We start from the raw sequence: 143,054 nt of genomic DNA, 5'->3' as shown, positions 1-143,054 counted from the left end.
GAGCAAGGATCTTTCCATTCACCTTACTGCCCCCACACTGGCTTTCAAGGTTTTAGTATGTTTTAAACCACTTTACTGTTAACTTATACAAACAAGTTGCAGCTGCTTGATGGGAGAAGAAAATAATGATTCAAGCATAAGGCTCATTTTCCTATTGATTTCCTTTCTCTTTATTTCCTTTTGACCTCAGTAGAGAAGGCACGAGTCTCACCATTCAAAGAAACCATAACTCAGTCCTCACTCATGGACTTTAAGAAAGTGCTTAATATTTTTCTTCTTATGTCCCAGGGAACTACATTTCAGGTGTTTAATCATCTTTATAGCCCCCAGATATTTGGAATTTATGGGAAGCATTTAAACTCAGTAGAAAAAAAATGAAAACAGTGTGTCCTAAATTCAGGGTAAATTTCTACTCTTGTTATAGGTGTTAATTTATGATTTGACAATGATTTCAAGGCTTTCTCTCATATCCTCTGAGGCTTGTATTTTCTTATTATTCAACCCGGTTTTATTCTCAGTGTCAAATGAATCACACATTCAATCACACAGAGTGTAATGTCCCTTGCCCCATACACATAACCAGAGTCTCAGTCTATGGAATTATGAACCCCTGGGAAGAAGACCAAAGTATTCCCTGCGGTATCTCAGTCCCCCTGGTGACGAAAATGCCTAATCTTTCAAAAGACTGATTCTTTATTTTTTATTACAGAGATATAATTGATATACAATATTGTATTAGTTTCAGGTGTACAACATAGTGATTTGACATTTGTATATGCTGGGAAATGGTCACCACTATAAGTTTCTAGTTGCCATCTGTCACCGTGCAAAGTTAATACAATGCTATTGACCATATTCCCCATGCAATACATTACATTCTCATGACTTATTTTTTTTAAGTTTATTTATTTATTTATTCCGAAAGAGAGAGAGAGAGAGAGAGAGAGAGAGAGAGCATGAGTGTGAGTGGGGAAGGAGCAGAGAGAATCCTAAGCAGGCTCCATAATGTCAGCACAGAGCCTGACACAGGGCTTGAACTACAAACCGTGAGATCATGACCTGATCCAAAATCAGGAGTCCTACGATTAACCAAATGAACCACCCAGGTGCCCCAACTTACTTATTTTATAACTGGAATTTTGTACTTCTTTTTTTTACATTTTATTTATTTTTGAGAGAGAGACAGAGCACAAATGGGGGAGGGACAGGGAGAGAGAGAGAGAGAGAGAGAGAGAGAGAGAGAATCCAAAGCAGGCTCCAGGCTCTGAACTGTTGCACAGAGCCCGACATGGGGCTCAAACTCATAAACCATGAGATCATGACCTGAGCCGAAGTCGGACGCCCAACCGACCAAGCCACCCAGACGCCCCTCTTTTAATTTTTTAAATTGATTTTTGAGAGAGAGAGCATGAGCAGGGCAGAGAGAGAGGGAGAGAGAGAACTCCAAGCAGGCTCCAAACTGTCAGCGCAGAGTCTGAAGTGGGGCTTGAACCCACGAACTGCGGGATCATGACCTGAGCCAAAGTCAGGTGTTTAACCGACTGAGCCACCCAGGCGCCCCTCATATGGTAGCTCTATTTTTATTGATTGATTGATTTAAATATAACTTATTGTTAGATTGGTTTCCATACAACACCCAGTGCTCTATTTTTAAATTTGGGAGGAAACTCTGTACTGTTTTCTATGGTTGCTGTGCCAATTTACATTCCCACCAACAATGCACCAAGGTTTTCTTTTCTTCACATCCTCATCGACACTTCTTATTTCTTGTCTTTTTGCTGCTAGCCATTCTGACAGGTGTACAGTGATAGTTCATTGTGGTTTTGATTTTTATTTCCCTGATGATTGGTATTGCTGAGAATCTGTATATATCAGTATTAGAATCAGTATTGAGCATCTGTATGTATTAGTCTGTTGACCATCCGTATGTCTTCTCTGGAAAAATGTCTAGTCAGATCCACTGCCCATTTTTGAGTGGATCCTTTGCTTTTGTTATTCAGTTGTATGAGTTCCTTATATATTTTAGATATTTAACCACTTATTAGATATATGATTTGCAAATATCTTCTCCCATTCAGTAGTTTGCCTTTTTATATTGTTGGTAGTTTCCTTCACTGTGCAAAAGCATTTTAGTTTGATCTGGTTCCAACTGTTTGCTTTTGCTTTTGTTTTTCTTGCCTGGGGAGACAAATCCATAAAAATGTTGCTAAGGCTGATGTCCGAGAGTTTCCTGCCTATGTTTTCTTCTGGGAATTTTGTGGTTTCTGGTCTTACATTCAAGTCTATTCCATTTTGAGTTGATTTTTTTTGTACAGGGTGTAAGATATGTGCCAGACCCTGTAATGGGCTTTTCCTCATCACTACTTTATTGTATCTGGTAAACAACTTACCCAAATATGATCTTACTTTTACAAAAAAAAAAAAAAAAAAAGAAGCTGAAACTCAAAGAGATGAAGAGAATTAACTCATGCTACTCGGCTAGTAAATTGCAGAGCTGGGATTGAAACCCAGGTCTGTATTTTCTCCTAAATTCAAGAGTCTTCTACCCCAGCACTTTTCCATTGGTAGGATTGATGCTCACATTCTTCCCTGAGCAGAAGTGTATAGGGTTGGGCATGCCTCACTTTTCTCCACCCTCACTACCTCTGCTGGCCCCGACACCACTCACCACTTCCCACCCCACTGAAAGATAAAAGTTGGGGGGCACTTGGGTGGCTCAGTCGGTTGAGCAGCCGACTTCAGCTCAGGTCATGATCTCACAGCTCGTGAGTCCGAGCACCACATCAGGCTGGCTGAGGTCAGCCTGTCGGCACAGAGCCGGCCTCAGATCCTCTGTCCCCCTCTCTCTGCCCCTCCCCCACTTGCACTCTTCCAATAAATAAATAAATATTTAAAAATAAAGTTGAGCTGGCCACACGGCTTGTTTCTTCGGGCTCATTGGAGGAACAGATTCACTGGCACACTGTCCCCTCACCATCTTGGAACAAGGGACTCCCCACTCTCAGAGACCCAGAGCCTCTCGGGAGCTTTGCCTTGCTCTTTACTCTGCAGAGCCACTCCTCAGAGGTGAGGCTGTAGAAAGGAAGAATGTGGATTTGGGTCCCGTTGAAACTCACCACTGGACCAACCTGGAAACTGGAGCTAATTGTTCTCCATCCTCTTACTTCTCTAGGAAAGACCCCTGCAAAGGTCCGGGAGAGCAGAGTCTTCTTAGGCTATAATAATTCTGCCTCTTAGGATAAGGATGATCCATTCAGGTGCAAGGAAACTGTACGTCCAGGGCTCAGCTGCTACTGGAATTCTTGAATACTTGAGAAGCAGGATAAAAGCCAAATCATGCTTTTAATAAACCAATATTAGCCAAACAGCCTCCTATAAGCCCAGAAAGTCCTAGTAAAGCCAGCTGACACCCTTCCCAACCCCAGTGGTCATTCATTCACGTAGTTTTAATTCACAGACTGCCACTGGTGGCTCTTTCCCTCCCTGATCATCTTGCACCTGGCCAACTGGCCTCAAGACCTCCTACCAAAAGAGCTGCCCATAGTCCCTCCCAGCAGCACCAGGAAGATAACTCCTTTCTCTCTTCCTCCATCACTTACCTTCTCTGGGAAGAAAGGGTTAGTGCAGGAGTTCCTGACCCCCACAGGTCTCATGACCCACAAGGTAGCTAGGCATATGAGCCTCCCTTCCTCAAGTCCAATCCAATCTCTGTCACTCTCTGACCAAGCAGAGGGACAGGTGCCAGTCAGAGGAGCTAGAAGCCTAAAGCTGTTACAAATTAATAAGGAAAAGACAAGCACGCTGTAGGTTAAATTGTGTCTCCTTGCCCCTGGGGGAGGGAAAAAAAGTTATGTTCAGTTCTCACCCCCTCAGTACCTGCAAATGTGACCTTTTCTGGATTAGGGCCTTTGCAGATGTTCATCTCCGGCTGAGATGAGGTCACACTGGATTCTGGTGGGTCCTAACCCAGTGATTGGTGTCCTTCGGAGAGGAAGATCTGGAAACACACAGACAAGCACAGAAGGAAGACAGAAGCAGAAACTGGAGTAAGGCAACTACACTCCAGGGAATGCCAAGAGATGCTAGCAACTACCAAAAGCCAGGAAGAGGAGGAAGGATTCTCCCTTAGAGGCTTCAGGGAGAGTGTGGCCCTGCCGAAGCTTTAATTTCAGTCTTCCCATCTCCAGAACTATGAGAGAATAAATTTCTGTTGTTTTAACCCACATAGTTTGAAGTCATTTGTCACGACAGCCCTGAGAAATTAATACACACACCGCGGGGGGCAGACCGCAAGATGATATGAAAAAGCCAATCATGAAAGTAGAAAGACAAATAACAATGAAAAAACATAACCGATGTTCAACCTCCACGGTAATAAGAGAAATGTGACTTAAAACAATGGTATGCCCTTTTTACTTTTCAGATGGTAAAGATGAAAAAGAATCACGATGCCTGATGTTGTCAAGAGGGCGGGACATGGACATCTACATGCCCCTGTTGGGAATAAGGGGGAACAAATCTTCCGGAGAGTAACACAGTCGTATGCACCAAAAGCTATAAAGATCATCACATTCAAGGAAGTAATTAGGTAAATGTGCAAAGATCTGTGCATAAGACTATTTTCATCAAAACACTGTTTTTATAGCAAAGGAAAGAAACTTCAAGTTCAAACAATAGGAATTATTTAATAAGTTGTTATAGTCACACAAAATTACTATGAGGCCATTAAAAAGGATGATTTGGAGGCACCTGGGTGACTGAGTTGTTTAAGTGTCCAACTCTTGATTTCGGCTCAGGTCATGATCTCAGGGTCTTGAGATGGAGCCCCACATCAGGCTCTGTGCTGGCCGTGGAGCCTGCTTAAGATTCTCTCTCTCTCTCCCTCTCTCTCTCTCTCTCTCTCTCTCTGTCCCTCCACCCCTCTCCACGGCTTGCATGTGCTCTCTCTCTTAAAAAAAAAAAAAAAGCTAAAAAAAATGATGATGCTGATATGTATATTTTTTTAGCCAGTATTTCTTTATTGGGTGTTAATTCTCAATTAGGATATGAAAGGATTCAGGGGTGCTGAGCAAAGATGGTCAGGATTACAGAGTGCACCCTCCACACTCTCTGCGGTGGTCTGTGCGTGGCTGGGCACACGTGAGTTCTGTGTAAGGAAAGCAGTAGTTGAAAGGCAGGTCCGCCGGCACCATAGAAACGCCAGCAATGCTCCCTTTGTTCACACTGACGTACTGGTTGTGAGACCGGTGGTAAGAAACCTCTTGGAAACGCTCCAACAATGCCGTTAGGGGTGAAATTCCACATCAGTATCCAGGTTGGCAGCTCCCTTGGTTTGGCATCTTGAGTTTCTTCTTCACTGGCATGACTGATGGCATCTTGGAGTCCTGGGTGTCTCCTGTCAACGTGATCTATATTCATCAACAAGGAGAGACGTTCATACACAATGCCAAGTGAGAAAAGCACAAAATAGCCTAATAAAATTGTGTGTACGTTTGTGTGTTGAGAGAGAGAGAGAGCGAGAGAGATCTAGGATATATACTAAATTAACTGTCTGCTAACCTTATGACTCATTTGGTTTTTGAATGTTCTCATTTTTCTAAAATGAAAATACTTTTATTTTTAATTCCAGCGTAGGTAACATACTGTGCTATATTAGCTTCAGGTGTATAATGTAGTGACCCCCCCCCCAGTTCCATACATCATCCGGTACCCATCAGGACGAGTGCACCCCTGATTCCCATCACCTATTTCACCCATCCCCCACCACCTCCCCCTGGTAACCATCTGTTTGTTCTCTATATTGAAGAGTCTGTTTTTGGTTTATCTCTTCTTTTTACCCTTTTCATTTGTTTTGTTTCTTAAATTCCACATATCGGTGAAATCATGTGTCTTCCTCTGGCTTAATTCACTTAGCATTGAAAATAAATACTTTTGAAAAATAAATGTAGGGGCGCCTGGGTGGCTCAGTCGGTTGAGCGGCCGACTTCGGCTCAGGTCATGATCTCGCGGTCCGTGAGTTCAAGCCCCGCGTCGGGCTCCGTGCTGACAGCTCAGAGCCCGGAGCCTGTTTCAGATTCTGTGTCTCCCTCTCTCTGACCCTCCCCCGTTCATGCTCTGTCTCTGTCTCAAAAATAAATATATGTTTAAAAAAAAAAAAGAAAAAGAAATGTATGCTTCAAAGGAACGAAATGGATTTAAGCGCTTCTCCATGTTCCTGGAGGAGGGCCCTGGAGTACAGCCTTCCCACACCCCTTGGCTCAGCGCAGGGCCCGGACCATCTTGAGCAGGCCATGGTACAGATTGGGCCAAGTTCACACAATGTTCATCTGCCCGCTTCGTGACTCTGCTGTGAAACCTTCAACACATCCTCCCAGACCTCCTTCTTTTGCCTCCAAACCAATCAATTCTTCCTTCAGTCCCCATTTGGGGGGGCGTGGGGGGTTCTGTTCTTCTCTGCTATCTCACCGCAACCTCGAGCTGAGCCTAGTAACAGAACCAGTGCTCTTATCCCCCTTCATGTTGCAGCCCAGCCTCCCGTAAGGAGGTCCCCTTTCCCCACCCCAGTGGGAGCCCCCTGAAGGCAGGGCACCTGTCACCTGCACCTCCAGAGCCCAGCACTGTGCCGGACCCACCTGTGTTCATTGGACTGAGCAACAGAATTTCCAGAACTTCGAGGGACGTGGCAGCCAGTAACAGACAACTCTGTCATGTTGTAGATGGAAAAATGAAAGCCCAGAGTATCGAAGTGACTCACCAGTGGCAAAGTCCAACACGAAGCTAGACCACCTAACTCCTAAACAGTGCCCTTCCTTCTACATGACCCCAACTTGCTGAAGAAGAAACAGGCCACAGGACACCCTTCCCTGCCACCCCCCAACCACCATAGTTCAGGAGGAAACTGAGCGCTTTCCTCAGAATCGTCAGGAAGCCTGGTGCCTTCACTGGAGTCCTCCCACCTTTTCCTTCCCCTGTGTCTATCCTTCGGGCCCTTTCAATGGGAGCAAACTTCTTTACCCAGTGCCTTTCTCTGAGCCCCGGACTCTGCCCTTTTCCGGTCCTCCTTTCCCTGGCCTGCCTCATTCGCTGTCTCTGCAACATCTTTATGCCTTCTGACCTCTTTTCTTGGCACCCCTCCGCTCTCCCCCACCTCAGCCTCAATGCCGAGTCAACCCAGTATCGAGTGGGCCCAGACAGCGTGGATTGTGCCACCATGTACCTTCGGGCCTCACGTTCCACCTTCCAAACCCACGTTCCCACTGAAATACCTCCCACCTGGATGTGGAGAGCCCTCAGCTTTCCGCGGGGGTCACGGCTCCTACTGTCTCAGCTCCTACTGTCTCAGCTTCAGCCCAAACACCAGTGCTCCTGACCCCCTTCCCTAAGTACCGCCATCGTCCACCTGCACAGAATCCCTCTGGCCCCCGCCCTTCCCTCAAGGCAGGCCACAGCCAGCCCAGCCTCTCTGCCCCCAGATGGAAGGCCTGCTTCATTTCCTCTTTTGCCTGCTGAGACATGAACCTTCATTTCTCAGAAAGCTCACCGGGACTCTCGGCAGGCAACGAGACCTCTGCTACCACTTACCACGGCTCGGTTTAAGCCCCGGTGTTACCTTTGGGAGAGCGAAGTGGTCAGGACAGAACTCAGGAGCAGGACCAAAGATTACACGGATGAATGAGGCCATCGGTTTCCACGAGCTCCTCAGGGACTCTGCAGGGTGGGGAAGGGGGACCAGGCTGGCAGCACCCAGAGCAGCTCCACACTTAGTTTTTTTTAGATATTTGGAATACCTGCAAACTGTATTTAGTAAATGGACACGATTGTTACAATCGAGGCTGAAAAATACACCAAGGCGACTAGAGGAAGAATGCAGGTCAGGGTAAAGCAGAAGGTCGGTTTTCACGACTGGAATCTATCCTTATTCTTTCATCCGGCAGATGCTCTGAGTCACTACTATGCGCAGGTGGGGAGCCAAGGTCAGGCTGACCCGACTCATGGCGGAGGCAGAACTCTCTGCCATTCAAGTTAGGACTGGTTCTGAGGATTGGGAGCCTGCCTTGGCCTGGGTTCCGGTTATCTAACAAGCCACCTCCAATGTAGGGCTGAAAACAACAATGTATTTTGCTCACAAATGTGCAGCTTGGGCAGAGTGTGGTGGGGACGGTCCATCTCCACTGTGTGCGAAGAGCCATTTGAAGGCTCGCTCAGTGCATCTAGTGGTTGATGCTGGCTGTCGGCTGGGACCTCAGCTGGAACCGCCAGCTCAAACACCTAAATGCCTGCCCACTTCTTTACAGTGTGGTGGCCGGCTTCCAAGAGTGAGCAACCCAAGAGAGAGAAAGTTGCCAGTTTCCGAATGTTGGGCCCAGAAGCTAGCATGGGGCAACTTCCCCTATAATCTATTGGTGAAGGAGTCACAGAGCCTAGATTCAAGGACCAAGGGCACAGACCCCGCCTCTTGATAAGTGAAGTGTCACAGACCTTTGCAGTCATGTTTTAAAGCTGACATAGGGGTGCCTGGGTGGCTCAGTGGGTTGAGCATCCGACTCTTGGTTTCTGCTCAGGTAATGGGATCCAGCCCCACATCGGGCTCCATGCAGAGCATGGAGCCTGCTTGGGATTCTCTGTCTTTCTCTCTCTCTGTCTGTCTCAAAAATAAACAAATAAATTTATAAATAAATAAATAAATAAAGCTGCCATAGCCTACAGGTTGACAAGAAATGACCCCAGCTATGGGGAGGAAGAGTGGTAAAGGTTGCAAACCCAGCTAACCTCTGCACTTCTCTCCAGAAAGTATAATGGTTAAAGATGTGGGCTGTGGTACTGTTCCCCCTGGACGCTTGCCCTGCCCTGCGGAGCAATATGCAATACGCTTGTGCCCTCTGATGAAGGCAGTTCTTCATAAACTGAATATGCAGCACTCGGATCCAAGAATTGCCAAGGGATTCTCATTTTTCTCATCCATTCCTTAAGTGATTTCATTTCCAGGCCCTTTTCCCAAGCCGGTCAGCATCCCTGGGAAATGTCGGCACTTGTCCGTGTTCCTTGGAAAATGCTACCCCTCCCTCAGTGCTCACATCAGCGACCAGCACCACGCACCCCCGGGCGTGACCTCTCCATCGATGGACACAGTCTGGTGTCTTCAGCAGTTTCTGGTTCTGTTTACACTTAACCGAGTTTGCGGAAGCCTAAACCTTCTCCCCTGGGGTGCCGCTAAACTCTGGCTCCTCATTCATGACAACGCGATTCCACAGTCATTAAGAAGACACCCTGTATTTAGGCAGCAGACCCAGAGTGAGACTTCACATCACCCGCAGAAGGGAAAGGTCACACGCACACACAACTTTCCTCTCTCGAGGGCCCTTGAGCTAAAGTTCCTGTTGCCAGAAGCATTGCAGCGTAGTGAGTCGTGCAGGCAGGGCAGGGAGTGAGATATCACCTGCGTGGTGATTTTCCCCAAGTTTAAAACGCACAACAGGACCACGAAATAATCTTGACAGATGCCCATCCCTGATTCCGCTTCTCCATGCAAACCAGCCTTCCTACTCCCACTTGGATGTGTACGAGAGGGCACATCCAAGAAAAGATTTGGCTCCTAACCTGACAGGTGGTAGCACAGGGCTAGATTTATTTAGAAATACCTAATTAAGCTTCAGAGCAAACTAGTCATCAAGGTGTTTAATTGGCAGTATGTGACCATTAGGAGCTAATTAAGTCGTTCCCTCATACTTTGATTAATGTTTATCATTCGGCCACTGCGTGGCTGGTACAAGTTTAAAGAAAACAGAAGGCCCAGCTGGACGGCCCCTGGATGGTGGTCCCAGCCTTTCCCAGCACCGAGGCAGAACCGGCAGATGGGGCGGTGTGTGGGATGGTACATCTCGTTCCATGGCCCAAGCCCGGAAGTTCCTCTAAATCCATTTAATAAGGGGTTATGGAGGCTCTGTTCCGTGCCAGCCGGCCAGGCAGAAAGGATAGCGAAGAGACTGGCTAAGCCTACATTCAAATCCTACCTCCGCCTCTTACTACCTCTGTAACCATGCACCGCCTGGCCCTTCTGGATTCCGATTTGCTTCTCTGTGGAATGAAGACAAGTAACACCTACCTCACACAGCTGTTGCTTTAAAATAAAATTCAGGGGCGCCGGGGTGGCTCAGTCGGTTAAGCATCTGACTCTTAAGATTTTGGCTTAGGTCGTGATCTCACCGTTCGTGGCTTCAAGCCCCCCATCGGGCTCTGTGCTGACACCAAGGAGCCTGCTTGGGATTCTCTCTCTCCTCTCACTCTCTGCCCCTTGCCTGCTCATGATCTACCTCTATCTTTCTCAAAATAAATAAGTAAACGTTTTTTTAAAACTTTATTTAAAAAATAATAAGATAAAATAAAATAAAATAGAAATCAGATATCCTCAATCTTGTGTTCAAAACACTTAAGTGATTCCCACCTCAGAGTAAAAGCTGAAGCCCTCACAGTGACATGTAAAGCTTTTCATGATGTATCTCCTTCCCTTGTCCCCCTCCCCCATTACTGTTCTACCTTCTTCTACTGCTACTTTCTCTTGCCTGTCCCAGCTCTGGCCACACCACTCTTCCTGTCTCCTTGGACACACCCAGTCCTCTCCTACCTCGGGGCCTTTCACTTGCTGTTCCCACTGCCTGGAACATCCTTCTCCCCAAACGTCCACGTGGTTCACACCCTCGGTCTTTGCTCAAGTCACCGTTTCAAAGAGGCCCCTCTGACGTCCCTATTTCAAATTCCTACCCTCTCCCCATGTAAAATAAAAAGGCTGGCGAGTGCTGTCCCTCATTCCTGCTTTACTTCTCCCATTTAATCCCATCTAACATGCAGTGTATCTCAGGATCTTGTGTTTACTTACTGTTTTGGAATGCCTACCCCACTCCGATATAGAAAGTAAACCCTACGATAGCAGAAAGAAGGCTTTGCCTGTTTCGCTCCGGTTGCATTTCCACGCCTAGAACAGTGCTCGGCCCGTGGGAGGCACTTGATAAAAATTTGTTGACTAAATGAATGAGCATTAAATGAAAGCAAGCGTGCAAAGTGGCCAGTGCACATTGGTGTAGTTCGTTCCCTCATACTTTGAGGAACATACTAAGGGGAACAACTCATTTCCTTCTCTTGGCTACAAGAGGAACTGGTCTCTCTGCCTCTAAGGACTTCATAGCCACCAGGGGGGACAACTCCTCACACGCACCTGCTGTACAAATAATCTTCCAACCACGCCCCAGCAAGGGAGCAGAGGAATGAGGGACAAGAGCCCCTTGTGGCAAGATTGAATGGTTGCAGTCAGCCACCCACAAGGTTTATGCTGTATGATAAGTGATGCTCCTCAGGAATTCAGACAAGAATGGCACACACTGCCCGCATGAAAGAAGCTTCTAGTTTAGGGCTCCACAGATTCCCTGTAAAGGACCAGATAGTAAATATTTGGTTACAGTCTCTGCTGTAACTACTCAGCTTTGCCATTGCCGCCTGAAGACAGCTGTAGCGAATATACCAACAAATGGCTGTGACTGTGTTCCAATAAAACTTTATTTACAGATACCAAGACTTGAATTTCAAATCATTTTCGTGTATCACAAAATATCCTTTCTTTCGTGTGTCATGAAACATTCTTTTTTTTTTTTTTCCCCAACCACTTAAAAATTTGAAAACTGTTCTTAGCTCACAGGTCATGCAAAAACAGTGGGTGGACCAGATTTGGCCAGTAGACCATAGTGGGCCAATCCCCGGTCTGGATAGGAAAAAAGAAAATAAAACTCTGTTACTTCTAATTGAGGCTTACAATATGGTGAGATCTCAGCCGTTCACTGAAGCTGGAAGTAACTAGATAAGGACGGGAGCAGTCAGGGAAGGTGTTGGGGAAGAAGCAAGACTTAGGCCAAGCGCTGAGCTAGGGCTACGGGCTGATAGACTAAGGGAAGGGAGGTAAACTTCCCTAGCATGAGCTGTAGTGGTAGTAGTAATGCTAATAACCATAAGGGCTTCTTACTGATATACAGGACATAACAAGCCCAGCCCCTAGCATTAACTTAATCTTCAGAGTTATCCTACTAGGAAGTAAATTTACTAACCCCCTTTTCAAATGAGGAAATCAAAACTCAGAGGGCTAATAATTTGCCCTAATATGTACAGTCAGTAGCAGAGTCAGAATCTCAGCGTAGGTTGTCTGCCTCCATAGCCCACCCTCCTCCCTCTAGATTCCACACTTTGATCTAGATTCCCTCCCATTTCCTACAGATCAGATGCAGCTCTGTCCCTGGTGTGCCTGTATTCATGTAAATAACCATTTCCTAAATACACTCAATGAAAAATCAATTACATAGCAAAGTGGCTGAGGTTTGGATAAACAACCTAATTGTTCCCTCTGGGGCTGCTGGCTGAGCAGTCAATCCCTGCGGAGAGAAGAGAGTTAACATTTATTAAGAGCTCCACCTCAGGCACTGAATATGCATTCCCTTCCTCCTAGACCTGAATGGGTCAGATCCCCTCTGGCCCAGCTCCCACAGCATCCCAGGGAAGCTTCTGGTCTCTGACACCACTCACAATAGGGCCAAATGAGACCCCTATGTTCAAAGAAGACCTCTAACTAAGGCAAAACTCAAGAACTTGGCCCCGCAGGGGTGACTTCCAGTTGCCCTTCTCAAAGATGAACATCTAGCTACCTTCCTCTGATTGGATTATACCCCTCCAGGAAGGCAACTCTGCTTATACCCCAAATAGTTCCTTAGGAGTTCTGTTTTCTTATACTTAAAATTTTGCAATTAGAATTTTCTTCTTTTGGATCAGGACCCCTGATCCATACCAAGAAGGTGTATTTCATCAAATCTTATCAATTATTTGCAAACATACCAAGAAGGTGTATTTCATCAAATCTTATCAATTATTAACACTTTCCTGTAAATTCGTTTTCAGAAACTTTCAACAAGACGGGTGATTCAGAGTGAGCAATTGGCTAGAGAAGAGGCAGAATCTGGGTTTAGGCCATGCATAGTAGGGGAAGGCTGAAGACAGAAAAGTGGAAGATGGTGTTCTGATGGACTGGACTTGCATGGGCCTTTCTTTTTTTTTTCTCCCCCCACATTCCCCCTCCCACCCCCCCACCAGTTAGCTATTATCAGTCATTTCTTGTGAGCTAGGTATGGTGGGTGGCTGGTGATGCTTGAAGAAATAAGATACAGTTCTTAACCTAAGACTCACAAATAGTGACAATAGCATACAAGGCTATAGGAACACAATAGTTCTAGAGTAAAGTGATCCAAGATCTGGCCATTTCACTATGAAGTCTTGAGCTAACTGAAGGAGCCCTGAACAGGGAGTCGAGACACAAAGGTTCTAATCTTAGTTCTGTTGTATGTGTATTTGCTGTATGACCTTGCATGAGGACCTTCCTCTCTGGGGGCCTTGGTTTACTCATTCATTCATTCATTCATTCAGCTTTGTGCCAGTGTTGTGCTAAGCATTGGGGACGAATACTGTGACTACATAATAAGTACTATTTCTGCTCTCATACGTTTTGTAGTCTACTGGGGAAAACAGACGTGAAAGAGATAATTTCACAGGTAATTTCCCTATAAAATAAGGAAGTTTGTCTAGACCAGAGGCTTTCAGCCCTGGCTGCAGATTAGAATCAACTGAGAAATTTTAGGAAAGAAACTGAGATGACCAACTGGCCATTACCCCCAAGGATTACAGTTCTAACTGGGAGTGCTCTAGAACAAATATTTTTATAAGTTCCCCCCAAGAGACTAATGTGCAACGAGGGTTGAGAACCACTGAGCTAGACAATATCTAAAATTTCTTCCTGCTCTAATATCCTATCAGTCTTTTGTATTCTATGGATAATCTAAGACGTATATTTGTATTTCTGTATATATGTATGTGAGAGAGACAAAGGTACACAGAGGTGAAGAGAGAGAAACAGAGACAGAGCAAGCAACCAAGGCCATGTAGTATGTGAAAAGAAAAATATAAGAGACCAGTGGGAAAATAACACATATCAACATTTCCCAAACTTGGCCTGAGGAATGTTCAATTGGATGTTTGTGCAGACTATGTGTCTACTCAATATTCTTTCTTCTTCAGTTATAAAACTTTAGCCACGTGCCCAGCTCTAGATTTCTATTTCCCAGCCTCCTTGGCAGGAAGATGTGACCAAAGAGACGCCAATGGAAGTCGTGGTAAGGAACTTCCAGGAAATCTCCTTAAGGAGGAGATGCTCGCTCACCAAGGGGGCACAGCCTTTATGTCCTTTACCTCTCCCCCAACTTCCTGCCTGGATCAAGGCTGTGATGGCCAGTACATCATTGGTCACCTGGAACTTTGTAGTGACATTCAGGGTGGAAATAATGAGCTAAAGACATTCGAGCAGAGAGATTAAAAAAAAAAAAAAAGCCTGGATTCCAGATGATACCATGGGGTCATATTCACTAGGACTAAATACTTTTGGATTTCTTTCACTTAAATTAGAAACCATTTACTTTGTTTAAATGACACATTGGAGATTGTTTGACACTGATACAGGCGTTGTATGGGGGAGAAAAAGAGCTCCTTCAAATAAGTTTGGGAGATATTGCACACCGTAGTATAGCTCCCCACCTTGTCTGTAAAGACCCCCGTTGCACATTTGCCCATATTAAAGGTTCATAACACAGGAGTCTGTTCACTTTATTTAACCTGGTTCAGAACCTGGCTTTCCCTACATTCCCTTCTCACGACACATACATACTCAGCACACTGCATAGAGCATCTCTTGATATTGCATAACATTAATATTCCTCAGCTCATTATTTGCCAATCTCTAACATAAATGCATCAATATTCACCTGTTGAAATACCAGAATACCTAGCATCTGAGCATCAAGACAAAACATCAAATATTTCATACCAAATGTCACAGAACAACCAATTATATGTTTTCTTGTCCATTTAGTTGTTGGTGCATTGGAGAGACAGGGTCAGAAGGGCCCTTCTCAGAAGTAGTTCCAACAACCCAAATCCAAAATGGCCACCGTGAGTTCTCTCCCTCCAGCTGTCGATTGCTCCCAGCTTGTCTTCTGCTCTCAGCTGCATGATGTGTACTGACCTGTGTTTTCTCACTCTGGCCCATCTGGAAGGCTTCTAGGAATGCAAACAAAAACCAAGGCTGCTTAGGAACTAGCTTTCAGAATGAAGCTCTTTTGGCAAAACTATTTCTCTGGCAGATGTAGGAGAGTCCCGATCACCTGGCCATTAGCTTCTCCTCCGTGATAACTAATTGTGAGTGTATAAATAAGACACAGCCTGACCTATTCCACCTTGGCATTTGATTTGGCCATTTCAAGAGTTCCAAGGAGGTCACCTATCTTTTTCCTACTTAAATTCCTGTAACAGCTAACGAGTCCTTTCATTTCAAAAGAAGCTTAAACTGAAAAAAATCCTATGAAAAGGAACACTAACAAATCCACTAAAAGTGTAAACTCCTGATACTCTTTCCTAAGAACCAATCTTACCAGAGCAATGGTTCTCCATCCCGTTACTTTTAACCTATCTGTGTCTTTATATATAAAGTGAGTTTTTTTGTAGTGCATATTTTTGTAGATGATAGAGTTAGGCCTTGCATTTTTTCTTTTTTTTGTATCTGCTCTGACATTCTCTGTATTTTTTTAATGTTTTATTTTATTTTATTTTTGAGAGAGAGAGAGAGCGCGCAAGCGGGGCAGGGGCAGAGACAGGAAGACACAGAATCTGAAGCAGGCTCCAGGCTCTGAGCTGTCAACACAGAGCCCAACGTGGGACTCAAACTCACGAACCGTGAGATCATGACCTGAGCTGAAGCTGGTTGCTTAACCAACTAAGCCACCCAGACGCCCCCATTCTCTGTATTTCAATTCATATATGTAGGCCATTTATATTTAAAGTGATTATTGATGTAGCTGGATTAATATCTGTCACTTTTTTTAACTGTTTGCTAATTTTTGCTCATGTTCTTTGTTTCTCGTTTGGCCTGCCCTTCTTTTTCTGCCATTTCAGTTTTAGCTATTTTGTATGATACCGTTCTTTCTCCTCCTTTAGCATGTCAGTTATATTTCTTTAAGAAAATTCCTTTTAGTGGCTGCCCTGTATTTTGCAATACACGTTTATAATTCATGTAAATCTACTTTCAAGTATCACTATATCATTTCACAGGTAGCATTAAGTACTTCAGTACTTCTAACAGAGATTCCCACATTCCTCCTCTATCTCTTAAAACATAGCTGCATTCATTTCATTTAGTCATACGCTATAACCACCCAAGGCCTTTTCACTAGTATTGCTTTGAAAACTTATCTGTTGGATCAATTGAGAATAAGAAAAATAAAAGACTTTATTTTACCTGCACTTTTTCCTTCTCTGATGCTCATTCATTCTTGTTATAGATCCAATTTCTGACATATCATTTTCCTTCTCGCTGAGAATATCTTTTAACATCTCTTTTGGAGCAAGTCACCGGCCATGAATTCCCTCAGTTTTTGTCGAAGAAAGCCTTTATTTTTCCTTCACTTGTGAAGGATGATTTCACTGGATATAGAATTCGAGGTTGGTGAGGTTCTTTTCTTTCAACACTTTAAGGATGACACTGCCCTCCTCTTGTTTGTGTGATTTCGGAAAACTCCATTTTAACTCTTATCCTTGTTCTTCTGTGAGAAGGTATTTACACTCTCTGGCGTTTTTCAATATTTTCTCTTTATATTTGATTTTATGCATATTAAATATAATACACAGAGGTGTACATTTTTTGATACTTATCCTACCTATTATGAGCTTCCTGGATCTGTGGTTTGGTATCTGTCATTAGTTTTGGAAAATTCTTGGTTGTTATTACTTGAAATATTTCTTCTACCCCTTCTTCTCATTCTTTGTGTATGTTCTACCTTTTGTTCCAATGGATCAGTGTTTCTCAAAGTGTGTTCCCTGGACCAGGAGCATCAGCATCACTTGGAAAGTTGTTAGAAGTGCAATAATCAAGCCCTCCTCCAGCCCAGACCCACTTACTCTGAAACTCTGGGGATGAGGGCCAGGCACGTGTGTTTACTCAAGCTCTCTGAGGAGGTGGGGGGTCCTTTTGCATGTTAAAGTTTGAAAACCACTACATCAAAGCAGGAGAATGAGCACTAGGATACCCAAAAAGGGATGATACAGAGAAAAGGAAGTATAACATCTAGAAACACTTAATGTGTCTTAGAATCGTGCCCTGCTTTACCTATCATTGGCTTTCTTATTGAGGTCGTTCATGGCTTAAATGAGTTCTAAAGGAAAACATGGGACTGACTCCAAATGAGCTGCCAGCCTCTTCGCCTCCTTTAAGTCTGTTCCCAGCCAGTGGCTCCGAAATCAGGCTGCACACCACTCTGAGAGCCCTCAGTTAAAATGAACTCTAGACCGACTGAACCAGAATCCCCAAGGTTTGAAACCCAGAAACTACACTGTTAACATGAGTCCCTGGATATTTTGACTCTGTTAGTCCATGACCTGGCAATAGGGGACCACTGCTAGAGCCCCATAACTGGACCAGTTGGCTACTCTTTATGAGAGCCCAGCACAACCCCCTCCCCAAAACAATCCCGATGTACTGTGGCCATATTTAAACAGCCTCTGCTTCACCCTCTCTCCCTTCCTCTGCCTTTCCTTTCTTCAGGTTGACCTGGAGTCTTTCACACCCTCAGAGATGAGCTCCAGAGCCAAGAGCTGAGTTCTGGGCTTCACGTGACACCCCCACTCTCCTTTGATACCACCGGACACAGGGCACAACGTTCTCGGAGACACGGGCTAAATGTCCTCACTGACCCCACTCCCACTAGAATGTAGCCCTTTCTCCTCCTTCCACATCCCCAACCCCACTGAGGTCAGCCCTACGGAAACGTGGCCCCACTCATAAGTTCCAACTAGTTACCCTAATGCCACGGTCCATAAAACTTGATCTTGCCCTAGACCCCAGTCAATAGCTGGGGGCTCTATTTTTACTAACTGCATATCCTAAGGCTGTTATCTGGTTCCATGCCCCAGAACAAAGGCTGGTACCTTGTTCCCTTCAAGAGACCGCACTCCTTCGGCCTGTTTACAAAGTTCCACATGTCAGCCATTCCAGATTCCCGACTGTTGGGACCTGCCACTTTTCTGGTACCAGTGGGCTCTGGAGTCATGCTGGGGGCCCTTGGGCATGGGTTGGGCTTGCGTCAGTATGAGAGGAGTAACTGGACCCTATGGAACCTGGCCTGTCCCTTTTGATGGACTCATTCTGAATCCCAAGACTCCAATCTTTCCTTCCTGCCAGGGCTGAGGGTGAGGCAAGGGAGGCACCTGAGAGGGACTAGCTCCCAGGGTCAGGCAAGCACAAGGTCAGCAACTGAGAGCAACTTACATTTTATGCTCTAGACTCCTCACCCATCTCACCCCGGTCCCAGCCCGGCTTCCTGCTCCAGGTTGCCATGAATGCTCCAGGTCCCAGTGCAAGACTAAAAGAGGGACGCTATCAATCCCAAGGCCTCCATAGAGTCATTCAGCCAATATTTATTATATGCCCCTAGGTAAAGAGCACAAAGGAAGCAGAGTTCCTGCCTGTAAGGAGCTGAGCATAGTAAGAAAACATGTAAACAAGAAGTGATAACCCAAGGCTGGCTAGGACAGGTGCTAAGCAGAGGTATATGTGGAACAGCAGAGGAGGTGGAATTAATTACGAGAGACAGCGGAGAAGGTTTCAAGAAGACAATAGTGTTTCCTGGGCCCTGGACACTGCACAGACTACATCTAGGGAGAGAAAATGGGAAGCTAACAGCAGGTAGAAAACAGAACAAATCAAGGTGTGGTGGGTTCTGCAACTAGCAGGTGGTTGGCATCATTAGAGGGTTAGAGACTTGGAAAGAACAATGGGAGGTGAGGTCTGAAGGGAAGAGGACCAGATGGTGGAGAGCCTTGAATAGTCTGCTAAGGAATGCTGGCTTCCATCTCTGGTACATGGGGCCTCCTGGAAGATTTTGAGGCAGGAGAGAAAGTAATTAGAATCAGCATCACAAATCAAGAATCAGAAGTTGGGGGCTGTAAACAAGATCAGCAACGGCAGGGGGGCGCCTGGGTGGCTCAGTCAGTTGAGCGTCTAATGTCAGCTCAGGTCATGATCTCATGCTTCATGGGTTCAGTCCCTGCGTTGGGCTCTGTGCTGACAGCTCAGAGCCCGGAGCCTGCTTCGGATTCTGTGTCTCCCTTTCTGTGCCCTTCTCCTGCTCATGCTCTGTCTCTCTCTCTCTCTCAAAAATAAATAAACATTAAAAAAATTTAAAAAATAGGGGCGCCTGGGTGGCTCAGTCGGTTAAGCGGCCAACTTCAGCTCAGGTCATGATCTCACGGTCCGTGAGTTCAAGCCCCACGTCGGGCTCTGTGCTGACAGCTCAGAGCCTGGAGCCCGTTTCAGATTCTGTGTCTCCCTCTCTCTCTGCCCCTCCCCTGTTCATGCTCTGTCTCTCTCTGTCTCAAAAATAAAAATAAATATTTTTTAAAAAAATTTAAAAAATAATAAAACTCAGCAATGGGAGAAGCAATTGGGAAACTATGTTAAGGACAGTCACTGAGCAGTGTCTGATTTTCTAAGTCAAGTTTAACGAATGCCAGGGGCTGTTATCTGGGGACTAGAAAAGTGGTCAGGGCCAAGGAGCCAGCCTTGACAGGCACCCATCAATCCCCAAACATCAGTCAAAGCACAGGCCGCTGCAGAACAGGAACCTAAAGCCACTGGCCCAGATGCTCTGTGGGACAACAACCTCCAGAGCTGCTTTTTGGAGATGGCACACCCGATGGGCCCAGTAGGCTTTGTGGCCTGCTTCCTGGGGTGCACTCAAGCTGCTTCTGTTTAAGAAAATCTCCTCTCTCCAGCCCAGGAAGCAAAGCACCTACCACATCTGGTTTTGGGGTTTGGGATTAAATGGCCCCATCTATCAGAAGCCCTAAAGAAGAATGCCCAGGTAACCTCCAAGCTCCCTTCCTGCCCTATCAGTCCGTGGCTTGAGGATTCCATGACTATCAGATACAATCACCGGAGACTGGTTCTTGTAGGATTCCTTGCTGAAACATTCCTGTGTGTCTGTAATAAATGGACTCCCATCGGTGGTTCACTTCTCTCCAACCACACGAGAACTCCCAAGCCCGGCCACTGTCTTCTCTCACCTGGGCCACTGCTAGAATCTTCTGCCTGGTCTTCCTGTTTTTAGTTTGGCCTTCACTGCTCATTTCACGTTCTACAAGGAAGCCAGAGGAGAATTTCTAGTGCACCTCAATCTGCTCAAGGCATATCCCTGTTTAAAGATCCTTTCTGTTGCCTCAGTGGTGCTTTGGAAGGGCTCACCAGAGCCTTTCTGTTGCAGCCCCACAACCTCTTCAGCCTCAGCTCTCACCCACCATCCCTCAGACCCCAGGCTCAGCAATTCTAGTCCCCAAACACCTGAACTCTCACCCCATTCTGACCCTCTGCACAGACCACTCTCATTGCCTCAGGGACTACTGACCAATAGAAAAATGGCAGAAGAATGCAAGCCACTTATGCCATCTTAAGTTTTCTAGCAGCCACATTGGAAAAAAGTGGAAAGAAATGGGTGATCTCATCATTAACAATGTATTTTATTTAACTCAGTCTACCCAAAATGTTATGGCTTCAACATGTAAATCAAGAAGAAACTATTGAGATCGTTTACATTCTTTTTTCAGACTAAGTCTTCAAAAGCTGATGTGTATTTTATTTATTTTTTATTTTTTAAAAATCTGATGTGTGTTTTAAACTTATAGTATCAATTTGGACTTGCCACGTTTTCAAGTGCTCAACAGCCACATGCGGCTAGTGGCTGCCATATTTGCTAGCACCAGCCAAACACAGCTTCCTTCTTCTCCATCCAGAGCACCATGCCCATTGGTCAGGCCCAACAGACAGAAAGGGCCTTACCTCTTGTGACCAGGTGCTCCTCCTCAGTGGTCCCAGCCCCTGTCGCAACTCTCACACTCAGTTGCTAAAACCTGTGTTCCAATCTGAATCCAAGATTGTAGGCTCCATGGGGGCAAGGACCATGTTAGTCTTGTTTGCCGTTAAACTCCAGCACTGAGCCCAGCAGCAAACATACCCCGTATGTACCAAATCAGTGTCTGTCGAAGGAAGAAGCATAATCTCATGTGTCCCCACCCATCACTAGGATATACTGAGATGCTTTTAATATTCCTTTAAAGATTCCCTCTTGCCTCACCCTCCCTTTCTCCACCATCCACACGTACAAACACGTGCACACACACTCACCACACATTCACACACCTTTATACATTCTTGTGAGTCTTGAGTGTATATGTGTGTGTGTGAGTGCAAGAGTATTTGCAAGCCTGAAGGTGTTTGAGAGTGTTCGGGAGTATACGATGAGTGTGAGGTTGTGAGTGTGTGTGTGGTATATAGATGAACAAAGGCATTCCATACAATAGGACTTTCCAATGGGATTGCCCATGTGGCTAATTTTATCAAATGCATGTTCTCAAATTCCACAGACCCTATTTCGTGGTGTGTGGGTTTCCTTTTCTCACTCTGCCCCCTTTTTAACTGCCCTTCTCCCATGTTACAAAAGAAAGGTGTTTCCCTTACTCATTCCCAACCTTACCATGGTGTCCTCTCCTAGGATGTAAAATCCTTCAGGGCACCAAACAAAAAGGACACTTAAAAATATTATTTGGGGGTGGGTCTCCCCATTGATGAATTAAAGCACAATTAGCCCGCCTTCGGACTTCCATTCCTTCCCTGTTTCACCCCTTTTTTAGTCATGGGCTTTCATAGAAGAGGTCTTTAATATATTGCAGAGAACGGGCCGAGGGCCTGGTGGCAATTTTCTTGTAAGGATCACACGTCTGCATTCCTCAAGTCCTGTCAAAGAAAGCATTGCTCTTGACAGGTTCTGGGGAGAAGAAAGAAAAGACAACACTGTAAGGAATAATAAAGACTAAGAATGCTCCGCCCCTCCCCCCGTGTCAAACATAAACAACCTTTTCAGCTCTTCTTAATAAACAACACTAAAAAGAACCCCCCCCCCCCCCCAAAAAAAATCTTTGAAAAGCCAAACCAGCATAGGTTTGCTAATTCTTTTAAACACAACTGAAACGTTTTCAGGGGCTACTAAATTTGACAAGTTGTACTGGATAAAACGCTCAGATAAAAATTTTATGTGATTACTTTTGAATGCGATATGCATTATTCAAAAGGTAGTTAAAATCTATTTTATCAAATAACGAGATATGTATTCCAATTACAATCAATCCTGCGACCATTTTATCTCATAAAATGTTTAAACATTCTTTTCCTCCTACACCTCCTATTAATCAAAAAAGAAAACTAAATGCTAGCTACTAGACACATTTATTGTCAGCAATATATACCTTTCTCTTTCATAAATGCGTTGGAGAGTTTATCTCAAGGTCCAATAAAATTAAAGGAGTTAGTTCTGTGTTTTCACACAAGATTCTTATTTAATTATTCCCAGAAGCCAACTCCAAAGTTTAGTACACACCCACACACATACTTACTAAAAAATGCCATATCTTTCATCATGTTTTTTGTTTCATAAATAGCTTACAATTTGGGCTGCCCGTAACATTGAGTTATGGCAAACTAAGTGACGAGAAACATAGATTTATTTTTGCTTTTATAACTTGTCATAAAATAGATTAATTACATTGTATCTTTCATGGTTTTTATCTCGACTGCATCTAGTAATCTTTTTTACAAGATTAGAAGTAATCCTTCTTACGGTGGTTTTCATAATATTCCTCAAAATACACTGTAATGTTGATCTAAATTAAAAATATAAGTCAGACTTTTTCTTAGAGCAGTAAGTCTGATTTGCAAACTGGTTTGACAAGGAAGACTGGCTTTGCTAAATAGATTATGCACAGGCATTTTCCATCAATTGAATGAGCTAAATCTGAGCTCTAAGATTTGACAAAAAGGTACTTAAGCATGTAATAAAATAAAAGCATTTTATTTTAAAAAAATGCATTGGGAAAGTAGAATGAAATTAACAATATTTTAATTTTCCAACCCTGTCTTCATGAGTTGGACTAGACAAGGTGAAAAACATAAAAGACGTAATTAAAAGTCATTGAATACATTTTAGAAAAGGCTTTTTGGATATTCCAGAAATTGAGAAAGTAAATAGTTCTAATGATGGATAACAGATCCTTTAGGAAAAAATTTTTTTTTCTGTCAACAAAATTGAAGGGAAAAAATCATTTTGGTTGATGGGTCACTGTGTGATTTGGGGCACTGAACACAAAGAGAGTTCAAATCATTAGTAAAGTTATCACAACAGAACATTTTCTGTTCCTATCAGTTTGTTCAGATAAGCAAGATTTGTCACTGTTCACATCCATAAAGACAAAACGAAATAAATAAGTTTTCCAAAAAGAACAGAAGTGATGTTGCACCCTTCTCATTCTCTAATAGGAAATATTTATTATCTAATTGGGAGAATCATGTTCATTTCATTGAGAAATGACATCCCAATACATTTTTTCTATTTCATTTTTTATTGGAAAAATTGTTATATTTACGTTATTTTGATTATTTGTACACTTATAACAATTATAATGATCACTCATTCAAGAAGTAATTTTAACATTTGAACCTTATGGAAATATGTTAATATTAAAATTTCTCATTATACACAACATTGTGTGTGTACTCAACACTGCTGAATTATACACTTAGAACTGGTTAAGATGGAAGGATGCCTGGCTGACTCAGTGGGTCGAGCATGGAACTCTTGACCCCGGGGGTGGTGAGTTCAAGCCCCATGTTGGGTATGGAGCCCACTAGAAAAAGAAAATAGTTAAAATGGTAAATAATATTATGAGGGTTTTTTTGCCATAATTAAAAATAAATTTTTTTCTGGCATAAGCATAATATTACATGTATATATAATATTATTTCATACATAATATTTAAGAAATGCATATTTGGTGACTATCAAACATGATCAAGCATAAAAACATACGACATTAGAATAAAATTCTGTGAGACATAGAAGAGAAAGATGGGTTTAAGAAAGAGAATGAAATAAAACTTCCTGACGTTAAGGAGAGTATGCTCATATGCTTTGTAAGTGGATGATGACAGATATCAAATCGCATGTGTGTATTCCATTGAATACATTTAACAAGGGGTAATGTTTTCATTGAAAGAGTCAGTATTTATAATACTCTGAAGTTATATCTTGAAATCATTTCAACTTAGGGAGAAAACTGTAGATGTTAACTTAAGGATGTTTGAGGGACTATGAGATTTTAGGATCTCGCAGGGGAACCAATCTGTGGGTCACTGCCTTTGGGACAAGATGAGGAGGGGTCCTGGCTGCAGAGACCACCCTGGGGCCCCCTGTGCAGTTGTGATTTTCTATCCTTGTTCTCCCCAGCTCGTTCCTTAAGGGCATTTCTTTTTCCTGGAGGAAAGAGGTGACCCTGTTGGCCAGAGTTTTCAAAAGGCAGGGGACCTTTTATGGCGCTACATTACAACAGCTATTCTATTCAACGGGAAACACAGTTGGGCCAGTTTTGTTTTTGTTCTTGTTTTTGTTTTTTAATGCATGGACTGGATCATTCATTTAGGAAGGAGAGGAGGTGGGACCTTTATTTATTGAACATCTGCTATGTGCCAGACGCTGTGGAGGATGCTTTATAGACATAATCTCATTTTCTAATGAGAATAATTAAAGTTACCATATATGTTTGTTATTATTATTATACTGGCCATTTACCATATAGCAGACACAGAGCTGTAAACTTTACGTTAGTGATGTTCATGAGTCTTTACAATAACCCCATAAGGCAGGAATTAGGCTCTTTCCCGTTTTACAGATGGGAATGTGAGGCTCAAATAAATCTTTTCGAAGTTAAACAGCCAGTAAGTAAGAAGGACTGATCATGATGCCAAAGTCCACACTTTTGACTTCAAGCCATACTCACTTAAAGTGAAGCTCTCAGAGTTTAAACAAGTGGGCAAGATCATAATTTGTATGTCCCAGGTGAGTCTGATTCATTCATTCCCAGTTTTGTTCCAGAGAGGAATCGAGGGACTGCCCCATGACTACAAATATTCACATTTATCTAGAACTCTCCAAGTCCATTATTCGCCTTGCTTCTTTGCCAGTTTTATTAAGTGGACAGAATTGATTTTATTATAATTATTTTATTATAATTGATTTGTGTATTATTATAATTATATAATTACTATCCTTCTCCCCTCTTTTTGCAAATGAGAAAATGAAAGCGCTCAGAATCTTTTCTGACTTGCCCAACCCCACCAACATTCTCCTAATTCCTGATCCACCAGAACACTTCCGACAGCTGTGGGAGGGAAGCCACGGCAGCTGTTGTGACACCAGACCACACAGGGCTCCCACGGCTGGGCCAGGGTACGGAGTCCTTAATACACTTTCTGTCATGCTTTTGGATATCACTGAAGACAAGGGCTCCTAACTGACTGTGGAGACCTATTTGGCCACAGTCTCACTCAGAGTTTTCAGCAGAAAGCCTGTGGGCCGGGTCCAGGGGCAGAGGAAAGGGCCTGCCTGCAGATCTTGAAGAAAGAGACGTGTGTGGGGCTCACTCCTCACTGCCATTCCCTGAATAAGGGTGCTTGATGCTTCACAAAAGAAAAGGTCTTCACCGTGTTTCACAAAAGGACCCTTTTTTTTTTTTTTTTTTTTACTAATTATGCCCCAGGCAACCGCAGGGGTTGGGGGGAACATTTGAACCTAATCTAAAACTTGGGATCACCTGGGCGGTTCAGTCCATGAAGTGTCCGACTTCAGCTCGGGTCATGATCTCATGGTTGTTGAGTTTGAGCTTTGGATCCTCTGCCTCCCTCTTTCTCTCTGCCCCTCCCTCACTTGCTCTCCCTTCCTCTTTCTCTCTCTCTCTCTCTCTCTCTCTCTCTCTCAAATAAATAAACACACTTAAACAAAACAAAACACAACACTTGCAAAATTCCAAACAGTGATTTGACTGTGAGAACCAGAGCTCTGAAGGAGCATGCTAACACTGAGAGAAAGGGGACTAGAGGCAGACCAGCAGGAGGTGGGGCCTCCATCCACAGGGAGCCCTCTCTCTTGAGTCGCCTGCTGGGACTCCCAGAAGTCCCCTGCTTACTCCATTTCCCTGTTCCCCGCCCCCCCCCCCGCCCCCCGCCGGAAGTGGTACATTGCAGCCGAGAGATAAATGGTCTCATAGTTATGGGTTTTGATATCTTTTTAAAGGATTAGAGAGGAAGAAATAGCTTTTGTTTTCTTTTTTCCCAGTCGGCTAAACATGACATCTGACCTGCAGGCTCAGAAAACAACTTGACTTGCAGTGTTGAGCCATTAGACAAGACAACAGCCTGGGGTATTCTCTCCTGGAATGGGGGAAGCCCAGGCTGTCTTTTCTCCTAACATTTGTGGCAATCATCAGAAAAGAGCAGCTGTCAGGATCGCCTCCTGCCCCAATGGGGTTGCCAAGCCGCCGCAATCTTTATTTAATTGGTTTATTAATCTTACAACGCAATACCAGCCTCTGTCTCGTTGTGACTCACTAGCTAACCAGAACTGGGTTTTGTAAATATGTTTAATTAAGCTCCAAAAGCCACGAGCCTTCTGTCTTCTTGGTTACACTCTCCCACCAGGCCAGACACCAGCCAGAACCGAAATAAATGAATGGTTGTGCTTCCTTGTCCATCTGTTCCCACTAGGAGGTGGTGAAGCCAGAGCAGGACGTTCTGAGGGAAGAAATGTCTTCCCTCTCATCAGAGGTTTACCTCTCCCCGCGACTGGAGGACTACTATTCTGTGGAGAAACATGAATTAAGAGCTCCACAGGAAGAAGAAAGAAAAGGATATCATTCAACCTTTTATATGTAAATTGCTCCTTCTTCCAGCCACCCATCGTCGTCTGGAATGAGACCTGTCTGTCGCAAAGGAGCGGCCCTTCTCTGTGATTCTTTGAACTCCTGGGCACAATGCCCCCACCCTGGGGAGGGTGGGAATGTCCAGGGATGGGTCTAGGGAAGACACGCATGACTGTATCTTCTACCACATCATCTTAACAGCTCTTTGCACATCTGTCTCACCCCACAAATGCAGTGATAGCAGGCAAAGACTAGTATCTAGCTCAGTGCAGGACAAATAGTAGACATTTAAAGATGGAAAACAAGGAAGGCAAGCAGGAAGGAGAGAGAGGAAAGAGAGAAAAAAGGAAAGAAGGAAGGGAAGAGAAGGAGGGAGAGAAACAGGAAGGAGAAGCAGGTGAGTAACTGAGGAAGTTGGATGGATGGATGGATGGGTGGATGGGTGGGTGGATGATGGAGGGATTTGGATAAGGGACTCCACTCACTATTTACACAGACCCCATGGTTCCAGGAAACCAAGCCATGGTTTTCTTCCTCAGGGTGTAATTTCACTGGAAGAGTCTCTTTCCTGGGAAAGTCCCCAGAAAGCGTGGTCAGAGACAGCTTATGTGAAGTCACACGGCACACTACCAAACAACGGCAGCAGGAAGAAAACAATCCCAATCTGTCAACCAGTTGTTTTGAAGACGAGATGTTAAAACAACTCACTGCGGAGGCTCTAGAGGTCATCTTTATTTATCCATCTATTTCGTTTTCACTGAATTGTGTCCACAGGGCACTGAGCACCCAGAATAAACAAAACTGCAAAATTAAATCTACCATCTGGACATTTCTAAACATCTGGATATCTGGCATCATGTTGACCCGGACTGGTTGTCTCACGGCCATGTAGTTATAGCCCAGAGCACCAGCCTCTTTGGAAGTTGATCTTACATCAGTTTTCGTAACGCCCCACTTTCCCTCACTCCAGCGATATGAACAGAGAAGGGAAAGTGCATCTCCCCGTGCTACTGAGGAGGGAACTAAGACCCAGGAAGGAACAGAAGCTATCCAGTGATGAGTTTAACGAGGGAAAGCTCTTTAAAGAGGAGGCTCCATGCTTCTGGGGACCCTTTCCAGAGGCAGATGTACAGAACGGCCCGAACTGAAGTCATCACTTCCCACTGCCCACATATATACATCAAAAAAAAAAAAAAAAAAAAAAAAAAAAAGGGCAAGACAAAGGGGGCAGACTGGAGGCTGCTTGGGAACTGGGAGAAGATTGGCACCACTTTAGACATGACCCCCGATGCACACACACAGCCACACATGCGCACACAGATGCCATATGTCTTTAAGATGCATTTTATTTTAAACCCATAAGGAGAAAACGATCCTCTCTGCAGGCCCTCCCCCCTTGCCTGCCAGCCTCACATCCCTTCTCGGTTGTTCCCAGCTTGCTGCAGTGTGTTTTTGTTTTCTGTACTGGGTGATGGATTATAGAAGAGCAAATTAGCTCCCACTGCTTTTAAGATGCATTTTCTCTCTTAAAGAGACGATGATGTGAGCATTACTTCTCTCTCCCTACTGCCTGCTTTGGCCCTTGGCTGCTGTCACTGCTGCTTTAGGAGGGCATCCTCAGAAGGGAGGCAGCCCTGCCTCCCAAGTCTCCTCGTTCCAGCCCCAGGGCATCTCTCTGGTTACTCCAGGCTATTTTTACCTATCTCTGTATCAATACATGTGAATCCAGCTGCCTAGCACACAGTAGACACTGTTGGATGAACGAATACATAAATGATGGATGAAGTATAAACACTAAGGTCTCAATGAAATAAATGTTTCTCTCTCTCTCTCTCTCTCTCTCTCTCTCTCTTCCTCCCTCCCCCCACCCCTCACCCAACTCCGGGTCCTATGTGCAGCCCCCAAAGCAGAAGCATTGGCAATCACCTGGGAGCAAGGTTGCCAGGGTCCCGGGTAAACTATACCCAGACTAAACTTCGAGAAGCACTGCTATGTGGTCCTAAGCAGAGGCAGGAAGGTAGACAAGATGACCCCTTAAGGCCCCTCGCTACCTTATATGTCTCTCAGATCAAAGTGGTATCAGATTCATATGGTTATGGAAGGCTGAGCCCAGGATCATTACAGACCCAGAGTGCTGGCCTAGGATGGGGAAGGTGGGATTTCAACTTTTCCTTCCTTTCTGTCTCTCTCTTCCTGCTGTTCTGCCTCTTTGGAGGTCCCAGCTGACAGATCTGGAGCACAGCAAGGCTTTGCTCTAACTAATTGCCAACAGTTGGCTGTAGCTACAGATTCATTATTCAAAAAGGCTCATTAATCTCCTAATGCCAGTGTAGCCATGGCTGCTGATGGTGCCTGTCACCTCCCAGCACCCAGGTCCCAGTGGGATACCCTGGGTCTCTGGCAACACAGCAGTAGGAAATACCTTCCCTCTCAGAAGGCTAAGCCTAGGGACACAGAGCCAGGCTGATTTAGAAACTGGTTAATCCGGGGCACCTGAGGGGCTCCGTCAGTTAAGTGTCCAACTTGGGCTCAGGTCATGATCTCATGATTTGTGAGTTTGAGCCCGGCATCGGGCTCTGTGCTGACCGTTTGGAGCCTGGAGCCTGCTTCCGATTCTGTGACTCCCTCTCTCTTCTGTCCCTCCCCCTCTCACACTCTGTCTCTGTCTCTCTCAAAAATTAATAAAAGGTTAAAAAAAAAATTTTAGAAACTGGTTAATCCCTGCCTCTGGCTGGGGTGGTCCTAGGGGGCCTGACCCAATGATTCAGGTGGGTGCAAGATGGATTATAGGAATACCAAGGGAAGGATTATCTGGGACCTCTTGGTTGAGCTGAGCTGCCCATCTCATAGCCAGATTAAGGAATCTGTCCCTTTTTCTCTTGGGTCTAGGAGTGGGCTCTTGGAAAACCTTGCAGCATGTTTAGAGACATGGAAAAGGTGCGTTCTAGACAGTTCATGATGAAGGAGTCCTAAAAACCTTCAGAGCCTCTTGCCAAGGTGAGTCAGAGGCTCCAACATGCACGTATGCTATGGCTCAGATAACATGATGTAAATGTTTTCCTGTCTTTCTCCTCGAAGTTCTGCTTCTGTGGATTTGTTTTTCCAAAACTACACATTCTTAAGAGAAGGGATGGGTGTGTTGTGTCTTTCACACCTACCTCCTGGTTCCCAACTCCTGGCCCTGCTAAGCCATCAGCTACCCACCTAGAGCCATGCCTAGATACAGGGGTAAAGGAGAGAGTACAGGGTGGTGGGGGTGGGGCGAACGAGCAAGACAAGACAGGCAGGGAAAGAGCATGAGAAGAAAGGAGCCGTTTGGGGGTACATCTCTGAGCGGCAAGAATATGATGAGTAAGACGCTTGACGAAGGCTGATGCCACTGTTTACATCCAGTTGCTCTGGGACTGGTCCAGACGGGTGAGCTGCCCACCAGCCGGAGGGCTGAGGTGGCACAGCTTAGGGCTTTATCCTCTTTCTTCTTCTAACATAAACAAAATGTTCAGACAGAAAATTTGAAAGAATCATAGAAGAAATGCTAATTGTCTAATACAGATGGTGGGTATGTAGGTGTCCATGTTTTTTGCTGTTTTCTTTCTTCAAATGAACCAGACCCGCTGGCCTCTGTCATTTCCATCAATATTGTCAAAGCAGATGTGAGCAAGCAGCCCCTCTCTGAAGTCATCAAAGTAGTTGCTAAAACAACACTGCCCTCTGCTGACCACAGGCTCTCACATCCCGGGGACAGCTCCGCCTGGCAAAAGACTCCCGAAGGGCAGGATCAGATTGTTCTACCCAGCCTTTTGCTTTGTCCCTCCTGGGTCTACCCTTTCTTTGCCTCGGTGCCCCCTGGTCCCCCTGGGACCCCCCCCCCCCGGCACAGCACCAGGCACCAGACTGACATCCAGCTAAGCTCAGACAATTAAATCATGTGCTGGGGCAGCTGATGTCTTTGTGTCTCCATTTTTTCTACGACCATTTACTGAGTATCTGCTTGTGTGAGGCACAGTGCAAGGGCTGTGTGTGGGGCCAAGCGATAGCTCCACGCTGTGGATAAATAACTTGACCACTCGGAGCCTCAGAGACCTATGAAATAGGGATCATCAGCCTCTTTCTTCCCTGGGGTAAAGGAGGACTCTAAACCAGAGAGTGAGAAAGACTGCAATAAACCCAGGGCTTTCTGACACACCTGAAAAGAACCAGAGGGCACTCACCTCCTTAAAGCAACAGTGAACCCATTTCCAGGTTGTTTGTTGACCTCAGGTAAATACCCTAGGCCTTGACACGTTCGATGTTAACCATCCTGAGGTAGCTGGTGCTTAGATATCTCTCCCAATGGAAAGGGGTAAAGCAGACTGGATCATCCCAAGTAGTGGCCACCTATGGGGACAAAGTCCCTGTGTAACTGGAACCTGAGAAGCATTCGGGATAGGTCAGAGCAGGGGCTCTCAAACTTGACCTGTGTCAAGGGGAGCTGTTAAGACCCAGATTGCCAGCCCCACCCTCAGTCTCTGAGTCACTGTGTGTGGTGTGGAGCCTGAGAATCTGCAGTTTTAATAGGTCCCCACATAAGCGGACCAGACTGAGAACTAGTGGCCTAGGTTGTGCTGTGGTAATAACTCCTGAGTTTCGGTGGCTTCACAGCACGGAAGTTCATTTCTTGTTCGTGCCACGTATGGAAAGAGTCCGTACGGCTGTGCTCCACAGTCACTGGAGGGCCCAGCTAATAAGTGCCCCACCATCTTATAGCTGCATCTTCTAGAACATCTGACCTTCGCAGCTGCTGTGACAAGGGAAGGGAAAGTGAAAAGTCCTATTTGGGCTTTGAACTGTCTCAGTCCAGAAGTGATGTGAGAAATCATATCCATTCAATGTTTATAGCAGCATCATCAACAATAGCCCAAGTATGGAAAGAGCCCAAATGTCCATCGATGGATGAATGGATAAAGAAGATGTGGTATACATATACACACACACACACACACACACACACACACACACACACACACAATGGAGCATTACTCGGCAGTCAAAAAGAATGAAATCTGGCTATTTGCAACCACGTGGATGGAAAGGGAGGGTATTATGCTAAGTGCAATTAGTCAGTCAGAGAAAGACAAACGTCATATGACTTCACTCATAGGAGGACTTTAAGACACAGAACAGATGAACGCAAGGGAAGAGAAGCAAAAATAATATAAAAACAGGGAGGGGAGGGAGACAAAACAGAAGAGACTCTTAAGTATGGAGAACAGACAGAAGGTTACTGGAGAGGTTGGGGGATGGGCTAAATGGGTCAGGGGCACTAAGGAATCTACTCCTGAAATCATTGTTGCACCATGTGCTAACTAATTTGGACGTGAATTTAAAAAATTAAATTAAAATTTAAAAAAAGAAATCCTATCCATTCACATTTTATTGACCAGAACTCCTCCCATGCCCGTGTTCCAGGTAGAAGTGATCCATACCCCTAAGAGGACAGGTGAACTGGATGTTGGTGAGCCCTTGTACTGATGGACATATCACCCAGGCATCTCCCTTCTCACTCATGATAGCATGTGCAATCAAATAGAAATGGGGTGGTGGTTATTGGGGACATATTTTCGGCCTCTCAGATGTCGGTCATCAGGTGACGATGATGGTGGTAGGAAATAACTACTGAGTGCTCATATGTGCCAGGAATTGTTCCAAGTGCTTTTGTGTATGAACTCACTTGTCCCTCACAACAACCCTGTACGGTAAGCCCCCTTCACATTCCCGCTGTATAAATGAGGAAGCTGAAGCAAAGAGTAGTTACGTAGCTTTCCCAGGTAACACAGGTAGTAAGAGACACAGCAGGGACTGTAACCCCGCCCATCTGACACGAAAGTCCATGCTTCTAACAACTGTTCTGCTCCACCACTGGGCTGTTCATCTTATTTTATTGTTAATGTTTATTTATTTTGAGAGAGAGAAAGAGAGGGAAAGCACAAGCAGGAGAGGGGCAGAGGGAGCGGGGGATAGAGAAAGGAGGGTAGAGGATCTGAAGCAGTCTCCGCGCTGACAGCAGAGATCCCGAGGCAGGGCTTGAACTCATGAACAGCGAGATGATGACCTGAGCCGAAGTCAGATGCTTAACCGACTGAGCCACCCAGGCGCCCAGGTTCACTTTATTTTTGGAAGAGAGAGTAGGGCAGACTGTAGTGGGAAAACCTGGTTTCTGGTAAGTCCAGACCTGAATATTCTAAATATAAACAGGTCGGCAGAGAAACCAGTATAACTCTACTGATATACAAAGGAGTTGGCTCAAGCCAGATATATGCAAACGGGGTTCAGTTCCAAAGGAGGGTCTTTTAAAGCCCTCATTGATGACCCACACTGGCTAGAAGACCAAGCAGGTTGTCTCTGGTCCCCTAAAAGATCATAATCTGCCCAGTGGTTGACCAGAGTTTGGGAGGGTGGGGCAAGACATTTTTCCACTCTTCTCTTAGGTTTGCCTCCCAGATCATATAGATCCTCCTTAAGTGGGACCCAGGGATCGCCTTAATCTGTCCTCTTTTCCTCTTTCCCCCCAAACCCTCCCCTTGGCCCTGCTCTGTGGGAAGAGACGCTTCAAGCTGTGGTATCCCACCCCAAGATCGGGGCATCTCCTGTCACTGTACCCTGGTGGGCAAGGGACGAGCTCTCATTTGACAATATCATACAAAGAGCCTTTAAGTTTTAGTGTAACTGAGACACAGCCTTAATGATTAAGGACTAAATCCCTCAGGTTAGAGCATCTACATGAAATATAAGCCTTTCTACCACTGAGAGTGATAGGCTCTCAAAACATCCATGGATTAGGCTAATAAAAACTGTTTCTTTGTTCTGTATTACCAAAGACCCCCCCCCCTCCCAACCCACTCCACAATAAACTGGGAAAGGAGGAGCTAAAAACATGTATAGTTAGGAATGGGAAGAGAAAGATCCTACCTGGACACCCAGGATTCAAGGAGTTTGGTTTTTTCCTCATGGATGAAGTGGATAGGACTTGGGGGTGAAAAGGCCTCTGGCTGATCCATGAGTGGCCAGGAGAGGGCGCTGGTCTTGTCCCTTAAAGAGTCCATTCCGGAGCTCCCACTTGGCCCCTCTTGATCATTCCATATTTCTGGGGGAATGTTAGGTCATCAAGAGGGATCTGTTTAACCCAAAACACAGGATACTTAGTGCTTCAAAGCGAGTCGGTCTTTGGCCTCAAAATATCAGATTTCTTCCCTGGGGTTTACAATCCTCTCATTTCCTGTTTTTCTGAATAAAAGTTCAAAATCTCCTTGGCAGTGATTTTAAAACAACAGTTTTCAAGGCGGTCTGAAAATACTGGCTATTTTGTTCAGACGACTATCAAAGATTCATGGTCAGTTATTCCATCCATGCATGTCTCTCTCTGTACCCCTCTCTCTGTCTGTCTGTCTCTCTCTTTCATACACACACACACACACACACACACACACACACACACGCAATCATTCACTCAACATTCAGAATTTCTGTTGACAACTCAAACTTGTCTGCAGCCAGGGATCTGACTGAGGAGACGGACGATTTGGAATTAACCGAGTGTTCAAATAAATTATTCTGCACTGAAGGTCTGTATCATGAAGGGTCTCCAACCTGTTCACGGGTGTGCTTAGCACTACCAAGGCATAGTTCTATCAAGTGGTGACTGAAGCAATTCTTTCTGACCGAGTCACCAGGTGGTTAAAGGCATGGAAATATATCTTTCCTTTCTTGCAGGAATACCTGTCAAATGGACCAGCAGTGGGAATTGTGTGTTGAAAAAGAGGCAACAACAACTCACTTCTCAGCTAATTCTGACATGTAAAGCTTGTTGCATACACAGCTCCTGGAGGGCACCCCCTGGGCTCTGACTCCACACTGAGAATGCAAAAACAGGCTTGAGGGTTTCACACCATCAGCAAATCCACGTCTTGAGAGGTAAGGAAAGGCAGACTTGGGATCTTCTGGAGCTCTTATTCCAGCCCGTGTGCAGGGGAGACGGCCTGACCCTGATGCTTCCTTACCTCAGCCCTGTCCATGTGCACAAGGTGACTTCAGGTAACCTTCTCTAGGCCATGTTCCTCCCATCTAACCAAAAATGTCTTCCCCAGGATCAAGTGCATTGTGCCTAAGAATGACTGCTCTCATCAAGCTCCTTGGCTCCCCTGCATAGTGGCTTCTATAGAATAATCCTTGTGGTTTACCAAGACTTAGCCTGTTATTTCTGAACCCGATCAGTGAACATTCACTAAGGTTCTTTCTCAGGGTCTACTCAACCTCCATGCAAACAAACAAGTCCACTTCACCAGTTTCCCAGATGATCCCAGATATGTCTTTATCACATTCGGCATTTCTTAAGCATCTACTAAGTTCTAATAATATACTAAGAACTAAGGCTCTAAAGATGGATATGAGGGGCACCTGGGTGACCCAGTGGTTAAGCATCTGACTTTGGCTCGGGTCATGATCTCACAGTTCGTGAGTTCGAGCCCGGCGTTGGGCTCTGTGCTGACATCTCAGAGCCTGGAGCCTGCTTCTGATTCTGTGTCTCCCTCTCTCTCTCTCTCTGCCCCTCCCCAGCTTGCACTCTGTCTCTCTGTCTTTCTCTCTCTCAAAAATAAATAAACATAAAAAATTTTAAGATAAATATGATATGGTGGTACATATTCTCAAAGAATGTATGCTCTAACTGGGAAGTAAGTCATCAAGAAGATATTTTCAACATGATAATCATATATTGAGTGACAGAGGCACATCATTGGAGTGATAAGATCTTATGGGACTCTCCTGGTCTTTTCCAAGCAAGCCTTCTTAAAGAGTTGAAGTTTGAGATGCGTTTTAAAGGTGAATAAATGCAGGATGGGTATCCTAAGCAAAACAAGAGTGCCAACATAATAAAGCTCATGAAGCATAAAAAATAGGAAAGTGTGCACAGGGATTTGAGCTAGATCTGTGCCGTGCCACAGAACTTGGATTTGATCTTGCAAGCAATGAGGAGCCATGGGCAGATTTTTAGATAAGAGTAACATGTTCAGATTTGCATTACAGATCACTCACTCCAGCAGGGAGTGGTTGGGGAGGAGAATGGGGATGGAAGGAGAACAGAACTATAGAAAATAAGACCAATTCAGAGCTCTTGCTGTAATCCAGGCAAGAGATGATAAAGTTAAAACACGAAGGAATGGAGAAGGGGCAAAATCAAGACGTATTTAGGAAATTAAATCAGTGAGACTTGGAGATTTACTGGATGTTGAAGGGTCAGGGAGGGTGGGGAGTCACAAGGGACTTGGGCTTCCAGATTCACTCACTACAAGGATAGCACAGGATACAGGCTGAAGAAGAGGTGTGGGGAGACATCAGGTTCTATTTCGTAGTTCCACTCCACCCCTAACCCTTTGCACTTCTTTTAGGTACAGTTTTACACATGCTGAATGCGAGGGGACCACAGGACCCCTGGGGGAGGTGTTTAGTCTTGTCCTTGAAGAATTCACATTCTGATAAAGAAAACAGACACGTAGGATCAAAATTTGCCTAGACTCAACTATCTATAATGCCACAGTCCATTATCTACAATTCCAAAATCCAAAGAGTCCAGCAAATCTGAAAGGAATTTTTATTACATAAACTCGAAGTAAATTTATTTGATAGCAAAACTAAACAAAATTGACTCCAGCTCACCATTTAACCCATCAAGTATGGCCAAGAGTAGGTTCTACGTAGACATGATGGCTCACACTGGAGTCAAGTAACAAGAAAATGAACATTCCCCAGCAGAAAAAGGGTTGAGGTGTGAACCCAGAAAGGGGATAGAGGGCTGGGTAGACCCCACAGGAGGCTATCCAGTATGCTCATGAGAACCCCCGTGCTGGCAAGATCACGTTATTATTCCCATTCTGTAGATGAAGAAACTGAGGCTCAGATTTATCTGAAGTTACCCAACAAAGACTCAAATCTAGAATGAAAACCCCTTTCACGAGATAAGGATTTGCAAAGGGACAATGGGACCTGAACTATGTTTATTCTTTTTTTTTTTTCACCGTCTATTTTGAGAGAGAGAGAGAGAGAGAGAGGGAAAGAGAGAGAATCCCAAGCAGGCTTCATGCTGACATGGGCCTCAAACTCATGATCCCATGAAATCATGACCTGAGCCAAAATCAAGAGTTGGATGTTTAACCAACCTACTGAGCCACCCAGGCACCCCCCGCCCCCCGCCATGAACTGTTTTTATTCTAAGCCTTAAGATCAACTGACTTTCCAGTTCACTTTCTAGCTGTTTCATGTTGATTAAACACCACCTACAGACATGCTTTTCAAACTTGAGCTCTAACTCACCCTTCTCCAGTCCGTGGTTAGGAGCAGAATCTGTTCCAGGAGACTTGCTCTAGAGCAACAAACTGTGATTCTCCCCATGGGAAGAGAAAAGCCACAGAACAGTTCTTAAGTTTAAAAACTAGCAATAGGATCTGTGGAACACATGGGCAGGTGGTATGTGATGGGTGGTGTATCTGTGTCTCTGCAGGTTTCACTTCCGGATTCTGTGCATGGAATGTCTAGTAACTAATGGCGGCAGGGGGTCCATTCTCCTGAGATTCCATCAGCTGTGCTGCCCTGCCTTGGGTTAGAAAGCTGGCCATCTATGCCCCGGTTCCCTTTTTAGAGAAAAAAAGGACAAAGCAATGGCCCAGGAGTCTGGCTTGTTGACTTGTGGACTCATGATACCTCCAGTCCTCCAGCTGCAACTGGGGCCCCTTCAGTGTAATTCTCCCAGCCACAGACCCAGCCCCATGCCAGGCTCAGACATCGGAATTGTCTTCCACAAGGAGACAGGTTTCATGAGATTCGGCATCCAACCCTTCTCAGGGCTAATGCTGAACTCTCTGACTGAGTTGCTGAATATTCATGCAACTAGTACTCCTCCCTGAACCCCATTTCCAACCTGGATTCCTGTGCTGGGATCTGTGCATTAAAACTATGCCCAGTGCCCAATTCCTCCGGGACAGAGGCACTTTCTTGCTTTTGTGCCCACCCCTAACCTGGGTTTAGACTCTCACCCTGGTATCTCTCACCAAATCTCACCCCCCCATGCTATCTTTCAGCCTGCTTTCCTCAATCCTAATTTATATGTGTCGAATGAATTAATAAATTTCTAGCTGCTATATGCTAGGCATATATAGACAGTGTCTACCCTAGGGGCCCCAAATTTATTGAAATAAATTCGTTCAATAATTTAAAATTTTGAATATAATGGAAGAATGAATAAGGTATGGCCAAAATACTGTGGAAAGAGTGTGCTATTTCGGCCTGGAGGATTTCATACAGCGGGTAGACTGTGAGCTGTTCTGGAAGCATGGCTAGTAATCTTCTAAGCAGAAAATGAGAGTACATCCCAGGCAGAGGAAGGAGCCCATGCAAATGCATGTGGTGTGACAATCTCAGAACACTGGCTTCTCCTAGACGCCCCACTGCTGTTCTCTGCACACTCGTGACGTCCCCATTACCTCTTGTGGGAACTCTGGGATGTGACAATTTGCTGACATTGCCACCCTCTCCAGATACCAAGCCCCATCTGGTCCCTAACCCTTCCATTCTCAGCTGGGTTACAGGTTATGATAAGGTCAACCTCCCCTTACAGGGAAATGTCCAAAACGACTGGCCTGGCTTTGTTTCAAAGGCCGGTATTTCCAAAGCTTCCCAGGGTTGTGAAAAGAATGGTATCTGCCTTTAATGCTGGTCTGTTCTTCTGTCCTTGGAATTGACGATGCCCTAGTCCAGAACAATGGAAGAAACGTCTTCCTCTTTTTTCTCCCACACACCAGCTTGCAGGCCGTGGCCCCAAACCTGACCCTCTGAGCAGGCGAATTCAGGTCCTCTAGACCCCAGCATCAATCAATAATTTTCTAGTGCTACCAAGGACACTGGCCTTGCCACCACTGCAGGAACATGGGCCCTTGTCCTCTTTGTAATTCTTGAGTGTGGTTGTTTTCTCCAAGGTTTTGGAAAGCCTAGGCAGACCATTTCCTCTGTGCTTCCTCCCACCAGCTGGGGGAGAGGCAGGAATGCTGAAAGCTCAGATCAGAACGATCCATTACACCGACTGTCAACGCCAGCCTGCTCCCGTCCCCATGCTGTGGACTCACCTCCAGTAGAAGTGCAGGAACTAGCCTTGGACTTGGAGTGTATTGTGTCTGTTCCCAAGGCACTGCACTGAGCCACGGCCAGGCCGTTGTGCTCAGCCCACAGAGTTGCCCTGGAGACATCGTGCCTGCATTCTCTCCCTCCACACGTTCTGTCAATCCATCTCCGAAGGTCAGGTTTGAACCGTAGCACTGAAAACAGTCAAACAAGAGATCGGGTGTCTAAATCAAGCAATTTTTCCTTCCTTGGAAGCAAATTATTGCTGCTAAATTTTACTTATGGTCAGTTCTATTATTTAAATGTTCCGTCTCAGGAACAACGGCAGATGAGAACATCTAGGTAGTGATGTTGCTGGCAGCCTCAGGAGCCCTCCTCCACCTGCAAGCCTGGAACAGGGGAGGGACTGGGGCGGGAGAAGGGGTTCACTTGCCCTGGGCAAGTGTCTAGGGAGAGGAGGAAAAAGGAGGACTTTCTTGTTGCTATTTTCCCCAGGGACAATGGGGGCGGATACGTCCCCAGAATGCTGTCTAGCTCTCAGGTCCTAGCACCCCAGTTGTCCAAGAGTCCTGGTTGTCACCCTCCCGTTATTAAGGAGAGGATTTGTCTTTCGCTACCTCCCCACTTGTGACTAAGTCCGTAACTGGTGCATTCGTTGGACTTCACTGGGTGCTAGATCGCTCTAGACCACCCCTCCTTCTGGCAAAGACAGTTACCCCAAGAGGGGAAAGGACCTGTCACCTCTACAGGTGAGAGCTCACTGGACGTGGAAATCCTCTGTCCCGGCCACCCGGGACATGCATGCACGCTTGCCCATCAATGCAGACACTGCCTCTTTCTTGGCTCCCTGTCCTGCCTCCACCCTGCTCTCCTGAGCTGCCTTACTCTGCAGAGGCTCTAACTGAGTCATGCGCCCAAAAGGTCCTCTTCCTGAGTGCTTATCATCTTCCAAGCACTTTACCTACATTCTCTCATTTAATTCTCATGGCCCTCTTGTTGAGCAAAGTATCCCTTTATGCCCATTTGATGCATGAGAAACAGGTGCAGAAATGTTGAAGAATTTGCCTGGGGATCACACTTCTAGTGATAAGGCACCCAAAATTCAATCCCAAGTCTGGTCTTGTGTCTGACTCTTAGGCTCTTCACTGTGGCTCTCCAAGATGTTTATATATTATAAAATTCCAAGGTCTATCCAGGAGTCACTTCCGAAGGTCAGCTATTCATTCAGTAGACAAAGTCTTCAACAGGCAAATCCTTCCAGAATGCCTGCTCTGCGCTGGGCACCATAAGGACAGAGGAGATTCGTGTCCTTAGTCCCATTGGGTCCTTTCCACATGGAAGAGGGAGAAGGAGGCTCAGTCATTATCTCTGGAAAGTTTCCAGAAGGCTGACATCCTGAAGATGACTGGTCTGAGATGTCCCCCTCCTAAGGGACAATGGGTAGCAGAGGGAGGTGGGAGGAGGGGAGGACTGTCACTTCAGTGCCTGGCACATTGCCCACCCCCCATAGCAGACACTTGAAAAATACTTGCTAGTTCTTAGAATATGATAGATAAGAACAGCAATCACCACACAGAGCAAGAATATGGAGAATTTTGAGGCACGGCTTTTTTGAGAAAAGGTTGGTCAGAAAAAGTCCTGTCAAGTAAAAGATCTGTTTTCCCCCATTAGGCAGAGGGGTGGACACAGGCACCTGGTCTGGACAGAATGCTGTCACTAGAGGGCAGTGGCAGCTTGCTCTTGGGAGTGAAGAAGCCCTGAGTCCCTTCTCCCCCGAGAAGCCCAGAGCAATCCTGCTGCGTTCTAACTCTGCCCTATGCGGGGGCAGGACCCGGAGGTGAGCATGTGACTTTCAGCAGGGAACAAGTGTAACCTTACTTTCCATGACTCATACAATCCTTTCCTTACCTGGGACACCGACAGTAGAGAGACTCGTGGGGTGGATTGACATCATTAGCCCAATTTGACAGATGAGAACAGGAAGATCCTTGAGGTTTAGACTCTGCCCAGGTTGCCTGGCTAATAAGGACACCGCGGGAACAAATGCTAGATTCCCTAAACCCCAGTTCGGGGCCAATTCCAGGGCCTTTGCGAACAGAGTAAAGTGGGCTAAATTCTTTAGTGAAATTCTCACATCATAATTTTCCCTTTGTCAGCCATTTCCTTTGTTATTTGTTCATTCCCTGGAGGCTTAGGAAGAGACAGAAAAAGGAAATTAAAATCAAAGAGGACAATCAGGTACTTTGTCAGTAGCCTTGATGAAAGTTTGGAACATATTTTCCACCAAGTGATACTCAGGATCACCCACTCATTGCACTTGACCCCCTCCCATCCCCACTGTTTTTCAAGGTCACGTGCTGGTGACCATGGAGAGTCGTGACTGATTCCTCCAGTCGTGGACAGAGAAATACACGCAGATAATGTTGGATACAGAGGAGAAAGGTTCTACAGTCTCTGCTGGGGCTCTCACATGGGAACTGATTAGGTCATCAGCCAAAAATCTGAAGCCAGGCTCATAGGCTTTGTCCCTTACCCCACTTATTCCTGGAACATGGCATATACGAAGGCTGGGCTCATTTGAGAATGTGACTCAAAGCAACGGAGACAGTAGATTCTTTTAGCACAGAGACACAGAGCGAACATGTGAGGAGGGGATCAGGTGAAAATCTACTCACCTTGTAGACATCCAACCTGCAAGAACCAACGGGATGCCTGCCCCACCCAGGGTAGGGCGAGATACAGCTGAATGTCTGCTGAACCTTGGCAGGGGTGGAGGAGAAAGACAGAAAGATCTAAGCACAGGGTATACAGGGTGAAGGAGTTATTGGAGAAAGGAGAAGAAAGTTCAGATGGAATGAGCTGACACACCCTCCCTAGGTGGAGGGGCCATGCGGAAGCACCCAGAGATCCTGACTGACCAGCCCACCCCTGACACTCAACTCTCTGTGTCCTCTAAAGAAATCGGAAGCTGCGGCACAAACCAGGAGGCATGGCTGTTTGCATATATATTCTGTGGGTTCTGCGTGTGTGTAGGGGCAGCCGATGGTAAACCCATTACTAATGCACCTCCTTCTGCTGTTAATAGTGTCAAACTCAGGACACAGCAGAAAACCCTTCTTTTAGGTCTTATTCTGCCCTTCGATTTTTCAGACCCTTTGTGGAACTTGCTTTGCACCGGGTGATATGATAGTACAGAGGTCACTGAAGCATGGTTTCTACGCTTAGAGAGCTCGTCACTACTGGACAACCCTGACATGTGGCAGACCAGTTTCCACCCAGTGGAGCAGGGTGCGAGCGGTTGCAGAGTTGGGCTCAGAGAACATCCATTTTTGCCTGTGCCCGGGGAAGAGTGATCAGGGGAGGAGACTTCTTAACCGTCCGGCTCAAACAAAAAGATGAGCGCATCGCAGGCTGCGGGAACAATGTAGACCAAGCGGCATCTCTATTCCTGGAAGTACTAGAAATCTGGTGTCTTATTTTTAAAACAAATAAACACGAAAGTAGCAAGTATTACGTTGATTCATGCCTGCATGCCAGCCTGTTGGTACCATCCTACAATTTCCATTTCCTCCCTCTCGCCCCCACTTTGGGTGCCCATTCCATTCTCTCTTATCCAACTTCAAATTGGAAATGTGTTACGAAATAAGGGGTGTTTGTTCTTTGGTGGCCCCTCTCCCCTCTCATTACTCTGCCTGTCATACTTTCAAGGCCTTGGACAATGTTTCTTTTCTTGCTTCACCAGCCGCATTTGGGGCATCTTTCCCTTTTTCTCTTACTGCCCAGTAACAATGCACTTCTCTCTGTTTCTCCAGTAGGCATGGCTCCTTTCTACCTCAGGGCCTTTCCACAAGCTGTTCTTTTGCTTAACTTTTCACGTAGTTAGTTCTTCTTCCTTCTGAGTCCAGTTTGAAAGTCACTGTCTCCGGGCTTGGTAAGGTCCCCTAACACATATTTTCACAGTGTCCTAAACTGTTCATAGTACTTACTGCATTTGTGATGATCTGTATTTGTTTAAAATCTGACTCCACGGCTAGAATGCAAGACTCATTAGGGAAGAAACCGCTTATCTTATTTGTTACTGTATGTTTGGAGCCCAAAATAGTGCCCAAAACAGAGTAGATGCTTAATAAATATTTGTTGCAGGAATGAATGGAAGGGTGGATGGATGGAAGGATGGATGGATGGATGGACAGATGGATGGAGGTTGCTTTCCCTTCCCTTTTCCACCCTGGCACCTCATTATGTCTTGTCGTCATTTGGTTATCCAAAAAGCTCAATCTGGAGGTCTAATCAAACATAAAAGAGAGTGCAGACCAATGCTCTTTGAAAGAAAAACATTGTTCTGTTCTCATGAGCACACCTCCCTTGTCTCCTCCTTACCCCAAACCATAAGAGGACTCCTTACTTTGTTCAGTTGAAGGGTAAGCATGACCACATGGGAGCAGTGGAGGTGGGCACCCAGTGAGTACACTTGGTCACTTCTCCCTTTGCTGACATCCCCTGTGACAAGCTCAGATGCACACGTCACTTTAGGTGAGAGAAGGACGCTTCCTGGTGAGAATGGGCCTTCCTTCTCCTCTCCTCTACCCCTTTAGTTCAGACCTTCATCTCCATGATAGTAGAGCCTCCCTGCTGACTTTCTAGTCTCTAATTTCTCCCCAATTCTGGCACCCCGACATTGGTATGCGGCAAGCATCCTTGCTTAAGAATCTACAGGGCAGATGGGGTGCCTGGGTGGCTCAGATGGCTAAGCATCTGACTCCAGCTCAGGTCATGATCTCACAGTTGGTGAGTTTGAGACCCGCATCGGGCTCTGTGCTGACAGCTCAGAGCTTAGAACCTGCTTCGGATTCTGTCTCCCTCTCTCTCTGCCCCTCCCCTGCTCACGCTCTGTCTCTCTTTCTCTCTCTCTCTCAAAAATAAATAAACTTAAAAAAAAAATCTACAGTGCCTCTACTGCCTCACAGCCAAGTCGAAAGCCTCAGTCAGGCTGCTCAAACACCCTCCTGGGCCAGCCTTGTCCCCCATGCACTTGTCCCCCGTGCACTGCAGGGCCACCCTGTCATTTCCAACATGCATCTTACATATTCCAGCCTCTGTATTTTCCCTAACCCCACCCCACCCACCACATCTCCCACATCTGGTCCTAGTCACCTTTAAGGACCAGGCTGACTTCCGTGACACTTTTCCATGAAACCATTCCTAACGCCTCCAACCCCCAGCTCTCCTGCCAAGGCCCCATCCCTGGGGACAATGTGAGGTAATAATACCTGATGCAGCTGTTGATTCATCTCCAGTTGTTTTCTATGCCTTGCCTCCTCTACTGGGCACAGAGTTGATGTTGAATAGACACTCGGTGGGACTGCTGATTAGAGAAACAATAGAGACAAGGCCATTAAAAGAATCTGAACCAGACAACGTTGCAAGCATGTGTGAGTGTGCACATGCATGTATATGTGCCCAAGTACACGTGCATTCTCACGCCCCAGTCTCTCTTCTACCTCCCTGGAACACATTCCTGAATGGATGCCCCTCCAGTTCTCTAGCCACCTGTGCTACTGCTCCAGCCATGGATTCTTTGCCCCTGATCCCGGCCTCTGATGTCCAGCATATGGCCTGGTCAGTACCTGCGAGGACATCTACCTTTGGAACTCAGCATAAAGAGGTAACACTTTGTCCCATGGCGCCCAACATGGAACCCATTTCTATTTCCACAGCTGAGAATTCATCTCTGGCTCTGTGGCTCACCAAGGCCAGCAGTGCGCAGGTGGATGGAAGGAAAGGGGAAGAAGAGGGAGGGTTCCAGGGGGCTGGTGCTGACCAGCAAGCAGTTCCTTGCCCAATTCAAACTTGTATCGGCACACATTACGTAGCACAGACTTGGCTGGTTCGTGTGCTTGGACAGAAGTTCTAGGAGTGTAGAGTCTGGGTCTGGTTTTGTGTCCCCAGTACCGAGTACGTGGTCAGTGTTGGTAAACATTTAAGGAATGAGTGCATGCGTGCCTGTGCTGAAGAAGACTTCAGTCCCCTATGGAGATAAACTTTCTAACACATGTTGATGCCCAAGGGCATTACTTGACTGTTTCAAGCTGTGATGAACTCCCCAGTTCCAGTGTTCAGACAGGAGGAAGACAGCTGCTGGACAGGGACACTGTACCCAGGGAATCTAAGTGGTGGCAACACAGGCTAAAATTCAAGGCAGGAAAAGATTAAGGACGACGAAGAGCTGTAGACAAAGTTTTGGGAACCGCACAGAGGAAGGAGGGACTAGTTGCAAGAAAGTCGGGAAATCATGGAAGGCTTCGCGGATGAGATAGTATTTGATGAGGATTTTTAAAATCTATAGCATTTCCATAGGCAGAGAAGGAGGAAAGGACATTCTATATTGATAGACCAGCACAAGCGAAGGTCAGGAGCGTTGGGTAAAGCGGTGTGTCAGAAATCAGGGTCTCGGATGCAAAGCTAGAGAGTTAGCTGGGTGGATGGAGGGACTCAAGGGAGAGAGGACAGTTTTGTGCCAGATCCTAGAATGCCTTCAGTGATGGGCCAAGGTGTTTGGACTTTATCCTGTAGGTAATAGATCTTTTTTTTTTTTTTTTTTGAGGTAAAAGCAATATGTTTTCTTGAGATAATTCTAGCAAGAATGAAAGTTGGATTGGAGGGAAAACAGTATTAGTCCACATTTACTGAGTCTTTACCATCTGCTAGTCACTGTACCAACCAACTGGCATTCTGTCTCACTCCACCCTACCAGTGTATGAAATAAGTTCACAAATTATCCCCTTTCACGGGTGGGGAAACTGAGGCACAGAGAGGTTAAGTCACTTGTCCAAGGCCATACATCCTGTCAACGGACAACCCAGGAGTCTAACCTAGAAGACTTCTCCAGAGCCACGTTTAGGTATCTCAATTGGCCACCTCCCCCAGGGACCAGTTAGAGCCTAATCTATCACAATAGTACCAGAGAGAGGAGAAGGAGGGCCTGAATTAAAATTGTGGCAATGAAGATATAAAAGAGGCAGCATTTACTTACTTTCTGTGTGAAAAGGATAGCAGGGAATATCTATATCTATCTATTTATAGCTGTATCTATATTGTATATTCTACAGAATATATTCTATATTCTTTTACTTGCATCCACATGAAATACTGGAGTGATTGAAAAGAAACTAATAAGAGTGGCCACCTATAGAGGGCAGGGCGGGTGGGGGGGGGGGAAAGGGTGGATGGAAAGGTGAAACACCTCAATGTATGCCTTTTATTTCTTTATTTTTATTTTTTGATATATGTCTTTTAATATAGTTCTGATTTCTGACCCCTGTGAATGTGTTATGTGTTCAAAGAACACAAGCGATTTTAAAAAATTGAAAAGGCACAATTTAAAAGCTAATTTAAAGGAACAATTAAAAGTGCATAACAGCTGATTGGATTTGGAAGGCAATGAAAGGGACAACACAGTCAAAGAAAGTGACTGGGACCCTACCTTGAGTGTTTGGGAAGATGGTACGTCCACAGCCTAGCTGGGGAGACAGGGGGAGAGGGGTCTGAAGAAAGCTCTTACACGTTCAGGATTATTTGTGGATGGAGTTGGACATCTGGATGTTAAGGTTAAGGTCAACAACCCAGACGGGGGTGTTGACTTGGTGCATTCACATGATGATGGTAACAGACTCTGTGAGTGGATGTTAGGATTAAGGGAAGAGTAGGGAAAGAGAAAGCAAAGGGCAAAAGACGGAAGTTCAAGGAAACTTCACTGAAAGGAACAGCCCAAAGGAGGCTGAGATGGTCAAGAGCAGGATGGAGAGGTGAGTACGGGGGAAGAGAGTCAGCTAGAGTTTCCAGAGGAAAGAGAATGATCTCCTAAGGACTAATGGGATAGGACTGAAAAGAAGATGGTAGGTTTTGGGATCAGGATGCTATGCTTCTAGAAACAGGGGACAGGTGATAGATCAGAGAGTTGGGGTGGGGCCATGCAACAGAGGGTCCCCCTGCTTCTCTTCCCATTCTGTAAGAGACAACTGGACACAGAGCGGTCTTCGGTCCCTACATTTCGATCCAAGTAGATATCTTCTTGGTCGGGAAGGTGTTTTTAGACAACACTCCAGCAACTGAGTGGTTAAAAAAGAAACTGAGGCAGGCAGTCCTAGAAGGCTTCTCTAATGTTCTGTTATCACCCCATCCAGGCCAATGGAAGCCAGTAATTTGCAGTTTTGTTTTTGCTTTTTCTTCTTGCTCCCTTGCCATTACACACATCAATGCAAACACAATTACACACACGCACACACACGCACAGAAGGCATAAAAGGGCCCTCTGCAAAAGCATTTTTCTGGATCGGACTCAATGCTGCTTGGAGGGAGGGAAAGCAAAGCAGAGGAAAGGCAGGAGAGACGCAAGCCACCATAGCTACTTTTCCTCCCCTTTAAGACTGCCTGGTTACGGTCCTGGGAAAGAAAACCCCTGCATTCCTCCCCTTTAATTCGGTTTATTGTTAAAGCGCTGGAGCAGCTAATCCTCACAGACCTGTAGGAGCTGGAGTAGGAGCACCGAGAGCACCATTCCTTCCGAGTCTTCAGGTAAGATGAACCTGACTCTTTTCTCGGTTTTAGGAGGTTTCCTTGCTTAAGGGGAGGCATGTGGCACCTAGAGATGTGGCAGAAGAGCCACCTTTGCAAGCAACTTGGGTATTTTCTTCATTTCTGCCCCATTTCCAGGCTTGCCTGACTCTCGTGGTATCAAGGATAAGTTGTAGCTGCCTTGGAAAATAAGTCTGAGCGGGGCCCAGGTGGGACCTCCGTGCAGAGCCATCTGCCATCACTTTGGAGTTGGCTTGAGGGGGAACCTTTTGCACTTCTGGGCAGGGAAAGGGGGGCAAGATATCTGTATATGTCCCTCCTGCAATGCCTGCCTGCAGGCTGCATTCTAGGGACAATCCTCAGGGCTCTGTGGCTGGGAGGGGCTGTCTGTCTGCGGGGGTGTCAGGACCTCCAGCGAGCTTGCAACCCTGCCTCCTGCTCAACCTTCATCTCTTAACCTCTCTGACCCCATCTGTCAAGGAGCAATGCGTTCTGCCTACCTGTCTGGGCTGTCGTGAGCATTAAGAGAGCCAGGGGGTAGAAAAGGCAGTTTGTAAACAGCCTGTGGCTCTGCAAACCCCAGGAAAGCGGGCCAGCCTCAGTCCCTCCCGGCGGGGTCCACCGCCAGGCGCCAGCTCCACGTCCCGCCTGGGCGGCTTCAGGATGCAGGACTCATTGCTGTCAGTCACGAGACTGCTCCTTCACCTTCCCCAGGGGCGCTTCTGTCTCCCTTCCGTCTTGAAACTTCCCCAGTTGCGCCGGCAGGTGAAGACGTTAAAAGAAGGTCTGATTGCTCCACCACCCCCATCCGCGCTGTGGCCCCTTCTCTCCACGTAACTTTGACGCACAAACATTAACCCCGAAGCTCCCGGAGGCAGCGGCCAGGGCTCGCGCTGGTCTGGCGGTAGTGCATGGCTGGCCAGCGGCTTGCTCTGGAGCCAGATAAACTGATCATGAGAAACATCTCTGAGGAGGGTCAAAGAGTCGAGCGGGGTTCTCCTGGGTAAGGAGATGATCTTTCCCAGATCAGAGGCCGGAAACAACCCAGCCCCGGGCAGTTCTTTTGACCCACGCTTAACCCGGGGCCAAAGATGAGCTCCAATAGGCCATGACACAAAGTGCTTAGTAATACCTGGTATGGGAACTGCGCTTTACAGTTTATAATGTGCTTTTAAGCTACTGGCTTTAGGACAAGCCCATCGAGCTGGTGGGGCAAGTAATAGTTCTCCCTTAGTATGGATGAGACTCAAAGAGGCTTGCCTGGCGTTGCAAAGCTGGATATTGGTGGTATCTGGTTAATGACGGTGGCGTTTGACCCCAGAACTTCTGACATCATCAGTGACCTCTCCATGATACCACAGATAGCTATGGTGTATGGGGTGGGGGACAGGTGTGGATGTGCGTGTGTATTAACAGCACTCCTGAGAGAGACGGGGCAAAACTTGGGGAAAGAAGCCTGAGGTCCGAGCGACAAGAGGTTTGAGCTGGAGCCAGGAGAGGCAGTAGATGGCCCGGCCTCAGTGCCTTTCTCAGATCATCCAAGTCACGTGTTCCCCGGGGGGCTCGGTCAGGGGCTGGGTGCTGGGGTTGCATGAAAGCACCCCAAGGGTGAAGCCCGGTAAGTGAAATCGGATAATCACCTCCAGGAGAGAGGCAACAGGTTTTGTGGTGGCTCTCTGATGGACGGGGGCTCCCAGGCCAGCTCTGTCACATACTATCTGATTTGGGGCATCCTGCTCAACATTTCTAGCCATCAGCACCGCAGCTACCGAACGGGCTTCATGACACCTGCCCTAAAGGTGACAGTGAGGCCGAGGGGAGGAGGGGAGGCAGGTGAGGCGCCCGCAAGGTGCGGCTGCCAGCGCTCAGCAGGCATCCTGCGAGGCCGGGGAGCACTTGGGAGCAGGGGGCTGGGACAGGAAATACTCCCCACCCCCCACCCCCGAGGCAGAGAGCGCCGCCCTCGATCCCTCTCCCGCGCTCACACACGCGCAAGCGGCTAGAATAAGCGCCCCGCTCAGCGCGTGCGGTGCGGGCCCCCCCACGCCGGCGCCGCCAGCCCGCCCAGTGAATGAGCTACAGCATGAATGAGACGGCGGCCGCGCGCGCGCGCTACAACCGCAGGCGCGCCCCCGCGGTCACCGGCGGGGGGCTGGGGGCTTGGGGGCTGGGGCCCGGCGGCAAGTGCCCCGCCCCGCCCCGCCCCGCCCCGCGAGCGCGGCGGTGCCAGCCGGTCAAGCCCGAGTCCCGGGAGGCAGGGCTGGTCCCGCAGAGCATCCTGCCACAGCTCGCCTCGTGCACCCCTTCCCGGGGCGGACCGTGCCTGGCGGTGCCAGGAAGGAGCCCTGCACCTGCACAGAGGACGCACCTCTTGCACGGGTCTGGCTTTAAGGGCCGCGTGTGGCAGATACACGGTCAGCACCATTCCCCCTGGAAACTCCTTAGAAAGGTGCCCCAGAGAGACCAGCATAAACCCTTCCCAGGCAGCTTCCCAGTGTGGCCTCAGAGCTCTCTTCTGCTGGTTCGGCACCAGATGAAGTAGTGGGTTTGCATTTCAAGACCGTGCTGTATGAAAAATTAGATACTTTCAAACACTTTAAAATCACCGTGAAATGAGATGTCCACACGGTGAGACGCACTTGGGAGCTGAGACCAGTTAGGGAGCAGTGGATTCACGTCTCCTCCTGCGTGTACGCCTCTAAAGTGCTTTTGTTTTCCTCTTTCCCGGCCGGTGCATGGTGTTTAATTCATGTGCCTATAATGTGGACCCGCTGCATGGCATCGTCGAGGCTGCAGAATGATTCTGTTGTGCCCACTGACGCCACGGGAGTGCTGAGAATTAGAGCAGGGATCATTATTCCCGTGCAGCAGATGAGGAAACTGAGGCCCCCTGTGCTTAGAAGCACATCGGGAATCAGGAGCACCCCCTACTCTCTCCAGTGACTCCTATGTGTTGACCTCTCAGCCACTAAGTGAAGCCTTGGAGCGTGTTCTTCATTTATTTTATAAGAGGCACACAGTAAACCTTAGGCAACATGTGGATTCTGGCTTGTCACTGCAGCAGGACGGACTTGGTTACACGTAAATGTGGGTTTGAGCCTAAAATAAACTGCAGGAGGCAATTGAAAAACATCCTTCCTCCGTGATTTTGTGAACAGAAACTGGCACGCAGAGTTGGCCCGTGAGACGCAGGCCTAGTGGGAGCACTGGGGATGGAGTCCATACTCCTCAGAGGTTCTGTTCTGCCAGAAGTCTCCAGGAGGCTTGCAGGTTTGGCGCTTGGGCTCTGGAAAACTGACCAGCCACTTGAGCTGCAGCCCATGAACTGGGCCTGACAGCCACCCAGGCCCAGCTATATGCCTGTGACATCATGAAGTGGTATGGCTGAGGGCAGCAGACTGCTGGAAATTTCTTAGGGCTAAAACAAATGGAGAATCACAAAGTATCAGAAATAGCCAGTCACCCCATTTTCCAAAGTAAGCTTGGGCAACCCTGGAGTCCCTGGATGCTAGCAGATGTCACAAAAGGAAAGTTTCACAATCTCGTAAGTTTGGGTCATGACAGGTTAAACAGCATTAACCGAGGGTGTGTAATAGTCCTCAGAGCCTTTCATAAGCTAATATGGGTCATGAATCTTTAAAGAAGGGGCAGCAAACCCACTTTGCACACAAAGAATCTTCTGGGACTAGTATTTTAAAAAACAAATTTCAGAAAACCTTTGTCTGTTCCAATCTCTTTTCACTAAAGAGAAATGTGGAAGCCCAGAAGTGTACAGTGACTTCCCTGGGGCTGCACAGCTTCTCCGTACCAAATCAAAACTGGAACCAGAACTTGAGCTCTTTCTAATGTCCCTCTCAATCCAAAGGATGACGCAAAGTCCAATATGGGCCAGAGCCCAGGAGATGGCGGGGGGGGGGGGGGGCGGTCAGGGCAAGAAAACAACCCAGCTTTAGCGTTTCAGCCCCTTATAACCACACAATTTATACATTGCCATGACTCCATGTGCCCCAGCCTGGAGGCAGAGAGCACACTCTTATTAAAGATGATCCAACTGATAACCTCCCTCCCAAGACCCACAGGCCTTTCTGAGTCATGCTCCCAAGAAATGGAAAGCCCTGTATGCAGACCATAAAGCGGTCTTAGTGTGGCCTGGTTCCACTGAGGTCAGTAAAAGAGCCACACATGCCTCACCATGCCCCAGAGTGACTTATACCTGCTTGCTCAGAAGCCCCAAGTGAGAGCATAAGCAAAGGTACAGTGACTCTTCTCCTAGGTAGAGTTGAGAGCCGTTATCTGTAGGTTGAAGGCTGCAGACATGCTCCTCCAAGATCCCCTCCTTCCCTGTCCCCATCTCCTCTAGGTTGCTCCTGTCCACTTTAGGAACCCTACTGTGGCTTTGGGAAACACATGGAATTGAATTGAATTGAATTGAATTGAATTGAATTGAATTGAATGCCTGGCATCTTTGGGGATTGGTGATGGCAATGAGGAGGTCATTGAAAATAAGCCTCATCTGCCTTAGAGTTCTGTCTGGTGCTAGTGTTGTTCCTGTGACCAAATGGAGCATGGGAAGGAGAGAAGGGCAGTGATGCTCCATGAAGGAAGCATGAGAAGGGCACCTGCCTCCTGTGCTCACAGCCCGAGCATCTCTCACCAGCACCTCATAAACAGCCAGGCTGGATGCCACCACGGATCACATAGCCTATCCCCAGAAGCACCAGAAAGGGCTGCATTCAGAGGCGGCATCCAGCCCAGGGCTACCCTTTAGGAAGAACTTTTCCCTCTGCAAGCTCCTCCCCAGCTGTGTCCCCCAACAGACCAGGAAGACCATCTGAAAAAACTACGAGTGAGCACGACCTAGGAGCCAGGCGCTGCGCTAGGCCCAGGGGAGACAAGGAGATAGGCAAGGTCTGGTCCACATGTAGTTACTTTCTAGTGAGGATATGACCTCACACAAAGAAACAGGAGTTTCAGATTGTCATAGGTCTTGCTGCAATGTCCTAAATGGAGCCTTGCTGAGAGAACTTTAGAGAGGAGGCCCTACTGCCTTTTCTTCCCCAAGTACAGGTCTTCTTGCTGAAGGTCTGTTTCTAGAGCAAGGTAAGGAATCTGTCTTCCCACCTTGCACTAAGCCATTTTAAGTCCAACTCCCTGATCAACCCACCTGGGCTCTCCTCTTCACTAAATCCCGTATCAAATGCATGCTGGACCTTGGTGTATGCCAGGCTCAGTACTAGGCATTAGGGATTCCAGTTGAGGAACACACATCCCCTGCCCTGGAAGCACTCACAGCCTGGTGAGGGACTTTCACACGTCCGCCGTCAATCTGCAGCTGACCTCTGAACTGCTTTGGCTACGAGCAACGAGCAGTGTGTGCATTCATTTGCCGCTCCCCTGGACTGGTCCGTGTTTTTAGTTGCTTATGTACATACCTAGGCTTGGTCTTTCCACCTTGATCGGAAGAACTTTTAAAGGTAGCTTCCTATCATAGAAATGTCCGTGTTTAGTGCCCTAGGTACGCAGGAGGTACTCAGTAAACGCTTGTTGATTGAAGACATGTTACCCTCACAATTCAAAGATGGCCCCATGAGTAAGGTTGTTTCCTTTGCCTGGAGTCATTTTTGCAAAATATCCCTGAGGGTCTTGCCCTGTTGAGGGAGTGGGGGGTCACGGATGCCAACCCCCACCGCGACCCCCAGCTACACGTGGGAAATCAGCTGTAACCCTGCAGTGGCTGTTGCTGAGCTTTGAAGCCCAGTGAAAGTCTTGGCCCAAAAGAGAGAGGTGCAAGTGCTTTGAGAACAAATAACAGCAATATTGGGGCTTCAACCTTCTCAGTATGTGTTTTCTTTTCCTCTGAAAGAACCTAGATTACAGGAGTCAGGGGAGAAGGGGGAGGACTTCAACGGAAAGAAGCAGGACGCGGAAACAATGTGGGCTGCCCCTCTAGGAGCCCAAGGTTAGACCTTCACCGCGCGGGGCACGGGGCCTGGGGACTTCTCTGAGGTCCGGGAGGGGCGGGAACGACGGGGGGTTTCAGATCCGGGCCCCCGAGTTTTCCACGTTGCTCTGAAGATGGAACTAAATTGTTGGGATTGAGTGTATGGGAGGAGGGGTGGGCGGGAAAGATGTTTTCTTATAGCCTGGCTTAGCTAAGAATACTATGTTTTTAAGCTATTTAAGAGAGATGGGAGAGAGGGAACAGGGAGTACAGATCTGCTAGTGAGGTGGTTGGGGGAGCCTCCCTGAGGGCGGGCCGTCATTCCACGGGGCTCCAGCAGGGGGAGTCATGAACGCCCAGCTGATGGTCCCCAAGCTGGAAAGAAGATTCTTGACTGGCTCCTTACCTGGAAAAGCAGCACCCCGCCCCCAGCCCTGCGGGTCTGTGGAGGGGAGAGAGACAGAGAGGGAGACAAACAGACTGACCCTCTTGATATGGCTCCTTTTAACGTCCACCCCTTTGCCCTCACCCCTTACATTCTTCAAGACTTCCCAGCTGCAGTGTATACAATAAGAAGCACTTGGTCCGAGCCCAGATGCCAACCAGTCTGATAAGTGGAAGCTGCCAGATTTGGGGCTAAGAATCTGCAGAATGGTATCTGGCTAAAGATAGCCCTCTATTCTAATATTTCATCTTCCCTAAAGCAGTCTGCCAGTCAGGGTTCATTTATCTCTCTGCTTTGCGGACCGTGCCCTCCAAATCAAGGGTCAGGCCACCACTGCAGGGCTGGTGAGGCCCCCCACCCCCCAGCTAGTGCCTGGAGCCCTGAACTGCTGTGGTCCCTCAGGGCTGCCCCCCTCCCAAGAGGAGCAAGTCCACAAATGGTCCTGAAGATACAAGCACAAACCACCAGATCCACACTGGAATTTCCAAATGCTAAGGATTTCATAACACTTCTCACACGTATTCTCATAATAACAGCCACCAACTAGTATACAGCCAGGTTGCAAATTTACACACAATACTGAAATGTGCGAAGAAAATGTAGCGTCTTTATTTCCCGTAGAATCCTTCTCATGAACCCCCACTCTCACCAGGCAGCAAAAACGGGAAATGGGGAACCTTAAATTTGAATGTGTTCATTATAGCATCTCAGGTTCAACGGAGTCTCATTTAGCTAACTCAGTTTCTTCCAGGAAAACACACAGCCTTGAGCAGCCTTGAGATGGCCTCGCCGCCTCTTACTCTGGTTCAAGGGGGCATTTTGTGTTATAAGGTGCTTACTTGATCTTGCTTGTAGATAGGAGAAAGGGGCCTCAGACTCATCAGGGACCTCAGATCCTAGTTCTCTGGGATCTCACCAGAAGATGACTGTTGACCTCTTTAGTGTGACTGGTCCCATCTGGCCCACCGGACACCGTGCTGACACCCTCTACTAAACGCCCAGCTCCCAGCCATTTGCTTCCACCTGAGAAGCCCTGGTTAAGCCTGTCTCTTCTTCTGGACCCCAGGTGACAGGCCCTCTAGCAGCTCTGTGTCCCTTCACCAGGGCCAGGGGCAGAAGTGAGATGACATGTCTGTTTAAGGACTGGTTCTAGAAGGTAGGGGATGAGTGGGGAAGAAGCCCTGATTGTAGCATTTGCCTGTGTCCAGGTGTAAGCACTCCCACTGTGGCTAATTTCAAGCTAACAACATGACATCACCAAACACAGGGCTAGGGAGACACCCTTTGTCGGCCGTCATGATCTGGAACAAGCTGGCCCCAGCCCCCCACAGGCCCGGGGAGACTTCTGGAGTCCCAGCGGGTCATGCCACCCTGTCTCACTCACCTTCTCCCTCTAGGCCTGCCCCGTGATTACTTCCCGCCCTGTTAAATGTGGTTGCAGTGGAAACTCCTCCTACACTTATAGCTTCCCACCAGCAGGGGCCTGGGAAGCCCACCCATCTGTGTCACCTATCTCTCCCAGGCCCGGATGGGGTTCAACTCCAGGAAGGGGAACGCAGAGATGTGTGCTTCGGGCAACTACACCCACCTCCCCCCCTCTCCTTCCCTGGATCCACTTGAGCCAAAACTGTCGGTCATTTCCACACCTCTTCCTCTCTAGCAGGGCCTTCTCTTTTGCCACATTCTTCGTATCCACAGGGCCTTAAGTCTCACACTTGTGTCTGAATGGCAGAAGTGGTTCCTCTCTATACTATAGAACCTATTTTAGGACACGAGTCCTCCTCCAGATGGGGATTACCAGGAATGAAGAGACATCGATTTAGCATCCCCCAAATACTATCTCTATTCCAACTGTTTAGTATATGTGAGACAATGTGCTAAGTCTCTGTGTACACAATTCCATTTAACCTTCACCATAACCGTGATGGGCTTTGTCCCATTTTACAGATGAGTTAATAAACTCAAAGAGGTTAGTAGCTTGCCTAAGGCCATTTAAGTAGTAACTGGCAGCAGTAGAATCCGAACTCAGGTTGACCTCCAAACCTTTGTTCTTTACCTCATGTCCATTTAGGAAGGCACCAACTTTCCCTTTGTCCTGAGGCTAATAGAAGACCCCATAGAGTCTACAGGCATTTGTTTCAATGGGGAAGGAGGGGTATTGCCTAAGAGATGCGACCATTAGACATATTTTCCTACTTCTTAGGCCCAAGGAGTATGGGGGAAAGAGTGTTGGCAGAAATGGGGTTCACCCACCGCTCCAGACACGAATATCTGTCTGTAATAGACCAACTAGGGCAGAGCGCTCAAAGGCACGGAGATCCCCCCCAACCCAGCCACCCCAAGAACATGCTTCTCTCTAGTATTCACCGCCTCACTAGGGGCACCGTCACCCCGATACCCCTACCAGAAACATGGCAGCCAGCCTAGACTCTCCCTGCTCTGTAGTCACATCACCTGGTATCGCACATAATCGGAAACCCAGAATGTATCCCAAGTCCACCCCTTCTCTCTCCCTCATTTCCACTGTGATCCAAGCCACCGTCATTTCTGTCCTGGACTTCTGTCCCCCACCATTGTCCATATATTGACTCTTACTCCCTCCACCCCATTCTCGACAGAGCAGCCAGAGTGAGCTCTAAAGTCAACGTGCAACTTAACTCCCTGCTAAAAATCCTCCAGTGTCTTGTGGTCTCCCTTAGAAGAAAAGCCCAGTATCTTTAGCAGGACCTATAAGGCTTTACACATGGTCTGTCCCCTGCCCGCCTCCCCTTGCCCACTCATCGCCCCCGTGTCATGCAGAGATCCCCCTGCTCCAGAGACCCTGTCCCTTCCATCCCTTCAGGTGGTTCCTGCCTGGCCCCCATCTGGGGCTCCTGTGTTTGATATCTTCTGCCGAAATGCTCCTTCGTACACACCCTGTGCTTGGCAGGCTCCCTCACAAACTTCTGATCTCAGCTTAAATATGACCTGCTACGTAGGCCTTCCCCTGACTTTATCTAAAGATGACTGTCCCTGTTTGTCCCTCTTGCAAGCCTAGGTTTTATTCTTTCCTGGCTCTCCCGCACTTTGTCACCGCGTACGTGGTACCCTCCCTGCTCATCGTATGCCTCCTCTAGCCTGCGAGTCCCCAGAGGACAGAGCCACCATCTGTATGGAGCCAGCACCTGGCACATCATAGGTGCTGCCTCAGGTGAATGAAGGTGGTAACTCTGGAACCCCGATACAAGGTTAGGACAAGATTTAGTTCAGATTTTAATGAATAACGACTTTCCCAGCACAGTACCAATGTTGTGGGCGTTTGGGAGGAAACAGTGTTCCTTCATCCAACATTCATTTAGCCCAGAACAGGTAGGAGAGAGGTGGGGGTCGGAATGACTTGGAGACGTGGCCTACCTGATACAACGTGTGACAACAGAAGGGAAGTCGGGCTGACCCTGTGGTTTGAATAAACACCTTGGCCATCACCAGGAAACGCAGGAAACCCCTCCGCACAGCTCAGATTCCCCCCAGGGTGGATATTCATGTGTGAATCCATACGTGTGTGTGTTACTGCCCTTAAACACATATGTACAAAGTGGACTTTGCACTCCGAGACCCTCCACTCCTTGGGCGGTAGGAAGTACAATGGGCATGCAGTAGACGTGCAACGTATTTTTTGGAGCCATTTTAAAAAGCAAGCGGAGAGAATGGTCTTGTTTTTGCCAATTATCCAGGGTTTGCTCCTTATCCTTCTTTCTAGCTGTTATGTGACAGAGGTGTTTTCGATTCTTTTTGCAACTTCTGTCTAAGAAATTTTAGCTGATCAGACTCTTCCTCCCCTTCCTCAAAGCATCCCCGAAAGCTTCAACTCTGGAGGCGATGGGTCGAAAGGAAGAAGACTCCAGCTCCTGGAAGAAACAGACCACCAACATCCGGAAAACCTTCATCTTCATGGAAGTGCTGGGATCGTGAGTGCGGGAGCTGAGAGCTGGCGGGTGGCAGGGCTGCGCGCTGGGGGGACCCGGAAAGAGTTGTTCTGGGCCAGCTGCAGCTGACAAGCTGGGACTGAGGCCCCTGGGAAATCAGCCCAGCAGCTCGCAGGGAGGAGGTGGGGTAGGGGAAGTCACCGTGGGGTAGAACGGAGGACGGTTTCATACACTGGGACCCGCAGGGAATCCCAGCCCTTTCCCTGGGCTCCTCGTCCTGGCCCACCCCCAGGGATCCCTGCCCTACTTCTAGATCCGGGACAACTTGGCAGGAAAGCGGGATTCTGGAGCACTTGTGGAGATTCAGTGACCCTAGAACTTTCCTGGGCCTCCTCATCCAGCTTCTTCATTTCCCCCTGGCAGTGAACAGGTCACCCAGCCCCGCTGTGTACTGTAGACAGAGGAGAAGGGGCTTCTGGGCCCCAGAGAGTGGATGGGTACACATACTGGAGTCAGCTCCCCATCGACTCTGCACTGTAGCTTAAGTGCTGTGTTGGAAAAATAAAGTCATGCCGTAGCCCAAACTCCTACCCGCCTCTGGAGTGTCTGTGCCTGCCCTTTGACAACGATTACACGGCTGGAGGAACAGAGACAGCCTGTCTGGAGCTGACACTCTGCTCAGTCCTGCCTCTCCCCCACCCCCACCCCCACCCCACCCCCCCGGGGAGGGTGCAGGCTGTGACGCAGGCTGCCAGGGGCTCCGGGCCACCAGCTCCGTAGCCCCAGGACCCTAGCTGGCCTGCTAATTGGTCTGGGCTAATTGGGCCCCAGGAAGTGAGGGGCAGTTAGTAGGCTGTCCATTCAAGCAAGCTTTCCCTTTAGCCAACTCGGGCTGAGTTTAGTTCCGTCGGCCTTGGCTGGGAGGCTTGACCTCGGGCAATGACAGCTGCCCACACTCTCACTGTAGACGGAGAGGAGCCAGGCCTGGCCTGGACAGGAGGTCCCTGAGCTCTCCCTGCCCAGGCCAGCGTGGGGCTCTGCGCACGCAGGAGGATCTCGGGGGTGGCGCTGGTCATCAGAGCCTTGGCCTTCCATCAAGGACCTTTGCCAAGACGGGGGTGGCTAGAGAGGGGATTTTTGGCAGGAGAGAGGGACGAGACTCATGCATGAATCAGAAATGATTTGCCAAGCATCCCGAAAATCAAGAGAAGGAGGGAGAAGGATGCCCAGGTTGGCAAGGGCTTATTCACTGTTTGCTCAGACTTGTGCTGTGGGTCTGTTAGAAGACGGAACTCAGTGAAGTCTAGGGGGACAGTAGAGTCACCAGGGGAGCCTACCCCTCTAACTTTTTCTTGACTATTTTTTTAAGTTGATTTATTTATTTCGAGAGAGAGAGTAGGTGCTAGAGAGGGGGGGAGGGGCAGAGGGAAAGGGAGGGAGAGAATCCCAAGCAGGCTCCACACTCAGCACAGTGCTCGATATCACCATAGTGAGATCATGCCCTGAGCCCAAATGAAGAGTCCGTTGCTCAACTGAGCCACCCAGGTGTCCCCTTTCCCTCTAACTTTTAGCTGTGAAAATAACTAAATTTTTTGAAAAGTGAAATAATAATACAGTGAACAACAAATATATACACCACCTCAATATACACCACAATTCAACAGCTGTTAACACTTCACTATATTTGTTTTACAAACTTTCATCTCTTTCTCTCTCTCTCTCTCTCTCTTTCACACACACACACACACACACACACACACGCACTGATTTCCCTGGACAATTTGTCAGCAGTTGCACACTTCATGACATGTTACCTTTGAATCCTTCTGTCTGCATCCCTAAAAATAAAGGCATTTTCATCTGTATCCACAATAGCATTGCGACACTCAAGAAAATCAGTAATAACTTCCCACTATCATTTTAGCATAGGTAAGTTTTGAAAACTACAGACTCCTGGTCCCAGACCTACCGCACTGGGGTTTGCGGAGATAGGACTGAGTAGTCAGGAATCTGTATTTTAAGTGCTTCTGGTGGCTGTAACATATCCAGCCCCGCACTGATCTGGGGAACTCGGGGGACCAGATAGGGGGCAAGTCACAGCTGTTGCCGCAGTTGGGGCTGAACAAAAGCTAAAGAGAAGGCACCTCTGAAGTGCCCAGGAGGGGGACAGGCAGCCCCAAGCTGCAGACCCCATGCAGTTACCAAGGTGAGATGCTGAGGGGAAGGGAGGAGTGGGTGGGGCAGACTCCTCTGAGCAGGATGTACTGGAATCTTGAAGAATGCCTCTTGTCTCTAGCCCTCAGCTCTTCTGGAACAACCCACCAGTAGAGAAGGCTTTTGCTAAATCTGCCCAGAGATCACCCACAATTCCAGGGCCCTAGGGTAGCCTTATGGACGATGGGCAAAGCTAGTCCATAGCAGGGGAAATGTCACCAGGCCCCGGTCCTCCTCCTTTCACTGCCCGAGAAGAGACATCTCCTTGGTCCTCCCCCACTTCCCCCATCAATGAGTCTTCCAGCAAGCGGAGAGAGCTGTTCAGAGCAGGAAACACAGACCAAGTTCTACTGCAGCAAAGTAATCCTGGCTCTGAAGCCTCTGCCCGTCTTGCCTTCTGACCCCAGCAACCTGAGCTGCTCAGAACTAGCTCTCTGCTCCCCACTCTGACAGATAGCACAATTAAGTCTTGTAATCCCTCTTCACTGCCCGGCCATACTTATCACACGCACACACACACGCACACACACACACACACCACGCACGCGCGCGCGTGCACACACACACACACACACACACAGTGTACAAAGCAGCCTGAGGCAGAAGAGCAGTAACACCGTCTCAAATTGCCACCACACTGCACAACCCTAGGAGGCGCCATTTGCATACACTGCAATGTAAATGCCCCCCCCCGCCCCCCCGCAAGGAAGGCTGGAATTTGACCTCATTCCACAAGAGAACCCAGAGTGGATATCGGCTTTGAAGTCAGCTGTACCACCCACGCACAGGCGAAAGGGAGAACTCTGAAATTGGGTCCCGGAAGGTCATAGCTGGAAGGAATCTTGAAGGCCACGTGGTTCCTCTCTCATTTTAGAACAGGGAAAGTGGGATCTAAAGAGGAGTAGAACACACAGCTAATCCCAGTCCAAACCTCTCCCTCCTCCCTCCTTCCACCCATCCACCCATCACACGTTTATTGAGCATTTTCCGTATGCAACCGGGTGGAGGACTTGGCACTCGTGCCCACTCGTGTGCCCGTATTCCCTGCGTCGTACTTCGCAGATGGTGCTGGACCCTGGCAGCCCCATCCTACCTGCTGTCCTGCGCCTCCATGCTGTTTCTTCTACCTCTTTTTCACCCCCTCCTGAGACATCACTTCCACCTTTTCGCTGGGCTAACTCTCATTCATCCCTGAAAACTGAGTTCAGGGTGTTAAGTCAGAGGGCCACGGATGACGGGCTCCTTAGCTACTCCAAGCGATCGCTGCGTGCACGTTAGAAAAAGGTGCCCTTGGTTTCTAGCCTGCTAGCTGCTGGGGGGGAAAGTGTAATAATTATTGGACGAAAATATACAGCGGTTCCAAGGTGACTGGCATGTGTTGGAGTTGTGTGCCATGCATCCTGCCCAGCCAGAGCAGAGGCCCTGTCTTAAATGTTCGCTCTCGGTGGTCTCATGATACCCCCTGCTCGTTTGTATGTGTCCATCTCTCACACTAGACTCTCAAGACCGATACTAATCCAAGCGCCTAACTAACACGCGGATTATCTGTTCTGTCAGATAATCAGGCATTCACTGAATGTCTAATAACATCTTTCAAATCCAATGTTAATTGCTCATTTGTCTGCGTTCTTCACTAGTCTGCAGGCTTCCTAAGAACAGAAACACTTACCTTTTTTATCTCCAGTGTCTGACTCAGTAGGTGCTCAATAAATCTTGATTGAAGGGATGAGTGAATGAACGAATGAATGAATGGAGCAAGCTCTGAAGGCTCTGATTAATTCATTCCAAGTGCAGCTGGGGGAAACAGGAAACTCAGACCCAGGAAACACTAAGTAGTTTCTTTCTTTTTTTAAATGCTATTTATTTTGAGAGGGAGGGAGAAAGCATGAGAGAGTGTGAGCGGGGAAAAGCGGACGGAGAATCCCAGGCAGGCTCTACGTTGTCAGTGCGGAGCCCTATACGGGGCTCAAACTCACGAAGCTCGAACTCGCAAATTGAACCGTGAGATCACGACCCGAGTCGGACACTTAACACACTGAGCCAGCCAAGCGCCCCACACCAAGTATTTCCTAATGCAGATCCTCAAAGCCATTACACAAGCTTGACTGCTATTGGGCCCCGAGTCTAAAATCCCCAGATGGCAGGGGACGCGATGGCTCAGCTGTTTCCTCACTTAAACCCTATTGCCTCTTGTTACTACCAGGTGTTCTCCCTAATGGTATTCAACTAATAATAGTAATAACAATAATAGTGTCTGACACATGTAATTTAACAGATGTCAGGAATGCTTGTAAGCACTTTACGTATGTTAATTCATTTCATCTTCTAAACAACTCTGAATCAGACACTATTGACACTCCCACTTTTCAGGTAAAGAAACTGGGTAGTTAAGTAACTTGTCACCCAAAAAGCTGAGGTTCTCACCTGGGCACTTGGGCTCCAACATCCATGGCTAGCTAACTGCTATTCAATAGCCTGGTCTCCAGAGAACCCCCTTCAAAATGAGAAAGCTATAATTTGGAATCCTACCCTGTGTTTCCATTGGGTTCTAACCTCTCCTTCTTCAGAAAACCTTTCCAGAGCTGCTGGGTTCTGTCTTTCATTCTCATAGATCCTACTGAATGAGAGGGTTCTCAGCCCCCTTAGCCTTTGGTAATTGGCTCAAGATAATTATCACCATCTAAAACTGAGAGGGGAGTTTTGTTCCATCACTGCCTGAGCCCTGTTCCCAGTGCTACCTCCAGCTGCCATTCCAGTGTGCCACGCTTCAACATGCTGGAAGAAGGCAAGTAAATTGACTCTGCGGTGGCCGCTCTTTACTGGGTTGGCCAAATGGAGAAATCTCTCCATAACCAAAGCGGAGTCCCTGGGTGTCCCTTCCAAATCACAGAATCGGGAAATAGCATCCATCTAGTGCCTGAGTCTGTAGTAGAATCTTTTCTTTCCCAAGAGAAAGGACACAGGGCTCGATGTAAGATAGGCTCTACCCTCAGTACAGCTCCTCAGGTACCCACAGTGACAATGGAAACCAATTACCAACCACACCTTCCTTCATCTACCCTTTGGTTTTGCCTCTAACAATGTTCTCTAGCCAGCCAGGACTAATTTTAACTCTTGGTGTCTTCTACTTAGAGGCGCTTTTTCAGAAGTTTTCCTGGTGAAGCAAAGGATGACTGGGAAGCTCTTTGCCCTGAAGTGCATCAAGAAGTCACCTGCCTTCCGGGACAGCAGCCTGGAGAATGAGATTGCCGTGTTGAAAAAGTGAGTGGGTCTTAGGGTTGGCCGGGTACAACTGTGAGATCATAACATTTCCTTCACAAATTACCTTTGAGTAGGACCGAAGATGGATTTCCACACCCAAAGGCATTACTTACTCCCTTTGATTGCATTAATGTGTCCATTTGATCAATCGGCCAAGTTAAGCCAGGCAGGTGCTTCTGCTGATTGGGGGGTGGTTGTGGGGGGCAGCAAATTGACTAGCAAACCAACTGATAGCAGACCTGGTTTGTGCACATAGACCAGAGAATAATTAGCTCAATGGAACAAAAATCAACTAGGGCCAATAGCAGGAAGAATCAGTAATTAAGGAAGCAGAAGATTTAGAAATTGGTTTGAGTTTATTCCAAAGCAAATATAGGCTCAGCACCCCAACCATCATGGTAGAGGCCACACTAACAAACCATCTAACTGTTTACAGCAGGACCCAAACACAAAAAAGCCTTGTGGAATCCCCATGGTATGCCAAAAGTGTATTAGGCATTAGGAACACAAGAATAAGGCCTACAAAATTCCTTATCCTCAGAAGCTCACATTTTCTGGGCAGAGACAGGTGCCCATAACAAACTCTAATCCCATTAGACATGAGCCAATAGTAGCAGAAGGCAAGGCTTGAAAAATAGAGATTCATTTTGCCTACATGTGCATTTTTATGAGTATGGGGTATTAGGTACATTTTTAAGGAAGAGGCACCTTGATAGGTGAGTAGAATTTAATGGAGACAGGAGAGGCAATGCAGAAAGGGAATTCAGGCTGAGAGTAACAGAAACTCAACTGTGTAAGTGCAACGGACGTTAGGAAAGAGTCGGTATTAGAAGCCCCTGAGCTTAGAGTAAGGATCATCAAGGGACAGGAGATGAAATCAAATGAGATCTGATTATAAAGGGTCTTGGATACCATGGTAAAGAATGTTGACTTTTTTCTGTGGGCAAAGAAAAGTCATCAAAGAATTTTTAGTAAGGAATCACATGATCAGACTTATATTTTAGAGCCATGCCTCTTAAGCATGGTGGAAGATGGATTTAAGACTTTCTCAATAATCTAGACAATGGATGAGGATACAAGCAAAGGTAATAGCAGGATCATGTGGCAGCAAGAAGACTGGATTCAAGAGAGAGAGTGATTGGGCTTGGGATCGACTGCTTCGAGTATAAAAGAGAAAAGTACTAAAAATGATGCTGAGATTGAGCGATTTGGTGGATAGTAATGTCATTGCTTGGATAGAGAACAAAAGGGATGTGTAGGCTTGAAGGAAATAGAAAGAAATTTGTTGGAACCTACTGAATATGTGTATCCCCCAATCTCTACATGGAGGATGCTGGAGATACCAGTTTGGACTCCAGAGAGATTAGAACAGAGATGGACTGTGGACTCATTGAGAGCGAGGACTATGGTGGTCTTTCTTACCGTTGTATTGTATCATCAGTCCCTGACAGCATAGATGCTTGGTAAAGATTTGTTCAGTAAATGATATATTAATGTTAGTATTGTCAACTTGTAAGTGTAATTGAATCCATCAGGTACCCACTGCAGTTGGTCTATAATTTTAGAAATTAAACTTAAAGATGATAGATACTGTTTATTATGTGTTTACTATTCCCCAGGCACTATACTAAGCATTTTGCATGCATTATCTCTTTTAATCCTGATATAACCCTATGAGAGAGATGTACTTTACAAGCCAAAAAAGTGGGGCTTAGGAGATTTAAGAAAACCAGCCAGTCATCCATTTCATAAGTATCTCATCCAGCTCTGAACTCAAACCCAACTGACTCAGAGTCCAAATTCTTAACCCCTATGCTACCCAGCCATGAACCAAACTTCCTAGAAAGGTTCTTCCTATGCACAGAATTGCTGCCCGGGAAGCCAAGCCCCACGGCAAGTATGATTATTCTGCTTGCCTTGGCCCTTGAGTAATCCCATTCAGAGAGAACCTAGAGCAAATTTTCCTGAACACAGCATTACTGACATTTTAGACCAGATAATTCTTTATTGGGGTGGTGGGGTGGTGGACTCTGCATTATGGGATATTTACCGGCATTCCTGTCTCTGTCCCTTAGATGCCAGTAGCTCTTACCCCCTCCCCAGGCACAATAACAAAAAATGTCTCCAGTTATTGTCAAATATTCCCCCAGGGACAAAAGAGCCGCTGATTGAGAATTACTATCAGCAACAAAGACATTCCACAGAACTGACCCCAGAAAATAGCATCTTCCCGGCTTCTCAAAATATTCCGGAATAAGAATTTTGCAACACTACTTCCGTGGTTACCCATGAGGAGGCTTAACTAACCCGATTCTCTTCTGCTGCAGTCCACTTTCTTCAAGGATGTTTCTGGATACCCATTTTGTAAAATAATCTAGTTCTGGGTGTTCCCTGGGCCTTCTTCAGGTATTTTAACTTGCTCTTTTGGCAAAGTTTAAAGAGATTTCTGGAGTAGCCACAAAATATTGGTTCCCTGAAGGCAGAATGATCAATTATCCATTCAAAAATACAGACTGAACACCACTCTGGGATCTTCAAGATTTCTTTGTGACCACCTATTTATTAGGAAGGTTTCACAAGGATCCACTCTTCCTAAATATTGTCATCAAAGTCTCTAACAGAAATAAAAAAGTCCATTCTTTGTCTGGACACCTAAACCACGTACCATGACCCTTCCTTTTCCCCAGGATCAAGCATGAAAACATCGTGACCCTGGAGGACATCTATGAGAGCACCACTCACTACTACCTGGTCATGCAGCTGTAAGTGAAAGGTGACCCACTTCCTCTACAGACGTCTCTGGGGGCCTGGGAGGCCTAGAGGAAGCTGCTCGGTGGTGAGGGGAGTACGGTGATTTAAAAGATGAGATCAAGAATTAGTTCAAGAGGCTCTCAAATGCTAAGATTTCTCTCAGGTTAAGTATGCCTCTGGTCATGAACATGTTCTATGTGGACCGAAGGGTAGAACAAGGACTGATTATTGAGATGGTCTGTACCACGACAGCCTTACCGATCGTTAAAATATTTTTTTAACGTTTCTTTATTTTTGAGAGAGAGAGAGAGCGCAAACAGGGGAGAGGCAGAGAGAGAGACAGACACAGAATCCGAAGCAGGCTCCAGGCTCCCAGCTGTCAGCACAGAGCCCAACATGGGTCTTTAACCCATGAACTGCAAGATCATGACCTGAGCTGAAGTCAAATGCTCAACTGACTGAGCCATCCAGGTGCCCCTAAAGTATTTGCTACAAGTCAGCTAAGTGACTCCGGCAGCAGCTGTGACTCCAACCCATCCATCCCCCCCTGTGCCCCAGCCACTCCCCTCAGACTTTCTGGACCTCCCCACAATGCTACAGTTGAAGGGATAATGACTGGCATAGCAGGGAACCCTCCAGAACCCTTCTCGGGCGCCACGGCTTGAGTCCATTGTGACCAGTCAGTCCATCAAACTAACGTTAAATACTTTAATGCCACTCTAGGGTAAAATTACTGTGAGATTAGAAACCACACGACACAGATTTCAATTTGATACATATAAAAAAAAAAAGATTTTCTCAAAAGAGATCCATCCAAAGTTAAAAACAGGCTGTGACTGTGTGTGTCCATCTGTGGGACAGAAATGGTGCCTCCCTAGAAAGGTCTCCACATCATTGTCATATATAAATAGGAGTCCTGTCTGAGACTGAATGCTGTAGGAGTTGGTCGGTGCTCCTACAAGTGCTCAGCCTTGGACTCAGAGAAACTTCTATTTATAAAGTACACACACACACACACACACACACACACACACACCACTCTGCTATCTCTATGGCTAGATGCAATATTTTTGACTAACAGGCTGATTCCTCAGAAACTTTAGTGAGTTGATTCAGGCCTAAGCAGCCTATTAACTCCAAGGCTCACCTGAGGCCCAGTGAATAGAGGGAGCAGGTGGTCAAGGGAGTGAGGTTGGGCATAGGGGTGCAGAACAGCATTAACAAATGAGCAGGGACCATGTGGCACCTTAATGAGGCCAATTCAACAGGATTAGCACACATTTAGATAGCCAGCTAAGGGGAGGCAGGGAAACGGGCAGATTCAGATATCACCGAAGAGTGGAAAGCCTATGAGGGTGCCAGCTCTAGGACCCAGGCCACCCCGTGTCAGGAATTGTTAGTTGTGCATAGAGACTATCTTTCTCATGGGCCTCTAGATCCTATGGCAGAGCCCAGAGCTTCAGGACAGAAACAAAAGGAGTAGGGTGGTGTGCATCTTGATTAGAGAAATTCTCCTTCCTCATCACTGCATGGTCCTATGATGTGTGCACGTCCGCATCCAGTGTCATGGAACAGTGACAAGGGGGCAAGGACTGTGAAAGAGTTGGAAACCCTGGCCCATGAAATGTTTATCCCAGGGAAGGCCTCAGGTGAGCATTTCACTGTCTTCACATACTTGAAGAGATCCACGTGAAAGGGTGGTATTCTTGCTCTGCGTGGCCCCAGTGGGTAGAAGGGCTATCTGCTGGTGGAAACTACAGGGAGTGGGTTCCATTGTAATATACAGAAATATTAAGAAGGCAGTGAAAGATAAAACAGTCTGTCTTAGGGGTAGTGAGTTGTCTGCCTCAGAGGTGTTTCAGGACGAGCTAAGAAACTTCTTGGCAAAAATAGTGTAGATGGCATTCAAGAGATGGGGAGCAGAGTGGATCTGAAGCTCCCCTGAATCCTAAGATACCTCACCATTGGAGTCTCCAAGCAGCACTAGAACTCCACCCACAAGTTCGGCAGTCACTAGCCCAGTTTTCCAGTGAGGACAGAAATCCTGACACGAGCACAATTTGTGTCACGTGTACACCTCATTCCTGTTTTGCCTCATTTCAATTTCACCTCTTCTTTCATCATGGCCCCTGTGTCCTAAGTCAGGAAAATAGGCAGCTAAGCGTGTGTCCACTAAGGGATTATTGGCTTCTTACTTAACTCTAACGAGGGGCATTTTGCACTTCAAAGAAGTGTCTGGGGAGAGGGAAATGGTTGGCCCAAAGAAATGACTCGCTCGTGATATCATTCCACCACCCAAAGGAGGTATTCTCAAACTAAGGTAGACCTCCCTACCTAGGCCGTGGGCACCCACCCTTTCTGCCACTGCTGTGTCTTCATAGCTACAGAGTAAACGCACTTATGTCCCTTTGACCTGGAATGAGACCTGGATTCCTGCGCTTGCCCCTATGCCCACAGTGTTTCTGGCGGGGAACTCTTTGACCGGATCCTGGAGCGGGGTGTCTACACAGAGAAGGATGCCAGCCTGGTGATCCAGCAGGTCTTGTCAGCAGTGAAATACCTCCACGAGAATGGCATCGTCCACAGAGACTTGAAGGTGCCCGAGTGGGAGTCCTCAATGGGAAATAGAATGACCCTTCAGGAAGCTGCATGGGTCATGGGCAGCCTAAGCTGTGTAAAATGAGAGGGTTGGACCAACCTCATCATTTGTTGGATCCCTTAAACAAATCTTGAATGACTGAACAATCATTGTTAATTTTCATCTCAGCCTCTTCCTGAACGTTGCCCTAGGCCTCACCCTATTAGGATACCAAGAGAATGCACATGTTTCTTGAACCTAGCCACACTCAAAATCAGAAGAAATAAATACTAATTGGAGGCCAACATTGCATCAGGCACACACTAGACTTTAGAAAGGTCAGAGACAATTAACTATGGTTTGATTTTGTCAAAAAACAGTCTTAGGGTACTTGGGGCTGAGGAGAGGGAGGGAGTAGTTCTTTAATGGCTACAAAGATGAGCAACCTGAGGGCCATAAGCAAAATACAGAGTGCTCAATATGGGGTGGGGAGCTGCAGCTAGGAGGAAGGAGGGAAGAACTGGGGGACATGAGCCTGTCCTTGAAGTCAGGAGCCCAGAACGTAGCTTCCTAAGAAATTCTCTATCAGGGGAGGAAAATAAATATGTATTTCAGATGATTATATCCTACACTGCATGGTATTGCTCTTCTCCCACAGCCTGAAAACCTGCTCTACCTAACCCCTGAAGAGAATTCTAAGATCATGATCACAGACTTTGGTCTGTCCAAGATGGAACAGAGTGGAGTCATGTCCACTGCCTGTGGGACCCCGGGCTATGTGGGTGAGTCTGGGGACAGGAGGAAGGTTAACCAGTTGGCTGCATTCAACCTCATGGATATTACTTAACAGAGAGGGGTGGTTATAAGGAGACAGGGTTCAACTTCAGGGGCAATCCCAGGAGAGCATTCATTATGAGGCTTAGGGTCAATCCATGTATCTCTGGAACTACCCCTACTGCTCCCAAACCCTACATCTTTAAAGACAGCCTACCCCTGAACTCTTCCAACAGCCCCTGCCTATACTTGCCTCTCATTATTTTGGCTAACTTCCTGCCTTTGTCTCTCCAGCTAAACCAGGGGCAGAGACAAGATCACAAACCCAGAGATCATTAGATTGCCAAGGGTTTGACCACTAGCCACCCTTTTCCTCTTTCCCACTTCCACAGGAGACTACAACCCACCAGTTGGTGGTATCCCAGAGGCATAGTGTTGAGTTTGAAGCTGAGGAACTCAGGCATGCATGCTCCCACCCAAACATATCCCCAAGAAAACATCCTAGGAAACTGGCAGAGGTGGGACTTCCTGCCTAAACAACAGGCTTTCAAGGCCCCCCAAAAAGTAAGGCAGGCAAGTTACCAGGTGAAAGCATCCCCAAACTTCATGGGGAGAAAGCCAAAACTCAGAATGTCCACTCCTGCCCCTTCCCTCTTCACCACTCATCACCTGGTTGAGGATGGTAGTAGGAAGGAGAACTCTAACTTAAGAGGAAATCTGCTCTCACCCCCAAAGAGAGGTCAGTTAGTAGGTGCTGAGTCCCAATGAGTACAAATCCCTGGGATCTGGGATAAATACAGAAAGTAGCCCTCTACTGCTCCCATTCAGAGGAAGACATGGATCATTTTCTCATGGAGCTCTCAGTCTGATACGGATAACTAAGCCTTGCCCTCAGAAGGTATCAGAGACAGATGGAGCAGTTATCACCTGCCCTCTAAGAGTTCCTCATTTTAAGAGGGATGACTCAGTTTCTGCCCTCAGGGAGATCCCAGTCTAGCGGGAGAGAGATTGCTCCTACTTGGCAGATGTCCCCATCAGAACACAGACACACAACCCCAGCCCTGGGCTAACCCATCTGTGTGGGGAGACATAGACCTACATCTGATGGGGCAAGGTAGCCCTGGAGATTCCCAGTCTGATGTAAAAGTCATAGGCCCTGTCATGGGGACCTTCCAGGTTGATGGAGGAAGATTCAGTCAGATGGGAGAGACACCGTCCCCACCCTAGGAAAAGTTTCAGTGATACAGAAACACTGCCATCCCAGGAGCTTTCCTAGTCCTCTTCTCTAAGCCTCATCCTGACCTTCAGCCCTCACCCCTCAGCCCTCTCTTCTTGTCCCAGCCCTGACTCTGCCTTTGGTTTGTTGTAGCTCCTGAAGTGTTGGCACAGAAGCCCTACAGCAAGGCTGTGGATTGCTGGTCTATTGGCGTCATCACTTACATATTGTGAGTAGAAGCTGTCATTGGCTCAGTTCCTGGGAAATCTCACAACCTGCTCATCCTTTTTCTCCCCTCCCCTATTTTAGCTCCTCAAGCAACATCCACCTCCAAAGCATGTGTATGTACACGTGTGCATGTGTGAGTGCTTGCACGCATGTGTGTGTGTGTGCGCGCGCACACACACACACACACACACACACACACATGCTTACTCATGCACACAGCTCCAAAGGTTTCTGTCCTGGTCTCCACCAGATTATAAAAACAGAGCTCAGTGTGAACCCACTGTTGAGCCATATGGTACTCTCTGTTCCTGCACCCCACCCCCATTTACTCTATATAAATGTGTTGAGTCCCGCTCTATGGAATGAGCAATGGAAAAAGGGGAGGCCAAGCCAAGCTTGGAAGTCAAGTGGGTACAATGTTCACATCTCAAATTTCTCTCCTGGCAAGTCAGCCCGAAGCAAAATGATGGCCCGAATGAATCTGGTCATTGTTCCTCTTCACATATTCTTGGGCTCTCCTTTACTAACCTACACATCACCCCTTCCCCACCATTCCTCTTCATCTATAGCAGACTCTGCTGTTAGGAAAATAACCTGTCATTTACCCCTTAGTGTGGATTCAGTTCTCTATTTCCTAAGCTTATGTTGAGTAACTACTGTCACCCATTCATTTACTTAACAAATATTCATTGATTGTCTATTCTGTGCTAATAGCCTAAATAATCCCTCAGGAAACTTACATTCAAGCAGACATTCTATCATCCCTCTTAAAGATCTTGTATACATCATCTAAGTGTCAGGGGAGGTATAGGAGAGGTGGTGAGAGGTTTGGGGGAACAACGCACAAAGGGGCCTTCCAGGGCTGCCTGTTCCAAGCTTTGGCTCCTGCCTAAACACTCGATGGGGCCTGCATCATTCCCGAATCCACCTGTTCATACTGCTGATTGGAGATCCTTAGCTCATGCCTGTGTATAGTGGAGGCTAGGCAGAAGGGAGGGGCTGGCTCAGGGAGACTGGGGTTGTTTAGCAGCATACCTCCTTCCGTGTTTCCCTGCAGGTTGTGTGGGTATCCCCCCTTCTATGAAGAAACTGAGTCTAAGCTTTTCGAGAAGATCAAGGAGGGCTACTATGAATTTGAATCTCCATTCTGGGATGACATTTCTGAGTCAGGTAAGGCTACCAGGTGTGAAGGACAAGATGACAGGCTCAAGGCAGAGGGTGCCAAGAGAAAAGAGCTTAACAAAAGATGACAGTCCTGGCTCTCGAAAGTCCCTAGGGAAACTTATAGACCAGGCTGCCAGAGAAAGTGGAGAAATCTTCATCTGGCTCAAAGGCCAAATAAATTATTTGCATCCAATGTTTAGGCTTTTGTTTTCTGGAGGCAGAACCACAGCATACCTGGTAAAAGAGGGGAGGAAGTTTAGATGAGGGGCCAGGAGGGCAGCTTGAGGCACAGGGGAATGTTTCAGGCAGGAGCAGCAAAACCAAGGCCAAGTTTTTCCTTTCAGATATCAAGACTGAGAGTATGCAATGTCTGTATGTGGGAGAGAAGGCAATCATTACATGTTGTGGGGCCCATTAAGTGCAGATCAGCGCTGGGACAAGGCAGCATTCACATGTGTGCCCACGTGTGGGTGCCTGCCCCTGAATGGTGCAAACGAATACACTCGTGGCGTGCAGGCACGTTGGTGCCTCGTGATAAGAGATGTATCTGCAGTGCTGTGTGGGTGAGGCTACGTAGAGCCTCTCTTTGGTGGTTTATGGTGGGTTGTCGTTAGGTGGCTTGGATTTTTTTTTTCTCTTTTAAGACTCTTAAAATTGCCTCTTTGGAAGATTAACTAAAGATGCATTCATTGCCACCCACCAGCCCGGAAGTGAATTTCCATCAGTCACGAAATCTGGCCCTTAGTTGTGTCTTTGATTGCTCCCCTTAGCCAAGGATTTTATTTGCCACTTGCTGGAGAAGGACCCGAATGAACGGTACACCTGTGAGAAGGCCTTGAGGCACCCCTGGTGAGTGAGGATGGGGTGGGGTCTGGACCCTAGCACTTTTGGTTCCCCAGATGCCATGATGACTCATTCACATGGTGTATCCCCAGAGTTTGCTTGCCCTGAGCTCTTTACTCTTGCAGCATCCAAGGAGCATAGACTTGTCTATCCGGTCCAGCTAGAGATGCAAACAGCATTTAATGAAGTGGGTTCTGACCCAGACGTGGGGGCTGCATCATCTCGTCAAGGGCAGGAGACAGACGCAACCAGGCTCTGTCATCAGTACTAGGATGCAGCCCTCAGTACCAGCTGTGCAAGAGGCACCGGGAAGAGGCAGCTGTGCCCTGTCCTTAAGAGAATCATCCCAAGTGAGGCGATTTGTGAGGAATCACAAAGCAACCAATCAGTAAACTGAGTAAATGAGGTCTTGAAACACTTTGTTTTCTCATGCGACACACCTGCTCAAGATTCCCAGTAGCTCCCCACTTCCTACCACAGCAAGCCTAGATTCCTGTGCCTTTTCAGGTTTTCCCCATTCTGGCCTGACCCTTTACCTCCAACTTTATTTCCCCCAATTCCCGACACACCTCCTCTGTTCCAAAGAGGCCTAAGAGTTGCATTTCTCTTCCTGCCCTCCCCTACCCCATATACCAAGCTCTTTCCAACCTACACCTGGGGTCATACTATTTTCACCACCTAGAATGTCCTGCCTCTTGCCTTGTATGTAGCATCCTTGAGGACCGGAGCAGTTTCTGCCCTTCCCTGATGCCCTGGCTCCTGCAGGCCAGGTACCCCTCCTCACTTCTCTTTATCAATCACACAGCTTACATGAATGACTCTAGTTCGTGGCATGGAACAAGGCTCCACGCCTACACTGGAAAGCCCCAGGGATCAGGGCGACATCTGTTGCTACTCTGTGTCCCTAGTACCTAGAAAGTACTGCACCCATGGCAAATGTCTAAGGAACACGCAGAGATGGATGATGAGGGCAAGGGCAGCCTGTATTGGGTGGCCTCCTTCAAGAAGGCTTCCAGGAGGAGATGGGTTCCAAGCAAAGCTTTGAGCTAACAGAGAGGGACAACCCAAGCACCCTCTGACACAGGGGCTGGTAAGCCTTGTTTGTGAAAAGCTGGAGAGTCAGTATCTTAGGCTTAGCCGGCCATATCGTCTATACGGCAACTACTCAGTCTGCCCTTATCACCTGGAAGTAGCCATAGCTCATACCTGAATGAATGGGCACGTCTGTGTCCTAGTGAGACCTATTTACAGAAATGGGCAATGGGTAGATTTGGCCCACGGGCCATAGTTTGCCGACCCTGCTGTAAAGCAAGATTTTGGTTTTGCCAAAGCATTGCCCCCCTAATGACCTGCCCAGGGGGACAGAGGAGCCTGGTTCCAGCCCATTCCTACGGTGGGTCACTCTTCTTCTGAGTTCACTCAACTTAACTAGGACCTGCATGCACAGCTCCCTGCCCAGCTCCTGGATGAGTCCCATAATCACCCACTAGCCAGGTGTCCCTTCTATATCTACAGGATCAATGGAAACACAGCCCTCCACCGGGACATCTACCCATCAGTCAGTCTCCAGATCCAGAAGAACTTTGCCAAGAGCAAGTGGAGGGTAGGTCGCCCTTCCTGGGGAGGTAGCAGGCTCTTCTGGGCCACTGGAGGCTGAGCTGGGGCAGGGCTGGTGGAGGGGCTGTCCTTGGGGCTTCCTAGCAGACTCTGGAGCTCCCTGGACCCTCTCTGAAATGAGAAGTGGGCAAGTTTCAAGAGGCCACAGGGCAAAGGGAAAGTTTGAGCCCTGCAGCCCTCTGGGAGTGGAGGTGGCCAGAGGCTGCTCTTGTGTCTCCTCAGCAAGCCTTCAATGCAGCAGCTGTGGTGCATCACATGAGGAAGCTGCACATGAACTTGCACAGCCCAGGCATCCACCCAGAGGTGGAGAACAGGCCTCCCGTCACTCAAGCCTCAGAAGCCTCCAGACCCAGCTCCTCTGAGCTCACCATCACCGAGGCACCTGCCCTGGACCAGAGTGGCGCACTTCCTGCCCTGCCCCGGCTGCCCTGCCAGCACGGCCCCCGGACCGCTGCGCCCGGTGGCAGGTCCCTCAACTGCCTGGTCAATGGCTCGCTCCGCATCAGCAGCAGCCTGGTGCCCATGCAGCAGGGGCCCCTGGCCGCTGGGCCCTGTGGCTGCTGTTCTAGTTGCCTGAGCATCGGGAGCAAAGAGAAGTCCTCCTACTGCTCCGAACCCACACTCCTCAAAAAAGCTAACAGAAAACAGTACGTATTTTCAGCCAAAGACAGAGGCCTAGCCCTGCTCAGGCAAAGGGACTGAAAGACACTGACCAGAGGGAGGAGGCTCTGCAGGGTGGGAAGAGCTCTGGATCAGGGGTCAAGGGAAGCGCCTCCAGTCCTGTCCCTCCCACTAGCTGTGTGGCTGCTGACAGATCAGGCAACGTGTCTGTTTCTGGTTTGCTCATCTGTAAAATCCTACCCACCTGCGCAGCCTGCCTCACAAAGGTACTTAAAAGTTTAGTGAAGCAACAGGAATTATAAATGCCTGCAGAAAACTGGGCACGTGTGAGTGATGCGCACTAGATTCCTTGACTTTCCAGAACCGCTGTGTTGGGGGAGGAGGGGAGCTTCGGTGTCATCTTGGTCTTTTCGGCAAGGGCTCGTACTTTCCAAACCTGATAAAGGGAGGGCTGAGTGGATGCCACGGTCACGGGGAACCACCCAGATCTTCTTGCTTCCACAAATACTTCACAGCCTGCCGCCTCGTTTGCTTTCCAGGAACTACAAATCAGAGGTCATGGTGCCGGTTAAAGCCAGCGGCAGTTCCCACTGCCGGACGGGGCAGACTGGAGTCTGTCTCATCATGTGATCCCCGGAGTCCACGCCTGTGTCAATTTTCAGGTGAGGCGACCAGAGGTGGGAGGGCCAGGGCGGGGGGCTCGGGGAGGGTTTCTGGCCCAGAAGGAGAGCCCCAGCACAGGGTCTGAATGAAGGGGTCTGAGGGGCACCGGAAGCGGCAGGCCCACCCCCACCCCGAACCCATTTCCTCTGCAGGAGAGTTGTCATCTCTTCTCTACCCTTCCAAACCTGGCATCCACCCTGCAGCGGGGAGGAAGGCGGAGCAAGCGGAGCAGGGCCTGGCAGGAGTGGTTTAGGGTCGGAAGCAGCACGCTGCCGCCCCGGGGCAGACCCGCACGGAAGGCCCAGCAGTGAGCCCCGAGGCGCGGAGGCCTCGTTGAAGCCGTGGGCAGGAGGGCGGCATCCACCCGTTTCCAGGTCTCCCTGACCTGCCTGCTCTGCGCCCCCACACCCTGCGTGCCGTGGCTCCGTGCAGTGTACTAGGTAGCTCTTGCCCGGGTCTGTGTTGTTTGTGATGAAAAGCTTAATGGGCTGGCCAGGCTGTGTCACCTTCTCCGAGCAAAGCCATATGGAGCATCGACCCAGACTCCGGCTCAGCACACACTCGCTCCTGCCTGCCAGGCCTTTGTCCTCACGGCCAGAATGGGCTCATTAATGTAGTCGCTTGCCCATCTGCATGAATGACAGTCAGCTCTGTGGGCCACCCGTGAGCTCTCAAGTTCCCATCCTTGGCTTTAGGATTAGCTCCAACCGGGCTGAGACGCGGCCAGCCTGCCCCCCGCTCACTTCTGAACCACCTCCCTCCCTGCCCCAGGCCCAAAGCAGCCCCACAGCCTCCAAGATGAAAAAGAAAGAAATCAATGATTAGGTACTGCGAGGAATCCTTATCCTGACCAAGACGCCCCACCCACACCCAATGAAGTACAAATTGGAAGTTGACGGTTTTCATTTCAGATGGTTAATTCTCATCCTGCTTCTGCTCTTCTTTCTCTCCCTGGAAATCGGGGACCTTATTCTTGTCCCTCCCTAGTTTTCTTGTACCCCGTCCCCTCCAGCTTCATGCTCGGTGTCGTGCTCAATAAAACGGACATATTTTTCTCTACGAGGCTTCATGTGGTTCTTCTCAAAGTCAGAATTGGCTCTGGGACTTCTGAGCCCGTGCCAGGTGGAGAGCCTGGGGTCTGGCAGGGTGGTGGCTGATGCAGACTGGGAGCATAAGGTATGCCAGGTACTTAACGACAGGAGTTTCGCGCAGACTCTGACTCCTCAGAACGACCCCCGGGGTAGGGTCTGTGCGAGCCCGAGCCGTCAGGCTCCAGCATCCATTCTCCTAATGACTGTGGTAGCCGATCATGAGTTTAAAGCCCAGCTCTGCCCTGCCCTCTGCCTCATCTGTGACCTTGGGGGTGGGGGTTACCCAGCCTGTGCCTTGGTTTCCTCACTTGTCAAATGGGAACAGCACCTACATCACGAGATAATGCACATGATGTCTCTCGCGCAGTGCTCAATAAGTAATTAACGTGATTGATAATAGTCAAAAAGTTAATGTAGGTAAAACGCCTAGCACATTGCACGGGCTGTGGTTAGCTCACTCACGTCACGCCTTTTCCATATGTGCCACACACACGCAGTTACCCGTCATCCATTTGCAACTTCTCTTTGAGATCCCAAGAGACACAGGTTCTGCCTCTGGAGCTGGGTGAATTTGGACACAATACTTCCCTTCTCTGGATTTCTATTTCCTCATCTGTAAATGAGAAACTGGATCGCTGCTCAAAGATGAAAATACTTGGTCTGGTCTCTCAAGGAAGGGATCCATTGGGTCCTGGGGCAAAGGGGTCCAGTCGCCCTAAGTTTGGGTGATGAGCAAGCTGTACTGAGCAAAGTGGGGCAGCCTATGCTTCCTACACCACCAGGCCTTGGGCTTGAGCAGGGGAGCACCCAGGACCTCCAAGTGCGGGACAGACACAAGTGACAAAGATTTACTTGATGGGGAGGCCATTTTCTGAAACTCTTTCAACCTCCAGACTTCTTTCCAAAGATTTTTATTGGGCTTTTAGTTTGTACATCACTGTTTGTTAAGATTTTGGGTTCGTCCAGGACTCAGCCTCAGTGGAGGATGAAGGGCATGCATGCTGCCCAGCCAAGCTCCCTGCACTTGAGAGCTCCCAGTCACAAAGGCACGGCCCGCCTCCACCCTCTCTGTCTCTCAAATGTAATTTCCCATCATCTCAGGCTCAGCTGCAGCCCAGAACAATCTTAACAGCTGCACACCAGGGGTGGACCACGCTGTGCTTTCGGCTGTATAAAAGTCTCCTGGAGCTGGAAAGCATTCCAACCCAGTCTGTCCTCCAAAAGTAAAGAGGGCAGACGGGCAGGGCCAGGGGCTGGAAGCCGGCACGTCACTTACAGGTGGCATAGTAGAGCACACGCCCATTGATGTGATCGCGAATCTGTTCCACGTGCTTCTCCAGCCCCGTCAGGTCTGCCGAGCGAAGCTCGATGGCCTGGCTCCCCCGAAGCAGCTCCAACTCCATGTCTGAGGCAGATGGAACAGCGAGGGGAGGAGGCGCTGGTGAGATACCCAAAGACTCCAAACCCTTCTCTTCCCACCCGCTTGGCAGCAGCCACAGGTGAAATCACCTGTGGGGGAGCCTGGTCACTAAGGCAAGTTCTCTCCAGCCTCATGGCTCTCCACCCATACCCCACTCTAGAGAAACCAGACCCAGAAATCTCCTAGTCTCCCCCTCTGCTCTAGGCAGAGCAGTCGTCCCAGACTCATGAGGGAGGCCACTGGCACCGAGATTACCAACCTACCACTATTGTACTCAGACACTGCCATCCCACTAATGGTCCTCAAGTGGGCACCATGGCAAAAGCGCTGGCTGGGGGACCAGAATTCCTCCGCGCTTTCCCTCCCCCAAATACCACCCCAGATAAATCTAGTCCTCCCCGCCAGGTCTGTTCCGCACGCCGCCACCAGATCCTGCGGAGGATGTGGAGGACAGCCTGTCCCTCCTGTCACTGTCACCCTAGGAAAGAGGCCCCTCTACCACACTCCTGAGAGCTGGCACCCAGCATCAGCCTGAACTTTTCCAGGAATAAGGAGGGGGTGCACTGCCTCACAGGGTTCCAACTTCAGGCAGCTCTAGCTGTTAAAAAAGGCTTCTCATGAAGCCAGGGTCTGACCACTTCTGGCCCCCGGCCGGTTGTCCCAGGTCTGTCTCCTAGGGGTGTGGGAATATATTTGCTCTGTCTCCCACATGGAAGTCGTTCAAATGTCTGAGGCCACGTCTTCTCAGATCAAATCTCCCTAGCTCCTTCACCCATTTTTCATCTGATACAATTATGGTCGCTTCTCTAAATCCCAGCCCTGCTCACCCTCCCTCTGATACGTGCAGGCTTTGTCAGCATCCTTTCTGAGGATATAGTAGCCACCACTGAACACTAGCTGCTGGGTGAGATCCCACCAGCAGAGTGTAACAGGGGCATTACTGGGATGCCAGTCGGTCAGTGGGCACCCATATGGACCTTTGGGTTGATCAAGTATTGAAATTTTAGCAGCTGCTATTATGTGCCCTGGTCCCCTCCCCCAGAAGGCCCCTATGCATGATCTTCCCCCAAATCCTGCAATTAAAAGTAAATTCCTGAGGTGCCCGGGTGGCTCAGTAGGTTAAGCATCCGACTTAGGCTCAGTTCATAATCTAAAGGTTTGTGGGTTGGAGCGCCTGGGTGGCTCAGTCTGTTGAGCGTCTGACCTCAGCTCAGGTCATGATCTCGCGGTCCGGTCCGTGAGTTCAAGCCCTGCATCGGGCTCTGTGCTGACCGCTCAGAACCTGGAGCCTGTTTCGGATTCTGTCTCCCTCTTTCTCTCTGACCCTCCCCCATTCATGCTCTGTCTCTCTCTGTCTCAAAAATAAATAAATGTTAAAAAACAAATTCAATAAATAAATAAATAAATAAATAAATAAATAAAGGTTTGTGGGTTTGAGCCCCGCGTCGGGCTCTGCGTGGACAGCTCGGAGCCGGAGCCTGTTTCGGATTCTGTGTCTCCCTCTCTCTCTGTCCTTCCCCCACTCATGCTCTGTCTCTCAAAAATGTATAAATGTTAAAAAAAATTAAAAAAAAAAAAAGCAAACTCCTACAGACAGGTAAATGCTTGTTCCATTGCTACCACCTGGCCTTTTCCGGTTGGTAGACGCATGACCCACATCTGGAGGGCAGGACAGGTCTTGTGAGCATCTCTGCATTCCCCGCAGCCCCATCACTGTGCCTCATATTCCTAGGTGCTCAGGACTCCCTTCTGGTCTCACTCCCTTAGCACTGCTCGCTCTGACAAGGGTGGGCCTCAGAGACCTGGGGTTGGGACCAGCCTCCTGGGATGCCCAGGAGTCCGAGCCCCGGGACGGAACCCTCACCTTTCATCCTGTCCATCATCTCCATGGTCTCCCCAAACAGCTCCTCTGCCTCTGTCTTGACGCTCAGGATCCGGCTTCCCTGCTCCCCCAGCATAGGGCTACGACCCAACTGGTCCTTCAATTCGGCATATTTTTGCTTTATTCTCTCAAATCCCTGAAAAACGTGGAACAATCTCAGTGTCACCATCACCGCCACCCAAAGTTCTAAAGACCTTTGGCTAAAGCACTCGATAACATCCAGATCAACACACGGGCACGAGGTGCCTCCTGATACTCCCCAGAGGGTTGCTTTTGCCCAGGAAAATCCCTAGGCCACAAACTATACCTTAAATTCCTTCTGTATTTCCCTCCCTCCACCTGAGCTCCTGTCATTTCCTGCCTAACTTCCCGCACGGTGCCAGGCACTTAGTTGTCCCGTAGCAGCATATTTGGCTGCCTGCCACTATACTGGGACCATGAGAGCCAAAGTTCCTGGTATGCTGGAGACCCAGACCAGAGGCTCTCTGATCACCTCTCTGACATAATTCCAACAATGGTGGGACCCAGGTTAGGCTAAGTCAAAACTGCCTCTCTGGGCTGGGTAGCCACAAAGGGGACAAGTTCTGGACTGGGTACCAACAGACCTGCTTTGTAGGTGAGCTTTGGGCCCGGACAAAGTTACCTGTCCATCTGTAAATGGGGAGGGACTGGGTAGATCATTCACAACACCCCTGACCAGCTCCCCAGAGGTGGCCCGAGGTAGAGTCCCGAAGCCCTTTCTGACGATTCTAGAATAACATGTTGGAATTGCTTTCGAGCCCAGGGTCTCACAAAGTGTACAGAGTCCTCTCCTGCTCAGGACCCTCACCCTGGCTGTGCTGCCTAGGATGAAGTCTGTCAGCTCGTACCTCCTGGGCGCTCAGCGCCTGCTGTTCAGCGCCTTCCGCGAGCTGCTGGGCCTGAGCTGCCTGTGCCCGCTGCTGCCTAGCCTTCAGGCGGAGCGCCTCCATCCGTGCTCGGAAGTCACCCAGCTGCTCCGTCATGCCGGCCACCAGTCTTTCCGCTGGCCCCAGCACCTGCTGAACCTTTGTGGGGAAAGGGGCACCTGGGTTGTGGTGGGTCTCACAAGCGGGGGCCTCGTCCTCCCCCTGCCCAACTCATCAGGCAGCGAAAACTCTCTCCAACCAGGATACCGCTGTTGTCCTCCCGCCGATCCTCTATTTGCCCCCTGACATCCAGGGCCCCTCCCTCTCCAGCTCAGCTGCCCCCCGCCCCCACTGCAGCCCAGAGCCCACCCCTGGCCATCTGCACCCAGCCACAGGACCAGAAAACCAAGGGCTCAAAGCTGGGCCCAGACGTCACCTCAGCAACCCTTTCCTGGATAAGCCGAAGGGAGCGGCTGGTGCCTTGCATGGTGTCCTGAGCCTCCTGCAGTGCCACTGTGCCCTGACGCAGGTTCCCCACCACATCCTCCACCTGGCCCTCCACCACGTGGGCTCGGCTCCTGGGGACCGAGGAACGGAGGAGAGCGGAGAGAGAAGGAGTGAGCAACAGTGAATGAATAGATGTGTGGCTCAACTCGTGCAGCAGTTCAAGAGAACATCCTTCCCAGCCCAGACTAATCGGGGAAGATTAATTCAGTAGCTTTTCCATCCCAAGGCCCCGCCAAGCAGACGTGGTATCAATGTGGGTGTTATGTCTGAGATACCCTTCGGGCACAGTTTCCAATGTGGAAGACAGGGTCACGCGAGTAAAGTTTCCCGTGGATGCTGTTTATCACCTCACCATCCCCCCCACCACGGCAAGCACCCCTCCTGTCCCCCAGCCCTCTGCACCCCTCTGACGTGTACAGATTCTCTTCCCTCTTCCCGCAACCAAAGGAGTTGGGGAGCAAAGCAGCAGGCCAACCCTGGGCAGGGAGAAGCTCGGGGCCCAGGGCCATACCTGGCCTGCTCAGCCTCAGCCTGGAGCCTGCGAGCCCGAGCAATGTCCTTCTTGGTCTGGGACAGCACCAGGTCCACATTGGGTAGCCTGGCTGCGATGGCCTGGATCTCATTCATCTTCCGCAGGACGGTGGCGGAGTCTGTGGGCAGCCACAGGGCCAGCACGGCCTCGCTGACCTCCTGGATGGTGGCTGCATCAGTGTCAGGGTCTGGAAGACAAGCCGTCCATCAGACCGGGGGAGTCTAGCCCCCCAAAATGAGAGGCTTCTCCAGGCCGAGCAGCGCCATGGGAAGTGCCACGGTGACATCTCGGCCCCGGCCGCCCGCGGAGCTGCTGCGCCCTCTCAGGAGCACTCAGGTGCCCATTCTCGGTTTCCGGGAACGCTGCAGGAGGATGATTGTGGACACAGCTGTGGCAACTCCGTGTCTGGTGCCACAGGAAGCTGCAGGCTGGAGAGAAGGAGGTGGTGCCAGCCAGCTGGTACTGCACAATGCCTGGAGCACAAACATAATCAGCCCTAGACTGGGGAGAGCGGCCAGCAACTGGAACTGACTGCTTCCTTGGCAGTGAGACCCCTTCCACGTGCCCCTCCTCAGGCCAGAGTGCTCATTTTTGCAAAGGCAGAGAAAGATTGCCAGGTCTTTGCTCAAATGTCACCTTCCCGGGGAGGCCGCCCCTGGCCATCCGATCGAGAGTTGCAACCTTCACCTGTGCCAATGCCCCTTATCCTCCTTCTCTGCTTTATCTTTCTCCCTAGCATCTATTGCCTCCCACATGCCGAACCCTTAACTCATGTCTCTGGTTTTCTGTCTGTTACCCCACTAGAAGCTCCACGATGGCGGTGCCTGGGCATCATCTGTATCCCTGGCCCCTGCCGTGGTGCCTGGCCGCTGGAGGCACTTGGTGTTTGCAGAGTGAATGAATGACTAAAGGCCCTCCAGACCCAGTCCTCTCCTTTACTATTCAAGCAAACTGGGACAAGTCACATGGCTTCTCTAAGCTCAGTTTCCAGATCTGTGAAATGGAAATAAGGATCCTCAACCCGAAGGGACGAAATGAAACACTCAATCAGCAAGGGTCTTACAACCAACTCTGAGTCAGAGAATAAGGTCAGAAGTAGAAGTACTATCTCCTCCCTATGTCTCCCTTTCACTTTTACACATTCCAGGTACAGACGTGGTAGGAGAGGGGGCACCTGCCCACCCAGATGCTTTGTCCTGGGGCTTGGGGCCAGAATGTGGGCGACTGAGACTGCAAATCAAATCAGACTCAGTCCCTATCCTTACAGAGCTCAAAGCCTAGTGGGACAGACAAACACAGAACAAGGAAGGCCAGCCTGAGTGATGAGGTTGAGCACAGGGAGCTCAGACAGCCACTGGAGGAGCGCCTAACCCCATCTGATGGGTCCGGTGAGGGGGTGGTCAGGGGGGCTCCTGGAGAATGGGCCATCTAACGGATTCTTATAGGGGGAGTAGGAATGAGCCAGGTCAAGAGAGGTGGGACAGGGGAGCAATCCAGGAAGAAAAACATTAACAAAACTCTGTGTGTATGTGTGTGTGTGTGTGTGTGTGTGTGTGTGTGTGTGTTTAACAGTACAGCAAGCAACCTACAGTGTGGACAACAGAATGAGAAGAATCCCACCCACATTCCCTCCAAGCTGGATGCTCTTAGGCAGGTTACTTAACCTCCCTGTGCCTGGAGTCCCCTGCTACAAAGTGGTAGGCAGTCACAATTAAATAACGTAATACCTATGAGGCACTTAGACCAGTACCAGGCACTTAGTAAGAACTCAGTAAGCTGGAGCTATTTTTGTTAATTCCATTTGAAAACCTGGGAAAGACCACGGGTCCTCCTTCCTCCAGGGGCCTTCCACACACCCCACGCACCGACCCTATGCACAACAGCCACTGGTACCTGCACCTCCTACACAGTGCTCTAGAGGCCAAAACCCATTCCCATGGGCACTATGAGAACTGTCCTGGGCCCTTCACAGGTGCAGGCTTTCCCACACCCTGTGCCTTCTCCTTGCCCCTGATCCTGTCAAAGGACTTGACCTGAGGCACACGTATAACATAGAAAACAAAAGGGTCCCCTCAGCCCAGTGACTCCCTGCTTGTTCATGTGAGCCCAGGCTGCACCCCAAAGAGAGACTTCCTACTCACCTCCTACCCCCTAGCCAGGGCTGACACAATTCAGCCTTCACTGGGCTTGGCTTGGGGGAAGATCTTATCTATGAGTCTGAACTCCAAATTTTGGCCTGCTCCTTTGTCCAGGTTTCTTTTTTTTTTTTAATGTTTATTTATTTTTGAGAGAGAGAAAGAGAGTGTGAGCAGGGGAGGGGCAGAAAGAGAGGGAGACAGAGGATCTGAAGCACGTTCTGTGCTGAGAGCAGAGAGCCAGGGGCTCAAACTCATGAACTATGAGATCACGACCTGAGCTAAAGTCGGAGGCTAGTTATTCACTGAGCCACCAAGGCACCCCTGTCCATGTTTCTTGAGCACCATTTCCCTACAACCACTCTCTCCCATTCTGGGGTTCCCTGGGAGTCTGACTCTAGCCTGGCCTCAGGCAAGCCATGGCTCCCAACAGATCCTCCCTGCTTCTCTCCAACCTGCCTGTTTGGAGCAAAGGCATTGCAAGAGTAGCACGAAGAGGCCTGTTGTAACACCAAGCCCTCAGCTCATATTAACTGGGCTCCCAGCCAAGCAAATTCCCTGGCAGGGAACAGAAATCTAATAATATCAACTCATATTCCTGAGGCAACTTTAATTTTTCAAAGCACACTTTACATCAGTTACTAGATCCCCAGAATCAACGTGAAATACCACCATCCCAGCTCGCAGAAGTGAAAGGTGAGGCAAAGAGAAAAGCAACCTGCTCAAAGTCACAGTGCTATCCAGGAATCTTTCCACTCCCGGGGCACCAACAGAGGGGATCTGGTTCATTTAGTCATTCAACCAACACCGGGTGCTTTTCTGTGTCTGGCCTCATGCGGGGCACCAGTGACACAGTGAATAAGACAGGCAGCCATCCCTGCCCTCCTGCAGTTTAGAGTCTAGTGGACAGACAGACAGTGCACCCCGAGACGAATGAATTCAACAACCACAGGCTCAGAGCAAAGCAATGAAGGTCAGACTCTGGGAGCGGTGGTGGGGGTTGGGGGGATTGGGAGTGGGTACCAGATGGGGTGGTCAGGAAAGCGCCTCTAGGGAGATGATATTTAAATTGAGACCATAAGGAATAGAATCAGCAGCCTTGGAAAGAGCATTCCAGGCAGAGAAAGAGCAAGTATAAGTCTCTGAGGTGGATAAGAGCCAGCCTGTTCAAGGATGGGCAGTGAGCAAAGCAGTGAAGACACGGCCACACCCGGGAGGTGAGCAGAGGCCACAGTAACTCCAAGAATGAGGGGAAGCCAGTGAGGGATTTGAAGCATTTTTTCAAAGATGTTTTAGGTTGTTCTGTTGAGAGTGAACTGTAAGGGAGCAGGGGTGGGGGAGGGAGAATAAGTGAAGGGCTGCGGCAGCCATCCAGGTGAGTGGTGGGCACCTGGCCCAGGTGGCCTGGAGGCCAGGGAAGGAGGCAGCCAGCTGCTGCGTCAGGGGCAGGGAATGGAGGGTCTAGGCCCCTCTCAGGCCGAAGGAGAGAAAGGGCCAGGCTCACCTGACAGGAAGTCTCGGACCTGCTGGATGAGGCGCCGTGTGCGTCTGACATCTTCCTCCATCTGGGAGCGGCTGGCGCTCACCTGGGTCTCCAGGCGCTGAGCGTCTGACTGCACCTTCGAGGCGGCCTCCTCTGCTGCCCTGATCTGCCAACACACGCCATGGGTCAGCAGCGATCAAGGCCCCAGGAGAGCCTCGAAGCAGCCCTCAGGGATTCTGTGGACACCCGCTACCCTAGATCTACCAGGGAAACATTTGTTGCTAACCTGGTTTGGCTCTGGAAAAAATGATGTAGGGTCAGGTAGAAAACACAACACAACAAAACAAAACCCTCAGAACATTGGCCCCAAACTCTACCTCTCTCTTGCTGTGGGGCCTCAGACAAGTCACCTAGCATCCCTGGGCTTTTGTCTCCTGGCTGTGAAATAAAAACTGACCTGCCCCAGGGATTCCATCCCCTTAGCCTTTCTCTACGTGTGCCCACCCCACCTTGGCTGCACCCACCATCTGCCTGGTCTGCTGGAGCTGGGTGTTGAAACCCTGCAGCTGCCTGGCCACCTGGCCCGCAGTCCGGAAGGCCCCACCCGCTTTGGGGAGGGCGCCTCTGCAGTGAGAGCCACATGCCGTGCCGTTGTCTCGGGGACACAGCTCTCCGGGGCACGCTCCTGGGGTACAGGCCGTCTGCCTGGAGCCCCCACAGAGCTGTGGAGAGAAGGAGACGTCAAAGAGGGTACCCAAGGCTCTTCAACAACCACTCCTGTCCCACACCCAAGAAACAAACCGCCAGACATCTCCATGGCAACCAGGCACCAGAAACTTGTTTCCTTGGCAACCACTGAGCACACCGTGAGGGGCCAAAGATTGGGATGGGCGGGGGAGTAGGGTAGGGTCACACTGCCCTCGTAGGAAAAGTATGGCAGCAGTTGGCGTGCGACAGGCTGGAGCAGGGAGATCCAAGAAGTGGGGCTCCATGCCATGAGTCACCTTGTTGATGGTGGGCATCAGATCAGGCAAGGAAGCCATCCCCAGGCTCAGGGCCGCGAGCTGGGGACCTCCGGCTCCCGTTCCTCCTCCCACCTGCCCCTCCAGCCTCTCTGCCTCTCTCCGGCTGTCCCTGAGCTGGAGGAGCAGGTGGGAGCCATCGGAGACCTGCTGAGCAGCCTGGGAGGACCGCTGGTAGGCTGCAGTCAGCACCCGGAAGGCCCCTGTGGGAAGACGAGGGGAGAACTGAGCCGCCGCTGGTCTTGGAGGCCCAGAGACGGAGGGCAAGCAAGAGCGGAGCCCAGGTGTGGTGTGGCGTGGCCGCGCATACCTAAAGGATCCGTACTGCTTATCCTTTCAAACTGTTCCTTCTTGCTCTGATATATAATGAGCAGGCGATTGAAGCTTCTGTCCAGATTCTCCAGGTCTCCTGGGAGGGACAAGGTCTCCTCCTCTAGGGCCAGATCGGGCTGCAGGCCCTGGAGAGTCCGCCTGAGATGGGAGAAGAGCTTCGGCTAAGATATGGGAAGGAGGCTGCCTCCCCAGAACCCGGCCAGCCCCTCGGAGAAACCTCTCTGAGTCAGGAAAAAGGCAACAGAATGCAGACCCCGCAGGCTGAGGAGAGCCAGCACAACCTGCCCCCCGCCCCCGTCCCTCGGCAGGCAGATCGCAGGAACCTCTCCTTCCCTGACCTGTGTGTCTCAACCTTCCTGAGCCTGCGCCACCTCCATAGCAGGCTTCCACGTGGAGCATCACCCTAACCCGTTTCTCCTCAGCTCGCTGTAGGCTGGCTTCAGCCACCGCCTGTACCACCTGTATTGCCTGCTTGCTGGGCTCCCAAGTCTCTTCTCTGCAGCCCATGCCTCCCATGAGCACCCATAGCCGCGACCCACTGGTCATCTCCACCCAAAGGGGGTCAGGATCCATCAGCCCTGGCGCACAACCATTGAGTTTTCAGAGATTCCTCTCTCCCCATCTCCTTGGCTGGTCTACCAACCACAAACTCCCCCCCCCCCCCCGCCCCGCCCCCACAAGCTTTGCATCCTTCACCTACGGGCTTTGCTCTGGCATAGAACATCTTTCCATGGGACACCCTTCCATGCCTGCATTTCCAGTCTACCAAATACCTATGGACTCACTACTGAATTTTGAGACTTAAGTCAATCACACACCTGGATGGCTCTGGGCACCGAGAAAGTCAACTAGTGCTTGGGGAATGCAAACTAATTATAGAAACTTCCAGAACCGAACCTTACAAGAAGACACCCCTGCTGGTAGGAAGGAGGTGTGGGTGGGACCGCTCCCATTCCAAAGGCAAATACAAGTTATTTTTAGAGCCCCTGCTTCTCCAATGCCCTGCACCAGGGTGACTAATCCAGAGCTGACTCTCTCCCACAGGCAGCACCGGGCACTTGAAAGAGCCCTGGGGCTCTTGCCTGCACTCTGAGTCCCAGCTCTGCCCCTCAGTGGCCATGTGACTCTGTCACATCCCCTATCTGTGCCTGTTCCCCCATCTGCAAAATGCAAGTAATAACAACCACCACCCCAACCTCATAGGAGTGTTGCAATAGTTCAAAAAAAGAGCATATGTGAAAATGCTCTGTAAACTGTAAAGGGCTGTACCAGTGGAAAGAAGGACCAGTGTGTGCCACTTATGTGAACCCGTGTGATGTAATTCCTCCAAGTGTTCGGCAGGGAAAGGGAAATTACCTGATGGAGAAAATGGCATTGGCCACCTGGGACACCTCCTGCTCGGTGACCGAGGCACTGGCCAGAATTGCTTGGATCTGCTCCATCTTGCTCTTTGCACCCATGATCCGGGCAGTCAGGCCAGGATCCTCCAGACGCAGCCCTGGCCACAGGCTGGCAGTGGCATTGCGCAGGCCGCTGAGGCGCAAGGCCTGCCCCCGGAGGTCAGCATCGTAGCTCTGGAAGCAAGGGTGGCAGGCCACACACACTGGATAGCGGTCACAGTAACCTCGTTGGCATTGGTCACAGCGGGGTCCGGTCAAGCCGGGGCGGCAGAGGCAGCGGCCCGAGGCCTTGTCACAGCCTGGGCCCTCTGTTCCCCGGAAGTCACAGTCACAGGCTAAGGCGGGGAAAAAATGATGGTCAAGGTCGGGGGGTCAGGAAGATAAAGGCACCTTGTGGGGAGAGCCTGAAGCGGAGGCCTCTCTTCAGGGCCTGTCTACGTGGCTTAGAATAATAGACCGCCAAGGCCAGAACAAAATCAGGGCAATGCAAGCAACGAAAGCAAGCCCTTAATTTAGCACCTACTGTGCGCCAGGCACAGCTCTAAGTCAGACACTCACCCACTCACACATGAACTCGCTTCGCAGCCACTCTGTGATAGAGTTAACCTCCCTTATTTTCCCATTTGTAGAGATGAAGCAACAAGGCACAGAGCTGTTAAGTATAATGTGCCCTCAGGAAACCGAGGCCTTGCCGAAAACCACCCACACCAAGTCACTCGGCAGGGCAGAGGCCACGCTGAGACCAGAGTTGGGTCTGGGCGCTCCAAGTCGCATGCTCTTGTGGCTGCTTGTCAAACTGACTCTACGGAAATTTAGACCTTTCCCTCAAGACTCACTTTCTCCATCTAGGAGGGAACCCCTCCCCTTCCTGCCCCTGCCCCGGAGAGGGCTTCTGGGAAATGCTTTCTCTGGGAAGTGGGGGGCAAAGCAACCCTCCTGTCGTGGAGACAGGGGGGTGGCCTGACGTCAGCCGGCCCTGGGGTTGGGAGGCTAAGTGGGCTGGCTGGCTGGAGCAGTTGTGGGGAACCTGTGCTCTCACAGAGCTGCCAGGACCCACACCACCTGTCCAGTATGAGATGTCCTCCCCTACCACAGACCCACCCACCGGCCCTCCACCAGGAGCCCGCCCAAGCGCCCCCCCCCCCCCCGTTGCCTCAGCATCGCCCCTCTCAGGAAGCACCCACCACGGCATCCTGTGCCTGTGTCTCCATAGGTCCGGTCAGGACACTGGCGGAGGGCTGCAGCGTCGCAGGTCAGGCCACCGAACCCTTCTCGACAGGGGCACTGCCCTGTGAACTGTGAGGGAGAGCATTGTGAGGGGACCTCCCTCGCAGGCCTGGCCTTGCCCTGGAATGGGGGGCCGTGTGCCAGATCCCTGGTCAGCACACAGAGCCCGGGACTGCCTACAGAGCGAGTGTGCCCCCCAAAACAATGGCTCCCATTCAAAGACAAGCTCTGAAGGCAAGGCCCCCGAACGGCCCTGCAGAAGGTGTGACGAATCTGGCATTGCAGAAGCCTCAGAGTCACAGAGGGAGAGAGGATGGGGACAGAACCAGACCAGTCTGACTTCGGAAAGACCAGAAGGGCAGCGCTGGGGGGAGACAGAGGCTGGTGGGCAAGACCCCTTTCCTCCTCGTACCTGGTTGCACTGGGGGCTGAGGGAGTTGTGAGGGTCACAGGCACACGGCTCACAGCCCCGACCGCTGGCCAGCTTCCAGTGGTAGGGAGCGCACTGGTCACATTTGGGGCCCACCACGTGGGGCAGACACAGGCAGTGCCCGCTCTCCTCATCACACGGCATGTCCCGGCGAGACCCCAGGATGTTGCAGTCACAGCCTGCAGGAGGGAGGGGAACTGAGCTCACAAGACAACCAAAATGCACCCCTAGGGGACACACATCAGGGAGAGAACCCAACCCGGGAAAAGAACCAGGCAGGGTCGTTCTTTCCAGAGAACCTGCCTGCCTGACTCACGAGGCCACTGCACTTTCCTCCCTGGCACCAGGCAGCTTGGCCACCCACCCTCCAACTCCCTCCGGGTGGCCTACTCTGTCCCACCTTCTAACCTGGGCCTGTGCTGCCACCTGCTGGAGGCCCATGGCACAGCATCCGGCACACACCACAGAGAGGCAAATCATGACTCTGGTGGCCGGTGCAATCTTCCCCGTGATATCCCAGACTGGGTCCCCCTACTCACGGTGGCAACCCTGTGGGTTAGCATAGGTGAGTCCTGTAAATCCCGGCTTGCACAGGTCACAGCGCTCCCCCTGCACATGCTCCTTGCACACGCACTGCCCAGTCACTGGGTCACAGGGAACGCCCGGCACTGCCCCATCGGGATCACACTCGCAGGCTGAGAGACAGAAGCAGCCACCACAGCAAGAAGAAAGAAGAAAAGCAGAAAGTTCAGAGCAGACTGTAGAAGCCACACTGCCTGGTTCAAACCTTTATTCCAGCACGTACTGGCTTACAACCTTACAACCTTAGTCAAGTTACTTGAGCCCCCTGTGCCTCAGTTTCCTCATCTGTAAAATGGGGATAATTATACAAGGCTCATGGGTTTCCTGTGAGAAACAACTGAGTAAATGAAAAGCGGGTAGACAGCGCTTGGCGCACGTTAAGTACTATAGAAGTTTTTGTTGTCGTTGTTTGCCGAACGACTACTATATGCCAAGCGCTGAGCTGTGCACGCATGCATGTTGCCTTATGAAATCCTCAGGATAACCCTGAGGTTACTCAAGGCCACACAGCAAGCAACTGCAGGAAACAGAAGTCAACTCTTTCCATAAATAATATCAACAGGAAGTGAACTAGCTTTCTTCAACTCCCACACCTAGACCTCTCGGCAAGCCTTTCAGCATGCAGATTCTTCCTTCGTCTAAAAAGTCTGGTGATTAACCCCGCCTGATTCAGATTGCTTCAGTCCATTTTGCTCTCTCTCGTGTACAAACTCACTGGCCCCTGTGAACGTGCTAAGTCACTCCTGGGAGTTTGGTGCATACGTTCATTCACCAAACATTTGCTCAGCACCAGCCATGTGCCTGTCATTGCACGAGGGCCCAAGGATATGAGACACAACCTTTGCCACGGAGGAGTTCTCGATATTGGGGGACATGGAAAAATACGGAGCAAACCGCGATACAACATGGTAAAGGCAATAGCATGTATACGGACGAAGTACTTATTCTGCCTTTTCCAGCTATGATTCACATTGCCAAACAGTGTGTGTGTTTCTCGACAGCAGGAACTATATCTTATATTTACTTTTGTCCCTCCTGTGTCCAAAATAAGGGCTACATAGGGGCGCCTGGGTGGCTCAGTTGGTTAAGCATCTGATTTCCACTCAGGTCATGATCTCGCCGTTTGTGAGTTCGAGCCCTGCATCGAGCCGTGTACTGACAGCTCGGAGCCTAGAGCTGCTTCACATTCTGTGTCTCCCTCTCTCTGCCCCTCCCCTGTTCACGCTCTGTCCCTCTCTCTCAAAAATAAATGAACATTAAACAATTTTTTTAATTAAAAAAAATCAGGGCTACATAACGATTGATTGACCGATGGATTGATGGTCCAGAGAGGCAAACTGACTTGCTTAGACGTGCCCAGCTAAGTTAAAACAACTCCCCACGAGTTCTGGCAAACAATGAAGTCTTCACGCTTCCTGAGGGCTTGTGTGTCCCCAGGGACACGTGCTCCGTCGTACCCAGAGAGGATGGGGAGTAACAGGCAGATGATACGCTAGGTCCTCAGAGCCCCTACTCACGGATACAGGTCTCTTGAATGGGAGCTCCAGGACGCCGGTTGCGGAAATAGTGCAGCTGACACCGCTCACAGTTCTTGCCCTCGGTGTGGTCCCGGCAGTCGTCACACACACCTCCGTGCGCCCCCTGGCTAGCGGCGAACACAGCTGGGTCGAAGTGACAGGTCTCAGAGTGCCCGTTGCAGTCGCACGCTGCAAAAGGACATTCCCAGGGCTGACCGTAGGCCAGCACCACCACCATCCACAAAGCATATGCCACGCTAATGCACTAGCGTCTCTTGCAACTCTGCAAGATGTTCAGGTTCAGAAAATGGGGAAACTGAGGCCCGAGGAGCCTTGTGTGACTTATTTAAGGTTATATGGCCAGTAAGAAAGCAGAGCAGGGTAAGAATTCAGGCCTCTTAACTCCCAATGTGGAGACTCACCTGAGAATAATGTCTGCGTTGGGCCAGAGAGAGAGACCTTTGAATGGTCCACCCCAACCCCACCTCCCCACCCCGACTGCCACCGCGGATCTCCTCCTGGGCCACTGCCTCTCTCTGGGCTGGGGATCCTTCTTTCCCTCCCTTGTGCAGAGAAAGGCCCTGACTGCAGGGGCTCCTGTGAAGCAGGGAACCAGATAAGTCCTACACAGGACAACACCAGTGGAGGACACAGAAGATAGAGGATCTGAGGTTACCATGAAGCCATGTGGCATGAGAAGCAAGGACCAGCCTTGGTCCCTTCAGGCCTGGCTGAGGAAAAAAGTCTGGGGAGGCAGAGGGCAGGTGCAACCTAAACTCTCTCCATCCGCACAGAGCAAGGAGAGCTTACGTTGCAGGGGTGCGATTAAGGTTAAACTTAATAATAATAAAGTAATAAAGTAAATAATAAAGTAAAAAAATAAAATAATAAAATAATAAAGAATAGATTCTCCCTGTGTCCCAGGTGAGATCACTGAGGCCCAGAGGGGCCAGCACCCCAGCCAGTCACTACAGGGGAGGAGGTGAGTTCTGGACCATACGTTGGCATTCATGGGGGTCCTGGTCATCTGCAGGTCTCCAGGGCTGATTGTTGTAGAAGGGCGCACAGCGTTCACAATTGGGGCCGGCGGTGTTGTGTTGACAGAGACAGATATCGTGGACCTGGAAAGGGGGCCACCAGCCATCAGGAATAATCATCAGAGGGATGTCCCAGAAATGGACCTGCCCTCTACCCACCCCACCCCCACCACCACTCAGGGTCCAGCTCAGACCCCACCTCCTCCAGACTTCACTCGGCTCCAGTGACACTCTCAGCCGCCTGCTTGTGTGCTGGTGTGTGTGTGTGTGTGTGTGTGTGTGTGTGTGTGTGCGCGCGCGCACATGCTCAGATGCATGTACCTGCCCTCCTATTCTAACTAGGTATTTAAAAAGCTCATTCTTTGCCCTTGAACATCCCCGTGATGCCCAGTCCAAAGCAGCACTGGAAGGTGCCCAGACACCCTTACTGGTAAACTATGGTTCTGGAAGCTTGTGGGCCCTCTGCAGACTTATATTCCAGCAATCTTTGCCTGTGGCTGATTGTCTAATGGGACTGCTATGATGAATTGTTACCAGACTTATTAAGATATAAAAATAGAATAGCTATTGTGTGCTCATTGTCTTCCAAATTAAGCCCCACACCCTCAGCCTGGCATTAAAGACTCCTACCATGTCTGCTTCATCTTTATTTCCCACTTGGAACAGCACAGCCAAGCTGAACCGCCAGCCGCGTCCTGTCCAAGCCCTGCTTTCCCCCACCTCTTAGCCTTTACTGATGTTTTTCTTCCTGCTTGGAATTCTCTTCCTTCTCTGGTCACCAGTAAGATCCTGCCAGCTAGAATGGCACCTTCTTCACCAGGCCTCCCTGGTTCCCCTAATTCCGTGGATCTCAACCCTGGGTGCAACTCCAGAATCACGTGGGAAGCTTTTTTAGAACTCCCATTGCCAGGCCCAACTCGATCCAGATCTCAAGGACAAGGCCCAGGCATTGGTACTTTTTAAAGTGGTGATTCCACTGTGCAGCCAGAGTTGAGAGCCCCTGGGGCTGGTGTGCCCTATCCCGCCCCTACCTCCCACAGCATATCGTATTCCTCATCTATCAGCAATCCTGTTCTGCCTGGGTTCTGCTCATTTGTCTCCAGGCCCTAATAGATGACACATTCCTGGAGCTGGTGTCCCTCTGGCCAACTCTGCAGCCCTGGGTAGAGGCTGGCCCAGAAGTGGGAAGGATGCAGCTGGCCAGAGCTCTTTTCACCTGTATTTCCCTCTAGGCCCTTCTACATGATTTCCTAGTGCCCATCCATCACTAGGGTAAATGAGCTCCCGTACGTTAATAGAAGAGCTGAAGCTCCAAAGAATAGAAATGACAGCTTCTTCTGCTTCTGAGCGCAAAGTTGTCACTCTACGGATGCTTCCCGTGTGTGGTTTCACAGCAAACCCCCCAGGGTTGCTGGTGAAGTTGGAGCTTCCCTCTCCCATCCCTGATGCATCCATCTGACTCATTAGTCAGATGGTCTGGGGTACGCTTAGCATCCACGTTAGACTCTGTTCTCTCTCACCTTCCCTATATCTCGCCACTAGATGGGACTCTAGAGTCCCCAAACCAGTGGCTCTCCACCCTGGCAGTGCTGAGAATCACCTGGGAGCTTTAAAAACCGATAATAAACTTGGAGTATCTGAGGATGGAGGTCTGGGCACTTTCTTTTTTTTTTTTTTTTCAGCTCCCCAGGAAGTTAAAACGTGTAGCCAGGATTAAGCAGCATCACCTTAAGCGCCAGGCAAGACCCACAGATTTGCTTATGTGTAACTGAAAAACAAACCATTACAAACCATAAGGCTGGCTTAAAGAAGTGCTACAAAATTCTGATCTTTGAAATAATAATTAGACTCTTTTTCAGTGTTGCTAAAAGGTTAAATACCCAAGTTTTAAATTCAGTGCCCTCCTTGTTTTATAGGTGCCCCAAGAATGTCCTCAGTCTCCTTTGGTCTTGCTCTCTCCCCTCAGCCCTTCCCACCCAGGGCTGTCACCTGCACAGCGGTAGAGGGGCTGGAAGAGGCTCCAGGCTTAGGGGCACAGCGGTCAGCGTGGCCATGACAGAAGCAGCTCCCCTGTAGACGCAACTGGGACACTGCATAGTAGGCGCTGGGGGCGTGGTAGCCTCTCTGGGGCACAGGGGCCAGCCTGGTGAAGTTGATTCTCAAGTTTGTGATTTCCCCCAGCTCTGAGAGGGGGAAAACAACACAGAGGGAGGGGATTGGGGAAGGGAAAATGAAGAAAGGAAGTTAGAGGCAAATAGTCTCCTAGGGCAGGACAGATAAGGAAAGAAATTCTGATCTCACCATCTGGTCTTCCCTGCCTCCATTAGGTTGGTTATATGAGGGGCCATCCTCCTCAGCCCTCAACCCTCCCAAGCAGGAAAGACCCCTGCACTCCAACCCAGGCCTCCTGAGTCTACCACAGAGCCTGATGGAATAAGCAGGGTGAGTATTAAATCCAACCATATTGACAGAAATAGGAAAGACCAGGCAATTTCTATGTCCCAAGTTCCAACCAACCAACCATGGCAAGTCCCAAGTTCCAAGTTTTGTTCCCCACCCGCAGTGGGGAGAAGTTACCACACTGACCTTGAATTTTTTGACTTTGAGTTGCTGGAATCCCAGATGCTAAATCCATGATGTTAAGTTGAACCTACAGAGAGACGGAAAGGGAAGGCCTGTGGAAGAGGTAAATGGGGTGCCCCCAACGCCCCTTTCCACCAATGTTGCACCCCCATCAGACTGCTCTGAGGCCCTTCTCACCTCGAACCTGAGTAGACCATGGATGTGAGGGCTGCCAGCTGCACTGAGGGAGCCAGATGGTCACTGGGCCCTAAATGTGTGTGTGTGTGTGTGTGTGTGTGTGTGTGTGTGTGTAGACAACCACACCTCTCCATTTAAAAATACAGATATCCCAAGAATTTCCTGATTTCCTTGGGTCAAAAATAATGGTGAGATATATAATGTGCACATGAGGGTTTAGGGAATATTAATTTTCCAAACACCTAGGATGAATGAGAAGGTCCAGGGCCCAAGGATTCATGGATGTGGTAACCACACTCTAGACAACCCCAATTTTAACTATGCTTTTCCTCTTTAATAAAAACCATTCAGGGTCACCTGGGTTGAGCGTCAGATTCGATTTCACCTCAGGTCATGATGTTGAGGTTTGTGAGATCAAGCCCTGCATCGGGCTCCACGTTGATCGTTGAGCCTTCTTAAGGTTCTCTCCCACCCTCTGCCCCTCCCCTGCTCGTCCACGTGTGTGTGTGTATGTGTGTGTGTGTCTAAAAAAACAAAACAAGACAAAACAAAAACAAAAAAACCAAAAAACCCTATTCATTGTATGGGAATTCATGTGTATATTCCAGAGTTTTCATATCAACCTTCCACGAATCAGGAAAAAGCCCTGTGTTCGGATCTGGAGTCTCCAGAGTGTGGTTAACAAGCAGATGGGGTCTGCTGTGACCCAGGAGGACTTGCTCCAGGGAAGGAACAAGGCACCGCCCACATGGAGGGCAGCACTCTGAGCACTGGGTGCCCAGGAGAACAGCTCTGAAGGCTGCTGGAGCCTGAACCAGAGAAGGAAGGACAGAGAACAGAGCAGCCCTCCAGTGGCAGCTGCTGGGTGGTGAGGGGAAAGGCAGTCACGAAAGAAATGCAAGAATCTGACCCCAGGTGAGAGGAGTCGAGTTGGGGAGAAAGTTCTGAGCCGTTTCTAGAAGCAGTTTCTCCGTTCCAGTTCATGGTTAAATTCTGGTGACACAGAGCCCCAGCTTCTACCTGAATTTCCCCAAGGGAGAGGCAGAGGGATTAAACTGAGAAAGCTCATTCTGGTGTTAAACTTTACCAAGGTGAAACCAGAGATCAAATTAAATGTGTGTACTTTGCTCACATGAATCTAACAACCATCTCAAAGTCCTTGCACTGAAGCAGAGTCAATTTTACCCTCTCCACCGTGGGGACTGTGCCAATGAGCTGGGAGCGGTGGCTATGGAAGAGGGGAAGAGGGCACGGTTGGATTATGCAGGGCCCTAGATGTGGTTTTAAAATATTCCTCCTGAGTAGCAAAGGGGACAAACAGCAAATATTCTGAAAGCGGCCAGAGAGGTCATTATTGGAGGGAGCAGGAAAAACAGCAAGGTGCACTGACGTCTTCTCCAGAGGCTGGGTGACCGTGTGAGCAAATGTGATGTCAGGGACCTCCCCTCCCCCACCAACCCGTGCCTATTTTTGCGAGTCCCCTCTACCTACCTTCCCCCCGTCCAGATGCCCGTTAGGCCTCTGGGGCAAGGACTGGCACCGAACATCCTGCCAGCTCTGAGGCTGGCCCTGATGGACCCGGGGGAAGACGGAGGCGCAGTCAGCAGCCAGGTACTGGTACACCTGCCAGGTGTTGCCGAAGTCTGCGGACCGCTCAATCAGCATCCCGGCGGGCAAGGGCCCCTGCAGAGGCACAGACAGGGTGGGGGCCTGAGTGAAGAGAAGGGGCCACTGGAGAGACATCATCACCAAAAAGCCTCCTAAAGATGCACTGGTGGTCCCTGAGAATCACAGTGAGGGAAGGAGAACGGGCGAGAGGGAGCGAGTGGGCTTCAGGGCATCCGGGTCCGACAGCAGACACCCTGGCCAACACTGGAAAGCCCCATCGGGTTTTCCCCAGGGGGACCGTGGAAAGCAGGAGAACGGTGATCTACATTCCAGAAGGCATGATTATGATCCTAGTTCAGCGCACCATGCAGGTGGCCAGGCCAGAACATTCTCCCATGGTACTTCCCACAGTCAGCTGTCTGGGCCCTCCAAACCTCTCTCCCCACGTCACTGGAGAGGTCTTTCTAGATGACTACTTGACCATGTCACTCCTGCTCCAGGCCCCTCAGTGGATGTGCATTAGCTAGAGATGAAATGCAAGCCTCTCAGCATGACACGTTGTGTCCTTCCACCCTCGGTGGTTTCACCCACTTCTCGTGGCTTTCAATGCGGTCTTCGTGCTGACGGCTCCCAGCTTGGACCGTTTCCTCCAAACAGACCCACATCAGGCCCTGTCTCCTGCGGCAGCGCACAGCCCCCTGATCTCCCAAGTAGGCGCCACCTGATTTCCTTGTTCACTCTCACCTCGGTTAGGCCCTCCACCTACAGACAGAATGTCCTTTTTAAAACATAAAATGGACTGTGTCACTCCTCTGCCGAAAACCCTAGAATAGCTTCCCACTATTTTTTTCCAGCTTATTGAGATCCTATTGACCTCTAATATATGTAAGTTTAAGGTGTCCAACATGATGATTTTTGACGCATGCACAAATTGCAAAATGATTACCGCAATAATTAACACATCCAGCCCCTCACATAATTACCATCTTGTGTGTGTGGTGATAAAAGTTAAGATTTATACTCTTAACCACTTTCAGGTATATAACAGTGTTGTTAAGTATAGTTACCAGGCTGTATATCAGATTTCCAGAACTTACTCATCTTGCAGCTGGAAGTTTGCATCCTTTGACCAATACCTCCCCATCTCCCCCACCCCCGAGCCCCTGGCAACCACCATTCTACTCTATTTGCTTGAATTCAGCTTTTTTGGATTCCACGTATCAGGGAGACCACATGGTGTTTGTCTTTCTTTGTCTGACTTATTTCACTTAGCAGAATGCCCTCAAAGCCCACCTATGTTGTCACAAAAGGCAAGATTTCCTTCTTTTTTATAGCTGAATATCCCATTGTGTATCCCATTTTATAGCTGAATATCCCATTGTGTATAGCTATAGATTACATTTTCTCTGTCCATTCGTCTACTGATGGACACTGGGCTTGTTTCCATGTCTCGCCTATTGAGAATAATACTGTGGTGAACATAAGGGTGCAGATATCTCCTCGGAAGGTTGATTTCATTTCCTTCCCATATAGACCCTGGTGGAATTGCTGGATCATATGGTAGTTCTATCTGTAGTTTTTGGAGGAACCTCCATATTATTTTCATTAGTGGCTGCACTAATTTACATTCCCACCAACAGTGCATAAGGGTTCCTTTTTCCCCACATCTTCGCCAACATGCACCTCTTGTCCTTTAAGACTAGCTGTTCTAACAAGCATGAGGTGATATATCAGTGTGGTTTTGATTTGCATTTTTCTGATGATTAATGGTGTTGAGCACCCTTTCATTTGCCTTCTGGCCATCTGTACATCTTCTTGGAAGAAATGTCTACTCAAGTCCTCTGCCTGCTACTCTTGAATAAATAAATCCTAACCCCTCACCAAGGGTGAAGGGGTCCCGTCTCCTCACCTCATCTCATGCCCTGTGCACCTCCATCTCTTCAAGCCATGGGTCATACCAAGTTCATTCCCTCCTCAGAGACCTTTGTTCGGGTTGTTTCTTCTGCCTGGAATGTTCCTCCCCCTGGTGGGTTCCTTCTCAATTTTTGTTCTCAGCTTAAATGTCACTTCCCCACAAGATTTTTCATACCTTTGCATTCTTCTGCCCACATCCTGCCCACTCTACCCCATTCCAGAATTTACTTTGTTTCCTTCATAAATATCACCACAATTTCTAATAATTTATTTGTTGGCTGCCTGCGTTTTCTTCCTCTCCAGGAGCCCAGGTTTCCCAGCCTTTACACTGTCCATATTTGGAGTTGGATAATTCCTTGTGTGGACCATCCTGATCACTGCAGGATGGTTAGCAGCATCCCTGACCTCTACTCACTAGACATCACTAGATGTGTAATAGTCACACCCACAGTTGTGACAACCAAAAACATCTCCAGATCTCCAAATATCCCCTAATTGAGAACCACTACAGTAAACCATAGGCCTCCTTGTCTGTCTTGTGCACAGTTGCACCCCCAACACCTAACACACAGGAGGCACTTAGTCATTTGTTGAATGAAGAATGGATGAATCTTTAGTCTACTTCCTCCCTCCCCATTTACGTCTGCAAACTCGTCTCTCACCAGGTGGTAGCCTTCCACATCCTTACTTCTCACCACCTTATACATATTTTCCCTTCCAGACCTTGTGTGCATTCCCTTGCCCCCTCCTCAGTTACATACCTTCTTGCCTCTTGCCTCCAGGTCTTTGCACTTTACGGGTTTTTTTGCCCAGAATGGACTTTGCCCTTTACCTGGTTATCAGTGGCCTGCAAAGATTCATCTTTTCCTGGGTACCTGCTATGACTTACTCCCCAAAGACAGATCAAATTGGATGTCTCACTCTGTGCTCCCCAGCACCTCTTCCTAATCAGAGTACACATCATCTCACTGTCGGTCCTTTGTCTTCCTGACATACACTGAAGCAGCATGACAACCATGATTTAGCTTTATTCATCTTTTTATCCCTAACACCTGGCACCAAACCTAACATATAACCAGTGTTCAATATGTGTGTGGCAAGAATGGACAAAGGGATGAATGAGTAATGAAAAAGCAATGTGACTAACAATATCCGTCCAGATGAATGTTGCCCTTCAACGCTGTCACCTTTAGAGACTGGGCATTTATTCAGATGATGCTGCCATTTCTCAAAATACTTTTGACCTTTTCTTGAGGAGAGGATCTCAAAGTTAACTTTCTGAGTCAAGTCAGAAATGAGATCCTATTGCATCTTTTTCACGGTTCATTCTAACTTCTGAAAATGATTTCACCCTTCCTGATCTAATCTTATTGACCAAGCTTGATCTTTAAGTATTTGACTATTTCTGTAGAAAGAATAAAATCAAATCTTCTCTGGAAAAAAAAAAAATGACTCGTGACAAATGAACAAAAATGTTCCCTCCAAAAGGAGTATCTGAGGATGCTAGTATACAAGCAGAATCCAAAAGTATTCTGGGAACTAATAGCAGTGAGTGAGTAGATTGTCCACCAAGAGGGCTGTTCCAAGAGCACATCTTTCATGGATATGGGCCACTTATTGGCCATTTATTAAACTCAATTTCATCAGCAAAATTATTAAACACATCAAGAATATACGCCTGTATAATAATTGACTGGGCCAAGCGGAATTGGTACTTGGCAGAGCTGAATTAATTAGATGGGTCGAGGATGGGGGATGCAGAGAGAAAGTGGATATATATCCACTGCATGGCCAGGACAGGAAGCCTGGAGGTGCCACTGTGCTCCCAGGAGTGGGCCTCTGTTGTCACCATGATAGAGATTCAGGGTAAGTGTCACCTCAGCCTAGGGAAGTGGCGCCTACCTACCATATGATGCCATCACCCTAAGCCTAGGGAGACAAGGACGCTGTGCTTCCTATAAGCCCAAGCCCAAATGGCCCAGGGTCCCCCTCTCCCATCCACTGCCATCCTTAGGAAGCACACCTTAAAATCCATCATGATGTCTTGAAGCTGGAACCTCCTGTCCAGGTCCAACTGCAGAGAGACAGGATTCACATCTGGAAGGACAAAAAGTAGAAACTTTAGACCAGGAAATTCTACCTTCCCAGCCCTGAAGAAGGCTCTGGACTCCACTAGCTCTCGGAAGTCAGAAACCTCGATCCTCCAATTCTCCTCTTGGAGAGGAATGGTACCAGCATGCTTTTACTTATATTTCCCACTCAAGATCCTATCTGTCCTTGGCCAAGTTTCCTTCCCATCATCTCTTGATGACCCTAACACACTAAGAGATTTCAACTTGTCTGTTCTACAAGCCCCATTCCTTCAATGAGCTCATTGTAACTAATGGGGTGAAATAAAGGCATTTCTCTCTTGCTCCTTTTACCCATTCCTTGACTTCCAGTAAATTCTTCTAGCTACAGCATTCAAAAGTTCTCAAATACAGAGGCGGTAGGTACTGCCTGTTAACCACACATGTCCCACCTCCATAAGAAATGCCTAGAACACCCCAAGGGTTCCCAGGAAACTTCCATCCACCCCCACGCTGTGGGAGCCTCCACCAGTTTACGCCCTTACAGGAGGCTGGCGCTTACCATTCTGGGACTGCCACCAGCGCATGGGGCCTGAGGATGAAACCACATTCTCCACTCGGTGGCCATTGTAATTATGAGGCAACCTGGAGTCACACTTGCAACATTTCATCCGCCACTGAGGGACAGGGAGACAAGAGAGCCTTGTGAGTGGGGTCCAGGGAAGACTCTCCCTTAAGTCCTGAGAGCCTAGAACATTCCCTCTGTGAAACCCTACCCCCAGGGATCCACTGATTTCATTAATACCCTTGGAAGGATTAGCCTCTTAAAACAAGGCTATTGTCATCTTTGACTTTAATTCTTTTGTCTCCCTCCTAACACATAGCAAAGTGAATAGCAAATAGGCGTTACTGCTAGGAAAGAGATGTGAGGTAGCAGCAAACTCTGGTACAGAACATTGCCTCAAAGAAAAACTTGGAAAGAGTACCAAGAGCAAAACGAAGAAAAGATGAGGGATTTGCATGAATGTAGCATCTTCTGTGTGCTAGGTACAGGCTGGAGAGTTTTAGATCTCATCTGACCTAATCCTGGAGGCCTGGAGAAAACTGGGTTTCTGAGCATGAGGGAGAGGGGACACAGCAAAAAAAGGACAAGGGAATTTGGAGTTCCAGTCCTAGCTCTGTTACTCCATCTTCTAGGCTCAGTTTTCTCCTGTGCAGGTAGAGTGGAGGTTAGAATACAGTCATTCAATCATTCAGCAAATATTTACTGAGTGTGTACTATGTGCTAGACCCCGCTCTGGGCCCTGGAGTTATACTAGTGAACAAAATGAAGACCCTGCCCTCAGAGAGCCAACATTCTAGTAACATTTGGATGATCTCAAAGGCCTTCCAGCACTGACATCTGAGACTTGAGGACCCTTCTCAGGTTTGGCATTCCCTACCCACAGGAGAGAATCTAAGGGTCCCCCACCAAGTGGAGCTTTGTAGGTAGGTGGTCCCAAGGCCAGGAATGTTGCAGCCTTGGGGCTCAGGGCAAGAGTTCTCACATGAAGATCGAGGCAGCCAAAAAGGAAACAGCCTCACTGGGGAGCTCCCTCCCAAATCACACCTTCCTTGGCCTGCCCAAGCCCTGGGGTGACACAAGTGACACAAGAACTGAACCCCATGGACTCCACAGCAGGTGGAGACCAGCAGGCAAAAGAATAGGGCCATAGAACATGACCCTTGCTCTTTAAGTTTATGTGTGTGTGCGTATGTGTGCATGTGTGCATGCACACGTACCCCCCCACAGAGACAGCACAACCTTGTCCCAGCTCCCCCACGCAACACAAATAAACTCTGTTTTCTCTGAGTAACCAAGGCACCAAACCTTGTGCCCAGAGTGGAGAACACTATTCGGAGGGCTCCATATTCATCCACAAGTAGAAGCAAGGCTTGGACAAGAATCTCCTTCTGGGTGGGGACAACCGTATCTCCAAACACCCATGCCTCTGCTTTCCCCTAAGGCCTCTACTCACCAGAACCAGGGGAAAGCTCTGGCTTGTCCAAGGCCTTCCTGCTCCCGAACCTCTAGCCTGACCAGGGAAGGTGATAAGCCAATAAGGCTGATGTGATGTCTTAGGATGGGTAGTGTCCCCTGAACTAATTAACGTGACAGGTCAGTCCCAAAGGGATTGAGTTAATATGCTGAGCCTGTGCCTGGGGTTATGGGAACTCCTTGCCCAACACCCATCCTCCCTCCCCACGGCTGACAAAGCTTGGGACAGGGCAGAAGGAGAAGGGGAGCCAGGAGTCCTGGTTCCTGGAAACTCTGCTTCCCACCCCACTTTCCAGTTCTCACCTGCATATGAGAGAATTGTCACCCATCCTGCTGCTCAGAGGTTTCTTCAGCACGACCAAACGTGTTTTATTAAACAATAATTTTTTGGTATTTAATGTTCAAATAATGGCTGGCATGCATGCTCTGTATGGAGCACTCAATGCCCTGTCCATTCCTTCCCCAGCTACATATTCCTTCAGGGTTCAGATCTCCACTTGAAATGTTGGGCATTTATTGTCTATTTATTTGCTTATATTGTTTGTTTACCCTCTGCCTCCTTCTGCTAAACATGTATACTCCACGAGGGCTTCCTCTCCTGTATTCCCAGTGCTTAAAAAAGTGCCCAGCACATAGTAGGCCCTTAATACTTAATGAATACCAAATACTCAATGACTGCCAACGTTGTAATTATTACTAAACATTCCCTTACTGCAGTCATGGAGTTTAAAACGAGGGGTGGGGAAGAGAGGAGGTAATAGAACATCAGCATTATGTGACAGAGAGCTTGCCGTGGGCTAGGTACTGTACCCAGGTAATAAGGAGTATTTTTCCTATTTTACATTTGTGAAAGGTGAGGCTCAACAGGCTAGTGAGTTTTCTGCTGATAGCCAATGTCGGCACCAACACAACACCAGAGAGGGTCCCCTACCAACCCCCCCTCCTCTCCCTCTTTCCCTCTCCCTTCCTCCATCAATGTTGCCCTCTCACTTCTGCTAGGAAGCCAGGTGGGTCCACAGACATCACGGAAGCACAGTAAAGGGTGACAATCTCTGTCTCACTCAAAGGGCTTGGCCTCACCGTGTAGCTGACCATGGGGCAGTGTAAGTTGGAGAAAGCACTTTGAGAAGAAAGCTGGTTTCTCAGGCTGACCCAGCTCAGTTAACACAGAAACTGTAGATGTGTCAGTGGCTGAAATAAATACCTGAGCACTTAAAATAATCCTTTCTGGGCAAGAGAAGCCTCTTGCTGGAATCTGACTCTCCTCCAGAATCCTATTTTGGTCCCTGGCAGTGAGCATGCCCTTCTCCCCACTCTGCGCAGCCTCTCAGGGGCAAACTTTTCCACTCCCCATCCTCCGTCTACACTCAGCACATGTCCTGCAGAGAGACAAGGGCCAGCTGCCTTCCGGCCGCCTGTCACCAGAGCTCTCTCCTCAGCTCTGCTGGGACCCGATCCCAGCCTGTTCCCCGGCCAAGCAAGCACCAGAAACAAGGCTCTTTCTTTCCTCGGGCCTGGGGCACAGGGGCTAGAACAACTCAACCTGGAACTGAAAAATGACCTTCATGGTCCCAAAAGATGAAATATTATGTAACTATTAAAAAGACTGGTCACAGGAAGTTTTCAATGACATGGGGAAAATGCTTACCATATTTTGTTTTATGAAGAAAAACAGTTGGGAATAAATGTATATAGGTCATGATTATATATATATATATATATATATATATATATGATGTATACATATATCATATATATACATCATATATATGTTTAAAGGAATATAATATAAATATAAATAAATAAATATAATATAAAAGGAATATATATATATATATATATTTTAAAGGAATAGAAAGTGTTTAGAAGGACATATACCAACAGATTAGGTTGAACAGATGAAATTACTTCAGCCAATCTGACCTACAAAAATGGCAATGGCATGCAATTTAACCTAATATATCTGGGTAATCGGATAATAAGGAACTCTTTTCCTTATATGTTATTCTTTAATAATTTTAAACTTTAGTACCTTGGAGATACACACACACACACACACACACACACACACACACACACACACACTTTTATGCCCAGGAAAGTAGACATTATAAAACTAAACAAACTAAAAATCTCAGGTTGTTCAGTATGGGCTTTTTACCCTGCCTCCTGGCCCAGTCTTCGGAGTCAGCTGGGGGTACCCAGTGCCTGCTCCACTTCCCTTCCACGTGTGCAGAGACTGATGGAAGATCAGATACCCGCGTGGGCTTAAAACCTACGTGCTGCTTATCCTAGGAACATAGCTAAAGGAGGGATTTATTACAATCCTTAGAGACAGGCTAAGCCAACAGGCTTGGGCCAGGTATTTTAAGTAGCTCTGCTCGTCAACTAGCTAGCTGGCTGGAGACCTGAAATAGAGCAGCTTATGGCAGAAGCCCACGTGAAGACAAGCTGCTAACTTTCTCTTTTCCTCTGTATCTCAGTTTCCCTTTCTATCTATTCTTGCATGCTTATATGAGTACGTGTATAAACGTGTGTGTGTGATTATCAATGCGAGGTTCTTCCCCTCATGTGTGTCAGGCGCTTCCGTCTCTCCCAGAGGTGGAAGGTCTCAGCTGCAGCAGCCTCCCTCTGGGGTCAACTAGTGAGCGTTCTCCTGGCTGCACGACCTCAGAGACGCAGCAGTATTATCAGTTCAGCCTGTCAGGCCTCCAGCCAGTTTGGCTCCTACTTACTCTCCATCTGGAAAGGTTGGGCCTCTTCCCTCATCCTAGAGCTTTCTAGAAGCTCAGCAGTCTGGGGGGAAGAAAAACCCTCCCAGAGAGCTAGGGGGAGAGCAAAGGAGAGAGCAAGAGCCAGCAGGAGCCTGAATCACAGTGGAAATGGGTGGGAAAAGGAAGGTAAACGCAAATCAAAGCTCTGTGCCTTTGTAGAACACAGAGCTAACTCTAGGGGAAAATAGGAAAACAGCCTCTGGTTTTCATGGCCCAGTTCCCTGCCATGAGCAAGCCAGTGGCTGCCTGTGTCTATCTAAGGAGATATCATCAGGGTCATGGCTGCCAGCCAGGGCCAAAAGAAAGGAAGCCGAGACCAAAAAAAAAAAAAAAAAAAAAAAAAAAAAAAAAAAAAAAAAGAAAAGAAAAGAAAAGAAAAAAAATCCAGCTGCCTGCAAGAAAAGACATTCTCTCCACTTCAGCTTCCTCATTGGTAATATGCAGGGGTGGAATGAGATAATGAAGTTCCCTCTTGCTCTAACATGCTATTAGAATTCTTCCCTACTCCAGCTTATCTGCTCAGAAGTTTAAAAACACTCCAAACAAGAATGCAAAGGAAGGAAGAAAAAAAAAAAAAAGACACTGACCAGATGCTGTACTAGAGCAATACTCTTCTCAGCTAAGTGGGCAGAAGAAGGAGCCCTTAAGGTCATTGGTCAGCAAGGCCTCCATTAAACCCCACTGGGATCCAGAAGCCTCAGCCTTTCTACATTCGTGGATATTGCCATTAAAGGTCAAAAGTTGGGTTCCACTATGGTGCTGAGTGGGAGGAAAGCCCCAGTTCTATAAGGCACTTTCAACTTCATCTTCTCTCATCATGAAATAACATCTTCACCAAAGCCTTAAGCACTGCCCTTATCACCATCCAAAGTAAGTTCAGTAGGCTGACTTTCTGAAGCTGATTAAAGATGATGTGCACCACACACCCAGAAATTACACTGCACCAGGCTCTCTCCTGAGCACTGTGCATACATTATCTCCTTCCATCCTTCCAAAATCTCTGAGGTAGGTATTTTACATTAAATGATGGGTATACTCATTTGACAGATAAGAAAGCAAGTCTTAGAGAGTTAAGAAATGTGTCCAAGTTCATAAAGCTAGGAAGAGATGAAGCAGGGATTTCTGTCCCAAAGTATCTGCCTTTAAAATTTCTATTCCTGTTCTGATCCAAGGGACACAGTGGTGACTTGGCAGCCACTGGCAGGGACCAGAATTGGTTGTCAGGATGCTCCCTCTCTTCTTCCCTGGGAAGGACAGCCTCAGCCCCAGCCTGGACCTTTACAGAAACAGAGATATTTCCCTAAACCTGAGTGCAGGGAATCCTTTGCCTGTCTGGACCTCTGTAGGCTCTGCCAGTAACAATGGTTCCTATAGCCTCCAAAGACAAAGAAGCAAAGTAGGTCTGCAAAATGTTGCCTAGAGACTTCTAGGGACCTGAACCCCAAAAGCAATTGAGTGAGAGACCAGGCCAGCAAAGTTTGAGGCCACCTGGTTGGTCCAGGCCTTCCCATCACATCTTTCCCTCCTCTTCTGTACTTTTAGCCTACAAGCTGTGCTTCCCAGCCCATAACAACCAGGCACCCAGAATCTCAGATTCCACCAACCCGGGTTTTTCTTCCTTCTGTTAGCAACATTATCCCCCAGTGTCCCTATCCATTTCCTCCTAGCCCTCAAAACTTACCCATCCTCGGTTTCACTTTCTTGGAACCCTTTTCAAAAGCCACAGCTCATTTTCTGACAGGCAAACCCTTCTTGAAATATAAATGGTTGATGATATGGTGCCTTTCCCAAGAGCGTTTGTATTTTAAACAAGGAATTCAACAATGCTTCATCCAAAAGAGTGAATCCCCAATGGCAGGAGCTTTGGAAGTTTCAGAATGTCTGAGAGCTTCTGGGAAACAGGAGGGCAGACATTTTGGTTAGAGACAGTCTCAAAGTCTTCTGTGGGCACAGGATAAGGATCTCAGGATATATATGAACATATCCTCTGTCTACACATTAGCCATGCCAAAGGTTAAGAAAACAGACAATTGTCAAAGAAAGTCAGTGTTTGTTGGGGTTTGTGCATGTGGGTGTGGGTGCACTTACATGCATGTGTGCAAGTGTGTGCCTGTATGTGTGTGTGTGTTGGGGAGGAGGGGATGTGAACTGGATACTGCTCTTCAGCTTGTTTCCAAAAGATCAAAATGACAGCTATTTGGTTTACATAGCTAATTAACCTAAGGTGTGCATTATGTAAAACTGTTATTAAGGTAGCTGAGTAATTAAGTTTTCCCCAGAAAGGGAGGGAGTGGGAGATAAATAAGCATTTAGGGGAGCAGACACAACATTGGAGGAGACATTTTCAGAAGCAGAAATCAGGGCTGGGAAGCTTCCAGGAAAAACCCACTGGTTTCTGGGGAGCCTGCACCAGCCCAGAGATGATCACATGGCATGGCTCAGCCCCTGCCAGACCATGAGGAACCCAAAGGGTCACACACAGCCCAGCCATCTCTGAGAAGCAGGCAGAGATGCTAAAGCTTAGCAAACATGAAGGCCAACTAACTCAACTCCTTTATCTCGCAAATGGAGAAGTGGTGGTCTAGAGGGAACCCATGGGCTAGTAAGGTTCCATCCCTAATCTAAGTGTCACAGCCAGGATCAGAACCAGAGAGTCCTCACTACCTGTCAGGGTGACTTCATTGACCATAATTATCTCCAGAGTCTCCAACAGTCCACTGCAAATCAGATTGGCAGCAGCCACTTGGAAGCAGAGTGGGCTGGCCCAAGGATGGGTTGATTTCCATAAGTATGTGAGTGTGTGTCCTAATCAGGGAAGAAATGCTCAGGAGTATGATTCAGAGATGAGGCAGCCTTTGCACGCAGACACAGGTGCCAGTAGGCAGGTGTGTAAGGGAAGAGGAGATGGAACATTTAGCATCTTGCAGACACTAGCCATGGTCACTTTGCTCATTCCTTTGTACAGTCCTCCCCACTCATTGGAGTGGGTGCTGTCATTACTCTCATTTTTCCAATGAGGAACTGACGCTCAGGGAGAGCACAGAAGCAAACAAGGATAAGGGGGCAACACAGATGTTCTTGGAGCTTTAGGGAACAGCGAGTTTATCCAGAGGTTAGCTAGGAGCTAGAGGAAGGAGAGCAAGGAAACAGGGCCATCCTGGTAAAGAACAGCCTGGGCCCAAGCTTAGATAGTTAAAGGTCAGGACCAGAGGGGCAAAGTTGGGGGTAGGGTGCCATAAGGCCAAGCTGACCAAGTCCTATGTCCATTGCAAGGGATGCAATATGGACCCCAAAATCTCAGAAGCAAGCTCTTGAGGCTGATGGGGTTTAGCTACTGAGACCAAATCAGGGAGAGGAGGTAGGATGCCAACAAGCAAAGACTGGCACACAAAAAAGGAGCTACACTCTGAGACCAGGAGCTGGTAGAGACAATTTTGGAACTGGAAGGAGTCCCCACTGCTCCTGCAATTCCCATTCCACTGAGTCCCTCTGGGGTGGACAGCAGGGGAATGAGCAGTGCAGAACGTCCAAGAGTCATAAATCTCCAATGCTCTTGCATTCGTGCCACATCAGTGGGCAGGCAGCAGGTGCTGGGTAAGGCTGTAATTGGCTCAGGGCTCGCCATGTCACAGAAATAGAACAGAGGCACTAACCAGAAGCTTCGACTTAAGGCAGGTGTGTATATCAGGGCAGGAGCTGGTAGAAAGGGGTGAGGGGGAGAAGGGGGAGGGGAGGGCACTAGCAGTGAGGCTCTGCATCATGTCTCATCTCCAGCCAGGGCTGGCCAGGACACCCCCCATCTCTAAGTACTCAGAAAACTCAACACCTGTGTGTTTCCATCAGAAATTTGGGGTCCCAGCACACACCCAGACCCTCCCAATAGCTCACAGAGATAACAAGTGTCACCACATGAAGTATCATGAAAATAGATTGAGATAGTTTATATAAACCTCTTACTATGATGTCTGGGACACATAATATGTGCCTAATAAATTATAGCTGCTATACATACCATTTGATAATAGAATAAATTAAACTTAAAAACTGGAATTGGAACTCAGCAGAGTTAAAACACTGATTCCTAATTGTCATCACACAGCCACCACAGCACCCAGTGTGTGTCTTTAGTGTATGTCTTCATGGCTGCCACCCAACAGCCTCTAGGAGGTAAGACAGGTAAGAGAGAGGATGAGAAATGAAATAAGGGAGGAGTGGAAGGTAGGGGGAGAGAAGCTGGTTTCCGACAGTCAGCTCATTTCCAGAGAAAGTTGGGGCCAGGAGCAAACCTGCAGACACTTTCATCTAACACTCACTCATGGAAGAGGAAGGAAGTCTTAGAGAGGGGTAATATCTTGCCACAAGTTAGTGGCAGACCTGGGACTACACATTGCATTCAAGATGCCCTATCCTCTACTCTTGAAAAGAGGTTGCATGGCTTTATTCCCCCTTATAGAAAAGGGGGAAAAAAAGCCAATCCTTCTCAACTTTCACAGCAGCAAAATAGCTGATATTTATCCATCCCCAGGGTTGCAAAAGTCTAGACTTCTCTTTTGCAAGCACCACTTTGCTCTCAGGGGGCTATTTAAGAGCAGGGAAGGGAGTTGGCACCCTGGGCATCTGAGAGAGGCAGAGGGCAGGCCAAGGTGAAGCCAAAAGCCCAAGGCTTTGGGGACAGAGGCTGTCCAGACAGGGCTGGGGTTGAGGGGACATGCCAGGACAGGGGCTCTGACTTCTCCTTGCTTCTCCTTCCAGAAGGCAGGCCAGCCTGAGGAAGGAGGTCAGCAGAAATCTCCCTGAAATTTTTAGACATACCCTAGTAACATGAGATTTTGAGGGTGTGTAGGAAGGGGGTGGCTAAAACCATTCTGTTGCCTAGAAAGCTCAATATTTCCAGGTCCCCTGATGCGTGTGGAGTAATCTGGGCCCACAGGGAGTACTTGTCTTATTCTGGCCATCTTACCCAACACTGTCAAACAGGGTTTCCTATATCCAACTGGGTAAGCAGCAGAAACCACAGCCATCTCTGTTCAGTGCCTCCAAAGCCACTACCCAGTACCATCTGTCATTAAAAGTAGCCAAGAGAACACTGGTGACAAGAAGGCCAGGGAGGCCCAGAAGCGGTATCAGATGCCACCTCCATCATCCCAAGGACAAGGACAGTCTGGAAAGAGGACACCACAGGCTCTCTGTGAACCCAAGTCTCTGTCATGGCAATCAATCTCTCTTACTCCCCTTCTGTCTGTTTCTTTCTTTCTCTCTTTTTCTGAAAAGACTAGAGATTCGAGGAAAACCACTTCCTCACCCACTCCTTTGTCCAAATCTTTGTCTTTGGGGCAGAAAGATGGCCAAATGAGACTTGCAGCTGGGAAACAAGAAAATGCTAAGTGATTTCAGCCTTGGTAAACATAAGGCACCAAGAATGATCCCCACCTTATTAAAGAGAAAAGAGAAGATGAGCGCCTGGGTGGCTCAGTCGGTTAAGCGTCCAACTTCGGCTCAGGTCATGATCTCACGGTTCGTGGGTTCGAGCCCTGCGTCAGGCTCTGTGCTGACAGCTCAGAGCCTAGAGCCTGCTTCAGATTTGGTGTCTCCCTCTCTGTCTGCCCCTCCCCTACTCGCATTCTGTCTCTGTCTCAAAAAATAAATAAACATTTAAAAAAAGTTTAAAAAAGAAAAGAAAGCCAAAGTTCCTACAACAAAGGTCCACAGGCATGTAGAAGAAAAAAAAAAACCACAAAAGCTCTTTAAAAAACTCAGTTTCCTAATCAGGCCATGTCAATTGACAGGTCCTAGCGTTTGAGTTTCTGGATTTGTTCAGCTTGTGTTCTGACTTATCAGCTGAGCTGCCAAAACTCCTTTCTGGCCTCATCACTTCTTGGTCTATCCTGCTGATTTATGTTCTTCAACAGCAGTTGGGATGTTTCCCACTTTGCCTGAGTGGACCAACGAGGCTGAGAGGTAAGCTGGCTCTTCATACATGATAGTTGCAAAACACAGAAGGTAAACTCCAGCTTATAATCATATATTGTCCCGCTAGCTCTGTCCACTCATATCCCAACACTGGCCAAAGAGATGGTGGCAAACGAGTAACCATGGCACAACTTAGCTCATCCCACAGCAAGAACACAACCCAGTGCACACATCCCACCACCTATGCTCCATCAGCCTTGACTTCATCCACCACCGACATGTTAAACTCTACATACTAAAGGATCAATACTCATCCCATTGTCTGTTCTCAAGACTTGAAAACCTGTCCTGCCCATGCCCAAGGACTGGGGAGAGATTTCAGTTTTATAAGCAGAAGAAGAGAGGAGCCATCCCGCTAACTCTGAGTACATTTTCTCTTGCCCAATGAAGGAGAAAATTCTGTCAAGGCAGTGATCTGGCCTTATATGTTTCTTGCATTCTCCACAGTGCATGAAGCTGGGGCTATACCAAGTACATTCCAGGCATTCTGTGAACAAATGGCAGACTCACACACAGCCCAATCTTGCCTTTTCCAGCCCTGGAGGCCATGGTGGTAGGGCCTACCTCGCCATACTGGGTGCAGTAGGTCTCAGGCTTGGTCAGTCCACAGGTGGATGAAGCATGGAGAAACCGGGTCCTCCCAATGAGCAGGTCCCCAACGGGTGGATAGCAGGCCCCACGGGAGCAGGCTTGCTGGGCACACAGGAAACTGGGCAAGACTGAAATCACAAGGGTGCTAAGTTACAGCCTAGAGAGAGGAGGGTCCAGCAGGCCACCCAGTATCCCCCAGGGAAGCATAAATCAGCTAGACTAGCATGCTCCCACTTGGTGGTGGTGGTGAGGATTGCAATCCTGATGCTGCTAGGTAAACAAAACAAAACAAAACAAAACAAAACAAAACAAAACAAAACCCTGATTTCATGTTCCATAACCCATAACTTAAAAAGGAAAGGAGGGGAAACACTGGCAACCAAAAACCCTGGATGATCCTGAAATGTGGCATCCATATGTGGCTTTTAGAGTCAAGTTGCAGGCACATGCTCAGCCACCAGGACATAGTCCTCAATCTCTTCACTTGCAGCCTGGCCTCCGTCAGCAACCAGAGCAGGGCTGGCTGCTGGCCATTTGTGCAACACCAGGAGATGCCTGCAATCTTTCTGCTCCTTTATCTGCAAAGTTGACCCAGCCATACTCAGTGAGTGCCCAGTTACAGACCACTGTAAAATCAAGCCATGATGGCTCTGGAAGCAGCCAGAGTGAAAGGCTAGGAAATTAGCTGTGCAGGGCACTTGGGAAACCATGAGCCACCCTCAGGTAGAAATAAGAAGACACTTAGGAACCTCTCATCTTCTCCAAAGGCCCAAATGAGCAGGGAAACCTCATGGGTGCCCCAGTAGACAAGTGCTCCAAGCTCAAGGACTACAGGGTGACAGATGATGTTCGTACTTTGGTAAACTATCCTCTTACCCATGGTGTCACCTCCCTGCTATATAACAGGGCGTGGAAAGATGGGAATGGATACTTACCAAAACCCAGGAGTAGGAGTGGCCTCATTTTCAGCCAATAGGGGAATCCCCACAGAGGCTCTCACCTGGGACAGAACAAAGCAGCTTGGATTAAAAAAAATCCATAAAACCTCTGGGGCATACTAGCCCCCTTTACCTAGGGTCTTGACCTAGGATACTTCCGAGCAGCAGGTACATTTGTAGCCAAAAGCTTGGAAAATGTCAGAGCCCTGAACCCATGTCTGAGCTGGCGTGTGTCTCACAGCATAACCTGGGAAAATGCCATCACCTCACAGACTTCGTCTTCCCCCCCTGAGATGGAAGGGAAAGAGGCTTGGCCCTACCCTGCCCACACAGTCGTGGGGAGCAGAAAAGGGCTGGGCCCTTTGCAGAAGAGGAGCTATAGAGACCTTGTTACTACTCCAAGAAACAGAGTTGGCCTTTCTCAGGGCTTAGCCCAACATCCAGGCCCAAAGGTGAGTGGGTCAAAGTGACGGAGGGCCTGGAAGCGAGCTCTCTCTGCCACTGCCATGGTCTCCAGTACCACCCAGGCCACCCTAAGGGTGAGACTGTGGTGGCCACAATTCTGGGCTAAGCAGGTAGCTGGGATGTGATGGGAAGAAAGGGGAGCCTGGCAGAATTTAAAAAGTGAATGACGATTTCATCTGAACTGAAAGCAACTCAAAATGTCTCCCATTTTGGCCCAGGCTGTGCGGGAGGGAGTCCCCAGAATGGGGATTCTGGAGGCTGAGGCTGGATACTCATAGGGTCCCTCTGGGGGACAGGCAGGCCTACTGTGCTGAGGCAAGCCCCACCCCAGCTCAGGCAGTGCCCAACTCTATCTTCATTTGGATGTGTGCCCTGCTCCAGTGACAGCCACAAACTCTCTTGGCTGGGGTGGAAGAATGAGGCGGGGGGTGGGGGTGCGGGCAGGACAAGGCATGGCCACAGAGGAACCTGGGGACACTCCTGGCATCTTTAAATTATACATCCTAATTCATCAAAATTGTTTTACAATCCCTCCCAGAAGATTCAGGGGCCCCAGGAGGAGATGGGTGGCCTGATGTTGCGCAGCTAAGCATGGCCTAAGAGGAGACCCGTTTTTTGGTTTTTCATCCAGTGCTATCTCTGTGCTTCCACTCCCAGGCTAGAATCTTCCACGACTAGGCATCTGAGTGGCCCTTGGAAGAGCTCTAGCTGGGCCAGCCCACACTTTCTACTACTCTTTGTGCTCAGCCCCGATCTGAAGCTGCTTTTTTATGTCACCGAGACTCTTATCAGATGTGAAAAAGCAGCCCAAACAATGGCAGACATTTAACCTAGCCTTTGGAGGTGAGCTTGCTTGCTTGGGTGAGCTCCCAGGAAGGACTGAATCAGGCCCTGTAGCCAGGCCCCAGACACCCAGAGATACAGACAGCCCTTCCCCCCTGCGTCTGGCCCTCACCGGGCAGGTGAAGGCAGGTGAAGACAGGTAACATACCTTGCTCCGTGCTGCCTGCTCTTCTTTCTCCAGATGGCCTCTGAGAGCACCCCTTGAATGTGGGGGCTCCTCTCCTGGCTCCCAGTTTTTAAAGAACGGCCTCACCTCTGGAGACTCCCTGGCTGGGCGTAGCCCACTGCAGGGCGGGCCTCAGGAATCTGGCGGCTGGCACGCCCATCTGCCGTCACAGCACCCCCATCCCCCCAGGACAGGACTGGGCAAGTGGGTCGGTCTCAGAGGCCTCACAGCGAGCTCATCAGTCCCTGGCTGCCCATGGGTGTCCTGGGTGGGGGGTGGTTGAAGGGAGCCACTGCAAACAGAAAGCACCAGGCAAATGTCAGTGACTCCAGGGGGGCAGGGAACAGCACTCACATTGTGATAGACACCACACTTGGCACTTTCCCAAGGCCTATAGGGGTCAGCTTCCTCTTGTGTCCTGGACCACCCTGGACAGAAGACCAAGCAGAGGACACAAAGGTCAGGGCTATTATATATGGTATTATTGCCCAGACCTGTCACTGGGCTTCAAGGGGAGGAGAACTAAACATCCAGGACCCTGGAAAGCACCAGACCCCTCCCAAGGAGGGGGGAGGGGAAGTGGAAAAACCCTACTTCGTGGGGAATTTGCAGACCCTTTAGGTTCATCAGGAAGGGGTCAAAGCCCAAGGAAAGCTTAAGGGGAATAAACAGGAATAAACTCTAAATGCCTACCCTCCGACTCCCTCTGCAGGTTGGCAGGGAGCCCCAGGACAGGTAACTACCTGTGAGTCACTGCCCCCAGCTCAGTAAGGGCTGGTCTCGGGGCCCCACCCTTCCAGGGCAGGAATGCCAGCCTGCAGGGCCAGAAAACAGACCTGACTGCAAGTGGTGGAAGGAAAGGTTAACCACAACTAGACCCACTTCCCCTGTCTGCCCCCTCCCCCCACCGGGCCTGAGAACACAGCTTCCTTTGTGGGATTCTGGGTGCACCCTTGCCTTAGGGCCCCCGGGCTGAGAGCCACTATAAATGGCAGTAACAGACCTAAATGGAAAGGCTGGTCTCAGAGGACACTCATCCCCCAGGTTAGGGTCAGAGAGGGCTTTTAGAGAGATCTGGAAGGTCACCCAGTCCATATCTTGGCACTGTTGAACTGGCATTGTCTTGGAACACCGCTCGCTGCCTCAAAGTTTCTATTTAAAGGAGACTCTTAACTATCCAGTCCAGTCTGTCAGTGTCTCCTAAGCAAGAAGTTCTCTACAGTTTGAGGGTAAGTCCAAGAAATTGGTTGGAGAACCCTTAAGGGGAAAATGTAGAATTTTGTGGATTAAACCGGGCGTTTCTAATCTCAGGTTCTAATTTAGTCCAGTAAGCTTAGGTGGGCATGGGAAGTACTATAATTAGCAAATGGGCAATAAGTTATTTACACACATAACAAACACTCCAATAAATGTTAGTGTCTTGACCCCTGTAAGAATTCCAGTGAAATCTGGTTTAACTCAACAAGCCACAGTCAGTACGAACAGCTCCCCTACATGGGCCAGCCTCTGCAACAAGAACACAGAGAGACCCCCATCACATCCTCCAGAGAAAGGTCACTGCTGACACCCACCCCACCTCCTGGGGCTTAGAGTCCACCCGCTTGGTCTGTGTCTCCCCACTTCTCCAGCTCCCTGAACTCTAAGCTTCCAGGAAGTCTTCACCCTCCTGGAACTGCCCCATCCCTTGCCCACCACCAGGAAAGAAGATGTGACAAAGAACTCATTAATAGTTAACCAGCAGAAGGAGCCGGTGTGGCAATCCCAGACTGTCAGACGAGGTGGGGCAGGTGTGTGGTGGGCCGCACATTGAGTGGCTGGGGCCCTTCAAATCCCCCTCCTTCTCCTCCCTTATGAGGCCAGGAGCCCGGGTAAATAAGCCGTTAGTGTTTCAGACTTCACAGGCTGGGGCAGGCCCCAGGAGTGGTTTCGCTTCACAGAGGGAAATGGCAATTGCTCCGTTTGGGCACCCCCACACTCTGGGCCAAATCCAGGACAGTGTTTCTGCAGACCCCCAGGGTAGGCTTGTCAGCCTCACTCCTCAGGGATACTGAGCACTCTCCAAAGGGGATCTAGAACCCTCAAGATGGCAGGGCCCCAGGCACAGGCTTTGAACTTCAGAACCCAATTTGTTCACAGACAAGAAGCCTAAAATAGAGCCAGAGGCTGGGTTAGGACCTGGCCAGGGCTAAAGGGCAGGTGGGGGCATCACTACAATGCCCCAGCCTCCCTTTTGTGTACTCTTCCCTCTCTAACTGCTTCCCATCATCTTGTTCTGGAGCCCTCAGCACCACCACCCTCCCACCAACACCCCCCCCACACACCCCTCCCACCAGCCCTGGCTCATTAGAACTTGAGCTTAGGGAAATGGCTACTCAAGTTATCCTTGACTCCTGTCTCTCTTGCACCCAGATCATCCTATCAGGAAATGCTGTTAGCTCCCCTTCCAAAGGCAAACAGAACCAATCACGTCCACCCTCTTGGCCTGAGCCTCTCTTCCTCAGACTTCTGCAAATCCTTGAACTTTCCTCTTCTTCCTCCTAACTGGTCTTCAGTAGACCCTCTTCTGTTCAGAACCCTGCACTAGCTCCCCATTATGGTCAGGGTCAAAGCCAAAGCCCTTAGAGACATCTGCGAGGCCCTATGTGATCCAAACACCCCCATGATTCCTCTGTCTCTACTGATACTGCCCCTCACTCCTTTCACCCCAGGGGCATGGCCTCCTAACTGTGCCTCCAAACCACCAGGCTGCTTCCGTCCTAGGACTCTGCTGCCTTGCCTGGGTACTTCCTCCCCGTGGAACACTGTCCCCTGGGTGTCTACAAGGCTAACTGGCCTACCTCTTTCAAGTCTTTGTTCAAATGTTACTTTCTCAATGACTCTGACCACCCTATTTAAAATGACAAGCAATTTCCCTGCCCAATCCCTGTCCCCAGCCCCCAGCACTCCCAACCCCACCTATCCTACATTATTGGTGGGCTGGGTCTTTCTGGTTGTGGTGTGCAACACTTACCAGCTTTCCACCAACTATATAGCTTACCTATTAATCACGTTTATTTTCTGACTCCTTCCACCAGAATGACATGTTCAAGAAGGCAGAGATTTTTGTCCCTTTTGTTCACTACTGTTTTCCAAGTGCCTTGAAATAGTGCTTGGCACATAGCAAGTGCTCACTCTTTGTGTAACGAACAGGTTCACACCGAAGTGTAAATAAGGGATGTAGTTTAAGGAGTCCCCATGCACTGTGGGTGTATTTGCGTTCTCAGAGGGGACAGTCTGGGCCTCTAGTCACCGGAATGGACGGCTTATAGTGGAAATTCCTGTGGCAGTCAACTGCAGAGAGGGGGGTCTTTCTGGAGGCACCTACCCCCAGATTACATAAATGTCACCATGTTGATGTAGGCAGCATCCTGTGTGCTTATCAGTCATTCCTGGCAATGTCTCCGACAGGGTGTGGGGGTGGCATTAGAATCTCCAGTCTCCATTATCCATCTGTCAGGCTCAACCCATCCAAATCGTCAGGGAGATCAGCCAAGATCTGATCAATGAGAGATCAAGGGATAGGGAGCAAGGAGAGGGAAGGAGAGAAGAAAGGAGAGGAGTTTAAGGTGGATAAGAGAGCCTGGTGCAGGCTGTGAATGCCGGATCACAGGTGTCGGTAGGAAGAGGCACCAGGTGACTAAGGCCCAGGCACCACCTGAACATGGTGAGTCATGGCTGAGTCTTCGTGTGTGGGACAGGGTAGGCTCCAGGAACAGCCCTGGGGATTCGCCATGTGACTCAAGCTGGCGTGGCCCTTCACACCTGCACCATAGCTCAGTGGCCCAGACATTGGTCACTCTTCCGTGCGCCTCCCCCAAAACCAGAGAGAGACAGTTTATTATGTTACTGAGCACAGGCAAGAACCCAGCCTCAGACAGAGGCCAGCAGAACAGGGGCCTGGGATGCCTGTCAGGGGCTGACTCTCTTTCGTGCCCTTCTCTCTCCCCTACCCTCACCTCCTCAGCCTGAATGTCTGCCCAAAGGACAACGGCACACATTGGCTTGGGCCTGAGGTCCAGGAGAAATCAGGCAGTCAACTTAAAATAACTACAGCTAACATTTTACCAAGTGCTCAGGGTGTGCCAAGCACTGTTCTAAACCCTTTATATGTATTAACTCATTTAATACTCACTACATCTCTGTAGAAGATGACACTTAATCATCCTTCCTATGCAGATGAAGAAAATGAGGCACACTTTCAGGAACTTGGTCCCAGCTAGTAAGTGCTCATTTGAACCCAGACCAGTTTGCTCCAGCGCTCATATTCTTAACCATCACTTAGAGCCTAACATCACCTAAATTCCCTGTCTTTCCCTTTGCTAATCTTTGACCAGAACCCATCAGACTCTGAACTTCGTGTTTACCAAACCTAATCAAGACCCAACATCTCTGAAAATGCCTCTTTGAGCTCTTACTCCAAATCTTGGAGGACTGGTGTTAGCTGGGCGCTCCTGGGGAGGCAATGATGCTGTAGGAACATCCAAAACAGACACCATTAAGTGCCTTCCTGTTTGTTTTCCACGTTGACAGGCTCTCTTGTGTGGGCAGAGATGAGGAAGGGGCTGGCATCCAAATTCCCCATCTCAGAGGCTCAGGCACATACTGGTAGGGTTTCCCCTCCACGCTGACAGGGAGCTGTTCTGACTGAGGACTTGAGTACCCTATAAGGAATGGAAAGAGAGAGAAAGTAGCCGGAAACACATCACAGTGACCTAAACACAGTGTATGTGACAGGATGACACAACTTCCGCCTCGCCACAGGAAGGGGGAATCCCCTCCCCTGAGGTCAGGCTCCTGGGTCACCTCAGCTCCTTCTATCTCCCAGGGTACACCCCCAAATGCTCCACCCTTCCCTCCTGAGGGGTACAGCTCAGTGTAGCCTGCAGCTTGCTGGAGTAGAAAGCTGGCCTATGTCTGGCCCATTGTTGGCTGGCTTCCCAGAGAAGAGGGAAGAATATGTTGGCATTTCTACCACCTGTACTGTGGGTTCCTGACCTTCCTCTAGCAGACAAGCCAGCTCATGACCAAGCATTCTCCACCCCAACCGCCTCCACCTCTGCTGTCCAGTCACTGTCCTCAGGGTATTAGGTTTTCGAGATCTACACCCAACCTCTGTGACCTTTGGCCACAGAGATGCCATGTGGAGCTCCCCATGTGGCCATGGCCCAGCCGGAGAGGAGAGAGACAGATGCCTGAAGGGGGCAACATGCAGCCGCGCGGCAGGTCAGCAGCCTTTGGGGAAGACACGGAGGGGGACTGTGGGCATTTGCCTCAGGAGATCTGCTCCCCGACCTAGCAGAGGGCTGCCAAACAGGACTTCAAACTTCTAAATACAATCCCAGAAAGGGCCAGTAGGCCGACAAACTGAACATCCAAATGTTCAGACTGGCGTTTGTTGACGGAGTATGGGGAAGTGAGCACTTCGAGGTTTGAGGGGGGAGGGGGGCATCGGTGTATCTGGCTCCACATCTGGAATTAGCCCCAACTAAAGGCTTTTAATCAGCACCTCCTTGCAGTGCTTGTGGCCGCATAGGGTCCACGTATAGACTGGAGCATCTCAGAAATCCTGGTCCTAGCTCCAGCTCTGCTTCTCAACTAAAGTGTAAACTAGGGCAAGCCCCTCGCTGGGTCTCATTTTCATCATTTGAGAATACAGGTGTTGGATTTTACTGGTTCTCAATCCAGGCTGTCCCTCAGAACTACTTGCAAGACTTACAAAATCACAGACTTAAGCCAGGCCCCACCCCCAAGTTTAATTGGCTTGCAGAGTGGCTGGGGCATTCAATGTTTTTGAATCTCCCCTAAAGCCCTCTCCAGTTCCAGAATGTTCTGCTCTCAGGGTGGACAGCAGTTAAAGCCCGGACCTCAAGGTGAGCGAGGTGAAGGTGAAGGTCTTGACTCTGCACCCCCAGCTGTGTGCTTTTGCACAACCAAAATGGCTTGCCTACAATGGCAATATTAGCCCTCTGCCTCGTGGATCCTTATAAAGTTTAAAGGAAACAATGCAAACTTGTGGCCTGGCTAGGTGCGTCCTCTATAAAAGATGTCTGTGCTCACGTGCACATCACATGCAGGCGTCAAGGCCTATGATAAGCAGAATCTGCAGTTGTTCTTATCAAAATGCAAATATCAATCCCATCCAGATATTTCATAGCTCACTTACCGGGCAGCAGGCCATCCACGGAAGCCCCAGGGCCCAACCCGAAAATCTGTGCTTTGTGCATTCCACTCTGTGCCTTAGGGGCTGCAAAGTCCTCAGAAGCCATGACTTGGACCAGAAGGGATGAGGGGACACTCCGGGGGCCAACGAGCTAAGCTCCCGAGAGCAGGGCGATGCTCCCAGCATTCCTGCACAGGGAAGGACAGAGGGTAGAGGGCAGGGAGTGTTTACAAACAGAGAATAGAGGGCAGAGGAACAAGTGTAAGGATAACAGACTTACTGTTTTATGGCCATCAAGATTTAGCAAAACCAGAGTCCAACACCTGATAAAGATAGGAGTCAAAGCTGGTCTGGGCAGATGTTTTGTTCTTAACTCAGGGCAGCTGCCTAGCAAATCTGAGGGCGATAGATAAAAGGCACTTTCTTTTCCTGGGGCCTTTGTTTTACACAGATCAAAGCCTGGGCAATATCCCAGCAGAGAAGGGTGATGAGTCTTTATCCAATCTCATTCCTTCCCTTGAAAATGTGAGTCAAAACTGACTCCCTTCTGATCTAAAATACTGATAAGAGATTTAATACTGATAAAGAGGGAAAAGCTGATGGGATACTGTTAAGTGGGGCGGGGGGGGGGGGGGGAGACTTAGAAAATAAACGTACATAAAATCTACTTAACTCTAAAGAAAACTAATATTCAGAGAGAAGACAGGGAGAAAATAGCCATGTTAATATTTCCTATCTCTTTCTTTCTTTAAAAAAATTTTTTAATGTTTATTTTTGAGAGAGAATCACAGAGTGCAAATGGAGAAGGAGCAGAGAGAGAGGGAGACGAAGAATCTGAAGTAGTCTCCAGGCTCCAAGGTGTCAGTACAGAGCCTGACACAGGGCTCAAACTCACGAACCGTGAGATCATGACCTGAGCCAAAGTCGAACGCTTAACTGGGGCCACACAGGTACCTTTCTTCCTTTCTTTCTTTCTTTCTTTCTTTCTTTCTTTCTTTCTTTCAGAGAGAATGAGTGTGAGCGAGGGAGGAACCAGCAGGGGAGGGGCAGAGAGAGAGGGAGAGAGAGAACCCCAAGCGGACTCCACACCTAGTGCAGAGCCAGACACGGGGTTCAGTCTCACAACTGTGAGATAACAACCTGAGCAGAAATCAAGATTGGGATGCTTAACCAACTGAGCCACCCAGGCTCCCCTTCCTGTCTGTTTCTATTTCTCTGCATGCCTTCGTCTTCTATAATGAGCATATTTTATTAGAATAATCAGTAAACATAAAGTAAAAAGCATCAGGGTGAAGACAGTAATTTTTGTTCATCTACAAACTATTAATCCATCTCTCTTTGCTCCCTCCTCTGCCCTGAACCACTATACCCAGGGACTGCCCAGGAGTTCACTACAAATTTTCTAAAACATTGTAGATTTTGTAAGATATGGCTTCCCTTTCTTAAGAAAGATTGCTTCTTGGGGCTGTTAGAGTTCTTATGTCAAGAAAGCCCTTAGCATAGTTCCTCAATAAATGTATGTGCTAATAAACGTGTAAGGAAGAACAGACAAAAAGAGAGGGAGGGCAGAAAATGTAACAAGTAACTACCAGCACCTTATCTTCCTGCTTGTATGTCTCAGGGCAAATCAAAAGAAAGAAAGAGTCAGTTCTGGTTTATCTATATTTTGAGGGGAAAGAGGAAGTGAGGATAACTAAAATTCCCACCCTCATCCAACTTTGCCTTTCCCATGCAATTCTCCCAGAATAACATACCTAATTCTGAACTTCCCCATTGCTCACTCAGAAATTTGCATACCCAGCAGCTCCCAGTGCTCAAGTATAATCACACATTTGGATTCCTAACTGTGATGTTGCTTCTCTCGATCTGATGTGTGTGCACTGTCCCCAATGATCCTTGTAACTAGCACTGCCAGATAAAATACAGAGGTCCCAGTTAAATTTGTATCTTAGATAAACAAGGGACACCTTGTCAGTATAAGTAGAACCCCAAAGATTGCATGAGGCATACTTATACTAAAATAGGATCCATTATTTATCTGAAATTCTAATTTTACTGGGCTTCTCATATTTTTATTTGCTGAATCTGGCAAACTTACTTGTAGTAGATGGTTCACTCATGGCTTCCAGACTTTTCCTAACCTGCACACCTTCCTCTAGAAGTTCCTCCATCTGTCAGCAATCTTCTTAAGATATGGTGCTTAGAAGTGAACACGGGTGTCCTGGTGTCCAATGTCTGACATCATGGCGGCATGCTCTGGGCATGAGTCCCTTGATCAAAGACCTCTCCAGGTGAAAGACCAAGAACTAAACAACAGTATAGAGAACTAAACAACCTGCATCATCTGGAGACTCTGTGTATGCTTCCCTGGACATGAGAGGTTGCATTTACTCCTTTGGTTAAGTATTACTCCAGAAAGAAATAGCTATGTATTTCCCTGAAAGAACAGAAGGGAACAAAATATTTTTCTGCTTTTGCTATGTATAAGGAACCATTCTAAACACCACGTCTACAGTATCTCACTTATGTATCCCAGAAGCCCTAGAAGGTGGCTCTTTAAAGGAGATATTATTTCCCTTTTTTAATAATTATTAAATTATTAGCCTCAGCATTATTAGGTAGCTTGAAAAGTTTACGAGGTGTTAGAGACTGAATATGTCTGCACCCCCCCCCACCCCCCGCCGCCAGATTCATATGTTGAAACCTTAACCTCAATGTGATGGTATTGGGAGATGGGGCCTTTGGAAGGTAATTAGGTTTAGATGAGGTCATGTGGGTACAGTCCCCACATGGGATTAGAGACCTTATAAGTAGAGGAGCAGACACCAGAGCTCTGCCTCCACTGTGTGGGAACACAGTAAGGGGACACCTGTCTGAAGCCAGGAAGCTGGCTCTCATCAGGAACCCAATTACTAGCACCGTCATCTTGGCCTTCTAGCCTCCTAGAACTGTGAGAAATAAATGTCTATTGCTTAAGCCACCCCATCTATGGTATATTATTTGGGTAGCCCAAGGTGATGAAGACACAGAACTAGCATTTTAATCAGGTTATGCTGCAGTAATAAACTAACCACAAAACCTCACCAGCATAACACAACAAACATTTATTTGTTGTTCGTACAAAGTAAAATAGGAGACAATGGTGAGGGGAGAGGTCCTCTGTTCTATAGCCATTCAGGGACTTCTGCCATCTTGTAGCTACACCAACAAGGACACATGTCCTTAATGATCATGACAGCAAGGATAGAGGAGTGTGGAGAAGTTCTCCCATATTCCATGCTTCAGCTCTAAAGTGGCACCGTCATTTGGCTTACAACTTATTAGCCAGAACTGCTCAGAGGGCGCCTAAGTGATCTTCCTCTGTGCCCAGAAAAGGAAAATGCAATACAGCGTGGTGAACAAATAGCACTGTCTACCACAACTAGTATATGGTGAAACCAGAATCCATCAGCGTATCTTTGAGTTTCCAAAAATCCATATTCTTTCCATTGCCTATCTGGTCCTCCCAAGATTAAGGGAATCTGTTTTTGACAAAAAGGAAACGTCACATGGAATAGTTTGTGGAATACAACATCTCAAGGAAAGTGATAGGAAAAAATGGCCTGGTGAATATTTTAGATTTGCAAAACCTGAAGCATCACAAGTGGTATCCCCTTGGAAAACCTTAGAAACATAGCCCATGAGATCTCTACAAGATGTAGACAGAGGATAAATATCTATGAGACAGGCAGGTTGCTCTAGTTTCTGAGAGAAAAATCACGGGGGTTGGGGGCGAATCTTCAAGGAAAAGATTCTGGTATGTTGTAGGGTGACTAACCACTGCAGTTTTCCAGGATTCTCCTTGTTTTAGCCCCAGAAATTCTATGTCTCAGAGAACACTCTTTTGTCTCAGACAAATGCTTGCTCACCTGGTTGTACATCGATACTTCTTCTCCCAGACAAGTTTTGAACATGTCACATCAGGTGGCTCAGTAAACTCTGTATGAAGATGTGCGATGGTTCGAGAAAGTGAAGTTGGCTCTGAGTCCTAGAAAAACCTGAATGGAATAACACATGAGAATAAGACTCTCCCCCAGGGAAGAGCTCGCGAAGCTCCTGTGTGAATATTAGACATCTTATCAAAGCAGTTGTCTTCAAGGACCTAGGGAAAGAAAACAGCATTCCAGTACAACTTTTGTTCTGGCAACTCTACTCCTGCTGTTGGAGCCTGAAGTACAGGAGGCTCTTCCCAACCAAATCACACCAAGGACCCATATTGAGCTTATAGACACATTAACATCTCTATCTTGTCTCAAATCAAATACTGTTAAAACCATGGCCTACACCTTGAACTTTTGCCCTTCTTCAGAGGTATATGCACATACATGTACACACATAGACACACACACATGCTTTTGCACTTTTTCCAGTGTACATTTCATCTTATTAGCACTCGGCTAGCGCTCCATTTGCTGAGCTGGATTTGGTATGCACTTTGACCTGTATGCTTTCCATCATCTCCAGATTAAAATACCAAGTCCACAGCCAGACTCTCAGGTGCTGCTGAAAAAGCTGCACATTTGACCTTATCTCAAACAGCAACCTTCACACAAGTGCTCTGATCCAGCCATTTCATTCCCTTGACCATATTTAGGCTCAATTCATTCAGCTCTGCCTGTCTGCCTGGCCATCTCCATCTCTTGTGTACTTGGATAAATTCTAAATCCAAGAGTTGGATCAGGTTCCTGGATCAGTGATGACTTCTCAGCTATTCTTTGTAAATCCTTCCCAAGTCCCAGCAGCAGACCTTACTTATACAATTCAAGCAACAATCAGCACTGTTCTGTTTGTAAATCCCTTCTACACCAAATTTACATATTAAACACTTATTCAAATTTTAGTTATTTTGTGATTTGTCCCCAAACCTTGATTGTAAACTCTTTGACGACAGGAATGACCCTTGGCCATTCTTTTTATCCCCTAATGAGTGCGTAGCCCAGTGTTTGTACATAGTAGGTGCTCAAAAACAGATATTGATTTATTAGTATGGATCCATAGGGCAAGGGAAAACCTAACAAAAAGTGTTGAAAAATATGCTGTCATGAATATTGCCACATAATTCCCTTTCAGGACAACATAGAGAGAAAAGTAAATATTTTTTCTCCTAAGAACTAGAACCCGAGAAAATTCATGATGAGCCAATCTGCTGATCAACAGGTTCTCAAAGTTAGGCCTCCTATTCCATCTACCATGGTTGGTACTTGGGGAGAGAAAGGCCAGGAATCAAAATGGCAGTATTTTTGGTTTGGGGAACTGAAATACTTCTGTGCTCAGGCTATGGACCCAGGCCACTCAAGGCATATAAGACCCAGCTTTTAGAATAGTCAGAGGCAATGAAAGGAATAAATGTGGGTCCAAGGGAGGAAAGGGCACAAGTGGAGAGAGGTTCTTAGGACACAAGAACTCCTCAACATGTTTTAAGAATTCTTTGTTACTCTCAGAGAATCAGGGAACATATGTAGCCTAAGGTCTGTCAGTCCCTACCTGTCCTTGTGCTGCCAAAGATAATGTATTCCATTGGTACTTGTAGGCCCATTCCAACCCTGGGCCGATGAGCACCAAGCCTAAGACACTAAAAAACCCCTTCCCACAACCCAACAGGGTCTCAGAATAGTTGTCTCTCAAAGTTCATTAACTAGGGCCAACAGTGTCCTGTTATCCCTCCAGCTGTCCTGGCGGCCTGGAATTGGATGTGAACCCTCCCAGCAAATCAGACTGTGTACATAACACCCCTCCACCCCCAGCTTCTATCGGCTCCTCATCCTCAGAGCCTGGGCTTTTCTTCCGGCTCTCCTCATCACATGTCAGCAGACTCTTTTGACTTTTGACCCAGAAACACAAAAACATCCAGAACCATTCATTCACAAAACAAATATTTACTGAGCATCCACCAAGCAAGGCACCCAGTGACCAGTAGTAAATAAGTCAGACAGAATCACTGTCTGGAGGGAGACTACTGTCTCATGGGACACAGATGCTAAACGCACAATTACCAAATAATTTATTAATTACATAACCAGAGTGATCTCAACTTCTTTAGCCATCCAAATCACCCTTTCTTCTACTATCAAAAAAACCATAATGCTGACAGTTCTAGGGAAATGCTAGCAGATAATACAAGTTGATTCTCGTTGCCGTTTGTCCTCAAATACTCACAGCTTTCTTTTAACCATCTCTCTGGCCTATTTTGACCTCAAACCCAAAGACACAATCCTTCCTCCATTCCCCAAAGAACAAAACACATAGCTGCTGAGTTTAAGAAATTGTACTGAAAATTTGGAAGTGACACAGGGAAACTACGACCTAAAAATAAATACTAGTTTTCATCAGCCCCAGAATTCACCCAACATCATGGCATGTTCCTACTGCTCTAAGCCTTGACCAGGTTACTGGAGCCAAGGGCCTCCCTCCGTGTAACCAGTCAGGGTCCTCCCTTTTCACGAACTCACTTCTCCCATCCCACCCCATGAAGACAGCCTTTTACGGGTAACAACCCAAGGTGGCCTACATGCATTGGTATTAATCTACTCACAGCTACTTGCCATACATCAGCATTCATTCATTCATTCATTCATTCATTCATTCTGTTCATATTTATTGAACACTTATTTTGTACCAGGCATTGTGCTAGATGAGGACAAACAAGATAGCAGCAAAAAAGACAGACAAGAGGTAAACAATAAACAAGTAAACCAAAGACTAAATCTGACAATTACAAATTTCAACATTTTTGTGAAATATTATTTTAATGGGATGATATAGTAGATATGGATCTCAGGATATTGGGAGTGCCACTTTAGAAAGGATGGATAAGAGTAGTCTCTCCAAGGAGGCGACCTTTGGGATGAGATTTAGGGCTGGACTTCCAAAGGGAGGTTAAATGTGTATTTAAGGTGCCAGCAAAGTAGAGGTACCAACATTGTTTTTACAAATTTTTATATTTAAAATTTTTTTTAAGATATGGAAGTAAATATCTTGGGCAAAATTAGAAGGCTGTATGTAAACCCCCAATATACATTTTAAAATTTAATGCTGTTATTTTTATTTACATGGGCAGGGTGGAAAGCTCAATCTTTTCAGGGCTTAGGACCTCTAAAGTCTTGTTTAAGCCATAGGAGATACTAGAATCACCCACAGGAATTAAGGTGGATCCACCTTGGGGACCTCCCAGGCAATGATGGCTTTTAAAAACTCCCAGGATGATTCTAAAGTGGAGCCAGGGCTGAGAACCACTGACCTAGGGAAATACTGTAGATGGAGAAGAGGAATCATGGTAGGACACTGGAAAACCCCCAGCATTAAGAGAGTAATTCATAACCTTGGCTGCACATTGGAATCACCTTTAGACCTTTAAATATTACTGATCTTTAGGTCTTACTTGGCAAGATTTTTTATTTAATTGATCTAGCCTGGTCTTCAGAAATGTTAAAAGCTCCCCAGTGATTCTAATGCATGTTCAAGATTAAGAACCACTGACTGATAGAAAAGAAAGATGTAATGAAGGAAATCTGGGAAGAAGAAACTAAGGTGGAACAATGAAGAAAAGGAGAGTGCAGTGTCCCTGAAGCAAAGAGAAAAGGTGTTTCTAAAAGGAAGAAATAGTTATTATCTGTTGAATGATAAAACCCAGTTCATTCAATAAATATCCCATTGGATTTTGGTGGGGTGGTGGTAATGGAAGCCAGATGGACATGGGCAAAAGAGTGAATGGTTGATGAAGAAATAGATATAGTGATTGTAGACAACTGTTAATAAACAATTTTAGTTATAAAGAGGAACAAAGAATTCAGGCAGCATCTGTAGCCAGAATTGAGAACCACTTCCCAGATGATTTCCTACCGTTCCATAGATTGAGACCCAGTGCTCTGCGTCTATAGACCTTTCTGCAATGATGGAAATGTTCTATACCTGTGCTGTCCGATATGGTAGCCACTAGCTACTTGTGGTTGTTGAATGCCTGAAATGCAATTCAGGTGACTGATGAACTGATTTTTTTTTTAAGTAGGCTTCATGCCCAGCGTAGGGCCCAACATGGGCATGAACTCACAACCCTGAGATCAAGACCAAAGCTGAGATCAAGATTTGGACACTTAACCAACTGAGCCACTCAGATGCACCAGAATTTTTAATTTTATTAAATCAGCTGTCCAATAATATAACTTAATCATGGGGGCACTATCCCATCCTATTCACAAATGCTGGGGGTTTTAAAGGGCTTGTACATCAGGGGCCATCTTAAAATTCTGTCTACCACATTAGAAATGAGTCCTTTGCTAAGTCATACGGTAGTTCTAGTTTTAATTTTTTGAAAAACCTCCATATTGTTTTCCAGAGTGTCTGTACCAGTTTGCAATCCCACCAATAGTGCAAAAGTGTTCCCCTTTCTCCGCATCATTGCCAACATCTGTTGTTTCCTGAATTGCTAATTTTAGCCACTCTGACACACCTGTCCATTGACTGACGAATGGATAAAGATGTGATTCTACCAGTACTAGTCAGCGATGAAAAGGAAGGAAATCTTGCCATTTGCAACAACGTGGATGGAACTGGAGGGTATTATGCTAAGCAAAACAAGTCAGTCAGAGAAAGACAGATATCATATGATTTCATTCACATGTGGAATTTGAGAAACTCAACAGATGAACATAAGGGAAGAGAAGGAAAAATAAGATAAAAACAATGAGGGAGGCAAACCACAAGAGACTCTTAAATACAGAGAATAACTGAAGGATGCTGGAGGGGTGGTGGGTGGGGGGGATGGGTTAAATGGTTGATGGGCATTAAGGAGGGAATTTTCGGGATGAGCACTGGGTGTCATATGTAAGAGATGAATCACTGGGTTCTACTCCTGAAGCCAAGACTACATTGTGTATTAACTAACTTGAATTTTAATTTAAAAAAATAATAACGAAATAAAGAAACGAGTCCTTTATTCCAAGAGGGCTCCTGGTCTAGAGTCTGGATGTGAAGGGAGAAAATCAGATTTGGTGATACATACTCTTAGAACAACTACTCCACAGGCTGATTTAAGAATAAGACCTATTGCTCTGCTTCACCCCTAGCCCAAGGCAAACAATATTTCCACAGTCCCCATATTCCCATCCTTTCTCTCTTGTCTCTGTTCTCTCATGGGGTATTTCCCCATTTCCAAGATCTCAGCCACTCTCAACTCACTGAAACCTCTCAAATCTTCAACTCCCAACCCAATCTCTTTCCAGAGCTCCAAATTCATGATTCATATACAACCACTTAATGACCATCTTTGCTTGCATATCTCACAAACAGCCCAAACTCATAATAACCAAAATGGAACTCATTCTCTTCCTCCTCAAACGTGTTCTTCTTTCTTTTCTCTCCAAACCTGGGAGTCACCTCTAACTCCTTTTCTCTTCTACAGCACTAAGTCTTCCAGCTTTACTTACAATGCCTCACTCAAATCTGTCTCCCTCTATCTGCATTACCTTTATCTCAGCCTAGTCCATGACTACCTGAATTACTCTAAAAATATCCCACTCGCTGCCTCTCATCTTGCTCCACTCATGTATTCTTCACTCCAATAGTGATCTACTTAAAATGCCAACCTTGTTGAACTGTGCTGCTGTCTGAAATCCATCAATTTCTCTGACCGCCAGCAGGATAACCAATTCAATATAAGATAAATTGATAGCTATGATTAAATAACTCAGTGGACTTCGCATTGTGCTAGCCGTGAGAACAGTGTACTGAACAAGACAGAGATAGTTGCCACCTTCATAGAGCTGACAGTCTTGCAATAGAAACAGACAACAGTCATGAGAAGGAAAGTGAAATGGCTGTGGGAACCGTGCAGCACAGGGTGCTTCCCTCATCCGAGCAGCAGGGAAGGCTTCTCTGAGACAGTGAGAGGACAGTGACACTTGAAGAATGAGTAAATGTTCACCAGATCAAGGGAAATGAGGAGAGTGTTCCAGGTGGAGAGAACAACACGAGGAAGGATCTGAAGTTATGAAGGAACAGATCAGTGGGGCTGGCACCTAGAAAGTAAGGGTTGAGGGATATACAATGAAACTGGAAAAAAAGGCAAGGACAAAGTCATGAGTGAACTTATACATCATGCTAAGAATCCAGGGCATTATGCAAAGGGCAAGATGGGGAGCCATCGAAGGGTTCTAAAAAGAAGAATGACATGATAAGTTTGCTTTCTTTTTTTTTTTTTTTTTTTAAGATTACACTGGATTGGATTGGATTGGATTGGATTGGATTGGACTGGACTGGACTGGCTTAGACTGGATTGGATAGGTCAAGACCCAATGCAGAGAGACCAGTTATGAGACCACAGCAATAGTGCAGGTAAGATGATGAGGGTTTAGACTAGGAGGGTGGCAAGGGGGATAGAAAACAAAGTCAAGAGGTATTTAAGAGGCAGAATGATAACTCTTTTTTTCTGGGGGGAGCAAGTGAGCAAGGGGCAGAGAGAGAGAGGGAGGGAGGGTGTGGAGAGAAAGAGAGAGACAGAGAGATAGAGAAGTAGGGCTCACCCAGGGCTTAAGGCTCATGTTTTTACCCAAAGTGGGGCTGGAGCTCACCCGAAACCAGGCTCGTGCTTACCCAAAGTGGGGCTTGTGCTCACCTGATGTGAAACTCGAACTCACCAAGTGAACTCATGAGATCATGACCTGAGCTGAAGTCAGATGCTTAATGACTGAGCCACCCAGGTGCCCCAGAATAACAAGTCTTGATGATCATGTATGAGAGGTGACAGAGAGAGAGGAGAAAAGGATGACTCCCAGGCTTACAACCTGGGCTACCAGATAGATTGTGAAGCCTTGACCAGGAAAGATGGTGGTGCAAGTTTTGGAGGTGGAAATATCAATTTTGGCTTCAGATATGAAAAGTTCGATACCTGCAAGATATCCAAGTCAAGATGTAGACTAGGCAGGAAGATACAGAGGTCTAGGGCTCAGATGTATATGTCATCTTTACAGAGCAATAATGGAAGCCTTGCAAGTAAACTAAATCACCTGAAGAGAATGTGTAGAGTTTAAAAAGAGGTTCCAAGACTGAGTCCTGAGAAGTGCAAAAGTGAGAAAAATAGGTCGTATAGAGGTTGTATAAAAGGCAAAAGTGAGAAAAAGAACTAAAGAGTGTCCAGAATAAAATAGGAGGAAAATTAGAAGAATATGACATGGAAGCCAAGAAGAATGTATTTCTAGAAGACGGGAGTGGTCATTAGTTACTAGACATCACATATGTAGGTGACCATATGCATAATTGTTCATTATGGTTTCTGTGCCTACTACTTCCTCCTCATTTCCTGCCATTTCCCAAAACTCATCCTTTATGTTCTGATACCAGTTTTGCTTAACTTCTCTTGGACCCTGAAATGTATTTTCATACATCCTACCCTTTCTATATGCAGCCCTCTTTCATTCCAGTCCTCCCCCAACCCTGAGCCCCCACTCCCAGAGTCACTGATGAACATCATCCAACCTTTAATACCTTCAGCTGCTCAGGCATCATCCACTCTTGGGCCTTCTTTGACAACTTCCTCCCCAAACTGAATCAATATAGTACCCATTCTACTCTATTTGTTTCCCTGGTGTATATTTCTATTACTGTGCTTATCCTAGGATATTGTAATAATTTATTTAATGTCTGAGTCCTCTACTTGACTATGAGCTTCATGAGGGCAAAAGCAATGTTGTATTCTGGGGCACCTGGGTGGCTCAGTTGGTTAAGTGTCTTGACTCTTAATATCAGCACGGTCATGATTGTGAGATCGAGCCCAGCATCAGGCTCCACACTCTCTCCCTCTTTCTCTGCCCCTCCCCTTTGCTCTCTCTCTCAAATATATTTTTTTTAAACAATGTTGTATTTTGCTTTCTATAACTATACTTAATACAGTAACGGATACATGGCTGGCTTCAACAAATGTTTTTGGGGTTTTTTTCCCCAAATGTTAATTTATTTTTTTTGGGGGGGTGGGGCAGAGAGAGAGAGAGGGAGACACAGAATCCAAAGCAGGCTCCAGGCTCTGAGCTGTCAGCCCAGAGACCCACGTGGAGCTTGAACTCATGAACCACAAGATCATGACCTGAGCCTAAGTCAGATGCTTAACGGAATGAGCCATCCAGGCGCCCCAAACCAAATAGTCAGACATTTAACCAACTGAGCCACCCAGGCGCCCCTTCAACAAGTGTTTTTGGATCTTATTGCTGACTATATGTCACCTGGAGAATGTGAATGACCTGGGTTAGGATAAAGGACTACAAGAATTGCTGACACAAGCAGGGGGCAAAGACAACAGAGTAATGACTGAATCAATGACATGTATTGATTGCTTCATTTGTGCCAGACTGCTAAGCCTTTTCCAGTTCTCTAGCTCATCCAGTCTTTACCACATCTCATTTCATAGGTGTTATCATCAACCCCACTTTACAGATGAGGAAATGGAGACTAGAGAAGTTAGGTCACTTGTCCAAGGTCAGACCCTGGTAAGAGAAGACAGGTCTTGAATGAACCCAAGTCTATTTGACTCCAGAACCCTATTCTGTTAAGTCTAGCTGGGATTTGAGCTTGAGAAAAATTCCCTGCGCTGATTCAACCTTACAAAGTAGAGCAGTGCGATTCAGACATGGTCTGTGGGCAGTAGGGTGTTGCTCCCAGCACATCCTGCATGGCCCAGCAGATAGTGACTCTGCTTGGCCAGAGGCCATGAGGGACTAAAGCAAAATGTCTACCAAGGGTCTGTTCATCAGTGTTGATTTGCCAAGACCCTGAGGCCCCAGGAGCAGGCTGGAGGAGTGCCCCAGAATAAGCCAATCCCTGCAATGTCAGACACTATGTTGGGAGTGGAAGTGAAAGGTGAGGAAGACAGAGTGGAAGGAACTAAGCCAAGTTGCCAGGTCTTGGGCAATTTTGACCCCAAGGCTCTAAGCCAAGGACAAGCTACTGTGCCTAAAATGACATCCCAAGAGAGTCTGATCATTTTGTAATCTCTGTCTCAATACTGACTTTCAGGTCAATCTAACTAGTATTGATTAAGCCCCTATTATACATTAGCACCATGAAAGGTACAAAGAGCTGGTCTTCCACAGAGACAGGGCAAGCCCACAGGGAACAATGAGAGAGCTGTAGAGAACAGTACACAATGCAGTGCCAACCCGTGCAGAATGAGCCACAAAGGCAGCTGAAATTCACAGAAAAGAGAGATCAGGGTGTGCTGGTGGCTTCTCTGAGTACATGAACTGAAGGAAGGAAGACAGAGGAGAAAGACAACTGCATTTCAGGTAGGAAGATTATGAGCAAAAGTGAGGCAACCACAATGAGAATGGACTCGGGCTATGAGAAACCCATCTGCGGAGCAAAGGGTTCTTGTTAGAGAATGGAATATAATGTTAGATGAGTAGGGAAGGGCAGATCATAGAAGTATCAGATTCCAGGAATACTGATCAAGTAAATCCAATATGCAGAATCCAGGTTCATGTAGGCAATGAGAAATGATCTGGGATTTAAACAGGCATTAAGAATAAAAATCTAATTTTAGGAAGATTTATTTGGTGGTAGTGTTAGAAATGGATTACAGAGGAGAAGACGAAAGGCAAAGAAGAAGAAGGAGAAGAAGGAGAAGGAGAAGAAGGACAAGGAGAAAAGAAAACTGTTAAAACCCAAAAACAGTGGGGTGCCTACTGGTTGGTTCAGTAGGTAGAGTTTGCAACTCTTGATCAAGGGGTTGTGAGTTCAAGCCCCATGATGGGCATAGAGCCTACCAAAAAAAAAAAAAAAAAAAAAAAAAGAAAAAAAGAAAAAAGAAAAAGAAAAAAAAGAAAAAATACCCTAAATGCTTCTTTGAGCATCCACTAAACATCTGACTGCATGCAAACTTAATAAACATAGTCCCTCCCTTGCCAATCCAACGGAGAAGACATTAATTAATCCCATAGTTACCTATTAAGAACCTACTATATGTCAACAATCATACAAGGTTCTAGGGACACAGTGAAAAGCAAAACAAAGTCCCAGCCCTCACTGAAGCTTAACATGGAAGACAACAACACAAAAGCAAACCAACAGTTCATCAATATAAAGTCAGGTACTAAATGCTATGAAGAAAATAAATAGGACACTAAGTAGGGAATGGTGGGATAGAGCCGTCAGGAAAGAAGCCTCTCTAAGAAAATGCCACAGTATCTCAGGCCCAGAGAATGGGTAAAATGGAGATGCACTGCTAGCCACAAGGATACTGAGGTGACTTCATTTGTAAGAGTACAGAGAATATCGGGAGTCTTGTTTAAAGTGTGTTAAGTTTTTGATAAAAGCAGGAGATTCACACAGAAATGTCTAGCCTCTAGAACTCTAATCTACAAAACCAGAGGAAGATAAAGGTTAGAGTGTAGGTTTAAAAATCATCCGTTAAGGGGCACCTGGGTTGCTCCATTGGTTAAGTATTTGACTTGGACTCAGGTCATGATCTCAAGGTTTGTGAGTTCAAACCCTTCATTGGGGCCAGTGCAGAGGCTGCTTGGGATTCTCTGTCTCTCCCTGTCTCCCTCTGCTCCTCCCCCACTCACTCTCTCAACATAAACAAATAAACTTTTAAAAATAAATAAACTAAACTAAAATCATGTATAAATTTAAAAATCATATAGAAATAAAAATAAAATAAAATAATAAATAATAATAAATAAAAAATAAAGTAAAAATCATCCGTTGATATTTGAGAGATGAGAAACCTCTCCAACTAGCATACATGAGATGAAAGTAACTCTAAGGACTGAGTGTAAGATTTACAAATGATTTTATCCTATCTTCTATGATGGATGATCTTCTCCCTCCTGCCTCCTGGAATACCAGGGGTGAGCAGTGACTTTAGGCAGCAAGGAGCTGGTAACAAAATAATAATACTAATCATTGAAGTTCATATACAACCAATCATCCAAAAGGCCTCGGTCTCCTGTTCCTTCAATCCCCAAAGCACAGTTGTTGGGACAGCTCTATCCCACCTCTGTACTTATCCCTAAGACTACCTGTTGTACCTTTGTGACTGTTTCCTCTGCAGATGGCTCTGAGTATTTTAATGTTTGGGAGAAAGGGATTTGGAAAGCAAAATAAACAAAATTTTTAAAAAATTTTTTGTAACATTTATTTATTTTTGAGAGAGATGCAGTGCAAGAGGGGGAGGGACACACAGAGAGAGACACACACAGAATCCAAAGCAGGCTCCAGGCTCTGAGCTGTCAGCGCAGAGCCTGACACGGGGCTTGAACCCACGAACCATGAGATCATGACCTGAGCCGAAGTCGGATGTTTAACCGACTACTGAGTCACCCAGGCACCCCTGTAAACACAATTTTTTTAGTTTTATTTATTTGAAAGAGGGAGAGACAGAGAGAAAGAGAGAGAGAGAGAGAGAGAGAGAATGAGTGGGGGAGGGGGAGAGACAAGGAAAGACAGAATCTCAAGCAGGCTCCATGCCATCAGCACAGAGTGCTACGTGGGGCTCGCGAACATGAGATCATGACCAGAGCTGAGATCAGGAGACAGACGCTTAACCAACTGAGCCACCCAGGCCCCCCGAAAACAAACACACTTTAAACTAGCCTTTCCTACCTTCCTAGAAATGGCAGAATTAAATGTTAGGATAGACTCCAGGGTAGGGTGACCAACTATCCCAGTTTACCCAGAGCTGTCCCACTCTCAGCTCTGTTAATTCTTGCACTCAGGGAAACCCCTCAGCCCTAGGCACACTGAAATGGTTGATGACCCTGTAGCTAGTCCGGCCTTCAGAGCTATAACCTGTGTCTGACCTGTGTGTTGCAACACAAGGCTTTACATCTCTAAAGTGACATCAGCACAAAGCACATGCTTAGTTTCTCAAGCCCTACCTAACCTGCTACCCTAGAAGTTGGGTTCTCTTGCCCCATTAGACAGAGGAGCTATCAGAAATTCCTAAACATGAGGTAGCCCTGGATTCCTCAGCCTTCGGTTCCCATCATCTCCCACTCAGCCCCAGCTATCACCTAAACCAGAAGCACCAAATGCACTGGCAACTCCAATCCATACCTCCTGCTGCTGTGTCTGTCTCCGTCTGGCCAGCAAGCTGGTGGGGTCTGGGGGTCAAAGTCAGATTATCAAAGAGGGGAAGAGAGGAACTTATCTGAGATGCTGACGTATTCTGCCACAGCAAATCACAAGAAAGGGGAACTGTAGGTAAATTACAGTCTGCTGACCTTGGAAGACATGCGGTTTTCGTCTATGATTTACAGAAATACCGGAAATGCTTACCATTGAGTCAATTTCAGAGTTTTGGGTCCAAAGCTGGGCTGACTCACTTTCAGAGAAGAAACCAGGTGAAAGCTCTGATATTAAGGTACACATCGTACACTCTTCCAGAGGCCACAATGTTTGGAACACTCACAAATCTTGAGAAAGCTCATGTATCATTTCTGCCAGGTATTGGAGACTTCTCCAAAATTGTAAGGAAGATTCACAGAAAATGCCAAGATTGATATTAATCTCAAATTGGTCCCTTGTTGCGCAAATTTCCCGTCTGACAACATTAAAAGAACAATAAGCACCAGGACACCACCGTCTAGGAATAACCCCTGTTGGGCCCCACGTCACCTTGACTGCTTGGGTACAGACTAAAATGTAGAATTTTACAAAAGCTATTTAAGTAACCTTGCCCAATCTGCAAGCATATATAGATCTTATTACCTGAAATACTAATAGCCACGGCATAGGGTAGTTATTATTGTTGCCTTTTTTAACCAAATTGGGAAACTACCTCAGCACCAACCCCCCCCCCAAAAAAAAAAAAGATTACTGTTAAAATTTGCAAGGACTCAAACACTTGATCTCTGAAGCTGCCCTTTACCCAGTCCCTCCTCACAGCACTCAGCCTATGACAAACTGTTGCAAGATTGCATCACTGACCTTTACAATTTTCTGGCCAGTCTGATTTCCCCCTCCTCCTCCTGCCCTCTCCCTTCACTGCTTGCAGCCCTTTGGCCCAATTGCCTCTGCTTTTCCCCTCTTGCTAGCTAACTCGGATAAGTGGATAACCAAAGTTTTATCCTTACACCCTATCCCAAGGTGACGATGTTTTCACCCAGGCCAAAATGTATCTTACTCTCCTCACACTTGCTTCCAAGAATGCTCTCTCTTTTTAAGTCTTACTTAAGTAATGTCTATTCCTAAAGCCAGGTTTAAACTCATGACCCTGAGGTCAAGAGTCACATGCTCTTCTGAACTGAGCCAGCCGGGAGCCCTCCAAGAATTGTCTCTTTAAATCTTACCCAAACCCTCTATTCTCACCCTTCCGCCCCTGTTTCCATAAGCTGAACTGGCTCTGTGGTATGGCACCCCCAGACCCAGGGAAGTGGCAAATAATTATTGAGAGCATAAACTAACTGCATTCCAGACCCGCAGAGGAAATTTACCAACAGCCCTTTTCCATCTTCAGGTCCCCCCAAGCCCCCAAACTGCACTTCTCAAGTAGGAGTGGGGATCATTGGATTTAATGGTAGTTCCCTGACACAGAAGTACATACACCAACAGAGGCAAGCACAGAGACGTATCACACATACACCTGCAATTAAAGGATACCCTCGATAAATAGTTATCTATCAAGTTACCGTAGCAATGCAAGCACCTGTGAATAAAACCAGTCAGGCTGGAAAGAAACACAAGCACACACAAAGCCTGGAGACCTGTTCTGTTCCTTAACCACGATCCCTCCCCTTGCCTTCTCCCCTCCGATCCCCACGCCTGTGGGAAGATGACACCCCTTAGGAATAAAAACTAAAGATTTTCCGGTTAGGTAGAACCTCCCCCGCCTCCAACCCATGTCCTCATAGGGGTCCCTCTAGGGTCGCCCCAGACAAGGGAAGCTGCGCACCCACCCACACTTCTTAAGGAGGAGTCACGTCGGAACTGTACACGATACCCAGGGTGCCGGGTCCTCACCCTTGTGCGGACCCGGAGTGGGACCTCCTGCTTTGCGGCCGCACCCCACCCCGCACCCCCGCCTCGGTCTCCCCTGCCCGGGACTCTCAGCTCACACCGCCTGGAGGTGCACTGCTCGCGGCCGCCTCCCCTGGGCCCTTCCCGGTCCCTCCCCTCCCCCGCCCCGCCCCTTCCCCTTCCTCACCCCTGCTTCCTCTGGCAAGAACTGCGCTGGCCCGGGGCCCTGGGAGACCGATAGGCGGGTCTCGGAGGAAAGATATAAGCGGCCCCGGGACGCTGCCAAGGTGCCAGCTGCGGAGTCTCCACCTGGAAGAGCCGCGGCTGCCGAAGAGGAGGAGAGCGCAGAGGCCGGCCGGACCCCGGACGCGCTGACCGCCGCCGCGCCGCCGCCCCCCGCTCGCGCTGCCTCCCGCTCGCGCTGCGCCTCCAAGGTGAGCCCCGCGGGGCAGAGCGCGGTTGGGCGGGGTCCGGGGCGGGTCCCCCTTCCTGCGGGACGCCCGAGAGAAGGGTGCTCGGGAAGGCCGTGGCCATCCTTCCGTGGCTGAACGGGCCCCTTTCCTGCGCCGCTTCTCCCGCAGGTCATCCCCGCCCCCGAGATGGAAACGGTGCAGGAGCTGATCCCGCTGGCCAGGGAGATGATGGCCCAGAAGCCCAATCGGAAGCTGGTGAAGCTGTACGTGCTGGGCAGCGTGCTGGCCTTCTTCGGCGTGGTGATCGGCCTGGTGGAGACTGTGTGCAGCCCCTTCACCGCCGCCAGCCGCCTGCGGGACAGGGAGGCAGCGGTGGCCGAGCTGCAGGCCGCCCGGGAACGGAAGGTCCCGGAGACCCAGGCCCCGCTAGAGAAAGGCAAGCAGCAGGAGGCCGTCCTCTGCAGCCGGGCGCTCTCCAACCGGCTGCACGCCTCCTAGGACCCCTGGGAGCCGGCAGAGGGAGGGGACAGATAGCCTGAGCGTGAGAAGAGAGCGCGCGTAGGGTCAGGCCCAAGTGGGAGAGAGCAGGAGTCCTGTGCTGTTTGGACTTACATCTGAGAAGCCACTGACTTCTAGAACTGAACTACCACACGGATCCACCAAAAGGAGTTTGGGATTGAGTTTTGCTGCTGTGCAGCACTGCAGGAAGACACATACAAAACTATGTATCTTTGAGCTATCTGAGTGCATCTACCATTTTGCACTAGGGTGGAAGGAGGGGAAATGCTTTTTATATTATTATTATTAAGGTGACCACCATTTTGCATTTTGAAATAAAAATCTTTTTATACTATATCTCAGTATCTGATTCCTTGACCATGTTTCCCTGGGGTGGAGAGATAGCAAGGAGGGTGAGCATGCTGGTGAAGGGGCAGGAGCACTGTGGGAAGAGCAGCTCCCTGAAGCCAAGTCAGCGTTTGCTTCACTGTTAGGGACCCTGATGTTCATATTACACGCTTGTAAGTATGCTGAAGATTTGTTTTTGTTTCATGTTAGGGGTGGCAGGAGAGAAACTTCTATACCTTGCATCAGACTTAGCATTTTAAGATCAGAAGATAAATCAACTTCTCAGATGTGAGGGCGATCTGGCCGCCGACATCTGTCCCCCGATTGATCGCCAGGGTTGATTCGGCTGATCTGGCTGGCTAGGCGGGTGTCCCCTTCCTCCCTCACCGCTCCATGTGCGTCCCTCCTGAAGCTGTGAGCTTGCTCGGTCGAAGAGGACGACCTTCCCCGATAGAGCAGGACTGTTCTTCTGTCAAGGGTATACGAGTAGCTGCGTTCCCCCGCTAGAACCTCCAAACAAGCTCTCGAGGTCCGTTTGTAGGAGAATGTAGGGTACTCAAGCTTCCAAGACTCCAGACACATCCAAATGAGGCGTTGCACGTAGCAGTCTGTCTTTCTTAAAAAAAAAAAAAAAAAAAAGATAAATCAACTTTTGAGCTACAGCACACTAACAGCAGATACAGATTAGTTCTAGGGCAGAAAGACTATTTGCCACCTCACACCGGACCAGAGCCTCCTATGACTGATACCTTTCTTTTAACTGTATATATTTTTTAATATTGATTTTATTTTTGAGAGAGAGACAGAGCGCAAGCAGGGGAGGGGCAGAGAGAGAGAGGGAGACACAGAATCCGAAGCAGGCTCCAGGCTCCGAGCTGTCAGCACAGAGCCTGACATGGGGCTTGAACTCAGGAACCACGAGATCATGACCTGAGCTGCAGTCAGATGCTTAACGGAAGGAGCCATCTAGGCACCCCTCTTCTAACTGTATCTTAATAAAAGAAAGAGAGAGGAAAGAAGCACCAGCTTCCCAGCTGGTAGGAAAAGAGAAAGCAAGCCAAGAATGGCTAATTGGATTTCTAGCTTTACCAAACCTTCCTCTTTATCAACTCAAATCATAGTGAGAAGCTCCAGGTTAGAAAGAGAAAAGGCTGGTTAACACCCATCTGAGTTCTCTTCCTCCAGGGAAAAAGTATAATCTTCTCACGATCAAGGTCCTTATCTTCCTCTTCCTCTTTAGTGTTTGTTGAAAGTATCAAGTCCTGGGCAAATAATAGGTTCTTAATAAATACTTGATTGCTCAAGTAATCAATTCATGAAGTTAGAGCACTGATACTCAAAAGAACAAGGAGCAATTTTGTTCTGTTTCCCCCACTCCCACTCCCACCCAGAAGACATTTGAAAATGTCTGGAGACATTTCTGGTTGTCTGGTAGGGGAGGAAGGGCATTACTACTAGCATCTAAGGAAGCCAGGAATGCTGCTAAACATCTTATAATACACAGGTCCCCCTGCCCACTACAAAGAATTCTCTAATCCAAAATGTCAATAGGGCTAAGGTTGAGTAACCCCAGGTTAAAGTAAAGGAAGGAAAAAGGGTTTGCTTAATAGTTTCAGAGTCAAGGTTTTGAGGTGATCTTGAAAGACTATGGTCAAATATAAGTCTCTCTCCCAACACAGGGACAAAAATGGTCCTTGGCCCTATCCTGATTGGCAATTTTATCATCAACCTAAGAGAAGTGACAGAAGGTATCAATTCTATTGCTGATGCAGAGCTGAGACAGTGGAGTCAGGATTCAAAACGGCTCAACAGGTTAGTACCATGCACTGAAGCTAACCAATTGAAACTGAACAGGGAAGAAGAAAGAGTACAGAATTAGTTCCAAAAACCCAGTTTCATGGCCACAGAATTATAAAGGTTTATTCTAGCAGCAGATCATGTGAAAAAGACCTAGGCGTTTCACTAATTGCCAGCTCAATATAAGCCAACAAGGGCCTGCTAAAAAACCTAGCATCTTAGTAGTAGAAGTGCAATGTCAAGCAAAAGGGATGAGGAGGAGGTTTTGTTTTACCTTATAATCTGGCAGGCAGGAAACCAAAGAAGTTAAATAAGATTGCCTGGATATGCTTAGG

General features: G+C 48.2%; 3 protein-coding genes across 4 annotated transcripts; 2 read left to right on the top strand and 1 right to left on the bottom strand.

Moving 5' to 3' along the window:
* Positions 1-47,586: 47,586 nt before the first annotated feature.
* Positions 47,587-76,901, top strand: CAMK1G (calcium/calmodulin dependent protein kinase IG). The gene is made up of 13 exons (XM_049634231.1): positions 47,587-47,640; positions 57,856-57,973; positions 63,278-63,406; positions 66,094-66,168; positions 68,615-68,753; positions 69,394-69,517; positions 70,879-70,954; positions 72,011-72,123; positions 72,888-72,966; positions 74,476-74,563; positions 74,800-75,224; positions 75,738-75,860; positions 76,014-76,901. Exons 2-12 carry the CDS (start codon positions 57,885-57,887, stop codon positions 75,826-75,828), a joined length of 1,428 nt encoding a protein of 475 aa, XP_049490188.1. The 5' UTR covers positions 47,587-47,640; positions 57,856-57,884; the 3' UTR covers positions 75,829-75,860; positions 76,014-76,901.
* An 860-nt stretch (positions 76,902-77,761) lies between these two features.
* LAMB3 (laminin subunit beta 3) lies at positions 77,762-139,931 on the bottom strand. 2 transcript variants are annotated; one of them, XM_049634228.1, is made up of 27 exons: positions 139,851-139,931; positions 125,590-125,718; positions 121,685-121,869; positions 119,937-120,182; positions 115,465-115,774; positions 114,006-114,070; positions 113,044-113,198; positions 102,260-102,374; positions 101,652-101,725; positions 97,598-97,789; positions 95,933-95,996; positions 95,336-95,529; positions 93,310-93,430; positions 92,310-92,498; positions 90,750-90,905; positions 90,193-90,389; positions 89,738-89,849; positions 88,510-88,888; positions 87,131-87,291; positions 86,803-87,023; positions 86,323-86,520; positions 85,820-85,964; positions 82,160-82,367; positions 81,578-81,719; positions 81,124-81,300; positions 80,237-80,390; positions 77,762-78,357 (listed from the first exon to the last, which is right to left on the bottom strand). In XM_049634228.1, the coding sequence occupies exons 6-27, from the start codon at positions 114,031-114,033 to the stop codon at positions 78,221-78,223; spliced, it is 3,519 nt and encodes a 1,172-aa protein (XP_049490185.1). In that variant the 5' UTR covers positions 114,034-114,070; positions 115,465-115,774; positions 119,937-120,182; positions 121,685-121,869; positions 125,590-125,718; positions 139,851-139,931; the 3' UTR covers positions 77,762-78,220. The 2 variants fall into 2 exon arrangements, with proteins under 2 accessions (XP_049490185.1, XP_049490186.1); XM_049634229.1 differs by lacking the exon at positions 119,937-120,182.
* An 83-nt stretch (positions 139,932-140,014) lies between these two features.
* On the top strand, positions 140,015-140,932 carry G0S2 (G0/G1 switch 2). Its single transcript, XM_049634230.1, has 2 exons — positions 140,015-140,097; positions 140,245-140,932. The coding sequence occupies exon 2, from the start codon at positions 140,263-140,265 to the stop codon at positions 140,572-140,574; it is 312 nt and encodes a 103-aa protein (XP_049490187.1). The 5' UTR covers positions 140,015-140,097; positions 140,245-140,262; the 3' UTR covers positions 140,575-140,932.
* The last annotated feature ends 2,122 nt before the right edge of the window (positions 140,933-143,054 follow it).

This window comes from Panthera uncia, chromosome F1 (assembly GCF_023721935.1).
Source record: "Panthera uncia isolate 11264 chromosome F1, Puncia_PCG_1.0, whole genome shotgun sequence".
Classification (NCBI taxonomy): domain Eukaryota; kingdom Metazoa; phylum Chordata; class Mammalia; order Carnivora; family Felidae; genus Panthera; species Panthera uncia.
Note: the sequence above shows the minus strand (reverse complement) of the source record. Positions and strands in the feature narration are given on the sequence as shown.

Bases quoted from the DNA above. Each gene is read 5' to 3' on its own strand.
- LAMB3 (XM_049634228.1), bottom strand. From the start codon at position 114,033: ATGAGGCCACTCCTACTCCTGGGTTTTG. The intron at 95,997-97,597 runs GTAGGTAGAGGG...GTCTCTCTGTAG, and splicing joins GGCATCTGGACGGGGGGAAG to GTTCAACTTAACATCATGGA. The intron at 90,906-92,309 runs GTGAGTAGGGGC...TCTGTCTCTCAG, and splicing joins CATTCAAGAGACCTGTATCC to CCTGCGAGTGTGATCCCGAT.
- CAMK1G (XM_049634231.1), top strand. From the start codon at position 57,885: ATGGGTCGAAAGGAAGAAGACTCCAGCTCCTGGAAGAAACAGACCACC. The intron at 69,518-70,878 runs GTGAGTCTGGGG...GGTTTGTTGTAG, and splicing joins TGGGACCCCGGGCTATGTGG to CTCCTGAAGTGTTGGCACAG. The intron at 72,124-72,887 runs GTAAGGCTACCA...TGCTCCCCTTAG, and splicing joins GGATGACATTTCTGAGTCAG to CCAAGGATTTTATTTGCCAC.
- G0S2 (XM_049634230.1), top strand. From the start codon at position 140,263: ATGGAAACGGTGCAGGAGCTGATCCCGCTGGCCAGGGAGATGATGGCC.